Source organism: Melanaphis sacchari, unplaced genomic scaffold (genome assembly GCF_002803265.2).
Source record: "Melanaphis sacchari strain LSU unplaced genomic scaffold, SCAv2.0 Contig54_pilon_pilon, whole genome shotgun sequence".
Taxonomy (NCBI): domain Eukaryota; kingdom Metazoa; phylum Arthropoda; class Insecta; order Hemiptera; family Aphididae; genus Melanaphis; species Melanaphis sacchari.
Window position 1 is genome coordinate 1,605,032 of NW_020271380.1, and position 144,179 is coordinate 1,749,210.

General features: G+C 25.7%; 4 protein-coding genes across 4 annotated transcripts in view; 3 read left to right on the top strand and 1 right to left on the bottom strand.

The window, feature by feature from the left end:
• Window positions 1-1,135, top strand: part of LOC112599733 — a 1,460-nt gene extending 325 nt beyond the window's left edge. The window contains exon 3 of the mRNA XM_025346783.1: window positions 857-1,135. Within this exon, the coding sequence (XP_025202568.1) occupies window positions 857-1,066 (210 nt within the window). The 3' untranslated portion in view covers window positions 1,067-1,135. The remainder of the gene's footprint in view (window positions 1-856) is intronic.
• Window positions 1,136-5,320: 4,185 nt separating this feature from the next.
• On the top strand, window positions 5,321-8,585 carry LOC112599710 (transport and Golgi organization protein 11). The gene is made up of 5 exons (XM_025346735.1): window positions 5,321-5,454; window positions 5,524-5,735; window positions 6,915-7,015; window positions 7,084-7,232; window positions 7,840-8,585. Exons 2-5 carry the CDS (start codon window positions 5,549-5,551, stop codon window positions 8,051-8,053), a joined length of 651 nt encoding a protein of 216 aa, XP_025202520.1. The 5' UTR covers window positions 5,321-5,454; window positions 5,524-5,548; the 3' UTR covers window positions 8,054-8,585.
• A 35,556-nt stretch (window positions 8,586-44,141) lies between these two features.
• LOC112599716 (AF4/FMR2 family member 4-like) lies at window positions 44,142-105,882 on the top strand. Its single transcript, XM_025346746.1, has 3 exons — window positions 44,142-44,714; window positions 100,473-101,452; window positions 103,719-105,882. The coding sequence occupies exons 2-3, from the start codon at window positions 100,533-100,535 to the stop codon at window positions 104,662-104,664; spliced, it is 1,866 nt and encodes a 621-aa protein (XP_025202531.1). The 5' UTR covers window positions 44,142-44,714; window positions 100,473-100,532; the 3' UTR covers window positions 104,665-105,882.
• On the bottom strand, window positions 79,087-81,410 carry LOC112599788. The gene is made up of 4 exons (XM_025346850.1): window positions 81,181-81,410; window positions 80,598-80,865; window positions 79,649-80,003; window positions 79,087-79,427 (listed from the first exon to the last, which is right to left on the bottom strand). Exons 1-4 carry the CDS (start codon window positions 81,408-81,410, stop codon window positions 79,087-79,089), a joined length of 1,194 nt encoding a protein of 397 aa, XP_025202635.1.
• Window positions 105,883-144,179: the final 38,297 nt, after the last annotated feature.

A 144,179-nucleotide genomic window follows, 5' to 3' on the forward strand; every position in this document is an offset into this window, starting at 1 on the left:
AAGTTATCGTTTTTATATAATTTTATATAATTTAATAAAATAAATGATACTTGATTGTAATTTAAGGTTTTACAAAGAATATTTCAAGGTTAATTCTAAAGAATAGTTTTTAATCATCAGTATAATATCAATATATACTTATTTGGTTATAATTATTCATAATTTTTTTATTAATAAATAACACCATACTTTCATATGTATATAATAATATTAAAACTAAATATTTATTTAAGGTTGCTATAAAATTAAAAAAATTAAATTAATTTTGCTTAAATAAGTTGTATAATTTGAAATAAATTGTTTTTAGTTAATTATAATATTATAAAGTAAAATTTCTATTTGAAATACTTATATTTTTATGGTAAAATGAGAATATTTAGCATACTTTTACTAGGTAACTTAATGTCTTTAATAACAGTATAAATTATGAAATTTATGATAAAAAATAGGCGTTGAAACCAAAACTATTAAACATGCCTTTAAAGAAAAACATATTTCACAATGTATTACTATTAATCAATTTAAATTCTATTTAACTGTTATTTTTATTTTTAAAATTCTGATTTTAATTTATATTAAATATTAAATTTTTAGGATAAAATTAAAAATCTTCATTAAGTTAGTAAGTAGAATAAGGTATACATCAAGTATCAAATTAAATCTAACTACTATCAGATTTATTAGCAAAATAAATTTGCTAAGTGTACCTCACAACACCAAAATATGAGTTCTACAAATATGTTTATTTATGTAATTATTATGTATTATAGAGAATATTAAATGTTTTAGTTAATAATTTTAAGCAATTTCTAATATCTTATAATTCTAATTTTTATCTTTAAAAACTAATTTTTAGAATGCATCTACATCAACACAGTATAACCAGCAAACAGCTACTGATTACAGTCATTCAAATGTAAATAATCAACAAAGCATTAGAGTTGAAGACACACAAAATTTACATTATGATCCAGATCTGACTTCTGATCAAAATCCTTACTACTATGAAAGCAACAGATTATTATTTGACCTTCATGTTGAAAGGGTTCATCGTCATGGTCAATAATAATTTAAATTTAAATAATACATGATAAATATTTGTTTTTCCTTAAAAATAAAATATTTACCGACTATAGTCCCTCATGGTATAACATCATATTATAATAATATGTCAACTTTATTTGGCTGTATTATAACTTTAACTTAGTGTTCATCTGTTTATGTTAATTTTAATAGGTAATGAATAAATTGTATTTTTAAGAATTTGTTGATATCATGTTTCCTATTTTAGCCATTTGTAGGCATAATAATAAACATTTTAGTTTTAAGTAACCAGATGGATTATTTTGTTAAGAATAGAAATTACATTTTTAATATTAAAATAATTCTTTATATATTTAAGTAAATCTAATTACAGTAATTTACTTAGTAAAGTAAGCTAAGTTAACTACAATTTATTTGTTTTTTTTTTTTTTTTTTTTTTTTAATTTATTCCCAGGGGCCAATTCAAAATATATGTCGTTGTTGTGTGATTCATTAGTATTAAGTTAGTATTTGCTTATTTTTGTTGCTCATTTTTATTTGTATTTATTGTAATATGTATATTTATTTTTATTTTTTTTTTTTGTGTTTCTCATACCCATAAATTGTTTTAAAAAGTATATAAAATATAAATTCATAAAAATCAACGCTATTTAACAATTACCAATTTATTGCTGTATTATTGTGTATTATTTATTTTTAATTTGTTCGTTAAAACTATTTGGATAACGTAAAATTTGTAATACATTAATTTCCAAGTATGTAATATAAATAACATTAATAAAAACTTTAATTTTTTATTATATACATTTACAATCTGTATATAGACAAAAAATCCAAAAAACAAATAGGTAAAATAAGAGACATATAACTTCAATAAAGTGAGCGCAGGGAAGCTATTCAGTGATATGACTCATCTTACACGATTCGGCTAAAGTTTTAGTTATAAAACATTTTTAATCTAAAAGATCTTGACACTAACGTTTCTTAAGACGGCAAAAGAGGTCGTCAAAAATATTGGCTGTGTACTATTTTGCTATTAATGGATTTGGATGGTAAAGTAATCTGGTGATAGTTAAAATGAGGTTTTCATTCATTTTTGTTTGATTTTTTTGATTTTACCTTTACTTTCTTTAGATAAACAAGTACCTACATTAAATTTTGATGGCATCTGTTAACTTGAGAATTCCCAAAGTGACCTTCCTAAAATATTAATTAATGATCCCTAGTTATATTATTCAAAAAATTTTGAGTAAAATGTTTACTGAACCAATCTTAATATTACAAAGTTATGAAAATTACCTATACTATTTTAAATAACATATTACTTATGATAATAGTAAAAAATTATGTAAATTTTATTTAATTGCTTACTACTTAGTTGTTCTATTGATCACAAAGTTACTATTGGAATATGTTACAAGTTCATTTGGGTAATGTGAAATGTGAATTAAACATTTAAAATTTCATAATATTTTGTTACCTATCTCTTGGTTTTAGCAACTGTTGAAATATGTATGACATTTATTTATTGTTTGTTACTTGGTAGTATTATTATTATAATTTTTAATGTTTCATAATATGAAGCACATTTTATACTTAAATGTTATTTAATAAAATAAAATAGAAAAAGTTATATCACATACAATTTAAAAAATAAAACATGAATGTGGACAAAAATAAAATAATCATGGATCATAATTATCAACATAAATGATTGGTTGGTATAGAATTTAAATTTATTAAGTTATAAAAATACTTTATTTCTGACATAACTTTCTAATTATTAGATAGGTTTGGCAATACCTAATAGCGACCCAATGACAAATTAATATGAACAGTTAAACAAATATCAAAAAGTGAATAGGTACAGCAATAAAGAAATCTAATGTATTTTCAAAGCCATAGTCATAGATAAGGAATATTAACCAAGCAGATTAATTCAAAATTAGGTAATCGTTTTCACATAATATTATTTATATATATATATAAAAAAATGTTATGCTTAATTGATGTATTTTATGTTGGTAATTAAAAAAAATATAGGTTAGGTATCTATTCATTATAGAAATTGAGTACAAATAAAACACAATTCATCATTGAATAATTATTAACTTTTTTTGTAACAATACAAACAATAGGCAAGTACCTACCTAATATGTATAGTTTTTAATCTAATTGGTAGGTAGGTACCTATTAAAATAATAATAAAATAATAAGTAGGTAGTGATTTAAAAAATTAGGTATATTGAAAATATTAGTTAATATTTTTTTTTACCATTGAATATTAAAATTATGAAAATTTTCAATACTAATATGTAAGAAAATGTAATTCATACTACACAAATACCTACATTACAATAACATACATTTTTAGTTTTAAAAATATTTTTATCAACTTTCAATAATAAGTAGGTAAGTAAATATTATCTAAATTTTATCTTATTTGGCATTATTGAGAAAACTATTTTAATATTATAGAAAACTTTTTTTCTAGATTTTTTTTCAGCAAAGCTGTCTACTATATCATCATAAATATAATTTAGTCTTTAGTCTATGGTTAATGTCTAAAGTTAGCTGTATTAGCGAGCAGCGACTACGGTAGTCGCAGTCGGTAAAATAATTAATAGACTACTGTCTACGCCCTTACCTCTCATGTGTAAATTTCATATCATATCATAAATTAATTAATTTATTTTTTGTTAATAGTTGGTAGTCATCGCCGTTTGGTGTGCCTAACTGATCCTTACGAAGAAATGTTGATATTTGGAATTTTATATTAGGTGTTCTTATTTCTTCGCACTCACCACTCTGGCACTACGACAACTGCAATAGTCTATAATATTTAATTATAATTATTATCATTTAGAATAACTGAGAATTTCACTTGTTAACCTATAAATAATTACAACAGACTAATATATAGAAACGGAATGCATTTTTTATTGATATTTATTATATTATATAGACATATTTTATAATGGAAATGGTTTTAGAAATAATAGGTTCCAAAGAATTATATGGTTAACGCAAAGTAATTCTAAATTCTGACACATGTCAGGATCATCAAGACTTTAAGGGGGCCCCCAAAAAATATTCAAACTTGGGGCCTGGGGCAAAATGGTCCGTTGCCCTTCTTCTAAATGGCCCTTGTAAGGTCATATAAAAAGACAAAAAAAAAAAACATTAAATTTATAACTTTCAACAAATTGTATGTACCTACCTAATGAGTAATGAATTCATGTTAAAATATAATTTTTAGACCTTAATATTTTTCAAGATAATGAGTATTTATACAGTTACTATACAATTATTATAAAGTTTACTCGAATAATAAAAATCTCATACGTGTTTGTTCCTCCAATAAAACAATAAAAATATACCTAACAGTTGTAAACAGTGTGAAGTGTGAACACAACTCATAAGTACCTACAGAGTTGGTATGTACATTATTAGTAGGTAGTTAGGTAATATTATATTTTAAGCAACATAGCAAGACTTTATATTTTTAATGGTCAGATTCTTCAATTGGCGATGCTAAAAGTCAAAATGATTTTAATGATAATGTGAGTAAGTTCGTGTTGTTTCTGCACAGACTTCATTCAAACAGGATCTTTTACTATCGTACCATGTTATTTATATTAGCTTAGTAGTTAGTAAGAACTAAGTTACATGACAAAATAAATTTTACATGTAAGTATTTAGGAATTTATATTTTTAAAATGTGCGTTTAAACATTTGTAGAAAATTTTAAGTCAATTTTAATCGATTTTGTTAAATACTGATTTTGTGAGAATTCCCGTTTTTTTTTTTTTGTTATTGTTTACGTTTTTTTTTTTTGATAATTTTGAAAGGTATTTGGGATTTCTACAAACTATATGGTCTAAATACTCTAAATCCAATTTACTTCCACAAATCTCTATCGAATTTGAATATTATAATATGGAGCATTTTTCGACCTATAAAATATACCCTTGGACAAAAAAATCATTAAATGGTGTTTAATAGTGTTTTCTAACACTTTTAGGTTTAGTGCTTGACAATACGCATTTAAATGAGTGAATAAACTAAACTTACTATTTAAATTTTCTATTTTATTATTAGTTAATAATTATGCATTTTATTGTTTGACGTTTATTATACGTTCTATATTATAAAATTGACTTATCTTTAATATAGTACTCTTGGTCGAGAAACAATCTACAAAAATATTTTTTTTATCATTTCATTTTAACGGATGTTTTTCTTATCATGAGATCATTGTTATTGTTCACGGTGATCTACAATTTATAATTAACAAGACCTAAGGCCTAAGATTTTCGTAGTTTCATGTTTTAATCTTTAATTTAAAATAATTTGTTATACCTAATTAAAGAACGTTATTGAAAAAGTTATAAGCTACTAATTATCCAGGTTAACTACTTTAGTTTGTTGTTTTTAATGCTAACTATGGTTTTAATGTTGAAATATCTTTATGTTTAGATATTCTTTAATAGTTTAATTTAAGATGGACGACCACCACATTTATGATGTTAACTTCACCGAAGAGATTAACAATAAGATGCAAGTGCCAAAGAGTATTCGAGTAAATGGAGATATTTCTAATTATCGGTCATCAAACTACTACACGGACGATAACAGCCGATTTGGTGACAATTTTGACATGAGAGTTCCAGAAAAAATTGTTCTTTTAGGTAAATTTCACTGCGATTTCCTAAACATTTTTTTTCTTTTGAAAAGTCGAGTAACTTGTATTATACTTTTGGTATTATTATTTGAAATAGATACTTAGGTATAAATTTTTATTTATTTGTAAGTATGAAATTTTATTTTATAGGTTTAAACGTTTCTGTATAAAAAAGTTAAATTAACAGCAACCATGTTTATTAACTTTAAAAAATTATGAAAAATTACTTACATTTTCTTAATTTTTTAATTTTTTATGATGTTTACTGATTAAAATATAATTTCATATAATTTCTGATTTATATTAGTTATGTTTTAACTTTGACTAACATAAGATAATATTGATTCTTAAATTCAAAACCTGTATTTACTTATTTCTGCATAAACACGAATATTTTAGTCTAGAGACTTTGTATTTTTTGTTATAGTATTTAAATGCATACAGTGATCGCCTTTGAGCAGGCCCTGTGTATTTTAATGAAACCAGTAATGTTATACACTTTATAAAGTATAAATGTATTATATGCATCATTTATAAGTATTCAAAATATAGAATCTAAGTATAGAATAATATCCAGATATAAACCTAATATACTTGGTATTAAATTTTAAATAACTTCCACTGAATAATAATTTTATTTTTTTAATATGGTAGCATTATACTAGAATTATTTCTCAATTCTGATCAATTTAGATTTTGAAGCCAGTAATTTATCAATTTATTTATCTGTATTCAATTATACAATATGAAGTATTAATATTCTCTAGTTTAAAGGACGAGAAGATTCTTTTAAAATAATAATAATTAACAGATATTTTGGTTGTATTTGAAATTTATTCAGTGTCAAATTGAGACTGATCATAATAAAATTAGATTCAGTGCTTATAAAAGCTTTCTTTTATGTATGTATAGTTTTGATATAAACTGTAAAGCTCTAAGTTTACTGATCATTTTTGTATTTTGTTAAATTTTAAATATATACCAGTGTACTATACTTTACTTATTAAAAGTCATATTCTATTCTGAAATTTTCAGTGTTTAATCCTAGGTTTAATTAATGTTTTTATTGATTGGAATTGACAATTAACATAATATAGTTCCATTTACTTTGAATTTAAATTATTATAAATTATTAATTTTAGCATTCTTTATGAAATCAAAAATGTTATGACATGTTATCATGTAGGTAATAATCAGCATCAGGGATCTTCATCAAAACCAAAAGAATTTGCAATTGATGATTTGATCATTCCACAGCCACCTACTGAAGAATTTATCCGTGTTCAGGTAAAATATAATTGCAATATTAATATACCATAATAATACTATTAATTGGTTAAAAATATAAATTTTAGACTCCACCACAAAAAATTACCTTGTCAAGACATTATTTCCCTTCTGTGTTGGATGATTTTGAAATAAAATCTATGAATACTGAGGAAAGTGAAGAATCAACTCCGAATAATTCTGAACCAGTGACTAATGCTGTGCAAATAAATCCAAAGTATTATAAAAGTTTTACTATTAAAGTTTGTTTTACATAAAACATATCACACATCTCTATAAAATGACACTATATTGAATTTTAGATTTGTATTTAATTATTTTTACTCCTGCTCCATAATTCCATTATTGTAGGTGATGGCCATGTACAAATAACTAGAATATAAATATTTATTATCTAATTAAAAACAGAGAATTTTATATATGATATTAGATTAGATATATTTATATATTTTATTTTAATTTAATATGTATTTATTAAATAATTATATTAAAAAATTACATATATTTATTTGTATCTTATTTTTAATTAAAATATTTATAGCTTTATGAAGCATTTTATCATTGAAAAAGTTCTCTGTATTGTTTAGTAAATTTAATTTAAAAGGGAGTTATTGGGAACATTATTTGTTAGAAAAATTATGATAGTAAATATCAGTATAGTGTAATCTTATATTATATTCTAATTAACGTACAATGGTGTTTGTGTTATGTTGATATGTAAATTATAATAGAACACTTTGAAACCAAATTTTTTTAATTCATAAGTAATAAATATGTTTCTAATTAATGTATTTATTTATGTGATATTTTTTTATTTTTTTAAGTATGAGCTTTTTCAATACAAGTGTTAGTGAACCAATGACAATATCTGAAGAATTAGCCCACTTGCGTCAACAGATGGGCCGTGTGTCACGCCGAGTTATTGAATTAGAACATACAGCTTCACTACCTTTTTATGTCAGAGAGAAAAAATTAATTGTCACATTAATATGCAGTTATGTTGTTTTTAAGTTTGCATCATGGTTAACCAGACGTTAGAAGCATTTAATTTATTGTATGTATTCCAATTTTTTGTGAATGCCATATTGATACCATACATTATTTTCATCGTTATGTATATTAATTTATATATTACTATAACATATACCAAAATATATGTATATAAAAAAAAAAAAAATAGTGAATCTTAAATTCACAGTTCAGTTACTTTGTAAAATATTTTTGAACTTTTGTGGGTTGGCTACTTTAAAAATGTTATTGTTTTTAAACAACTCAATATAATGCAGTAACACATGTATAGCGTGTGCAGAAATGGAAAAAAATAGTAAAATAGAACTTTTAAAATTTAAACAGTGATTACTTTTTTTAATTTGTTGCAACATTTTTTTTTTTAAATTAATTACACACTTTATATTATTGTATAACATGTATGATATGTGTGTTCACATATGAAAAATCATCACAACAATTTAAAATTAATGTGTACTATAGTAATAATAATTTTGTTATAAGTAAGTCTAGAAATGCTGATTTATATATTTTAAAGACAAGACTGCATCGTTATTGAGTAGTTTTTAGAGATTGTGATGTATGACTATCTTGTTTTTATAAAAATTTTAACATGATGTCAAAACTAACTTAATTATCTCATATTATAATGTATTGAAAATAAAATATATTAAAATATCAACATCAAGTTATTGTTGTTTTTATTCAACTATGCTATAAACAATTTGTTAAAATATTGTTTCTGATCATTAAGATGAGTATAAACTAATTGTTATAAATGAATAAGAAGGGAGTAGAAATTAAGCATATTAATTAGAAACTAAGTGATTTTTATAAATATTTTTAAGTAGAATATTATTTTAACTTACTTTAAGGGAGCTTGAGTAGAGCAATACTTACCTCTAATTTGGATTTAGGTGATTAATTGACTAGTTTGATAACTGATAATGGAAAGATTTTAGCAATACAATTATTTCAATACCTAATTACCAAATACCTTTTTAGTTAATTATGAAAAAAAAACACTTAATTTTTCGCACTAGAACGATAATTACAAATTATTTCAAAAGTATCTAATCAATAATTATTAACTTTGAGAATATCAATAAAATATTCTATTTTCCATAATTTTAATGTTACAGGTATACAAAGTGTAAGAATGTTGTGTTATCCAATGTTTACAAAGCTTTATTACACACCTACGTTCGTTGAAGATTTTAATAAAATATTAATTGAAACTATACATTAAAGCAGTGACAAAAAGGAAGAGAAAATACAGTAAAACAATAAGTAAATAAAAAATACGATTTACTCATTAAATTAAGAATTAATTTAATTTTCATGTTACCTACTATAAAAAAGATAGATACTTATCACGTTAAAAATAAGTTTACGCAGTATTATTATTTACTAAAAAAATTCTATTTTCATATTGATTTAAGTTTGATTTAAATAATTATAGCAAGTTATAACTTTGGAAGCCCATAATTAAGGTGTATCTCAATAAAATATCTTAGGTTTTTTTTTTAATTTACTGATTTTGCATGTAAATACAGCAAATATCTATTGATACCTATTTAAAATTCATTTTTATTAGTTTCCTGGATTCTGTAAGGATATGATGTAGAAGTAGATTGTAGATGATTGATGAAAATACATGGATATTATTTAGGAAGTCACTAAATTAGGATCTGTAGGTAAGGTATATTTTGTCAATTTTTTTCAAATTTTGAGTCGATACTTGTATGCTGAAATCACAACATTACAATAAATTATAAAATATATTTTTTCTTAATTTTTTATTCTATAATAATACCTTATTGGCAAGATTTTCAATGTTAAATGTTTAAAAATTCGTATGCGCTTAGTACTTCTATGTTTATATATTTACTGAAAAGTTTAAAATACCTACATTGAATTTAAGTTTATAGATACCTACCTACGGTAATTTATGATTATTAAAAACTATTTTTAATAATATCGTAAACGTACATAAGTAAGCTTATCTAAGTAAATCGTTTTATATGTACATACGCATACGTCACCCACATTCAACCATATTAGGTACCTACAATGAAACATATAATATGTTATCGATAAAATGATAATATTTTATTATTATATTATACTGATATAAAGTATTATTTTCATTCCTCTTCGGTTCTCGGTCATTGATATTCATTAAAAATTTAAAAATATTTAGCATTTAAATTTTAAATCCTAACTTATTTTAATTTAATGCATTTTCGTATAGATAGTTAAGAATCATTGATATCGGTGTACATATATAGCGCCCCAAGTTTGAAGTCAGGTAAATGTATTTTAAAAATAAGTACATATTTTTATAGTAGCTTATATAGTGGTACATATTATGCGTCGTTCTTTTAAACTCTGCATGTACATCCGTGGCGACAGTGGCGTGGTTGTGTGTGTGTGTGTGTGTGTATATATGTGAGAGATGAGGGCAAATATTACCTTTGCCCTTCTAGATATGTCAACATTAGAAATCTTAAAAAATTTTTTTACAAAATAAAGAATGCTATACATTTAACATACATAAATAAAAAAAAAATGTTTTTCTTAAAGTATTGTAAATTTTTTTATAAACTCTTATTTGTATATAATTATGTGCTTTAATGACAAGGCTAACTATAATTTGTTTCAAACTTACATAAAATGAGTTTCAAGAAAAAAAAACGATAAGTCTCATAAATAAATTATATTCCTCCTAGTTTTTTTACTCAGTTACGTCACATATAGGGTGTCCCCGATCTCTTATTTTTTATTTTTTTGACCTTTATTTTTTCGCGTATTTGTGTCCCACTCGAAACTTAAATAAATATTACACCAATATCATATCCTTAGTTGAATAATTGTTATAGCTACACTATAAAATGATTTATAGTTAGTTAAATCAATTTTAATTGTCGATAAAATGTTTGTATTTTATGCATTTATATTAAATAGATAATTTAATCCTACCCATTATGATACAAGTAAAACAAAATATCATATATAAATTTTTACAGCAAAAATATTGATTTTTTTATAGATTTTTCGTACGACAATATTATAGTAACATGTACACCAGACTATTGGGACATACTTTGTTTACACTACAATAAGTATCAATACCTACCTACTTAAAGTATTATATAAATAGTTTTCCGTTCCACCTTAAATTGCAATAAGATCCTCCTACAATAGTCATTTATCATTTTATTATATTAAAGTAATCAGTACTAATAGTACTAGATATAGGTAAGATACATATTGCGGCGCCCTTGAATATAGTACAGAATTAGGCGTATACGATGCTATATTGTATAGACGAAAACGAGAGACAACGTAATATTTTTTTAAATATATCTGCCTATAACGTTTACCATAATAATTTTGCATGTGGAAATATGGCGAAAAAAAAACAATTCCAATCGATTGAAAAAGTTGCGTACATATATTTTTTTGGAAAAAAAAAATTAAACAATCATATTGTGTATTGATACTAGCTTACTACTCGCGATCAATCTATAATATTACTCACGGTCTAGCACAATGTATGCAACTCGCTGAAAATGTAAAAAAAAAATAATTGTATTATATACCTCTTTATTAATTTTTATATGAGAAGCGTGCAATATATATATATACGATAGCATATCTTATTTTTATACCATTGGACGAGTAATAGCCGTTAAAGTCGATTCTCAAGGCTAGTGTTCCTAGACCTCGTATTGCGCTACCCTTAAGTTTTATCAAAAAGTCGCAGAGTTCCATCTGAAAAACAAATGACAACTTTAAATCCTTTTGGACATTTTCTCGTGAACAAATAGTTTTGTTTGTAATGTCGACGATAATCTTTCAAATTCATTCTTTTACAAAGGGGTTTTTTTTATTTTTAAATTCCCGGGAAGATTAGATACTTCACAAAAGCGTCTTATAAAGAGAGAGCGATAAAAGTATTGGATCGATAAGTAAAATTAATTATAATAGGTGTGGCAATGTTCCAGTTTTAACTACATGTTAATTAATATAATGTAAGTTATTTAAATAATATGTAAATTCTTTTATAGTTGTTTAATCAAACTGAAAAGTCTGCTAAATTCACTTCATAAATAATAAAATGTATTTAATATTTTTATTTATAAATATTTTATTTTATTTTAGAAAATTATGATATATTGTACAAAAATTTTAAAATAGGGGAAAACTAGCATACATTTCATGATAAAATTGTATTTGTATATAGGTGTATTAATATTAGGCATTTACGTTTTGTATCATAACTTATACATAGGTCATAGGCCATAGGGGCATATACTTTTTTTAACTATTAAATAAATGGATCGAAAAGTGAAAACATGAAATAAATTAATTTGATTTCAATATTATTATACTATTGTTAGATACATATTTTCTTAGACACTAAATATTCTTATGAAAACGTGAAAATTAAAAAAATGATAAAACTATGAAGTTTTTATTGTTTTGAACTTATATCAGATTTTATCAGATAGTGATAAGACGTTATATGCGCGAAGAAATTATTTTTATGACTTCTATAATTATTTTAAATAAAAAAATAGTTCCATATGGTTATATATTGTTATATTTCATAGATGCATTGGTAACGATTGAATAGAAATAGCATTAAATATTATAAATGATTATGAAATAGGTATTGAACTAAAAAAAACTGACATATTTAATGCGTAGCCACCGGATGAAACCTGCGTCATCATATTATCTTGATAGGTGTTTAGGTTATCAATACTTTAATTGTGTTTGAGTAATTCAATATAGAATAATAAATAGTAAATTAGGGTAAATATTTTATACATTTAAAAATGCAATTCCCAGGCATCCCGATATCAGTTAGGTTTCCCGCTATACCTCAAATATTTTATTTACATTCACAGCTGGTGCGTGATAGTGCTCATGATAAATTATAAGTATCGTACATTATCCCAATTGAATTATGCCTTTACTTTTGTTTATAAATATTTTATATAATTAAACGAATGTTTTATTTTATCACCTCAAATTGTTTTTTTATATTTTTGAAATTGCCCATAAATGCGTTTATTATTTCTTCGTGACGTGCGTCGTGCATTTTGGTCTTAAAGTCTTCGGATAACAATTCCGTCGTATCAACAAAACAATAAAATACATTAGAAAAAATATTGACATGTGTTTTCAACGATTTGACATACGCGTGTAAAGACTGAAACAATATTATACACTCACCAACATTTTAATATTTCAACAAAGTTCATGGCTGTTGTTCATACACAATAGTCTGAACGACACTTCCAAGGACTAAGTAAAGTCGTTATAGTCAATAATTCAGTATAGATCAATATTTTGTTTCAAGTCCAAAGTAAATAGGTTTTTTATACGGATTTTAACTTAACAAATATTTCCGATGAAAATAAAAATTGAACATTATCTTTAAAGTTTAAAGTATCGAGCATCTTTAAAAATTACAACTCACTGCTATATTAAGTGTTTATAATATAGTGATATATTCACATACACACATACTTACATTAATTCATTATATTTTTATTTTTATTTTTTTATTTGAAGTTTGTTGAAATAACGATTAATCAAAGTTCAAAAGTTGTCAAAGTGTTTACATTGCAAATTTATTATGTAATTCAATTTATTATAACAAAAGTATTAATCAAATTGTATCTAAGTTTTAATGGATAAATTTACATATCAAAAATTTGATAAAAAATTTTTTTTAACTTTTTGCTTTTAATAGAATACCTCAAACATTATACAAACATTACAAATTTATTAAAAAACAAAACTTAAGTAGTATTTTATATTTCTAATACTTTATAGAATATTTATTTATCAGGAGTAAGTAGGCTTAGATTTTTGATATTAATACATATTCAAATACAAATAGATAGATATAACATAAAATCGAAAAATATTAAAATATACATAAAAACATACTAACATATGATACGGGGCAATTTAATTTAATAAAACGAATGAAGGATTAACGTTGACAATGGTAATATGTGCTTATAAATTTATTTGACTTAAAATTTATGGTAAAAGAGTAGGCAAATTTATTTTATTAGTTAAAAAATTATTGAAAAACTTGAAATTTAACATATGTCGAGTAAGTTATGTATAGCTATTGGATTAAATTCATACTTAACATGAAAACTACCTAATAAAAACCCAGAAAATTAAAAAAGCGTCATTTAGAACGTTAGACTTAGAGGGAGTTCCTAACTGGGATCATTATACCCATATTCTAAAGAACCAATAATGAGAAGTAGAGTAGGTATTTTTAAGATTAATATGTTATAGACGTTGCCTGCAGGTTCTTATGAAAGAATCACTTATTAAATGTAATGGTTCAACAAACAAGCCAGTATTATATTGTTGTTTTTTTTATGACAGGTTAGTGTTTAAGCTAAAAAAAAAAATTAGAACAAAAATAGAGGCAATTACAAATATAATGCTATGTATTAATAATATATAAGTTATAGATATATTTATTAATATAATAATAATAGTTATATACTATAACTAATGTATCCGAGTGTCTTACGTACACATTTATAATTTATACAAATTTATAGATTTGCATATCAAGTATTAAATCGGTGGTTGAGTATGAATTCAACATTTTTAAATAGCCTGAGTAGGTAATAATAAAACTATAACATATAACAAAAATATGTATCTATCGAGTAATTATATTAGGAAAAATGTGTTCTTGTTAAAATTAAAGGTATTTAAAAGAATTTTTCAGACTATTGTGATATTACTTACCACGGATCCGTCATCCACACATTTCGTAACTAATTCTAAGAACGACATATGAGAATCCATAATTGTTTTGATACAAGTAGCTCTATGGATTTCACTTTTAAACTGTTCCCATTCGTTGTTGATCATTTCAAATATGAAATTTTGAATTTCATTTACGCAGGTCAACATGTTTGACAAAAATGCATTTATGTTTCTCAAGACTAATTTCAGTTCTATTTGTAAAAATACATGGAGGTATTTAAAGTAAAATTAAATGAGTATAAAAGTTTTTCGCGTACAAAGTGTAAGTTCCAGAAAAATAAAATAAATACATTTAAAAAATCATAATGTATACATAATTATGGATATATTTGGATATATAATTTTTTTGTTTATAATTAAGAACATATTTATGCAGTAATCTAAAATTGTTTAAGTTTTTTTACAAAAGTTATAAGAATTTAGAGAATTATTAAATAAGGTATGTGTATTATCTATTCTGAAAAAATTAATTTTAACTCACCAACTATGTTGTATGTTTTTTTTTTACGAAATTAACAAGTCTATGCCATATTTTGTGTGTTATCCAATCTACATTTTTCAGTCGCCATAGGAATTGAAAAACGTTCGCATAGTGGTTAAGGCAAGGACCGAATATCTGAAATGTTAACATACTTTTTAAACAGTGTCCTTTGCATAATTACCATTGCTATGATGAAATTAGTTACTTGATTTAAAGGTTCATCAGTTTTGTATTCAAATTTGATACTATTCCATTTCACCTTTTTTGTTTTATCAATTTTATATTTCAGGTTATTAAATAACTTCTTACTATCATTTCCAGCAGATGTCAAAACATATGCATTTTTAATAATATCTTTCAGTTGATAATTGTATATTTCATTATTTCCAAAATATGGTCTTAAATTAAAAATATATTTAATACATTGGTATATTTAATAACGAAGGTTTCAAGAAATTTAGAATAAAATCTTACTCCAACTCATATATTACATAAGTGTAAAAATCTCCTCGGCCAAGTAACATGTAATTTCGAAATCCTTCGAAGTTTTGATACAAGTCATAATCACCAATTAATACTTCCATCAATAAAGCAGACGACTGTTCACACGAGTCAGATATTATTTTTGATGTTTTACTATATTTTTCAGATAACATAATATTGAGTCCATCTAAAAAACACACACACATACATATTATATAATATATATTATATTTCATTTACAATTTTAGCTATTAAATCGCAAATTACCTTCAATGGAAGCTAGGATTTTGATATTTTCTCTAAGTTTTATAATTTTCGTACTTATCTTTGAACTAAACATTTTCAATAGTAATTTCATGTTTTTTCCAGTTTGATAAATTTCGTTTAACTGATATTCGTTGAGAAAATCTAACGAATTAGTTGAACTGTATAAAAATTAATATAGGTTATAAAAATAGATTTTTGAATAATTTTCATGATATTATTCAGTATTCACTAACCTTAATGCATGGCTGTCATTCCAATATATTTCAGACGAGTTTTCCACAATAAAAAATTCATCATGTTTATCTTTTATTTTGCCGTCTATCATCCAACAAATAATCATTTCTTGTATGGGTTTGGTGATCTAAAAAAAACAAAAATACATTATTTAATGAATAAAATTCCTAAGAAACATTACCTCATTAAACATTTTATTTTCAATTTCATAAATTCTGGAATGGATCACTGATGATATTAAATTGCAACCTTTTTTGCCTTTAGCATATTTTACAACTTTCGCTAGACACTTAAACCTTATTAGAACATTATGGTCTAAAGGAATGCACGCACGTAAGTAATCATTAGAATATTTCAATACCTCAAAATTTGCACGTAACTACAAAACAATAAACATTTATGAAACTGAATTTCAATGAACATTTATAGCAAAAATATTACTTACCCAATTATTTACATATGTGTAATATGAATTAATTTTCTCTTGTAAACTAAATTTTAAAGCTTTAGCTACACTACCGTTGTGTTCGCTGTCGTTGTTTACGTAGTCTTTAATAATTTTATGCAGATGTCCAAGTTCATTGACATGTTTTACCACAAATTCTAAATTTGGAATTGTTATGCACGCGGTTTCTTTGTCCAATTCAACCCATTTAATGCCTTGGTCATTTTGAGTCAGATTTAAAAGCAGTTCTCGTTGAAATTTTATTCGTGTATCTAAATAATTATCTCCTAAAGAATTAAAATATGTAACGCTAATAAGGTACCACTAAATATTTCAGCTAGTTTACATTGGATTTAAATGGAGTTCCTAAATACAAATTTTTAATTCTTCAGTACCAACAAACATGTAATAAATAACTTAACTACATAATTTTTTTTTAAAGGATAGGCCAATTGTTTTACAAAATATTCCGATAAACTTAACTATTATTTTTAAATTTTTCCTAATTTAAGTTGAAATTTTCTAAATTGGTTTTTTATTTTTTAACCACATTTTAACAATGTTTATTTTATAGTTGATAATTTATATTTCCTTGACTTCGTGAAATTATTATTTGTAGGTACACCGAGAAACTTCAAATAAACATTGGTATTTATTTATAACAAAATATATATAAACAAAATTGTAATTTATTGATTTTTAAAATTTTCATTGCTATAAATTATTTTGTATCTTATTTTGCAACTCACAATAAGTATAAATAAATAAAATTACAAAAACAAAAAGAAGTTTTAAAATATTATTGGATTATTTGTGAATCTTAACTTACTTTAACTTTTTTGATTTCGTAATTATTAGGAAACATGCATGAAAAATGATTGAAAATAAATTCTAAAAAGGGTACTATCAAAAGTGTTAACAGTTTGAAATGTTCTCAAAATGTATTTAGATTTGTAATTTCTTTATGCCCGTTTTCTTATAATTTTAAAATAGATGTAATCATCGTCAAATAATAATATCTATGTACATTTTTAAAATATTTAAGAATGTATAAAAAATAGAATAATCCAATTTTGAGTGAAAAAAAAATGCATGTATTTTTTACTCAAAATCGATTTAAATTTTTAATTGATAAATCCATCAATAATGCATTATTTTTATTTAACCAATTTATCCATAATAACTTAGATCGTGGGGTTAGGTTCAAAAGTTTTTTTAGATATAAAAAAAAAATGTCGAATGCGTAAACCATAAATTATTGTTAAGAAGTTCATCATATTTGTTTAAGAAACAAAATGTTTAAATTATTAGAATCTTATTTAATTAATAGGACGTAGATAGTAAAAAAAAATTCTTAAACTTTTCACTAGGTATTACACATGGTGTTCTTTAATTTATTGGTATTGGATTTCTTCTGCTTATTACAGCTTCTGCTTATAATGTTATATATATATACACATATATAAATGATTTGTTAAAGCTACTTATTAATACTGAAATATATTTTTTTTATGCTGATGATACTGCAATTTTTATTCATGATAAAACTGTAAATGCTTAGTATACAATTGAAAATAATGATATTAAAGAAATCAATGATTTTTTTGATAATAAATTATTAGAATTAAGTCTAAATCAAAATATATCTAATTTAATATTAATTATGAGTTAATCAATTTTGATTTGAAAATACGCACGCATTCATTTGATTTTCAAAAATCAAAATAATTGTAATAATTGTGTCATCTTAGAAAATTAAAATTATATTAATATTTGGGCCTCACCTTAAACACTAAATTAACATGGAATTACCAAATTGATAATTTAACAAATATTGTATGAAATATTTTTTACATTTTTTGTGAAGTTCGTTGTATATTTAATATTAATATGTAACGAATGATATATTTATTCTTAGTTATTAATTATGGCATTGGTACAAGCATACAATAATTGTCATGCTATTTCTTTAAACATTACTTTAATAAGTGTAATTAAATTTATTTTTAAAATAATAATTAGGATTACAAATAATAAATTTGTTTATTCAAATTATAACAAATAATTTTATAAAAATGTACTATCATCCTTTTAAAAAAATTATAAATAATTTCAATTATATTATTCATAACTATAGCACACGCTTCAAGGAAAATAAAAGTATTAGTATTCCTATATTTTTTAAACAATTTGGCAAAAAAAAACTCTATGTGTGTATCTATAACAATCAATAGCTACGTAGAATGATTGAAATAAATATAAATAAATTACATAATATAATGCACTTAAATTACATCTAAAAAATGTCGATTATATACATATGTTTATAATTAAATGTTAATCTAATTAAGTGTATCACAACTTAATTAAAACTCTTCAACACAAGCTATATGAGAGTTGCAAATCTTTTTATCATAATATATATTATGTAGTATATTCGTGTTCTGTTTGCTGATTCACTAAAACTAAATATTATTATTATTTAAATATAAAACCCTTTTACCTCTTGAAAATTTCATTTTAATCCAAGTTTATCAGTTAAAATATTTAATAGTACATACTGTATAAAATACTTAATATTTTTACGTGCACCTATACATATAATATGTATAATATATACAATTTTAATGGTTTACCTGTCGAAAAATTCATCTCATTTGTTGGTAAAGTAAAACGGTTATCATTTTTTTCCCCAAACAAATTGTTTGTCAATTTAGTTTCATTTCGATCGCGTTCGTCAACGTTAAATTGTGTTTTTCCAAAATATTGATGACTAAGTTTATTTTGATCATTTATCTGTAAAATACCTTTAGTTAATAAATAATTAATTGTGAGTATGTAACGAATCAATTGACTTGATCAGTGCACAAAAATGACTCATTCGATTTGTTTTGTTCTAATAATTTGTGACAAAGTTGAAGTACATAATTTGTGTCTAAAGGATTCTAAAAAACGATAACAAAAGCAATAGTTGCTATTATATTATAATTCAATAAAAAAATCATGTAAAATTCAAATACATTTTTAGTTTTTAATTCAATAAATAGTAATATAAACTGTTCTTTTTGGGGTGATTCTAATCGTTTCATAATGTTATCTATTCGATTGGTTTGTCCCTGATGGCTTTTTAATATTTTTGTGTAAATAATCTCATATAATTCATTTGTAAAAGTATTTCCAAAATATTCTGGAAAAATTATACGGAATACATTGAGATATAATTTTCAATACTTACAAATATTAACTAGGTACCTACCTGAATCGATCATTTTAATTATTACAAATTTTTCGATGTTGTTTTATAATTATTTACAATAATAAAATAGTCTAATTAATTAACATAAGTTTAATCAAGTGATTTTTTTTATTATAGTTTATTAAATAACATGGATATCATTTTATATTAAATACATTTCTACTTACAATATCTGTGTAATATTATGATAAAATGAACTAATCTATGTATGAATAAGGTATTAAGAATAATTTATGTCATTACGTTTAATTATGATTACTCAAATTAGTGCTTTAATAACATATTTAGAAATACAGATATTACGTCATTGTGCATATTATAAAGGAATGGTATTGATAAATTTTATAAATCAAATTTTTAAAAACCTATATAGCTAGATACATTTTTTAAGTTTCAGAAATTTTCTTTGTATCTATTATCACAGTTATGGTACTATGTGAGTTGGAAATAAAACATATGATTACACCTACTTGAAAAATTATTTTTTATTGCTTTAATAGTTTTATAATAATTTATTATGATTATTTTGTTGTAAATTTGAAAAATTCTTAGACATTTCAAAATTCATAAATCTATTAATACTGAACGTGAATTCCCCTTGATAAGAGTAAAGCAAAAAATGTGAAGATTGTAAAACGAGTACCAAGTTCTTTGTTTTTAAAACCTGAATATATTTCATTTAATTGTAATGTGTATAAATAAAAAAATTTGTAATTTCATTTATTTTTACATTTACGCTGTATGTCTTTATTATCGTGATTATAATTTAATGTACTTTGTATTTTTTTTTGTTTATTGTCATCTACGTTAATTTAAATTTTAAGATTTATTATTATAATTTTTTATTTATAACATTATGCCATACTAAAATATTTCATATTTATTATTTTAATGCCTTTTCATTTGGATTGCTACAATAACTAATCAAGCAATAAGATAATGGTATTTAATTATAAAAAAATCCTTAAAAGTTTAAAGTATGTAATGTATATATATTTATAATTCTCTCTATATTTAAAACGACATACATAGAGACTCGCAAGTATTGAGTAGGTACCTTAACTTGCCTAACTATACACTCATCTTAACATAGAATAGTTATTAATTATATTATAATTAATAAGTAAGCAATGATAAAAAAATCACAATCGAAAATAAATACTTAATGTATATACTTAATGTATTGAATGTAAAATTCAAATTTTAGTTTATGAAAAAATTATTTTATTTTAAGTATAATTTAAAAATAAACGCATATCGCTCATTTATTGATGGTATATGCTCCATATCATACATTACATTAAGAATTAAGACATCATGATAAGTTTGGAAATAATTTTTATAGATTTACGAGTAATTTTTCATCGTTTTATAATCTTACAAAGTTTTTTTTTCACTTTGTATTTACAAATATTTTTAATATAATATACAACTTACATATATATGTGTCTATATTAACCGTGTTATCTTATTAACTGTATTATTATATTATTCATTAACACAGACTTCTATACTAACTAGATAAGGTATTTATATATTATTTATACTCGTATTATTATCAATGAAGTTCGCGTAGCAGTTTCTGCCGTTTTGTTAATTGATAAAACATTTTAATTATTATACAAAATGTATTAGGAATAATATCGATTTTAATGGTAAAATATAGTAATAATTGTAAAAATATTTAAAGAAAAAAAAAATATATATATATATTAAACAACAGGTTTAGAAATAATGAAATACAATACAACATAATTAATATTTACCATAAAATGCCATCCAAAAAAAAAAAACAGGCTTCAACTGATAGTGGGAGTTCGCTATCTATGTAGAAACCTGTGATTATTAACAATGTTATCTTGTTGTTGTATTAGCTTATAATTGATGTATTCTTGAAAATTGCTGTTTGGCATGTATAAATAATAATAATAATATGATTTAGTTATTTTTCAGTTTACATATTTTTTTTTTGGTATAACTTATAACTTATTACTATTTACGTATTTGTAATATTAATTAATATTTCTTTTGAAAATGTAGACCTCGTGCCATATTTTTTTTTTTTATAAAATTTGCTTATTGTATTACTACAATATAAGTGCCAATTAAAAATAATTTAATAAAAAATAACACACATTTTACAAATCTAACTTTTTATATCTACAAATATTATTATATAAGCATTTGAGTTGATATTTTTAAGTTAACTTTAAGTTTCATTGAACAATATACTTTTATAAAAGTTAAATCAATTTATTAAAATCGTAAGTTTGGTGAATAGTGAGAGGCATTTTTTATAGGTGTAGTAAGTTTTCCTGTGTAATTTTGGAAATTGTCCAATAACCTTAATCGCGGACGACCAAGATATAGTCTTGTGACGGATCTTCTAAACTAAGTATTTATGCACTTACTTTTCTACATACAAAAAAAAAATATATATATATAATTAAGAATGATAGTTATTAGAAAACTGGTAAGTCAATGAATATTTCATACAGTTCTATCTACTACAGTATATTATTTATAATATATATTACATAATTACTATTTTAAATAATTTACTTTGATAATTCGTAATAATCCCATAATTAATACGATATGTTTAAGTCTTCTTATAAATTAATGTAAATTTTAATAGTTACTTGTTAGCTTTAAGACAAATTACTACTATTTATTTCCCAAGATTTAAATTACATATATATTTATAGTAAATTAAAATTAAAAGTAACAACATTAAAGTAAAAAAAAATATTTAAATGACTTTTCATTTTTTATAACACTTATTACTTACCATAAAATCACATAGATCATATTTTTTTCACTATGTTACATATAATTTTAATTTTTAATTAAAATTAATATAAATTATTTAAGGAGAAGAATTTAGTTATTAATAAATAATATTATGAAAAAAATAATTTCTGTTAATTAAAGGTTATTGTATTATTATTTACTATACATATTGTTATTTTATTTTAATTTATTACATGAGTATTATTACTACCTTTCTAGAACATGGTAGGTATGTACAATAATAATAGATTTCCAGAGGTATCCTCCAAGGGCATAACGGAACGGAACATGAATGCTACTAAACGTGGTAATCATAATCCAAAATGTATACATATAGTATATACAATATACATACTTTTAAATTGTTTATGTCCGATTCGCCATGACCTAAGATGCACAATACACTTATTTAATTACTATCCGAACAAAGTAAATGAATCGCTATTCGTTTAAAAGAATATAAATTTGAAGATTTTAATGAAATATTTATTATTTTATTTTTAAGCAATACCTAAATCATTGAAAAATGTAATTTCATACAAAATATGTATAATTATCATTTAAAATTCTTTAGAGATATACTTAAATTTATAATTATTAATTATTTATTTTTAGTAATATTTTTTTTACTTAATTTTAACAATTAAGATACCTCATAATTTTTTATAATTAAGTTCCTCCAAACAGACCTAATATCATTTAAAAGTATAATTGGTATATAGAGGTGTACAACGTAAGCACTCGCATTTCTACGTTTACTATTTTCAAACATTCAGAGTAAGTTAAATTTGTCGTTACTATTTTAAATTTAAAAATAAAAATAAGCTATTCTACTCAAATCAATGAATCCAAATGAAACTCAAATTTTAGTAATGGTTTTAAGGCATTTAAAATGTTCATTGTACACCATCGACTAAAACTAACCTAAATATTGTGCCTACTTCTATAACATTACACAATTATTTGTTACATAACATAATATTTAAGGTATTAGTATTGGTGTATATATTATTGTGCATTGTTAATATATTTAAACCTGACGGTTGAATTTGCAAGAAATAAACTATAAGTACTAATATTGTCGTATAAATCAATAAAAATTTTACCTTAAAATAAATACTTAACAGCAGTAATAACAATATATATAAAAGATTCATGATTATAGTAGTATTACATGTAACATAAAATATTTTTGTCAGTTACTTTGTCAGTTTTGATAAAAAAAATAATTTGAAGGAGGGCCAGTTGGTTATTAATTTATAACTCAATTTATATTTTTGTTTTCATTTTTATTAAACCACACATAATGTATATAGCCACTAACTTATTTAATATATGTCTAACGAATACATTTTACCAAACATTTACAAAAATAGTTATAATTCTCAAGATATATTACGTAATTGTAGGTTTATAAATAATTAGGTTTTAGGACTTCCAACATATGTGTGTTCTTCGGGGTAGTTCAATAAATAGTAGTGTTATATAATCCAATTTAGACTGTAAAAAATCCAAATTCAAAATTTTATTTTGCATATTTTAAAGTCATGATTATTTGAGTGTGTTTACGAATTATTTAGTTTTTTTATTATATTTTCATAACTATTCTGTAGAAATTACTAAGTAATAAGATTTTTTATAAAAATGAAAATGTTTTTATTTTTAGATATGGCAATGACGTACTGAAAAAAATAGCTGATACATTATAATATTGTTAAATATACGGTACAACATAAGTAAATTATTTGTAAAAATCACGAGAATTGTTTAAGTTTACTATCTATAATATATAAACTATTTAAATCTTTTACTGTGCTTCTATTTTTAAGATGAAGAAGGAACATTAATGCTTCAAAGTATTATAGGTACTTAATAATATAAAAAATCTTACCATTTTGTATTTTTATTATCTATAATAGTAATTTAAAATATTCTTGAAAAAAAAAAAATGAATTATAGCTGATAATATAAAAGTTATGCCTTTTTTTTGGAAGTGATAAACTTTCTTGTAATTTTAGATTTTGAGTGAAGTGATGAATGCATTGGTTTTACAATGTTGTATATATATTTTTTAAATTTAATTCAAGGTTCTTCATACGTTTTTAAAACTGAAATTAAACAAAAAAAAGTCAATTGTTAATTCATACTAATTTTTTCTAAGCGTTTGAAGTTAGAATTTTTACAAATTTGTCAAAATTTTAAAACGAACAAAATATTTTATATTTGAAAATTTATTATCATAAAATTTTAAATTTTCATACAATTATTCAATATTTTTTTTTATTAATATATTCACAATCTGTACTATTTAACATGTGATAAAAAAACAAAAAAAACAAATAAATAAAAAATATTGAATATTTGGAATAAGAAGCTACCCATTTGTGACACTTTAATCATTAACGAGAGTTGTTTGATTATCTATTTATATTTATAAGTATTATATATAATATTATTTTTATTTTTTATTATTTATTTTTATAAGTTAGTTTCCTCAAAAATCACGACACCAATACCTTTTAAGACGACGCCTGCGGTTATCAGGTAATGTAAGACTTTTATGAGTGGATTATGGTGTATTTGGAGACGTGTAGTTTCTTCAGTCACAGTTTTCATTGATAGGTCATTATGTAGAGTATAATTAGATACATAGAGCTGGATAGCCGTTATCTTCCTAAGAATAATATTCTAGAATTGTTGGATTTTATTGGTGTTAGAAATTTAAGTTCATTGATTCAATATATTTCACATTATTTTTAATTTAATATTATAAAGCATTAAACAAATTAACAATGCAATGTTTATTGACTATTGATATTTTTACTTATATAAATAATTGACTGTAGATTGTCATATTCTAAATTTCTACATAAAAATTAATTTTGTTTTTTTTTTTTTTTTTGTGAAATTGCGAGCTTTTGGGGAATTTGATCTTTTTCTATTAGAGACCGGTTTATGCATCGGCGAAATATATAATCGTCTAATTGGGCATCGGGGGGTCGGACCTGAACCATTTTACTGACTTTGTGTATTCAAATTTTCAATATTTCAGCTAATATTCTTTTGTTTTAATTCATATTGTGTAATTTTTTATCTAGCATAAATGTTTATTTTTTTAGATATTTAAGCCCCTATAGCATACATAAAATACTATTTTAGTGATGATTTTCGTTTATGAATTTATAATTTATAAATACAATAATAAAATATTGATTAACCTTGTGTTGTGCTAAACCGTAGACACAATTGGATCGTTGCGAAGTATGTTTTCTTTTTTAGGAACAGGAATTTGTATGACGTATCCCTTATAATATACTATAAACAAATTTTCAAATGACTTACTAAAAATATGCGTAATAATATTAAGATAATCCATTTCGGAAAGTAATACAAAAATGGTTATTCATTATTGAAAATAAGAAAACAATTGATTATTTTTAAATATAAAAAAAAAAATATATTTACACTGTTCTTTTAATATTTTCTATAAAGTAACATTTTATTATTATAGATATTTATTAATACGAGTATATTACATTAGGTGCTGATTATTAAAAAAAAACTTTATACCTAAATTATTAATCCAATAATTCCTAAATATGAGCGTGAATAAATAATTATGATACATATATAATTTTTAAAGTACTCAAATTGTATACGTAAAAAAATGCAAAAGGGATTAAACGATATGTATTTTACAGATTTTTTTCAAATACTCTGTTTATTATCTATATTGCAGTGATTGCATATATACCAGTGAGAACAGAGAGAAATGAAAAAGGATAAAATAAAACCTTTGAAAAATCATTGGGGAGTAATAACGATGTCACGTAAATCGTATTATATACGTACCAAAACTCCACTAGTTATATCCACCCACAAGTGCACACAATGTATTCATATGTGACAGTCACGAATTGCGATGTTCGCCTTGGTTAAATGTGCTATATATATATATATAGTATATACAGAAATACAGTAATATGTATAATATATTATACTTAGAGCACTGTTGTACACATGAGTATATTGCAAAATCTGCCTGCGTATCCCGAAAACGATATAATAAGTATAATCGTGAAATAAACGGATAATTATGAATTTTTTGGAATTCCACAGTGATTTTACCGTTTCTTGCAGGTCATGTCTTGGTGACCTCTCGACTCTACAATCGTCTACCGTACTAAATGTGTAAATGACCTCCGGGATAGAATGAGTTTATAAAATAAAAGAAATCGTCTAAATTATAATCAGTCAGTACCTAGTATAATAAATTATACGTATTACATTAACAATCAACACCGTATTAAAGTATATTATAAACAAATTTATGTATGAAAACATGTTTATGTGATCGATTCTATTGACTTTAATAATAATAATTAATATTATTATTTTAATATACAGAATGATTTATCGAGCATACTCATTTCCATTTGTGCCTTTAATAATCTAACGAATTTATTCAAATTCTGATTTTTTAAGTTTCAAGTAATATATATTTAAATTTAAGGATATTTTCAATTCAAACAGGAATGTCCTATGTACGGATTTTATTTACTTAGATATATATATATATATAAATTTTGATAATCAAAATTCGAATAATTTCATTACCTACAAAAACACGAAGGTGATCATGCTTGCAGTGAATTATCCTGTAAAGTGTTCATATTATATATCATACGTAGTATGTTGATATTTGCAACACATATATTTTTGTTTAACATTTGGTTTACAATAATTATTATTTTTATTACTGCTTAGGTAAAAAACCGTAAATATATTGTGCATATACCTTATTAATAAAAAGTTTTCTTCGTATTTCAAAAATAATTTTATTTTACACAAATTTTTCGTTTCATATTATGACGTAATACGTATGGGCGAAATGCCATATGAATATAATACAATTGGTCTAATAACGTTGTATACGTTATATATCAACTTTAAGTTCAAACCCTTCAATTATAGCACGATACCAATTTTTTTTCAATTTGACTGACCTATTAATATTTGCAAATTTAAATTATACTGTTGTTGCCGCTGTCGTTATTTTTTATTTTGTCATTTAAAAATAAAAACGTGACCACATCACAATAATTTATAGCTGCAACTATTGTAACGAGTATAGTTCGCAATTATTAATTATTATTAATCATTGTATTATTACATAAATGTTGAATGTCAATAGGAAAAATATACGGATACAGTTTTTTGATGATATCCTAATAAAAATAATAGTAACTGTTTATTTAAATGATGAAATTTGACGAATCTGTTTGGAAATTCGGATATAATATCTTATGAATTATATCTATTCAAATCGTGAGTATTTTGAAAGTTCGTAAGCTTTTTTATGTCAAAATTTATGTCATTACACATAATTAATCTATCCTTGACGATTACTTGAGATAAAAGAATATTTAATGTTCATAAACTGCCGACTCTTCGAATTTATGAACACGTAGCATATAACGATATTGGTACTACACTGACATCCATAGTAATAATATAATATAAAGTGTAATTTATGTGTAGATGACCTATGTACAAATAGTTCAATTTTTTTTTTTTTTAATGGTCAGTAATTATTTATTTATGATATATGAATAATACTAAACGGAACGTGATTGATAGTTTTTCCAACGTACTTGTGCACTGCGCCAAGACCGTTTAAAAGATTTTTGTTTACAATTTATATAATCTAATAAATAAATAAATAAATATTGCCTGTATTTTCCATCTTACTATACATACTATTTATTTACACATGTATATATGTTTAATATACAACTTAGAATTATAATATAAACTTCATGTTTATGTACCCTTTTGAACGCTTAAAAACATTTTTACAACGACATGAATAATATCATGGAATTAAATAAAATAATAAATGTCTAATCATGCAAGTTGTTATGATATACCTAATATGATTTAATTGATCTATACACGGTGATTCTTTAATCGAATACTTATTATTTCAAAATCAATTAGTGTTTTTGAAAATATTTTTTCTTTGTATAATTTCTAGTTAAAATAAAACATTTTTTTTTATCGTTATAATTTTGTATAGTTTTTACTTTTTTGAATGGTAACATATAATTTTTCCTTTTGTATAATATACCCACTTATTTGTGGTTCAAAGATAAACTTAGCTTTGTGTTTAAATTATCAAGATCTATATTATGACATCTTCAATATCGAGCATATCGCATTACTATAATATTAAACCTAAATGAAAAATTAATTGTTTGTACCACTATGGCCTATAATATATATGAAAACATTTAACTATGACGGTACGAGATGTCAACTGTTGTCCATTTATCGTAGGTATGCACTATACACGTTTGGACTGTTTGGAGCCATAGATGACTGATTAACACTACGGTAGACGTTCTGAACTGTAATCTTCGTTGAGGTTCGAATTTCAATGACACGTTTACACAATAATGCATTTCTCACAATGTAATGCTATACACGGCTATCCATCGATTTGGGTTATACGCATACCTCGGGGCAATACATTATTAATTGTATTATTGTGTTACCATGTTATTCGATCGAACATCAAAATTAGTTTAATTTCTTTTAATGTATTCTGCAAATACCAATATTGGTCGATTACACATTTAATTGTATACAATAAAAACATCTATCTATTTTTGCTTTGTGATGACACTGATTGAAATTAAATATATTAAACTCGTATAATAAATAAGCAGTTCGTATTAGACATCGGATTAAAATTATGAACCCGATGGCACAAGTACTTACGCGTATAATATTATATTATGAATTTACGAGTAAAGGTGTTTCGACTAGAGGTAGAATCAGTAGGATCCCCACATCATACGGCCAACCGGAAGTGTTATGCCTGCGTATAGTAGATACTTACCGGCCTCGTCATGACCGGACGTTATATTATATAATTATTGCTTCCGTTCAAGGATGCGTCCTGTGTGGAGCTCGTGATCGACTATTAATCGAGCCTCGTCCGGTGGTCACTGTAACTCGAGATATTTGTATTGCGATCCTAAAAAAAACTTTAATGTAAGATTGCAATTGAATATGTACTTAATAGGATAATCAATAATCATATTCATTTATATAAAACAAGACAAACGATTTTAGATAAAATCTAAAGAAAACTTCCAATAACTGTAGTAGTTTTTATATTTTTAATGATATTTTGGATATAACGTCTATCTATAATATGTAGTAAAGATACCCTTGTTGTGGGGTTCATAATATTATACTGTGCAATACGCCGTATAAAGTACTTGATGTACCTATATGTTTCATTCTTTCCTCAACAGTTATTATTCCAGGCTCATTAAAAAAAAAAAAAAAACTATTGTTTATAAGTTATAACTATTAATTTTGGTTTTTATAACTAATAACTCAACACAACCCGGTAATAATATTGTTTTATTTCGTATACAAATTTTTCTTTTCATGTATACGTATCTATAAGTACAATATAATAATATGGAGATAACAGGATTAAAATGAGACTACTAAAAACGGGACAAAGAGACATCGGGCATAATGTTCAAAAAAAGAAAAATATTGTACCTTTCATGTCCATTTTGATGTACAATGTACGATGCCAGAAATAAGTTTATTTATATTATATTACTCATGATAATAATTAATAAGTAAGATCTGTAGTGGAAAGAACCTAAATACGAACGTAGTATGAATTGAAGCGCGATCGCTTCATATAATAACATTTTGGTCAATATATTAAGCGGTTGGTGGTCAACAAATATTGTTTTGACTTCATAATATTATTGAGTTTTGTACCACTAGATAAGATAGACAAATCGATGGAGGTTGATTATTGTATACACACTATATACTAAAAAATATACAATGTAAATCTTAACTATATTTCACACTGGCCGATATATTGACTGTATCATATAACGTCAAAGTTTGAATTAGGGAAAGCGTCGCAGGAGGATAACACTTGTATACAGTGTAAAAAGTTATAACATTTTTTATAATATAAATCTTAATCACCAATAAAACAAAACTATTTTGAAATGCGGCATCGTGTACACTGTACGTTATTACTTATTATAATATTATGATATATGTTTACTGTGTACACTGTACATCATCATATTATGTATGTGTGTGTATGTGTCTTAGCAAAATATTATTGTTGCTAACTCTATTTTCAAACATTTTATAAGTAACTAAAGCCGATTTACAGTTAGGTACCTATCTATGATAGTTTTCATCTCATAGACCGTGTCATTAATTTATTGTATAATTTTTTTTTATTGTCTAAAATGTATGTGATGTTATGACATTGAGTTATAAATTATAATATGTGTTTATTAATTAACTAAGCAAATATTTGTATTATATAATGAGTAAATTAATATATTAATTATTGCACAGTGGTGCAGAAAATTGTACATGCTATATAATATAAACCCGTCATTTAAGTGTTGATATTATTAATTACCGTGTTAAATTAATTGAACATAAATTATTGTTAAACATCATTCGTATTTTATTGACCACTTATGAGTTTATAGACGTACAAATGTACGATCTATGTTTAATCGGGAGCTGACGGTTGTATCAATTATTTTTTATGATTACCACTGTTAAATATTAATGAGGCACAATATTGATGGTATAATATTGCATGACGTATTAAAACTTATAACTAATATTAAGTAATAAGTAAAAACAGTATAGGATATTTCTAGATAATATCTAAGTTCAATTTTTTTTTTTTTTTTTAATAAATTAAAAGTTATATTATTTTTAGGAATCTATAAGTACTATTAATATGCTTATTGTTTAGACGTGAAGTAATATTATTTTATGTGTTATATTTTTTGGATATTTATTATAATATATAGATTTAATGTTAAAAAATAAAATACTAATCCAATTATTATTTCAATTTTAATAATTTATTTCAAATCAACAGTTTGCTTCAATGAACTGTAAACTTACTTTGTATATATTATAATTAACCATTAGGTTGCTATACATTTTTTTAAATTTATAATATTATAGATATTGTATACCTATTATTATCTTGATGTATAGTTTATGATGTACCTACATTGTGCGAAAGAATCAAACATCGCAAATAAATAATTGTAATAGTTATATTTAATTTTTGTCTAATGATCTTTTTACAAATTTGCTAATATGCACGTTGTAGTAAGTAAATAAAAGTTAAGACAAGTTGAATGTGACTGATGAAAATTGTTTTGCCAATTCGACTATTATAATTCGACATTTTTATTCGAGGAAAAATATACTACTTTGAAACGAAAAACTGGAACAAAATGATTCAGAACAGATTAACCTACCTAGATATATTTTTTATTATCATATTATTTAGAATTTTTTTTATGTTATTGATAAAGCTTTCTTAATATTACATTTATAAATTTATTGAAACCTTAGGGATTCGATGATATGATTATCAGAAATTGTTATAAATTCTAGACTCAATAACAAATACGTCTTATTAGATATATTTTAACTTAGTTTATAATCGGATAGTAGTAAATGCCACATGGTACGATAAAAAAAATGCGATTAGGAATTAAGAATTTTAGATTTGCGATGTAATGCCATAATCAACAACAAAGAATTTGCACTCATTCACGAATACAATATAGCATTTCTTTAGTCATGTGTAGTGTTTTCTTTACGACGGAATACTCAAACAAACATAACATGTAACTTTCATCCATAATAAAATAATCCTAAATGTATTATAAGCTGTACGATATCATAAACATCGAAATTACTTTACAGTTGATTGGTTTCTTAACGGTTTTTTGTAACTAGAAGTATTATATTAGGAGACTGATAATTTATTTTAAAAATAAATAAAAGTTATAGATATATATACATATTTTTTGCATGTTTTTGTGTGGTTTTATATTGTATTTTTTTTTGTATAGCAATATGGTAAATTTGGATTTACTAGAACTAGAATATTATTAGAATGAATAGAAATTATGTTGTCAAAATTTAAGTTTTAAATCTTATCTGTGTTCCGAAATTATTTTTTCGGGGAAAAAATATTCTAGTAAATTTAAATTCTTAGATAATAATTTAAAAATGATTTGATGAATAATTATTTTTCGGAGAAAAAAAATTTAGTAAGTCTATTTTATTTACAAAGGTTACCCATTTCTGCTTCAACTAAATTACAGTTGAATAATTATTATTTATTTGACTCAAAAGTTGATGTAGTTATTTTTTTTTTTTATTTATAACAACTTTTTCTTTACATATTTTTCTTTATGACGTTTTACAAATTTTATATTGTTTTAATAATAATTTTGATAAAAATAATAATTTTCGAAATTATTAAAGCCGTATAAAATGTAAATATAAAAAGCTTAACTATTCAAAGTAATATATAATTATTTACCATCTAATATCTATACGTACAGTTTTTTTTTTCACAGCAAATAATAATTGCATAAATATGAATGTGTTTTATTTTGGTTTTTCATTAATTATACAAACATGCATGTATGTGGTGTGTATAAAAACAAATAAAGAAACTCTGTGATATTTTATTATTAAAATATTTAAGTTAAATAAAGCTACTGTTTTAATTAAATAATAATAATAAATTGGAATTAGGATTATCCAATTTGTATTATAAAATATTAATATGTTTTTGTATTCATTTTCTGTTCCTAAACTAAAAATAAAATGTATAATATTATAGTATACACTGTATGTATTTATATTTACATTTAAAACCGACGAATTATGATGTATGTGATTAATGAAGATAATTCATTTTAGAATAATACTGTAATGTCATTTTAAATAAATAGATAATAGTTAATCTTATATAATTAAATAAGTTTACAATGCATTTTAATTTTTAAATTTAGAAAGAACGACCACGCTTGAAAATTGAAATATCTATATAAATTTAATTGAACCAAACTATAAATTAAACATTATATGTTATCATATTATACAAAAATGTTCTCTTAGTAAAGTAAAAAAAAGTATACAAATTATGTATGGTTTTATGATACAACATTTAGACATTATTGTTTTTCGTTCAATAGGTATCACACGTTTCATAAATGGGTTATTGTACGTGAAAGTTGTAAAATGAAGCTAATTAAAGAATTCGATTGAATGCAATATGATTAGGTTAGGAAATGTTTGTACATCGTATGACAAAAAACCTGGTAATTGATATTTTTTTATCAATAAAAGCGATAAAACTTTTGTTTTATTGTTGTATCAGAATTGTTAAAAAGATAGCATTTTATTCAAGGATATTTACGAACATTTACATTTATCTATTGAATAATAAAATGTAATTTAATGCACTACAATTGCTGAGATGTAGAATTGTGGAGATTACCTACATTTTATTATATATATATATATATTAATGAAATTAAGTGATAACAAATTGAGAATATATCAATGAAATGAAATTTAACATAACAGTATTTTAATTCTATCTCCGTTATTTGTTATTACTTTATAAGTAATCACTAATCACCATTCGGTATAATTATTTTACATTTTAAGAAATATGTTTTAACTATTTAAAATGGTTGTATTGTGAAAGTATGTAATTATTAAATAATTGATTCTTGCAATAAAGTTATTTAAATTAAATTATTAAAACTTATTAAAAAAAAAAATGTATAAAGTTTAATATCAGCAATTTGATGAAGATCAACTATAATTTAAAATATAACTTATAACTCCGATATTCATCAAATATGAAAAGTGGATACATAAAAAAAAAAATATATATATATTTATTATTTATATTATCTATATACAATACATAATTAAAATCTGAATAATCTTACTTAACGTAAATTTTTACTCTAAAATAATAAAATAAAATATTTAATAGACGTAATATAGGTAGTTAATGATAATAATATTAAAATACTATTAAGGTACTTACTTTTACGCTATACATAGAGGGCGATTCTTTTATAGAATAACACTTAATATTTCAAAATCTATTTGGTAATTTAATGCATTTTTTTTTTCTAAAACGTTTTTGAAATAATAGTGTTGTCAATAAATAAATCACCTAGTATTTATATACATATTTATTATATAAGTTATACATCCTATTATCTTTCTATATAGGTATATAAGTAAAATATAATCATATTTGTATTAATATTTATTAATCAAGCTATATATATGCATATAGTAACTTGTTTAAGTGTATTGAAGTCCAAATATCACTATAATATTTATTAATAAAATAATGTATATAGTCTATTGTCATAATAATATCAACAGATATATTAGCCTACTAAGTAAGTAATAATATTATATTTTAAGTCAGATAGGAATAGATAATGACAATTAATAATCGGCCGACAGGAACTTTATTTCCATAGAAAAGTTAACATTACATTTTTTTATAAATTGGAGTACAATTTTTATATCCTCTAGAGCCATTACTTTCAATCCAAGAATCGATTTCTATGTAATTCGTTCATTATTTTAGGAAACTGACAATTGACAAATAATTGTGCCATTGTGCGCTTTTCATTCACTGTGGTCTTTGGCGTTAAAATTCCGCGTGAAACAACCACAAGTCATAATTATGGTCCAAGTTTCTCTGCGAGACGTTTGATTAACACATACATGATATGTATAGTATTTATGAACAACAAACACATTAAGTATTCTCATAACTAATTTTCGTCTATATAAAATTAATTTAGATTTTTAAAATTTTCGATTATGAATTTGAGTTCATTTTTACATGGTCTAAAGTTAATATTAATTATTATAAATTACTATAAAGTATATATTATTTTACTTGTACACATAAGACGCACAATAATAAACCACCTAATAATAATGTTCTTTTATATTACTATGATGTTATACTTGGAAATATATTGATCACGATCTCAGTAGATTTTGTCACATTACTGATTCCGATGTTTTGATAAAACAACTATAGTCAATTGAGTGTTTCAAATACTTACACTAACTTTTTAATGCGACATAATTATTATTGTCCTTGAAATGGTATTAAGCTGCAGTTCTTTTACTGCCATAATACACTTCATCATACTAATGTGGTTCTACTGTACCAGTGCTAATTAAAATACCGTGTAGTGTGACCTTAAAGTGCGATGTCAACGAATGAAAGCAGTACTTTTCATTAGGAAAATAAATATAAGTTATAATATGCGTACTCGAATTATAATATTGAATGAAGCATCTCTAGACTTTTCGATGTTGTTCGCGGACTCCTTATATGTATTTAGGTCAACGAGCATGTCACGCACATTTATCATTTTACATTGACAAAACCAAGCGCTTGTCATTTTCTTGCACGCGCAACAACATAAGCAACATAGTAGCAAATAAACAATTTGAAATCTTCGACGTTTAAGGTGTATTCATTGAGGTTTATTTGTATTTTTTTAAATCAATAATGCGTTGGAAAACAAATCTAATGATTATGACCAATAAGACATTTATTTTTTAAGGAAACACAGGAAATATTTCTAGAGGAATTGCTTTTGGTAGTTGTACAAACATCTAATTAAATTGAAAATTTTTATGGAAATCTCCAGCCTTGTTTACTAGTGAATTTATCCTACTGTCCCTGTAGTTCTCGAGACACTGGTTTTAATATCCAATTCCTGATCTTCTAAAATCAAGATCAGTTTATACTTGAAAAATGAATATATAGTAATATATAGTTATTTAGTAATTATTTAGGATTAATGTAAAATACGTTGTATATAATATATTCATAAGTATAAATAAATACATTAAGTATCTTATTGATATGATAAAAATTATAATTTTAATTACTATTTATAGATAGATTTATAATGGTAATTAATATATAATATTTTTATAATTAACAGATAAAAAAAAAAAATAGTATGTATTTTGAAGAAATACAAATAAATAAAGTTTATTCTTGCAAAAAAAAAAGTTAAGTTCAAGAATTATCTAAAGGTTATGTTTTTATTAATTAACAGTTTCCTAAATTTATTATTTGTTCATTATTTTTTTTTCAGTTATAGAAATTAAAAATATTAATATTTACATAAATATTTATTGACCACCATGACTGTTCATTTAAATATTGAAATAAAAATATAAAAAATTGTATAAAAAATAATTTTGACATGACTCCCTCAAATAATCTATTATTTTAAAACAAATTTTTTAGATGATTTTGAAAAATAATAAGATAAACACTACAATAGACATCTTGTTCATTAATTACTTATCATATAAATACTATAAATTACTAAATGTATCTTAATTTGAATAAATTATTTTATAGAATCAATATATTTCATTATAAATTATAACAAAATATTAAATAAATGATAATTGGCAAACTATTTCAAAGTTGAAAAATCATAAGATATTCAATTTAAATAACTAGGTAATACATGAATATTTAATACTTAGTTCTTCATTCAAAAATAATATCTAATAATAATAACAACGAATAACTTAAATAATTACCTAAGATATAACTGTATAAGATAATAATCATAAAAAGATTGTCATATAAATAATTATTCAATTTTTTTCAATATTTCTGAGGTTATTATCTTTAATATGCCTATAGAAATTAGTATCTAGGTACAAAAAAAAAAAAAATAGATAAATATAATATACATTAATTAATAGTAGTCTATTAATTGATAGAGCTCTATCAATTGATAGAATTGGGAATTCTATAGTTTTTATATTTTTTAAATGCATTCGTTTGAGTTATAAGCCTATAAGTATAGATACACTGTTCGAGTTATAAAATAAACATAACACTCAAAATATGACCCTTTGGCCAATGTACTAGATTACATTTTCTATAAATTATTACAGGTAAAATAATTATTTTTGTTATCAATGTTTTTATTGTGTCAATGTGGGCAAGAAATATGTATATTAAGTAAAGGTTAATGTTCTCATAAAAGTTATTTAATATTATAACATTCTTTAATAACTTTGTTTATTTATCTTTGTAAAAAGACACCTAAGATAGCTACCATACTTGTATGTACAATTTTACAATTACACAGTATTTTCATGGCCGTCATGTCATAAAGAGATAATTAAATCTCATTTCATACTTTAATGTACAATATCATGTATCTATAACAAAGCCTACATTTTCACCAGTTCATTTCATAATAATCGGTTTCTATTTGGTTTGTTATCAATGAAATTTATTTTTGTGTACTGCACAGTAACAACTGACAGTAAATTGTTTAATTATTTACTAAATTCCGCATTAGTGAAAATTGTTACATCTAGAATAATATCATCTATTAATTTGAATCATAAAAATAATAAATAAATTGTTAAACTGAAATAATGAAGTAAAAATCAGCGATTAGTTGCAATAGAACAGGAACTAACTACTAAGATAGAATGATACATATAGTTAAAATTACATCATTTACTAAAATTATAAATGAGAAAAACCTATAAGTTACTGTACATTTTGTAAAAGTAATTTTTTTATTTATTGTAATTCTCAAAATACGAAAACCTAATATTAGGCGATGATTTTAGTTCCCGTGCTCTGTAGGACTAATATCATATTATATCATCACGATAACTATCTATCCTGAAAATAGACATTATTTGTATTATTACCCATTATAAATATATAAGATATTTAGATCTTAGAACGATGTTAAAAAGTAATTCTTATTTACTGATCCTACTACATTAATCATATTGTGTCGTATAATACTATAAATAATTATTTATGTTTCACAATTTAATTTAATATTAACGTTCTGATTAGAAAAAGACTACAATGAACACAGCGCATAAATAATATAATATACAAATAACAGTTTAAAACGGAAATGTATGTAAAATATTAAAATATTAGATACGAAAAACAATGCTTAGAAAAAAGTTTTGTCAGATAATATTACTATTAGTATAATTTATAATATATTTATACTACTTTAAATATAAAATTTAAACTTTATATGTTTATAAAAAAAAAAATACCTAGTATTAAATTTAAAATTTTTTTTGACATAAGTGATAGATTTTGAACAATATTTATAGAAAAGAAATTAAATTAAATTAAAAATGTTAAATGTCATAAATAGTTTAAAAATTTGAAAATTGTATTGTATAATATATTATTGTATTAAACGTAGTTAATATAAAAATGAAGTAAATATTTTAAGCATCTAACATTATTTGTTATTGAATAATTATTACAACAAAACAAGAAAATTATTTTTTATTGAAAACTACAGATTTTATGTAATAAATCATGATTTTTTCCATTAACTAAGAAAAGTACTGGTAATATTTACTTTTGATTTTTGAAAATCATAATTAGATTAATTTTTCTAAAAGTTGAAAATTTAAGCATTTTTTTATAAATATAATGACGGACACACAAAAAAAAACAAATGTTACACATCATTGTAAAATCAATAAATTCATTATTCAATTTAGAATTTTAAATTATTGAAATATTGTGAACTTCATTAATAAATAATACTTATAACTAATTATTCACTACATAATATTAAAAAAATAAAACATATTTTATATGAATATATTTTTTACATATTTTTTTTAAATTATAAAATTGTATAAATAAATACCCCAGGCCAGAAAGTTAAAATTAATTTACTGACTACAAAAAAATTATAGTTGTTGTAGACCTATTTATAACATCTAACGGAGATCATCTACAATATCTATATTATTTATTAGCAATTATAAATAAATGTAGACAAATCGAATTAATGAAATAATGTATTTTAGTTCAGATTTTAAAAGTTAGATTAATTATTTCAATATTTCAATATTATCGTATTGTTTAAATTTTAAACATTATAATTTTTTGTTCTATGGCAACTCTACCTAATTTATCATATAAAATATATAAACAATATAATAAATATATTATATTAATTTAAAAAAAAATAATGACTGAAATAATAAGAATAAATTTGCAAGACTATTTCCAGAATTTACATGATTCATATATATTACAAGATTTTTGAAGAAAAACATAGAGTGCTTAACAAACTAAATTAACCTAAGACATCAAGTGAAATATTTAAATGCCTAATTTGTTTATCTAATTAAAAATTATAAAGTAATTATTACTAATTTGAACGACCGTCGATAAGGCCTTTTCAAGTGTTTTATCAATTTATTTGGAAATACTGAGAAAAGTAATAGTATATATTGTAATTTTTTTATTATTCTTTTCATTCTATTTTTTTGTATTTATTTAAATGTAACGAAACAATTGGCACCATTTATTTCGTTAGTATTTTGTTTGAAATACGTTTTTTTAACGACTACAGGTATTTGTATCGTTTCAATGATAAAAATAAAATTATTAAATTGCAAGACATGGTTTTTTGAAAAAAAAAATCTCGATCTTATTTTGTTTCCTTAAACACGTTCGATTTCGTTCGAAGTACAAAATAAAAAAAAACAATGGGCATTGTGAGTCAATCAGTTGACGATGATTCATCATTTCACAATTGATAAAAACCAAATTCGATCTCTATTAAAATATTTGTCATTATCTTTAGTCGTTATACTAATATACCTACCTTTTATAATGCATATGTTACAGGGGCATATACTATAATATATAAAATAATACAATACGATCGATGTTTATTGTCGTTAGTTCAGAGTTTGTAGTACGATAACATTATATTTATAATTTTATATGTTCATTTTGACGTTATTGCCAGAAAAAAGTATATTTGTCTTAACTTCGAGACTATTAAATGTTTATTGCGATATTTTTTCATCGTAATCGTTGCGGTATCACTGTTGGCGGGAAATTACTTTACCAGCTGCACCATACCTACCATACCACTGGTCCGTGTCACTCAAATATATAGCCGATAGTGCAATTAACAATTTGATGCAGGATATATGGATTTTTTTACGCACAAAGCCTATACTCATTAAAGTTTATTATCCCCTTCAAGGTGTAATATTCTCCAGTGAATAATGTTCTAATGCTGGTAACTAATGTGCGTCTTACTTTGATGCGTAGCCCTAAATATAATCTTGGCAGTACCCGACGGTCGACGATCTGTATTATGTATATTATTATATAACTAATAGCTACTATAGTCTGTAGTACTCGCGAATGGGTTACCCTTACCTCTAACTAAGAAATAATATGATATTTATTGTCATAGTGTCTCCGGTAACTATACAATATACATATTATTAAAAAATATATATATTATAGTATTATATTCTAAAGAAAATTAATATGAAAATTATGATTCATAATAATAATAAAGTACTATTAAATAATTATAAATACTGATACAATGATAGTTACCGCTGTAATATGTAATATAACTTTCGTAAATTTAACATAACCGTGACCGTTGATCTCAAAATACGGTGAAGTTTTAAACTCATCCGAAACTACTGCTGTATAAACTAGGGGGGGAGTAGCCGAATTGCTGCTCATTTGGTTGAATTGATTTTTGTTTGAAAAAAAAGTATTTTATTAAGGTAAACGGAATTGGTTACCATTTAAATTGATGATGACCTCATTACTAGTCGAATTGTTTCTCGATTTTTAATCAAGCTATTTCCCTTTCAGTTTTACAGGCTTAGGAATGCCAACTTCAAAGTAGGCATGATTAAAAATGTACATTAGCGAACGTTGAAGTAGAAGTAAACCACAGTTATACCTAAGTCATCACTTAGATATATAAAAAAAAATAATAAAGTATAATAATTGAAAATTTAAAATTGTTGAGCTAATAGGTTAATTTTAGTTGAACCTTACAAATTTAAAGCAAACTTTTTTTTAAATATTTTAATTGTGTATAAGATTCTCATTAATGTAGTCAGTCATTTAGTTTTCAAAGTATTGATTGCTTCTTTATTGTTTATTGGTAATTTTGTTTGTATTACTATTGTAAAATTGATTATAATTTGATGTTTAAATACTGTTTAAAGTTTTCATAAAATAAAATATATTAGGGTGGGCGCAGATAAATTCTTAGTTTTGAATGGAATGGTTCACAAAATTTTTTAGCTCAATTAATATTTTTTATTGTTATTAGAATTAAAATTTGAAGTACTTTATCTGAACAAAAACGGAAACCAATTCAGCTCATCTTAATAAAATACCTTTTTTAAACGGGAACCGATTCGCCATGGGGTAAGGTCTAGATAACCAATTTGGTACCAGCCTAAACTAAACCTATATGCAAACACCATCACATCATGACAATTGACAGGTACTATTTAGAGGGTATTCGCCATCTTACAACCAAACAAACCATTTTTGCGTCTTTGTTGGCGAGTGCGTCTAAAATAAAGGAGTAGGTTGTAGGTACCTATATATACCATGCACAATATATTGTATCAGGGTAATGCGACGACATTGCAGCTGCGAATTTTAATCTTGTAACTAACTGTTTTTGCCATCTATGAAAATTTTTTTTATCGTGACTTTTGTGGTTACTCGTGCAAACCGTTGTTTGCCTTACCAAATATAACAACTCCGGTGACTGTTATTCTCTACGTACGCGATATTCTCCTCCAAGTCAATAGTCAATCTTACTTTTTAGGAAAACTAAGATCATCGCAATTGACCATTTTCTTATGTCTGTCACGCCCTTTGGTTTCAGAAACATTTCTAGATTGCATTGTTTTCTAAAGCCATCTGTGAGTATTATATAGTCGGGTGCAATATAACGATTGAGTCAAATATTTGTGAGCCTTCATTACTATTGTTTCTTGAACATTAACGGTAGACGTCGTGTCAAAGTAAGAATATTAGGATGCACATCAGTCACCTATATATATTAGATATCACAGGATAGTATTATTTTTCTTAATATTTAATTATTATTTTATATTTTATAGTTTGATATAAAGTATATTAGTACCTATTACATAATTTCATTATTATCCTATCAAAGGTATTATGAATAAACTATTACTATAATAAATTAAACATAGTACATTAATACACTAAATTAATAAACATTAAATTTAGATTTATTGTATGAATCTTATCGTTTATTAGTTATCAGTTATTTTATTATAAGCAAACTTACAATATTGATTGCATAATATTAAGTATCAGGATACTATTAATTTTTATATATATGTTTACAATAATTTATTACGCATCAGAATATTGCTTATATTGTTAATGATACCTACTAATTTTCTAAGTAGATTTATCATGACGATAAACACCTAGTAAATTTAACTAGTAATGAAATTATTATTTCAAATATTTATGATAAATTTTATTTGTAACTAATTTGTATTTCTTCCCATTAAAAAATGAATTATACTTTCGAGTTTCGATACATGGACAATTTAATGATTCACACATCGACGAAAATAAAGTATAGCAAACTACTATAAGTTTCCACAAGCGTGTTACTTGATATTTTCTTCGTTGCGCGGAAAAATATTGAATTGTTAATATGTATATTACCAAGTCCCGCAAAAGTATATTATCTATGACTCGATGTTTTTCCGTGTAGCAGTAAAAATATCAAGTAGCACGCTATGTTTCCGTTGATTTTTGATAGATGGGCTAAATAATTTTAAAACGTATATTAGATCTGCAACGGTTAGAGCTGTAGGTATTATGAAGTGTAATGATAAATAAAAAATATGATCGGGTTGGCCGGTAAGGTGTGAATTTGGCGGGATAATAAATAAAAACGGCAAGTTACCACTTAATCAACGAATTTGTATTTTGCTCATAACCACGGTTTCCATTCAAAGATTGTGTATAAATACTCACGTATAGCCATTTAGGGGAGGTTCTGTATATACCACGGTTACTTTAACTAATACTATATTGTGTGCGTATTGTTATCCATGCGAGCCGCACAATGACTTCGCTAAAATGGAATACCGCGAATTTTAAATTCATTATTGAACTATTCGTATCTTGAATTTGTTTGACGGTTTTAACGTCAAACGAACAACGTGCTCACTTGGCACCGGGTACATCGTTGATGGACCGGAAAAAAATAACCAAACGCGTACAAAACCGCCGGAGAGGAAGGTGAAGCTCTAATACCCAATAACATAATAACAAGACAAATAATAGGTTCAACAATAATAACATTTCACTAAATGATAGGTACAATAATAATAAAATATATATAATATAATAATGTACGTGCACTGCGCGATACGCGATCGACGTCGCGTGACTCCCACCACTGCGGCGGCAGGTACTTTCTTTCTAATCAGCTGACCTTCCGGCCAAAACGTTCGCTCGCCGGCCAACGCACACACGCACTCAGACGACAGTCAGTGCGCACACCGATACGTATCGCGACCGGCTGGTTCGAACACGCGCGCGCACGCACGCACTGCCCATATATTGTTTATTGTGTGATATAATATTATAATAAATAATAATTAGAATATTTTGTCCTTCTCACAGGGCTTGTTGACCGAGAGAATTTTTCGCGTTCAGTGTATCGTTTATTTAGTCTTTTTGGTCGCGTGCCCTCGCGGGTTATAGATTCGAATTTTAAACGTGCCCGTCGTTGTGTACAGTTTTCCAAACGTTGCTCGCGTATAGACAACTCAATTCGATAATAATTTTATAGAACTTCAATATTTTGAATTTACCCGTTGCCAAAAAGTTTAACCGGTTTTTATCAATTTTCTATCCCTCCGATGATTCGGCGGTCGGTCGGCAGTGCGAAATAATATTATTGACTGTCCGTAGCGATCATTATTTACCTACGTCCATTCGTGTTGCTGTTGTTTCCATTACCCGTTCGGTGCACTTATCCGTCGACGTTTTGGATAAATACCACAACTGCACTCGGTGCGCGGGACGAGCTATAAACCCCGTCGAAGAAACGTGAGTTTTATTCGTATTACATAATATCGCTTCTGCCATTATACTAATACAGGGTGTATTAAAATATTATTAAATAAAAGCTAAAGTATAATATAATATATAATATGATAGGTACGTCGTATCATGTTGTTACATAACAGTATTATTATTGTATGTAGGCTAATCTCTATTGCTGTTATTAATATTTTAATAAATAATCGGAATATATTATATTTTTGAAAACCACAAGTTAAACTTTTTCTAATTCAACAGCCGGTGACTTTTTCCTCAATATGTAGGAGATAAAGTCTTGTTAAGAAAATTGTATTTCATATAAATAGTATGTACGATAATATTATTAATGTGATTATTAATGTCCATTGTCCCCAAAATAAATTTTTACCTTACAGTCTATTACGTACGATTTTCATTCATACGATATATTTTGTCACTGGATATAAATCTCGTGTTGCGTTTTGGCGGGTTTTGTTATCAATTCATCGTTAAAAAACAGGAAATATAATTTTGTTGGTTTTAATATTGTATTAGGTATAGGAAACAAGACTTTAACGTGTTTTCAGGTCGCTTGACAGAGTAAGTTAAAAACTTCTGTTGGCGACGTGATTTTTTGAAACTGGTTTTATGTTCGATTGCAGTTCTTATTACCTATATGTTTCGAAAAACGTTCTGCGAAAGACGCAATAATTATTTTGTAAGGTTGATTTAATTGGGAAACGCGATTTGTATGAAAAACTGTACCGGTGCAAGTGTACGCCGTACAGCGTTGTATATCATAGACCAACCTACCAGCTATACACTTCTCTTTTTGTTTCAACACATGTAAACGACCATAATAATATAACACTATGCGAGACACCGCTGCACGCATCACAGGACACGTTTAAAATATTGTCTACAACGACAATATAATATACTAAGTGAAAAATAACTAGTCATTGTTCCGATTTATGTTTGGTTTTTAATGAATTATTAATAACGTCAAATCGATCGTGCAACATGGTTTGTAGGGCGATTTTATAACCTTCGAAGACCTTTATAATTATTATCATCCAAATATCCAAGTATAATATTATGAATAATTATAATGTTTAATAGCAATATTATAACAGAGTTATTTTTATTTTACCAAATTATCGTTAAACTTGTAGCTACAATATTTTTAGGACTCAATGTGTATAATAGTTTCAACTACACCTACATAATATATATGTAGTCCAGTTTGTATGATTTAATTCTATTACTATCTTCATACGTCATTTAGATATGAAACTCGTTAAAAATTTTAAAATTATAAGATATTCTATGCACGCGTATTATAGATTGTAGAAGTATAAATTAGCAAAAATAAATTATGTATCGATAAGGCAGTAGAAAAATTGTTTTATGTTGATTATCTTGATATTTTTAGAACAAAAAATGTTCCGTTGTGCGTTAATACCTAATCTATAATTTATAAAGAATAAATTTATTTACTTAGGTACCTATTTTTTTTTTTTTTTACTCAGTATTTTCGATTACTATTAACTTGCTTGATCATGTTGTTTTAATTTATTTATACGAAGAAAATATACTTCGGTAAGTATATATTACCATTAAATATTAATAAAAAAGAAATAAAGAAATAAAATTGTCCCTATGTGTCATGTATTTCTAAACTAAAAATATAAATTTTAGTGTATTTGAAGTCAAGGTTCTACCTGTCTATGAAATGAACTGACCGTGGAGACCTTCATTTAAATTTGGGATTGCACCCGAACTGTTGTTTATTTCGATTATTTTATATGTTCATCATACAGTTCTTACTAAAAAAACAAACCTTTGATAAATATTTCAAACAAATTAAAATTATTATAGTTCAAACGAAAAAATATATATTTTATTATATTATTTAAATATATGGACATGTTCCAATATTTTTTTTAAATCCAAGGCCTAATTTGTTGAATGTGTAAAACGATTTAATAATTGGTTTTTGTTTCAATCTTAAGTATAAATGAATAATACCTAGATAAGAGTTAGTGTGCAGTTTGTAAATCAATAATCTTTTTGATGGTTTAAATTATAATATTTAAAACTAGATTCTAGTAAAACATTATTTCTTTTTGTAAATTTCATAAAATTTCACTTATAAGTCTCATATCAAAGTTCTATTTAAATGGAACAATAATATATATTTACTTTATTAGTATATTGTTTTTAATTAAGTGTTTTTAATTTGGGTATTCAAATAAACTTTAATTGTATTGTTCTAAGTAATTTTAATTACTATAGTAGCAACTATAAATAAAAATCATTCGTTCTAGATATACCTTCATATTTTAAATTTTAAATGTTTTTATTTATGTAAGTATAAAACATATAATTTTTATTTATTGCTTATTCATTTATTTTGTTTTAATTACGTTATGAAGTGATAATTTTCTTTAAATAATAAACTAACGTAATACATGGTATGTATTAATGCAGAAAATTAATGTAGGTACACTTGTGTTTTTAATTTTATTATTTAATTATAAATTATCATGAATTTTAACTACAAGCTTTTTTCTCTAAATAAATTAAGAGTGTTCAAACTTGTGATTTTTAGTTGTTAGGTTTACGAAATTCAATATTGAAATAAGCTTTAGGTAATTGGTATATTATAATAAGCCCGAGGTAGGATATTTGAATGGATTTAACATCCATCGAAAATCGTAAATACCTATAATACTTTTATTAGTGGAATGTATTTGTAAATAAGTTTAGGCTGTACCTAGATTTTTAAATAGTTATTCGTAAAAATATTATTGTGATATTATATTAAACACATTTTTATTTACACATAATTTGTTAAAATATTTAAAGTTTTAATATTTATAAATAAACTGCAAGCAAGTAGAACATTTTTAAAACGACGAATCTGTATTATTAGCTGTAGGAACATATTCTTGATATTATTATCAATAATAACGTAGATATTATTGTATCTATATTATAAAAGAATTCTGCATATAATTTAGTTATTTAGAATTGGGTTGAAAATTGCACATATACTTGATTTGATAATATTTTTTGTGAATTATATTTATGTATGTATGAACTTGTCAAGAATTATATTTATATCAGTTTTTCATTATTCATTTTTCGTTAGCTATTAATGTTGTGATCATTGATTGTAACTAGCTTATATTAGGACACTGCAATTAAATTTTAATATCCATCGAAATAGTGACTACTTTATTTGGTACCAAACAGTATTGTCCTTACATAATATGGTTTGTTATCGGTCGTGTGCTACCGATAACACGGGGTAAATGCATTTTTTTATAATTGTGAATTCAGGTGGTTGAAAAAATTATTACTGTTCCCTACCATATTTCATTGGATTTCACTTGGATTTCACCCTTGATAGCCTAGCGGTGTTTTTTGTTGGTATATAATCCTAGGGCAATTACCATATTATATGCGTTTGTTGCGAAGAGCAAAAGCGTTATTAAATTGCCCGTAGGCAATTGCGCAACTGTAGTTGTTTTTTTTATCTTTCCTGTAGACATGGCGCCAATATAATATTATGTATACAATGTATCATATACGTATATACACTAGTGTTTATGCATGCTCTCCCTTCTCACTCTTTTCACTCGCTGTGCAATCAATGTACCTATATGTATCTAACCTACTATATAGGCCCAAAATGATCAACGTGAATGTATTATGTTTACTATATGTAATAATAATGTTAATGTTAATAATAATAAAGACGATGGTATCATTTGGAGAGTGGTGTTGAGGTGACAGTAGATATTATATTTGTTAACTATTACGGACAATCGACTTAGCTACTTTAGCTACGTAGCTACTTTAAGTTTATGCGAATAAAACGAGACTGTTATCCATTGAATGAAGATACATTAACCCAATGTCTTAAATTGTTGTCGGTTGCCGATGTTTGTTTATATTTTAAATAAAAAAGAAAAAAAATCATTTTTCGCAATTTCGTGTTTGCTAGTCATAATACATATGTCTCGTATGATAGTTTACGCATGTTTCTTATTTCTCATACGCTTGAAGCTTTTATTTTAATGTCATTAGTACACTGCAATATAATAAATTATTAATATCTATGTAATATGTATGGTTGAAAAATAGCTCAATTTGGTTTTTCATATTGTAGTCAGTAGCCTAAGGTGAATAACCGCTATAACTCAGTCTGTGTTCAAAGTTCGAATGTCGTATAAAGTATAAATTTCTGTCTTTATTAATATGACTAGATAAATATATTTGCCAGATTTTTATATTCAAAATAATTTGTTCAGTATAAATATAATTCAGTTATAAAATACTTTAATATAAAATTTGATGTAGAATAAACTATCTAAATAATTTGTGGTGTGTTTTTTAAACCTACTATTTTAATTGCTAAAGAAATTTACTCGGAAATTTACTTAGTTGAAAAAAATATAATTCAGCTTTCGTATAGTTACATAATAAATGTAATACATTTTTAGTTAAATTTATAAATTATAACTAGCATCATTATAATAATTTATTACATTATTTCTTAACCAAAAAATTATAAAATTAAGATTTTTTTTTTCTAAATTTGAAAAAACATTTCAAATTTGACCATACTATAATATTTTATAGACTAGGTTTAAAATTAGTTAATATAATCATAATAAGAAAAGTATTTTTGAAAACAAAAATAAAATCTTTTAATGTGTATATTTAGATATATAGATTTTAAAAGATTTACTAGTAGTTTACGTTTGTATTTCATACAAAAAACAATAAAGTTGTATTTGTATTTTAAAAAGAATATAATCAACCATCAAGTGCTTAAAAAAAATAATTATTTATTATACATTGAGTACTTAAATTTTAATTGTATTCCTATTGGCACATATATAAAATTAGTATAATTTGTAAATTCTATGATTTAAGAAAGTTGTACAAATAATTAAATACATTAGTACATAATTATTATAAGTAAGACTTAGTGATGCTAGTCAAAAAATTTAATAGGCGATTTGATATTAACATAAAACAATTATAACTACCTATAACAAGCTATCTATTTTTGATAGGGTTTTTTCATTTACAATGAATAGTTTTATGTATTTAATTATTTACTGTTTTACACTAAAGTGGTAATTTAATAGATTTAACAAATTTTAAAGTAATTTTTAGATTTGTGAGAAATCTATTGGTTTTACAATTATGTATATGTTATGTTTTGTGAGTATATAATCAAGTTCAGAGCTGACAATTTGATCCAATATTCAGTTGAGGATGGATTCTAGTAGAAAATATGATATATTTACTGATATAAAAGGTATTAAAAGAAATTAAATAGTATACTTTTTTAAATAACTATTAAAAACAAATTCAAAACAATGAAAAAATAAGAATTTTTACACAATACCGATTCTTAAGAAAATCGATTTAATATTTTTGTTGTAATTTAGAAAATTATTGTAAAAACTTTAATTTTCACCAAATATTTAAATTAACGATAAATTGATGCGATATAATTATTTTTAAAACTTTCCCATTGAATATAGTTCGTTTCTAGTTATTTATTTGGATATTTAAAAATGTTGGCTATAATTTAATAATGAATAATTGTATTAAAAAAAATTATTTTATTGGAAGACGGTCTGTCAGCCTAAATTATTAAATAATTTAAAAAAAAAAGTGTAAATAGGTTTGTGGTACGAATGTACCAATAGCATACAATCTATCTAAATATTTGAAAATGTCATTGGTTATTGTTTCGGTTATTGTGTATATAAAATATAATAACATACCTACGTACAAGATTCAAGTCCTCGCGAATAATATTTTTGAGTTACTATAACTAAATAAGAGAATCGTTTGATAAGAAATTATTATTTGATGTGTGAACATCCAATTACGTCAAAATGTTAACTAGCGAAGTTACGCTCAACTTGTTTTGTTCCAGTAATAAAGACTTGTGTAGTTGTGTGAAACGTAAGGTTACTTATACTTTAAAAGTGTTGGTATGAATTTTAAAAATGCATTTTTAACTATAAAATAATTCGTGAATTTTGAAAAAAATTCGAACTTCAACCGTTTATAAAAAGTTAGAATATAGTTCTTTCCCCTGTTTTTTCTATAATAATATAATATAATAATTTATTATTCAATAACAATATATTATTATTTTTTTATAATGTTATAATTATTATTTTTTATCATAAATTGTAATAAATATCATAGTTGAGGAATTAAATACATTTTAAAATGTTGTATATTTTGCAATTTTAAGTTTTTCTTGGAAATTTGAATAAGAAAAAATGTTACGCTCTGTCAATTTCTTATTTAAATACATATAAAAAAAAAAATGTGTTGAATTCTGTAAGCGGTCAAGTTCAGGGACATGTTTTATGATTTTAATTCCCATGAAGAAATTAAACTTTTATTTTATTTCTATTCCTACGTTAATCCGTAAAAAACCATTGAAACAAATCCTTCATTTCTTACACCTGAGCATTTGTGGGTAATTCGACCTTCTAATTCAACTATTTAAACTATAAATACATTTATATAGGTTGTTTTTAAATTTGGTTAAAATAGATTTAAAATTGAAACTGAAGTTTGGAACTATTTTAATTTTCTATAGGTATGTGACTAGGATCTTAAAGATATAATCTTTTAAAAGAAACATCAAGGATATTGTGAAAATTAATTTTATCGGCCTATTGACGTATTTCCAAGATAACTATCTAAACTATCGTGCTAGCGTGAAATATATTTCATCCAAACTCCAATATAATTGAAACCCTGACTTTGAAATTGACCGTTTCATAGGGTCATGGCATTATTTTTATGACATTTACCTATACGATACATGTTTATATAATTAGTTTGCGCTTATCGAATTATCAGATTATTTTCACGCGCGTATGCTCATTTTTTGTTATTATCAGCCAACGTACATGAATACTGATCCGGGTTCGGACACACGTTGTTATTATTTTTCTTTTTATTATTATTTACTAACCCACGTGTTCTTTAATGATCTGGACCGGTGAATTCTTTACGACTTATCCGGAACGATAAACACGAGAAAAACCGATAGAATTTGAAGACATTCAAAGAACATTCAAAATAATGATGAGTAGTGACCATTATAATCATGTATATGTATATAATACACTCTAAAATTACACTAAAAAATGCGTTTACACAGCTTACCAGCTAAATCATCATCACTTTCTCTTTCGTCGGTTAGCTGTTGTAAGTATACTGTTAAATTACTGCAGCGAGACACGTAAAAAAAACAATAATCTGTCGCCTTCTTGTCGGACGTGTTTTAGGGAATGTCCAGTAATTTATATGGCTTATTATTTCTAGTTTTTACCCAACGATATTAATAATTGTAATAATAATTATTGTAAACGTTATAATATTATTATATTATTAACTGACAAAAGCTGAATTATGAGAATACATTCGTTAAATTTAGTTTAATAGACGTACAGTTATCTTCATGTAAATCGGTATTAAATTATTATAATATTTTAAAATAGTTATAGAATTTTATCAGTAAAAATTATGAATAGGACTTTTAAGCAAAAAACTATGTTCTTCGTTGCTTAATTATATCAAACATTAAATGAAACATAAAATATATGTTTAACTTTTTTATATTTTTTACGGAATAATGAGAAATTACATTAGAATTGATGGGCTCGAGATGTCATTGATAACATATTTATTTAATAGATGTTTAAGCCTTAAAAATTCCCTTTCTAATAATAGGTAGTCAGGTAGATATTATATAATAAATTATCTATGTGAATCTGATTTAATTATATTTTAAATTTGACAGTTTATTTTGGATCTCTTTATTTAGTATCCATTTTAAGATAATCTTTAAATAAGGTAATTACTTTTATTAAGTACTGTTATATTAACAAAAATATTGTTTGTTTTTATTAACGTACGTAACTCGTAAATTCTTTAAATCAATAGAGATTTTATTTTTGTATTCAAGGCTGTTTCAACACTTAGGTATTTAACATACGGTAACTTTCGAATGCTTTGTTTTTTAATATAAGTGTTTTTGAGTTAGTAAAAAGCTTGTTTAACATTAATTTTTAAATTTAAGTGAATAGCTGTTTCATATATGGTATTTTTTTTTAAAGTTTACGTAGTTTTAAAATCTAGTTTGTATCAGAAAAATGTATAAAATAATAAAAAAGTGCGTTTCTGAAGTTAATATTTTTTAAATATAATTTCGAATAATGGACTGCATATAGGTATTTTTAATTTATATCACATTTAACTAAATAATTTAAATGTTTGCAGTATTTGTATAGATTCTTAAAGTTATTATAATTATTGTAGGGCCTGGAAGTTCATGCATTTAAAAGTATCAAAATATGGACTAAATAATATGCATTAAATTTTTTTTCGTTAGGTTTTTAACCTTTATATGAGAAATAATAATTAAAAGAAGGAAAAAAGGTTCACAATTTAATTAACATTAAATATGTTGTATTTATATCTTAAGAATTACAAATTACAAGGATTTTGACAAGTTTTTAAACAAAAACGAACGATGGTTATCGGTCACCATGTTTTTGTAAAGATCCATTCTAATTCAACTGAAGAAATTGGCAGATATTTAAAATATATGTAATCATTAATTAGAAGGCCGTCTTTATTCTTGTTTTTTCTCTGATATGATTTTTGAAATTCGGATTACAATATTATGCTTTAAATTGCGATTTTATTTAAAAAGATGCCTTTTTAAAAACTTTTTTTTTTTTTTTTAAAAAAACCTTCAAATATACAAAATTATGCTAACTAAAATTTCATTTTCGAACTTCTTAAATTGTTTCTAAAATTTGTAACTAATTCGATAACTTTTTGATGTACTCAATGAAAACATATAAATGCATGAACTTCTGGGCCTTAATAATTACGTATAAATTAAATTATTTCTGTATTTTATTGAACGTTAGCTATCTCTGTTATGTATATTTATATAGGCACTCCTAATTTCTTCTATACTTTATTTTGATTAATCCTATGGAACTGTACATTATCAATATTGAGTTAAATTAATATTATTATTAAGAGTGAGAGGGTAGTGGTACTTGGGGAATAAATCCTTTGATGGTCTTTATTTTATAATTCCAAGTAACTGGCGCTTTTAATATTGGAGTGTTTTTTTAATTTTATTGTTCTTGTATTTTCTGTAGGTGGTTTATAATATGTATTTCGTAATTTCTAATTGATAAATATATGTTTATTCATTGTCTCTTTCCATAGATATTTTTTACTGAGTATTAACCATTTGAAAAACTTGTTGAATTTTATATTGATTCAGATATTCATACCAGTATTATTGAATTAAAAATATGGCAGGCAAGTTTAAATCAATTGTAATCTCTTGGAACGATCATTATAGGTTTATGTTTATATAGGTTAATCATTCAATATTTATCATTTATTAAAAATATTGTGCACTCTATTATTATTTACTTCAAATGGTCAAAGGTTTTCATCGTGTATCATTCATGCATATTACGGTCAGTTTCGTGCCAATTAATAGAACTATTAGATATTTCAATACATTTATAACAATAGTAATTTACATTTTATAGTATTCAGTATTTACAGAAAAAAAAAAATTCATTTTAGATATTTAGATCCGTTATAAACATTAGTAGAAATATTTATTTAGTTTTTGTACTACCTACCACATGGTATTTCGCGTACAGTAGTTTGATAATTACTTTCTATCTAGAATTATAAAATATTTGTGTATTATTTGTTAATTATTTAATTTATTACATGTCCAAAGAGTTGTGAATACACAAAGTGAGGTGTACAAATCTTACGTCAATATCTGATCCTTTCGTAAAAATCCTATCTGTGAAATATTCTAAGAAATATTGAAATTGATTGAGTTGTGTAAAAGAATATAATACAAAATATCATCGTGTAATTCTTTTCTAGCGATTTCTGATTAAATGTTTTCCATCATGTGATGAACATCCATTTGACATTCTGTATACACACACTCTCCGCGTGCGTGCGCACAAACATAGGGCTTAATAAGTTATCTTGAATTTGATTCTTGAAGGTATTTTTAGTTAAAAAGAAAAATGATGCTGTTTATTTGTGGAAAATATAACATCTATAGCGAGTATCTCCCTACTTATACTGTTCACGATGATGTAGCAATCGTATATTATAGAAACGCAAGTTGCTGCCTTGCCAGTTACATAGACGTGAGAATAAAAATAATTGCTTGTAAAACCGGGTTGGCCAATTTTATGCATTTTCAAATGAGAGTTCGGGAAATTTATCGTGAGGGCACGGATGGAGTGTATGTGGTATAAGAATCGAATGTCTTAGATACATTGTTTTTAGTTTCTGAGAGGACATTTGCATATCCTGCCATCGTATCTGTCTGTCGGCTACGCATTATTATATTGCTTTGAACTTGATACTACAATTGGCCGGATGACCTAGGCCTACAAACAGGCTGCGCACGAGTTCCAGTTTTTACAATGCTCGCAGACTAGGTACTTGCTGTTGCAGGTCGGTTTGTCTGCACAAACATATACATGTATAATGTATAATGTAAATTTTTATATTTATAAATAAATAGATACTTATTTGTAGTATAATATATAGGGTGTTTCATTATGTTGTTAGTTCCAGTCTATCTATAACTTTGTTATTAGAGAATTACATCTCACAGTAGTTTTTGGTACCTATACTTACATTCAGTGTAATAAAATTAAAATTAAAAATATTTGTTTTTGTGTTTTCTAAAACTCTAAGGTAGTTAAATTATGTATGTATTTTGAAAAATGAATAACTTATTTCTACAAATTAATTTTTTAAATGGTTTAGGTGGAGTTGATTATATAGTTTACCGGTGGGTGTAATATTAAGCACGTTGAGACTTTCTGTATAAAGTTGTAAAAAGATGTGTTTGTAGACTGTAAACTTTAAACAAAAACTGACAATTTTCGTATAATTTACAACAAAACCGACAACCACTGTTGCCACCATCGCAGACCGTCTGTTTTATGCAATAACATAGTATGTGGTACGTACGTATTAGGTACAAAACGCGGGCAATGCGCAAAATAAAATTGTGTAACACGTTTAGCGAATGTCGCCGCGGCCAGTGATGAATCGAAAAAAAAAAGAAAGTATCTACACATTTACAATATTTATTGGCAATTTATATATATATGTATAGTTATCACTATTTGTTTCAAAACTGCAGTGTTTACATTGTCAACGATAAAGAAATTAATATATGTTGTACTCGTGTGCTGCGTACATATAAATCATATAATACGTATTTACGTATTATTGCTATTTGCAATGCTATATGCGACTGAATAATAACTCGATAACTTTCATACAAATTCATTAAAATGTACGTATAATGTATACATATATGTATTATTTATAGCATGTATTTCTACTTTTAGGGTTATTTTACAATTACGAAAACACTTTATTCTTTTTTTCTTCAAAAATGTCTAACTATTCGCTAATATATAATCGTGAATATTATACTTTTTTAAAATATTTATGCAAATTTCTTAGCATCTGTTTTGAAAGTTGGCATCTTTATTAGCGTTTAGTATTACATTTATATTTAAAACTTCCACATACGCAATAATATAATACATAATATGCAATATTGTTTTTCTTTATTCCACTTGTACCTACAATTCTTCAATAATTTAATACTCGTAATTTAGGCGAATACTAGATTTTTTTATAAACGATAAAATATTTTTGTGTCTTCTAAATTTAGGTAGTATTCAAATAAGTTTATGTTTTAAAATATATTGCAAAATTCTCATAAATATTGTTTTAATTTTTTCAGTTATTGTTTATTTAAAAAAAATCTACAAGTATTGTTATACTCAATCTGTTGTACTGTTCCTTTTTTTTAGTTAATTCAGATTCGTATTTCTTTGTTGATTCGCCATTTGAGACTTTAGATTTTGTATATTTTCTTTTTTATCTGTCTCTTAATATCATATGTGTAGTTATGAACTATATCTTAAGTTTTAAATCTAGTACTGCTTCTTAACCAAATAAAACTGCACTTATTTAATATTATTGTATGTCATAATGTTTCATGTTATTTATATGATTTATTTTGTGTATTATTTATATTTATACACAATAAAAATTATGATTTCACAGTTATTAATAATTTATTTAAAAGTAGGCACCCGTATAAATTTGTCATTTTAATGTGTATCATCACGGTAATGACACAGAGTAATTGATGATAAAATAAACAGTTACTTCTAATTGCAATATGCTTACAACGGTATTGTGTATAGCGTTATGCAATTGTGATTTTCAATGTTACTAGGTTATGATAATTATTGTTGTCTCTTAATATATGTGTTGTATACTTGTATGTATGAATATGTAAATATTCGTTCAAAACATAGTGTCTGAGAGAGAGAGAGAGAGAGAGAGAGAGAGAGAGAGAGAGAGAGAGAGAGTGAGAGAGAGGACTCATACAAGTATATTAAATTCTATTCAAATAATCGTTTTTTTATTTGTTACATTATGCAGTTTTCATGTGGTAAAAAGCTATACCTAAAAAAATTTAACTCGTTTTAAACCGTGTAATTTATAATATAAGCCTATAACTATGTTTTTTTTTACAAATTGTCAGTTTTCTATAGAAGTTAACTTCCCTATTAGTGTAGTAATTCATATTTCAAGGTCAATAAAAAACAGTTTTTGCAAATAATAACTATTGTTTTTAAAGAAATCAACAGTAAATAATATCCATTTCACACAGTCTGTTAAATTGAATTGAATTCTATAGGCATTAAATATTGTAGTATAAAAAGTAGCAAATGTGCGTTGTATTTATCTTCGATACGATATTGTGCTCACCTTTTAAGTAATATTTTAAAACTATTCTAGTATATATTGATTAAAAATTCCATTGACCTTTGCTTGTATTATTTAATTAAATTTGTTGTATATTAATATCGTGTAATTTATTAAATCAATCTTTTACTGTCATATTAATTTTTGTATAAATTTTATGACGCTTTAGATATTCAACGATAAAAATTATAGATAAATAAATATGTAATTAATTTGTGATGTACTTACCTCGTATGATGAAAATATATAATATGTTTTAAATAAATATACATTGTATAATGATATTACAAATCTAAAAATTACGATTATCACATTTTTAGCTCATAAAATTTAACAGAGTTGCAGTATTTTTAAATGTATATATTGCAATATTGGTATAGGAGAAAAAAAGTAGAAGTACGAAAATGAAACTAAAGAAATAGATATAAGTTCACAGTTAGTTATTTTATGGCTATAAAAGTGAATTAATTATTATTACTTTTAAATATTTTAATTAGGAAAATGTAAATAGATGAGCGTAAATAATATATTAGGTACCTATAACATGTAGTCAAAATATCTTTAACCATTATATAATTATTCACAGTAAACATTCGTTATTTAAATACATATATTGCTTATAAATTACAAAAATGTAATATGTACAATAACTTGAAATACTTTTGAGTCGAATTGTACAATTTATATAGGTATATATACGTATAATAAATATCTTCCACTTTTTATAAATTAAATAACGTTTTTTATTTTGAAAATGCATATAAACAATTAGTTACAGATGAATGAAGTATACTAATTAGTTCAACATAAGACTTAACATAAACGATTAATGAATTACACGGTTAAATTAATTAAATATCAGTTGCTTATAAAAAAAAAATGCCTATATTGGTTAAAACTATTTTGTATAAATTACGTTTTTATTTTCTAATTTTAACAATAAGTAATAGTTACAACACTTAAGGTAGGTACATATAAATTTTGGAGATAGGTAATTAAAAAAAAAAAAAAAAAAAAAAAAAAAAAAAAAAAATGGGTTGCACGGAGAATTTTCCACATTTAAGGTTGTAAAAATAAGCAGGTTAAATATAGTAAAAAAACTTTGATCGCATACTTCACTCTGTGCTGTTTTTTTTTTTTGCAGTTGAGAGAAAGCAATAAATTAGACTACTTTTATTTTAAAAAATGATTTTACGTCACGGCCAAAAGCATACTCACGTACGATTAAAATATTTTAGGTCGTCATCTGTGACAATACTGTCCCACGTACCTATATATTTTCGAGCATTTTGAAGTGACCGAAATATTGTGTATCCTCTTAGATTTGGGTCGTCCATCGGCCACTGTCGAGTGCAATTCTTGATTGAGGTCAAATGACCATATAGTCGGTCACATATCGCACATGTTGTTCTACCCTAAGAACTTCTGGTGATTTCAACGTACAAACATGAATCATGAGTATTGGAAAAAATGCAAGGAAATTAAACGGTTCTGAAAGAGGCCAGTTGTACGAATCGTGTATAAACCTGCACAGCAGAATAATACGCATATTATTATTATTGTGTGACCTTCGCCTTATTCATATTCAAGATTACGATGTCATGTCTTTTAAATTACATTATTATTATGCTGTTGAACCTTTACAGTTACTGTGCATATTGCGCACACAATAATTACTTATTTTTACAACGAGCTATTTTTAATGCATATCAAATAAGAGTTTTTTTCGTATAGTAGTAAGTTGCGTAAAATATTGATCATGATGAATTTTTCATGGTTTGATGGCGATTTTTATGATTGGGCGAAAAACACTCAAAATTGTACGTCTCTTATTTATATGGCTTGGTAATGACGGTGGAATGTATGAACATTTTTTTTTCAACATGTTCTTGTTTTAACTATATACTTACTATTATTATTATCTTGTACTGTATAATATATTAACCTGATATGACTGATAACAGAAATTTTTATATTTGTAAAAATATATTATTATTACTCATGGTTTTTTCTTTAACGTGCTTTAATGTGAAGCAAAAAAAAAAAAAAAAAATTAACTGTGAACTTTTTATACCATTTTATGTCGGGTTTGTTTTCTTGAGGCTAGACTTCCTTTTTAAAGCGTAATTTTTTGATCAGATTTTTTATTTACGATTCAACAGGCGCTTCCATTTGGACTGGTAATGGCAAAGTCAGGTGCCTGTAGGTCCGGTGGTACACACATGGACACGTGCACACACTTGTGGACATACATACTTACGATCTACTTAGTAGCATCGTTAAACCTTAAACCTATATCTTATTATATATAAGGATTTATAAAGGTCACTTGTAACTAACCGGTAATTAATGCGGTACCAAAAATTAATAGAACATAAGATGTAGTTGTGTTACGCGGGTGAAAACACTGGAAACAGCAATACTTTAAATAAAAATGATGTTTGAATAAAATCTTCTTAAATAATTATTGAGTACCTAAACCGTTTTAATGGTGTTCTTACGTGTTCTAACTTATTGGTTATTAGTTACTATAACTGCTATAATACTAGTAAACTTACTTTTTTTACGGCTCAACTAGATGAATTAATATTTCTAAACATTTATTAGGGTAGATGTAATTTATGTGCCTCGTATCTATCGAAAAAAATTAAAGTTTTATATTATTAAGGGTTGTTTTAGTTGTTAGTTCTGAAATCAAAATAGGTTTATTCCTTAAAATAACAAATAATAAAAGAATGCCATTGACTTAAAATATATATACAGTGAATTATACTCTGGGTAAATGAAAAAATAAAACAAGATATACTAGGTATATATAGGATAAAGACTATATTATTGATTATGTATTTTTAAACTTTAACTTCACTCTATAATCGTCAAGAAACAAGTTTTCATTTTGCGCAATTGTATAGTTTAATGTTATTAAACTGTATGTTTATACTCGTCAGGACTTGGATACAACGAAAAAGTCGACTAGCGAAACACCCTTTCCAATGAGTTATGTTACTATGTATATACGCGCACAGTTTAAACATACATACGCTCACCACTTAATGTGCTTGTACTTTTTTTTTTTAAATAATAACACCTTCATATTATAATAATTGCACAATTTAATTATTCCTACTAGAGTTCATAAACATACAACACACGTGTTATTATTATACATACATATTTACACACAAACGCCGCGCTTCTATTTAACGTATATAAAAAAATTAATAACCTACATCAACGTATATATAAGCATCGCACACGGCTATTGTCTAACCTACTAAATAATATGTTCTTTTTTGTCGATGCATCGTGCGCGCATTTGAAAGTCAAAACTCGTCGTTTAAAGAGTAGGAGGCTGCGTGGCTAACATCCATAATGTTTGAAACATAATATATCCGCAACCGACATACGTATACTGTATAACACGGTTATAAGTTATAACTATATAGATAACTATGATATATACAAGTACGAATGTCGTTAGAACTGTATTATCGGTTATTGATATACGCTGTATCTGACAGTGATTATACGAAGTATTTCATTTGCAATCATCGGCAAAACCTTAAAACAATATTCTTTTTTTTTTTCGATTTGATTTTTATTTAACTATTTTTAGTTAACTCTTAGCCTTGCTTGTTAAATTTATTCGGTTTTAAAGGATAAAATTTAAAATTAAATCCACCATATTATATACTATTTTATTTTGTTTTATTACCCAATCTAACAGTTTAATAAGTATTAACAAAATCAATGAGTTTTAAAATAATTATTTCATTCATATACTTATACATATCATATTGTTTCTTGAATTTTTGAAGTTAACGGATGCTTCAATACTTGTTTATGTATTTACAATAAGGTAACTTATAATAATAAATTCTTAACCTTGTATTAAATATTCGTTAATGATAATTTAAGATATAACTGTAGATTTATAAAAATAACTGGAAGATTTATTAAAAGATACTAATTATATCATAGACACATCATTGTTTAACTGCGGTATACGTAAAAAATATACTTAAATTTAAAACCAGTTGTGGAGTCCTTCTACTAATTTATTTATTAAAAGAGTTTCCATAAGTCTTCTTTAATACTTTAATGGTTTATATCATTGATGCAGATTATTATCTGAATCAATAAAAAATTAAATATTGCCATTAAATAATATAAATCGTTTTATTCAAATCATTCAATTATAGTTAAATTATTATAATGTTAATTATATTATATTTGATGAGAATTAACAACCTATATTTAATTTTTGTCGATAATTTTGATTGAAATAATTTTTAAAAAGTTAGCATTAAATTAAAATTAATGTAAGTCGAATACATTGCAAGTAGAAAGGTGAAGGACGGTGCTAAAAAATTGTTACAGTTTATACAAGTGTGCCAGTCACGCTGAACGTAAATCACTGATTATTCATTAATTATTAACATAATTTAATACATTTTTTTTTTTAATAGTAATTTTTGTATGCTATAATAGAAATTGACGTTTAATAAACAAAATATATTTGATTTTCCGCAACCGGTGTTTGTTTTACGCGCGTGTCTTCGCAAATAAATCACTTACGATTTCCATTGGTATAATATAGGTATTATAAATAGGTGGTACTTGACTGTATACTCGTACAATAATGTATCTATTACGTATTCATTAATCTCTGACTGCTGTAAGTTATTTAAATATCTACTTGATTTAAATAAAATTGTTCTTTCAACTTTTTTGCATCTATTAGCTCCATTAAAAAAAATACAAAAGTATATCACATTTATATATATTGTTAACTCATCGATGTTTATAATTTCGAATTTTTGTAAAAACTGACTGCTTTATTTTTGCGAATCAATGTAAGATCAAATCCACTGAACTTTCAAAGTTAATCGCTCCGCATCTTTCATGATAGGTATTATATTAACAATTAACATACTTGTTAATGAAATGATCGATAATAATATCGTGGAAATAATCTTCTAGGCGTGTTTTTACTACACCATAAAAATATCGTAATCATAATATTATCTTCACTATAAAATAATCAATATTGCAAAGAATATAGACAAAGATAAAGATAATAGTACCTATTCTATAATATCTGCTAGTATTGAATAATTAAATACTAATTTACTTAAAATAAATAAATAAATTAAAGCATGAAAATTAACTGAATTACCTGAAATGTCTAAAAACAATGCAAAATAAATGTTATTACAAAATGTTTTAAAAAATGAAATAGTTTATTGTTTATAAAAATAAAACACATTTCATAGTTTCGTAAGTTATAATAAAATGTTGTTGGGTAATAATGTGTTTTACCTAAAATCAAAAATCTTTGAAAGTTGGTAAAAGTAAATAGTTATTATTAAACATTTAGAACCACTGATGAAAAGTGACGGGTATATTAGGAGGTGATTTGATTTGATTTTTTTTTTTTTTTTTAATCAGAAATACATTTTGACAGAATGACCTAACTTTTATCACTCGGCTAGATGTCTGGATATATTTATGCGTAGGAGATGCACTCCTATTATATATAATACCTTATCAATTATATGAACCCAATCCACCTTAATAACGACGGTAGCTGCAGATATCCAATCGTAATTATATCAACAACTGAAATGGCGGTCATTTTACGCACACAGACACAAACCGGACCGCTGCCGCGAAAGTGGATCAAGGGCAACATTGCCGGTATAATGTAATTTGTCGATCGCTCGTCTCATCGCGTACGTCCGTTCCGTTTCAATTTTGAAATTTTTTTGCCGACCCACGTTGACATCGGGTCTCCCACATTGACATCGGGTCTTATTATTCAATGTTAAGGATCCAGAAAAATCAGCTACGAAAAACTATTAATTATACTTAAAAACTGTGTATTTATTTAATGAATGCTACAGCATTGTATTTATATATACATTTATACATATATATTCATCAAACACAAACCTATGTGCGGAGAGAAAACAAAATGCACTCGCCTGGGAGATACTTTGACAATTCTGTATAGTGTAGCCGCATTTCTTACATTTTTTTAGTCAATTATAAATCCAAATTAAATGTATAGTCGCCGAGGTAATATAATCTATACATGATATTTAAATTTCACGTCCTGCGTCCTCTTGACCTTACGCTATGAATAAAGTTCATATTCATTAATTTATGATTTATTATAATAATTATATTATATTATTGATACTACGCTCAATTACCTATATTTGTTTTGTTGACGTATTTTTTTTTTTTTTAGGGGGTTAGGTTGAGCTAAATTTGTTTGAAATATTTAGAAAAATAATTGATAATGAATAATGATTCATGTCTTTAGATTGTTCGAGTTGATTTTACCCCACACCGCAGACAACTTTCTTCGCCTATCCATTTCGTGCCGCAAAAACTCGTCGTCGTGTCCATACACATCCGTATTGTAATAGGTTCTGAAACATTTTAATGATCACCGGCGGTATTTATACAATATTATTATACATCTTCCGGTCGTATTTTTCGGACGGACCTCTCTCGGCCGGCCAGCCGCCCCGACGCCACGCCAACTGTGCCCGTCCGGATGAGTTTCGTAACATCACGGGTGACGGTGGCACACTTTCTATACACAGACACACATACGCGCACACATACGCACGCACGCAATATGATATCCATATTCCTTACACGATGTTTTCAATACGTATTCCTTAGCGGTATCATATTGTTATCTACTTATATATTTTATACATTTTCTTTGTTAGCTTCATCAAAGATGTAATAACTTAATAAATGTATAACGATGGATATCTTTTTATATATTTTCAATACGTTTTCAACATATTCTGAATATCCGAGAGTTTGATATTTTATCAGTTCTTTCCTTTGGTATAATATCTTGTAAATATTGAAATATTTTTAATACTTAATAATGTTTATACAATGCACATATAGAAAACGAAATAAATGGACTTAATAGGTTAACCCTGCGGGATCAACATTTTATATTTTTCTACACGCAAATGACATCATTACCGCTATTCGCTGTATATTGTTTGACATCGTTATATTTTTGACGATAGTAATATAGGCATATCGTATATGTATATCCCATATCCCAAATCTAAAGTTTTTATCTATTTTAATCCTACCATGATGAAAATATGATAAAATAAATTTGCGAATGTTTGTGACCGTAAATACTTTTTGATCGATACCTACACCGTTTTACCGTAATTGTATACAGTTAGATGCAATCGCGACTCGCGAGGGATATTGTATGTATTTTATAATTTATTAACATATAACATAAATATATACAGTATGATTTCATCAGAATATGTTCATCGTGTATCACTGTGCACTGCAACTCTAAGTACCATTATAATGTTTCGACACAAATGTTGATATTTAATGGTTTTAATTGTAAAATTACAGTCAATATATCACGTTCATACACATGAGCGTGGTAGAACCTAACTAATGCAAATAAGCAAGTAAATTTTCTTAGTAAAAAAAAATAAAAAAACATAGCCTTATAATTAGTTATGGGTCTACCGCAAGGAAAACATTTTTGAGTAACATTAAAAAATATTAGTTGACTGTTTGTAATAGCTACTGTGTAAAATACAATAGTAAAACGATTACCTAATGTTATTTATTATTGTTCCAATACACGATATTTCATTATATTTTTTAGCACCAATAATATTATGTATTATTGTTGGAATACTGAGGATAAGAGGTCTTAAAGCAGATTCGTCGGTTTTTGACAAAATCATTATTAGGCTCTCGTGGAAAAATATGCTTAAGCAACTAACTAACGTTCGTGTTCTTTTTATTTTTTTCCGGATATTTATAATATATTATAATATAAAGTATAGGTCCTTATATTATACTTATAACGATGGTGCTGTAGAATAGTATTTGGAACTCAGCCACGTACAGTGACAATATTCTGGAAACTGTCCATACTCCGATTTCCGTTATACGAATTTTCTTCACTAATAACGTATATTTTTTTTGTTAAAACGAATAAAAAAAGTTATAATCGTCCCCCCATCTACTTCAGTCGTGCATTAGAATTCCATAACAAAATCCACGTTTATTGCGTGTAATAATGTGCATAGACTTAGAGGTATATTTAGCATCCATTTTCAACGATCAAGTTGCGGCTTAATGTAATAAATAATACACGCTTGCAATTATATTTGCCTCAGATAGAGCTGCATTTTGTAAATATTGAATATACCCACATACGCATAAATATATGAGGAATGAAAAAAAAAACTGATCAATAAAATCTATTAGTGGGTATATATTTCATAATTAAAAAAAAACCCGTTTGATTGATTTACGTCTTGAATGGTTTCAATATTGTGTTGAAAATACGCTCGATAGTGATTTCCTACTTATTTCGCGCAATAGATTATGTGCAATTTATGTGACAAGTTATTCGAAAATTATATTATTTGTGCTAACATTACGAAAGTTCACTGCTGTGTGAAATATTGAATAAAATAATATATATAAGAAAGTAGTAAAATCTAAACTATACAATTTATTTTTATCTCGTTTATGTATTTATGTTTTATATTTTACAATTTACAGGTAGGTACTTGCTTATGACTAGATTAAGAATTGAATTATGTACATTTTTATGCGGTAGCTAAATGAGTAGGTCGATGTACTCTAACTTTGACTTTTTCATGTTTTGAGTGCTGCAAAAATAATTTTATGGTTACCGAAAAAAAACCACCTGACATCTGGTTAATTTCCCAGCGCAACGACCTGTGTTGTAAAAGTAAAAAAAAAAAAACGAAATGAAAAAACGAAGCCACTGTATGGCCAATTACAAACATATTTACAACGGTGGAAAGTAAAATATAAAAAAATAAATAATTTAAAATGGATATAATGATATAACTTTGTCTGAACAAAATTTGCTTTCATTTCATTATTCGCATATTTGTGAAATTGTCCGCGTTGACACGTATATGCAACGATCGCTAGGTTTTTTCTCAAAATATCTATGAATGTGTTTGGTGTCTCGAATATTTCGTCGGGTTTCCGCACGATATTTCGTAACTGACGTCCGTGCGTTTACCCATACATATTGTCATGTTATACGCGTTGATACGTGGTTGTTATGTATATTATATAAATATATATATACATGATGTAGGCAAACAGTTTAAACCATGCAACGATCGACGAGAACAATCGTTCAGTATCGTCGACGGACGGGTTGTTGTACACGCCAGTGCGTGTGAACACGATCATATATAATATTATAGACGTTACGTTGTCGCGTCTCTAACACCGTGGCTATGGTGAATATTTCGCGGATAAACCGTATATAGTATATAGTAGGTATGGTATATACACCATATATAGGTAATACGCTTAAAGATATACCTTTAAACTTCATCGTGTCGTATTTTAGTCGGAATATATTCGACTTGTTTAAGTAACGTGTTAAAACTGCACGACGACACGACGAAGCGCGAAGACCTCCTAAGTAGCTATAGTATCTTTAGGTATTATTGTGTATATAGATATGGGATCTTATTGTAGTAACGATATCGTCGACGACCGCAACGGTTATTTAATGTGTGCCTTATAATGATTATTGTCGCGAGCAAAGAACGACATTCTTCCGCCGACGTTGCCGATGTATACCTTTTGTACGGTTCCCATCTCTTTAGGTTAGTGCGTATACGTATATTTTATTTATTTGTGTGTGTGTATGTATACTTAATGCATCATTGGTCGTGGTCGAAGTGTCATATCGAAACTTATTCGTGTTTATAACGTTGTTGCTGCCAGCGCCGGCGTCGGCATGGTTGGTGTTGCAGTGGTTTGAGCGAAGAGCAACGAACTCTGGGCGTTTAGGACGTGAAAAACAAAACGCAAAAAGTGCTCACTTCGCGTATTTTATGAAGTGTATAATGCATATGTTATAATATAGTTATGGTATAATCATATTAATAATATTCGTTCAGTGGGCGCGAAATGGAGAAAAGAGCGACGTAATAATAACATGGAACGGACGCGAAAAATATGACAACGACAGGAAAAAATCTCGACCATGTAACTCAACATTTACAGGCGACACTTGTGTAGTTCTTATTATTTTTCGTAACGTTCAAATAATATTTGTATGAATTTTAACGATAGTAATAATAATAATTATTGTGTGATTGCGGGGCGATGCGGCCGACTACGACTGTGTCAAAAATTAACGGACCGGACTAATTTAATTGTCGCGCCGATGACAATGCAGTCACGACGTCGAAGAATGATAGTAACAATAATAATTATTATTATTGTTATATTACACGAATAATACAATAATATTATAATAATGTATGCGCGTGCGTTCGTTCATACGATGGTGGGTCCTTTAACACGATCACGAATTCTCGCGCGGCATGACAGAGAATCGCAGACGCGAATATGTACAGTATAGGTACACGACTGAAATATAAATCGCCCGAATCTGCGCTGCTGCCCTGCCACCGCTGCATCGGTCTACAGTTGTATTTTGTACCTATATATACATACTCTTCTAGAATGTATATTATTATTATTTATTATTATCATTATCATTATTTTGATGGTCGTGTGTTACTTCATCAGGTCGCGCGAGTATATTTATTATACCTCCCATATAATAGTGGTCGTCGTAGTAAATAACAATCGTATTGTAACATAATACTGATGAAACACGTTCGTTTTTATTAAAAAGAGCGCGTTGCGAACAAGATCAAACAGCCGTATAAAAGCAATAATACCTGAATAGTATTCGGAAGTTTGAATAATATTTAGAATACTTTTCAAAAGTAGTTATTATCTCAAGAAAACAAAATACACTTATAAAGATTTAATTTTTTTTTTAATCAATACTTGTCTGACTGCGTATTATCACCGTTACCACGCGAAAAATTATACTTGGCTTTATATAGGCATTACGTTTATTGTTTATTATTTTTTTTGAAACAATAATAATATTATTTAGACATTCTAATATTTTAAATTTTATAATTATGCAATTAAATACCAACTAGTAATTATGTACTCTATATATTCTATAGAGTGTCATTATGGAAATTATATTATCATGTCCCAAAACATTCGAATAAATCTATTTTAAATAATATTAAAAATATTTTACTGAAGTATGATAAAAACTTTAAGAAGATCCGCTTTTATATACTGATTGTCATTCACCAATAGTCAACAAATCCATTATGAACGCCATTTTTTCGAATGAGTTTTTTCTACATTGCATTTAGTTCTCCTATAATATATTCTACGTATTTCGATTTTGTTTTTAAATTTAAAATTAGTTTTGTGGTGTTTTTTGTTTATCTTGAGTACACACTATCAAATTCCGCTATTGGTATGCATTATTTTAAATTTATACTGTGTAAAATACTGTAAGTTAGTAAATAACAATAAAAATAAGAAATTCGAAAATGAATATTTTTATTATCTGCAGCCAAAATACCATTAAAAATGCGTAATTTATGCTCCGGCTGCAAATTGTTATTTATGATGGCATTTGGTATATTTCAATGTAAAAATGCGCATCTGGGGCGCGTCTGGTCAAGTTATTTTCATTTTTGTTTTTTGCAATGTCATAATTGTTATTTTAAATCATTGCAATTTTTCAATCATTAATAAATTCCTCAAAGCTTTTAACAAGAAACTATTCGATCTTATAATATTACTACATCATTATAATGAAGACGCCAGTACGCCACGGCTGATGTTGTTATGTTGTTATATACATCTTCATGAAAAATGTATCGTATAATGTATACACACACATACACACATACGCACACATACATATATATATCGACACAACGAATTGCGTTAAGTATAAAGCTTTTTTATACACAATATGCGCATCATCGTCTGTTTATAATCGAACCGCGTTCAATCCTTTTTATACTTATATAATATGTTGAATTTTATGTATAAGACTTAATTATACATAATTTCGTATTATGTTCTCGAATGTAACAATAACGATGAATATTTATATACATATACACATATATTTATACACACACATACACACATATATATATTATGTTAAGTATATACATGTGAAAATGAGATGGTTGTGCCACAGAAACATATATGCACTAAATCCAGATACTTCTGCTCAACTCAGATTGATTTAAAATGAACGATTAAATTTTAATGTTAATGTTGAGTTAATATATTTATTTATATTCTCTATATTATACTGTATAAATATATGATGATATTTACAACCCAAAAACTATCGCTTTATTTTTATTTTTTGGAGCTCGACATATCCCTTTTCTGATATAAGTCTTAGTCACAATATACAAAAAGTATATGATATACTCACTTATACCTGTTTAAGGCGATTCATCAAGTATGTTCACCCCTATTTTTCCTATAGTAATTTATTTATTCAGGTTCACCTAAAAGTTATAGACCAATAAATCTACTTCAAACTGTGTAAAAATTCGTAGAAAGAATTATGTTCTACATCTACAGAATAAACAGAATAAAATCATTCTTAAAAATAATATCACATCATCAATTTAGATTCTCAAACCTTTTATCAATAAATCGTCAACTATAATGGATTTCTGAAATCATAGTAAGCGAATTGGAAAACAAAAAACAGCAATCCTCGATATATCACTGGTATTTGATAAAAATTATGGCACTTAAAACTTATCTCAAAAATAATAACTTTCGTCTTATTATGAAAAATATGAAATATGTTGAAACAAAGAAAATTGAATCGAAAAAAAAAACAATTTATTCAAATTTGGACTGCGGTAGTTTTATGTATTTATTATATTTTTAAACACTTATAGTGTCCCTATGATGATACTAACTTTTGATTTTTGAATGAGAACTCTCTCTCTCTCTCTCTCTCTCTCTCTCTCTCTCTCTATCTTTTTACTATAAATAACTTTGTGAATAATATTTTTAGATAATTTTGATGTACCTAAATTAAAATTCTTATGATAATAATCATTAAAATTATTTTACAAAAATTTGAATGTAATATTATATCTAGTATTTATTATACTTAAACCATTTTTAAAAACGGTTAATGTTGATTGATTAATACTTTTACTAAACCAAATTAAACTAAAATTTTCAAAACACTATGTCCACCTTATCTTCTAAATCCATTACAATGGAGCCATTATCCTTAGTATATAAAATTAAATAACTCAAAAACTACTCGTTCGGATTTTGATTTTTATAAGACAAATTTTTAGAAAAGATATGCGTTAAATAACTTACAAGAGACAAGAATGCTTTTATTGTTAATATAGAAGTTGCGGAACTTGCGTTTTATGTTGTCTACATGAAAAATGTATTTAACATAATTGTTTGTTGACATTTTATTTTATCAAAAATTTAAAAAAAAAATAATTCATCTATAATAAAATAATTTAATTTGAAAATAATTCAAGTTTACACCATTTTTACGAACTTAATCAAAAGTTTTATGATAATATGTTTAAAATGTTGGTTGTAGAGTGCATTGTTGATGTTTATAATTAAACGGTTATACCTGCTATGTCAGGCTCTGTTGTACAACATATATATTATCATCCAAAGTGTAGATAACATTACGATCAAAGTTCATATAGATAGCATATGACGCGAGTTTCGAAGTTTTTATCTCTACAGGACACTCCTTAAGTAGTATTAAACATTCCATGAATTTGAAAATAGTGTTTTTTAAGTATACACTTAAGAATTTCAAAAATCAAATTTTAAATATTTGCAATTTTGAAAAAAATTGGGGTTGAGTATACCTGAGATAACATTCTGTTTATTTATTTGTGATGATATGCTGTATACTTATATTTTTCCATTTACAGCAATCTTGTCTCAATCCTGGTGGTTCACGACCGTTCGTTTTTATACTTGTTCAATAATGGCATATATAGATATATTTATATTATATAAGTTATTATCTACGTTTGAAAGTTTGCACTGTATATTATAAATTAATATTTTATATCCCGTCTCGAGTAAAGGATGTTTTATATGTTACCAAAATGGTACGTATAACTTTTTTAGGCTTCTAGTGATTATTTATAGAATACGGTCTCTAGTTTAAAATTTGTTTTTTAATTTATTATATATCATATAGATAACAATATTATAACTAAAAATACGTCAAATCAATAACGACAATAATAGTCGAGGTTCAAAAAAATAAAATAATTTGCATTGCGTTGAATGCGTCTTAGAAAAAATTAATAGGTGCGGATAGATTATGGACGAAGGTAATCAATCAAAAATATTAACAAACCATACTTGATTATTTACGTATATAAAACGATTTTATTGTATAATGTTATTGTTAATATACGCATTATAACTATTCTATTGAAAATATTGACATCGCGATGCAAAAAATTAGTATTGGTCGTTGATAAATGTACATCACACTGTGTTGCAAAAATGGTTTTCTGCAGATAAGTAAACCTCTTATCGCAATTATATTATCCTATCAATATATTATGATATTATGGTATATTATTTCACACATTTGACGGGAGCCGATTGCGATGTATAAAAGTACACAGCACGCAGTCACATTACATATCGAATAAACAAACGTACTATGAAGGTGTACAGGTGTTCAAAACGTGGCTGAAAGTGCGTGCGTTACAGTTTGATTTCTCGTAATGTGCATACAATAAAATTGTTGCGTCTGACGCTTGAAAAAAAAGGGAGTAACTAAAAGTGATAAGATTAATGTACCAATATTATTATATTGTCGATAAAAACTTTTAGATTTCATTCTTGTTTTTGCAATCATTATTGTCTATTGTTTTTCATTTCTTTATGATATTTACGCGGTAAAAACTTGTTCACTGTTTTTACACTCCACCTAAAACCGTATGCATGGGTCGTAACCGCAGTCGCATTGTAGTTTATTACTATTATTATAAATATTATTCACATTATTATTGTTGTATAGTTGTCGTTCCGTATGGGAAACGTTACCGTTGTGAATAGCGTCGGGTCCGCGGAATTCCAGTAGAATATAGGTGCATTAACTTTGGGAAGTATAATGTTATACTTTTTTTTATACTTTTATCGTCTGGTTGTGGTTTAAGCAAATAAAAAAAATCACAAATCTATGATCATATAATCATAATATACGCTATAAAAATAATATAATATTGCCGTTGTGTTATATAATATTAATGATAATATTATCCTAGTGAGGAAGCGATCAGGGAATAATTATATGAATTATTGTTCGTGTTTGCGTGTTTATACCGTTCCAGAACATTTCATTTATCTGATTCTAAAAGGAATTTTTTTGAACTATAAATGTTTGCGTTTTATGTTTTAATCTCTTTGATTAAATTTAAAAATTGTGAAGGTTTATAACTCATAAACTCTATGATTATCAATTTCGCGTAGCCAGCCTTTTAACAATTCAAAAATTAAGTCTATTATTAACTATAATAATACTTGCTACTTAAAAGATGTTATTTAACTGTTCATTTATTAAGTACGTTGACACAATTAATAAAATATATAATAAAACAAATGTTTATTATTTATCTCAGTAGCTTAAGATTACCGTAAAAAATTGTCAAACGACTATTTAAAAAAGGTATTTAGAAATGTAAGCAATTGTGGATTTAACTAAGGTCTACTCATAATCGTTTGCCAAATACGATTATCGTTATTGTTTCTGTTTTCAAACTTATTTACTTATGCCACAACAATAAATTAACAGGGCACTATTTCGTGGAATTTGATTTTGATAAAAAATGCAATCTATTTATTACTTGAAATTATTATTGCGGAGTCGAGTATCAACATGTTTTTTTTTAAATATTACGTATCGCATTATGTATGCGCTTGTATAGTTGTATATTATTATTATGTATTCGCCCCCCGTGAGTGTAGAGCAAGGTCGGTACAATATGGTCCGGCATTTCGTGGTTTTGTCAAAGGCCACCCGTCGCGATCGCCACGATCTCAATTAACGTCAGTTCCATTGTGTACTGTGCGTTTGCATTTATTCCATTTTTTCCATTTTCAATACATACAAACAAACGCATTAATATCATTTTAATATCTTCATTTGCCCGCTTTGTGCGCGTCAATTATTCCATTATTTTATTTATTTTTTTTTTTAATCTGTTATTTCATTTTGCCACCCGGCTTTAAGAAGATTTTACCGGCGGCGCAATATATAATACATCCATAAGAATCGCATCACTCTGGAATGCGGTGGTCGTACGATTGCTTTATTGTTTTCAAACTGTAGCTATATCTTCACATTGTGTGTTCGGTCAAAACAAGCGTAATTTTCCCTCCGAGAAGACTGGCGGACAAATTTGTAAATCGTTTTCGAACCGATAATTCCGGTTTCAGTGACCCTTAAATTAAATTATCATATACGTGTACAGAAAACACGTAATTTATTCAAATAATGCCATATTATTAATAAATAGTGAATTTTAAAAATAATTAGGCAAAAAATTTAAATCTCAAAAATAAAATAATCAAAACAAATTATTACAAACTGGACGGAGATGAGTTAATAGATTTTGTGATAACAAATATATTAAGTAAATATTTGGTAGGCAGTAGGCATCTACATAATATTTTGATAGTCATGGCAAGTATTTACACTTACGAGTACCTATATGAAAGTATAATAATACAATAATATAGTGTTGATTTAAATTATTCTGTTAATCGTTTCTCCTCATTTTCATAACCTGCGCATATAGAACCTATCTATTAAAATTATTTAACTAAAATTGAAACTTATGAACTGAAAATTTGAAATATTATTTTTAAAAATAAAAATTACTCTGGTGCATTTTTAATACTTAATTTATATTTATATATATATATATACGCACGTTGGTCGTAAATTAAAATAAAGACAATTTAAATAAAAATTGGATATTCATGTGTTATAGCCAAAATATTTTCATCTTTTAATCTAACTTAGCTATACACACAATTATTGCAGATCTTATAAAAACTGCTAAATGTATATTTGGTTGAGTGATCTATACCTTTAACTGTTATAACCTGAAAATCCAATAAAAACAAAAGCTATATTGTCACTACTGAGTGGCTTCTTCAGTCAAGCAATTTACCCTTCAGTCAAGCAATTTACCGTAATTTATATTCATCAATCATTAATTATAATTATTGTAGAGTACAGATTGAATATATTTTTGAAAATAAAATAAATAAATAAATATGATTTCAAATATATTTGGTTTAAGTTCTCACTTAATTAATTTATTGTACCCTTTTCACACAAATTTCAAATTTTGCCCAATCGCCTCTATGCGTTATAAACTATAGTGTATAATATAATATATATAGACAATGTTAACTGTTCTAGATTGGTGGATTACTATAATATTATTAAATTGTAATAATATTGTACGTTTGAACGTATCAGGTACGTAATTATATGCGTATTAATAAAACTTAACTGTCTTAACTCTTAAGAAATAATTTTTTAAATTGTTTTCAAATTGTATATTATGAGAAAATATACAAGAATTTAAGCTTATTTTTTATTTTAGTTTTAATATTACTTGTAATAAAAGCATAAATGAAAATTACATTGAAATTGAAGTAACTATAATAAATGTGATAATAATTTTTTTTTTAATCATCTTTAAGGTAATTAATATTTGCGAATTCATTGTCAATTAAGTAACAATTATTGTTACGCATACGTAGTTATATAGTTTTGGTTTTAATGGCTATAACCGCATATATTAACTGTATTAACTTAATGTTGTTCTGAATTTTAATCTAGGTATTTTAAAGTAAATTAGATAATAAATTGCAATTATTTGGTATTACACCAAGATAATATTGTGTTCAACATAATTATTTATTACAATCTTAATAATTTAAAAGTATCCTTTATTAATGGCTATTTATATACCTACCATCTATTTTGATTTAGCTAGATAATTAGTTTAAAATTAGGTACAAAACAGATATATCTGTAGAATAAAACCAAAAAATTAGTACAGATAGTATAAAAATCTATGCATAATCATTTAAATTGAAAAAAAGAGCATATTTTAATAAAAAAAACATAGTTTTTCAACGAAAGCTACCTTATGTATCCATCAATTTAGAAATCGTGTATATAATTACCATGAAAATAGATTTAGAACTGTAATATTATAATTTAAATTAGTTCCATTATATACTTAGTTTTAAAATTTTAAAAAATGAACTCGTTCATTATATGAATGTATATTAATAGATTATCTATATTAATTTATTGGTCTGAATTCTAAGCGAAAAATATTTAGATAATAAATTGTAATTCACTTATAATATACAGGTTTATTATGTATTATATGTTTATGTGATAAATATAATAAATGTTGATTTCATTCTATGTTTGTATTCAAGTGATATTTTTTATATTATTCCAAAGTCATGGTACGAATTAAAATAAAATGCTGTTCGATCATTTGATAGAAAAAAGGCATTGAGTTGTGTCTATTTGCATTAAAGTACAACGGCACTATAGTGCAAGTAAATAATAAATATACAATATTATAACAAATACACACAGCAACTGTTAATATAAAATATATACGGGTTTCACTTAATAATACTATTTTAATGCACAGTGCACATTCTTATCTTAATCGTCTAATTAGGCAGTTGACCTCTATATTATAATGTACCACATTTCTTTTGCTAATTGATTTTTTATTGTACCGAAAAAAGTTTACTATTTTACGGTGGTCCCTTTCAAATATTAATTAACTGATAATAAATCTATCACTCGAAAAAAAATTAGTACTTTTATATCATATAAGTACTATTATATTCATATATCTTTTAGAATCGCCACCCGTTTATTTTAGAATAGGTGTACAGTTTAGCCAGTATCTACATTCGCGTAATTTTGTTTTAAAACATTACTTTATATACCTAATTTGGTTAATGAATGTGTAATTGAATCAATTTAAAACTCATGTAAGTGTAAGGTTTATACGAAGTAACTAAATGTCTATCTAGGCATAAATTGTGAATTAAGTAAATTAGGTCATATTTTTACCATATAATATATATTTTAAGAAATTGCAAATCCATACTTTCTAATTTTAATCTATTATCTAAAAATAAATAAATAAAATGTTCTAATGAGTTATGTTCTTACTATTAATTTTTTTGTTCTTATGTTTTTCACGATTTTATATACGTACCTATACGTATTAATTTAGGAATATTTTAGTTATTTTAAATAATTGTTCCAAATTATATATTAGTTATGTATTTTAGATACTTTTTTTTATTCTTATTTTATTTAATCAACTAGTATAACTTGTGTTACCTGTTTACCTTATAATACCAAGTTGTGTAGGTTAATATAAATAATTGAAACATTATGTTTATATCAAGTGAGTCCATTTTGTTTAATAGTGCAAAACCAAAAGCTAAATCACGTTAACTTTATTTTTTACCATAATCTGTTTAATAGTATGAATTTGATCAGTTTGATTTTTAATATCTTGCTCGGAATTTAATCTAATACAAATATTTTTGCATTTGTGCTGTGACTAATAACCTTGATAAAATATTGAATATATTATAAAGCGAAATATTATGGTATTTCATTTTATTAACATTTATTGTAAACATGGTTTTTATTTTTATGAAAATGAATTATTTTGAACTTGAGCCCAAGGATTTTTTGAAATAACTTATAACAAATAAATAATTTTATACTTATAATAAATAATAATATATTAACAGCTTTGGTATTGTAAAATTAAACATTTATTTTATGAATTGTTTATTTTAATGTCACGTATCTGTTGTACATTATAACTGACTTACAAATTATTATGAATTTCTGCTCTAAAAGAGAAAATATAATTTCAGTGTTTAGCAAATCGATCCGGAAACGATGTGACAATTATTATTGTTATTATTATTGTATACTTGCATGTATAGTAAAACATATACGGATTATTATGAATATAGGTGGAAGAGGGTTAATGGGTACAAATTGTTAGAACTAAATTATGAAAAACTGCACGAAATTGCGTTACGTTAGATGTTTTTTTGTCTGTCGAATGACTGCATTGTTGTCGCCACACGCCAGGTTCCTTTACATATATGTAATAGTGTCCATAAAATAATAATAGCGCCGAAACAATCGATATATGTGTATAGTGATAGTGAAAGTGAATCTTAAGAAAGACTTTTATAAACAATTTTTAGTAGTTTTCATATTTTCCGCTATGTTATATAATTTGCAATAACATTATATAAAATATGTGTGTGTGTGTGTGTCGTACATATTAATATGTTATTTTGTTTTTGATATTATAATAACGATTTATACAATATTTTATTTTTAACAACAGTGTATAATAGTAGTCGCATTTACGAAGGATTACAAAATTATGCACACATAGGTCACGGTTTTCCATTACTGATTTTTTTCTCTTTCAATACAGTTTGCTTTTAAAAATTATTTTTTTTTTTTTTCGGTCAAATAGGTTTCGTAATTATTATAATAATGATATAAAAATCGTCATATTTCCGGTATCAAATGTACACACTCGATTGATTAGACCTTTATATCGAGTTCACCTACTTTGGGCTCATCACACTGCAACAAAGTTGACGATGATAGTTTAATAAAGCATAATGTCATACGATAATACGACGCTTCCCCCTATCTGGGACGAACATGAGTTTTTATATATACTCTTATAACTATGTTCTTTTTTTTTAATGACTCGTCGCTTTCGGAAGTGGCAATCAACAAATTTTCTTTGTTCGCACTCTATATGATTAGCATCTGCAACTAAATACTTATTGTTAAGTTGCTGTAGGAGGTACCCGGATAGACGGCGACAACGGCAGCGGCCTTGTCGAACGATTGGACTAGTCGAAAAAAAATAGTATTTTTATCGGCTCCAAACATAACGACATCGTGATAAGTGAAATCAATTTAGCCTGAATAAAGCACATGGGAGAAAGTCAACATGTATACCAATATAATATATATCGTAGGTACGGAAGTTGTAAGTATCATGTTATTATTAATATCGTGTCAACGACGTTATAGATATAATATTATTATATGGATAAAAATATATTAATAAATGTTGCCCTTGTCCGCTTATTTTTTTAAAAATAAGTATCATCGAGTTGAATCCTTATTTTTTTAATGTATATAGGTAGTATCTATACATTTACTATGATGAATAATTTATGAAAGAACAATCGTGTTCATAAATATCTTATAATAAATTATTAGTATGTACTTGATTTAACAATTTTTATCTAATATTGCAACATATATAAGTATAAAAAAATTGAAATTCTTGACTAAATCAAAATCAAACGGAAATATACATAAGATGGTCAGAAAATTATGTTAGAGAGAATGTGTTTACTCAGAGGGCGGCAAATTTTCTGCGTTATCTAAGTCGTTAATAACTGGGATAGGGTTCTCGAACACAGGCGTCAACATCATGCTGGGTCCATAACAACCTACATGGTCGATGATAAAGTCCTGTATGTTGCTCTCCAAAACCCATAGGATGCCTTCGCTATCCACATCCACGTGTGTTATCAGTCGACAGTCTCTACTCTTTCGCGCAACCATGAAGTTCTCTTCGAGAAAACTATGTTTCGTGTCCCAGCTGTACAAGTGATTCTGGCCCTTAATTCGGAAATACAGAACTGACCCATAACCAACGCCTAGTAACACCATTTTGCACGGTTTCTTACCTGAAATACATCTCATTTGATCATGTTATCGTGGATAGTTATATTTATTTTTTATTAATAGTTATATTAATATATTATAATTTATAATATCGTAAATGATCAGTGGATGGAAGTATCATGATATGAAATCGATATTAACCGTAAAGACATTTTCGAACACGTTATAGTATATTATAATATATTATTCATATTTAAATCTATCGAAAGTCGTCCTACCTTACCCATGTTAACTATACACTTGGAGTTCATGCGTTTTTGTAGATCTTTGGTCCGGGTCCGAAAAATATCCTGACTCGATAGGTACGTGAAGTAAATGTAATTTCCAGTCTCCTGTTCTATTAACATCATATAGAATACGTCTTCCATTGGGTTTTCTGAGCATCCATCCACAATTGTGTGTGATAACTTTATCTTGTACCCTTCGTTTTTCTGAACATACCACACGATTATTGATCGCGTACCGCCATCACCCACGTAAAGCACCGTCATCGTATCTGTGACTTGTTCCACTGCTAGGTACTGTAATCTACTTTTGGCCCGGCAAATCAAAGTGTTCAATGTGATCATGTGCTTGACCTGCAATGGATTATTGAATGTTTTCATTGTCATCAAATATACTGTTTACATTTTTTTCTTTTTCCTCTCTTCCTCTCCCGTTACACTGATATGAAGTATCACAAAATATCTTAACCATCTAAAATCTTACAAGACTCGTAACTATATATTCATTCAATAAATATATTTGAAAATACTCGTACCAAATATTTTCATAAAGAGTTAAACATTATAATATGAAATGAAATTTATTAGTTTTACACTTTTATCTAAAAACTTGTATCACTATTTTTATTTTTAAACAACAGTATATTTACAATTTCTTATATTATTATAAACAATAAGTAAATTTGGTAATTTAAACTAAGATAACAAAATAAAATAATGTATTGAGAGATCCTACCGATGTAGAAACTCTCTGACTTAAGAGAAGAGTAATTTAGTTTGGTTCATTAATATTGGGACATCTATGTCTTTTTAGTCAACATGGGAGGAGTGTATATTACTATGTAAAATTCATTCTCAAAGTAATTTACTTTTGATGGGACGAAAATATTTGTTTCATTCTATAAAACTCTATAGCTATATAACACTATTTATATTTGGATAGTTTACTTTTTTTGAAAATATATCGAACCCGACGATTTTAGGATCGCATATTCTCGTTGGATGGTCACTGAGAGTGTCTGAAATTCCTGCATCTAACACCCAAAGAGTACTGTCACATCCCATCTTTAAATCTATGGCATTGATTAATGTTCCACTATCACTTGTCCCAATCACCATATCTTCATTTTCCATGCATGGAAACGGACTCACATAATTGTAACACTTTTCTTTGTGCGTGAATTCCGTGTAGCTTAATGTGAATGGTACTCCACGTCTTAAATCATGTATAAAATATAAAAACTAGTAATAAATTAAAAATATATGTATAAAAAATGGTATAATACATTAAATTGCGAATGGAAAATTATTATAATATAATACATTTTGGCTTTTTAAATTTACTAAGCAAAAAACACATGGTAACGGCAGTGTGTTCATTATTTTTCAATATGCATATGTATAATATGTTATATAACGTATGACGACAAAGTTACGTCGTATTTAGATTTTACTCTAGTTACTACATTCATACATAATTCATATTACATATATTATCATGTTAATGGTATACAAATCTAAAATGTCTTACTTGTAACGAGGAGCAGCCAGAAAGACTCGATCAGAACTCATCTGAAATCTTGTATAAATTATATTTTTGGGTATATATCGTTTTTCGTTAACAAATTTTTCTCGTATCTTGCTTGACGGCCACAATATATAGTGGCCATTCAATATGAGTGGCATATTTTGGATGCTACTATTATCTGTTTTAGCCAATCGAATGAGGCAAACTAACAAATGCAAGCAGTTAAGTTTCATAATGCCCAGTGATATTCTGTAGAATTTATGGATTCGCGAAACATGTTGTTGATACTGAATTCAAACAATATGTATTTTGTTACTTTAACAACGGTTATTTTAATTTCTTTAAGGCTTTGATTTTTAATAAAATTAATTTATAGCACATTTGTATTTAATAATCAAACGTTTGTTTTAAAACATAATATAATGATACTAAAAAATTGTATCTAAATTATTTTAAACATTGTAAGATTTTAAATAATGTTGATAATGGAAATAGTAGAAAAAAACTTTTGAGTATTTTTACCGCTTTAAAACCAAATACAGGATCTCAAAGATTATTTCTCGATTTAAATTATTTTTTTCATTTTTGTTTGGTATGTAGTACTTAAGTACTTATATGTGTAATAGTAAAACGTAACATAGAATATTTTTATTCTATAAACGTTTAATAATATAGATGTTATAAAAGAATATGAAATGCATAATAATATATTGTGTATATGTGCGTGTAATGTACGTAAGTCAGTGACGAACCCAGGGAAGTAGAGCCCAAATCCGGACTCTCCCCCCCCCCCACTTGGCTTATGTCATAATATTAGTTTTTATTTTTTTAAGTTAAATAAAATTATATAAATTTAAGTTTAATAAAATTTTGTTTATTAAGCAATAAAATGTATTTATTATTTAAGGAAAAGCACAGAAAAACAGTAGATAAATACATTTTTTTTTTTTGGACCCTTCTTCCTCTTGAATAAATTCTGGTTGCACCACTAACGTACGTGTATTTCGTTGATAAGAATACAAAATTTTTTTTTATAAACCAATAGTTTTGATAGTTGATGAGTATAATAATAATTGTTGAATCGAATTCGTAAAAAAAAAAAAAAAATTGTAATAACAATTAATTTATAATTGTGTGACAATGTGAGTCACATATACTTCAAAACAAAAAAATTAAATTAAATAAAAATCACTCCTAAAATCATAACGACTATTATGGGTATTTTAATATGAATAAGATATGGACAATATGGATGTTTTCAGAATTTCGGCATAAATTAAATGAATCAAGCATATTTTAAAACAAAAAAAAATTAATACTGCTTAGACTCTTATGACTAATCTTATAATATAATATTTTATTAAACTAACATAACATTACGTTGACACAATTTTATTTTTTATTACTTATACTATTATATAGTCTTGCAGGGCTGTAACCTCCAATAATCGAATATGACTTTTAATAAAGAGATGTGCAATGTACATATATGAATGGAAAAAAATATTATTCATGTAAAATATAATTACATTGTAGTTCATTGAAATGTATACACCTTTCCTCTCCCTAAAAAAAGTACAAACAAGTCGGTACTTAATATCGTCTATACTATACACGTATGTGGTTTTTCTTTCGTCATAAATATCGTATTTCGACGCGATCGATTGACTGTCATATTAATAGTAATAATACTATCCAAACTATATAATAATATGTACATTAACATAACAGCCACCGACGAAATATTTTACGCGATTTTTCACGGTGAATACTAGTAATTTAATCAATGACAAGCAATCTTGATGAATTTGAAATAATAACTCGAAAACGCTCGTTGACGACGTCTACTCTGTTTGTCACGCCATTCGAGGTACTCGTAAATAATAAAATGTATTATATTATATTGTAGATTTATATGCGTGTTTGATTAGGTGAGAATTTCGCTCAGTTGTTTTATTTCCGCAGTCCCAATTTTTACTTTACCTCATTTTGTTGTAATGATCATAATCCATTTTAAAAAGAGTCATTTCCGCATGTATGCGTCTTTCAAACGTATTACATATTAAGTTTTACGTTTGCAGTAATCCATTATGTTATTTTTAAAATTAGAGTGAATTCACTTATTATAAATTTTAAATGTATGATTATTTTTTCGCATATCTCAAGGGCTCATTTTGATATTTTAATTATGAAGCAAGTTATGAGAATTTTAAAACCTTATATTTTTTAAATATTTTAAAATGCCCATAACTTGCCTCAAAATTAAAATATCAATATAATCATATGGATTACTCTGGATAATGAATGATTTTAATATTTTATACTAGGTCAATTCGCTTTAATTTTAAAAATAACTAAATAAAATAGATTATTGTGAACTTAAAATTTGGTATGTTGTATGTTTGTAAGACAAAGACAACATATTTGGGTGTGGCGTTTTTTAAACTTTAATGTGGATGAACTCTGGTCCTGATAGAGCAAGTATCACTCCTAGGAATATAATGTATATGATCAAATAATGAGTTCGTATGTAAAGGTCGTCGTTGTTAAAGCGGCTGCATCTGCGCCACCTGTGATGTGTAATTTTGAATTGGCGGCTAACTAATGCGTCTCATTACGCCGTCAATCATTATTAGGATAGTCTGCTGTACTTAAGGTTTTTCAGGTTATGCAATTATACGTATGACATGATGCACGCTATCATATAGGATATATAGTTATTATTATCTTTTCACCTTCCCAGTCTTTAACTATCTCTCTCTCTCTCTTAAGTCTTGAGGGTTCATTGGGTTCCGAACTGCGCACATTAGGTTATTACTGGATTATTTTCTAGAATAATATATGTTCGCGCGCGTTCACAATGTCGTTAATTTAATTATCCATCGTCCATGGGCTTTTATGTTGTTGTCGTTGTCGTTGTTATGTTGTTGTATTTGTGTATGTATGTGTACAGTGTACGCGACGAGGTCTTTTGGCTTCTATTCTGGGTACAATTTTTTACTTTTCGAAGGACTCATCTTATTTGTTTTGTACACGCAAAATAGAAATAAAAATCAGGTCAAGTAGTTGTAGGCTGCGACCAAAAAATAACACATTTAGAAGATTCAAACTCTAGGTCATTGTTCTTTGAGTAGATCAACGGGTTAGCCTATAATACTCACTCGTCTTAATACATATTATGTGTTTATTGAAATATAGTATGTGTAGTTTTTAATAATTTTTTTTATATAATTTTATCACTTTTGTTAATATTTGATTTTTTGATGTAGAATCGTAAAATATTGAAGTATTTTAATAATTGTGAGTCTCAAATCCTAACACTTGTAATTTATTGAATTCAATTGTTAAAAATAAATATAAGAAATCAACGAGGTTAACGAAAATATGTTCAATAAAAATAGCCAACAGCATTAAGCCGTAATAATCGTTTAAAATGTTCTTAAATTCAACTTTTAATTGATAAAAATGTAAGTATTATAGGTATTTAAAATTATTATTTTCAGAATTATGCAACAAAAATAATTTGGGTACAACATGTTGGTTATAATAAGCTTATAAATCACTGTATGGTATTTTTTTTTCAAAAATAACGACAGACTTAATCATTTTTCAACAAAACGTTTTTTTTTATATCACACATTTGACTTATAAATAATGTACAAGGGTGTATCATAATGATTTAACACATTCAATTGTGTATTTTTAATATAAATTTTTCATATTTCCAAGATACACCATTAATCAATGTGTACCTATTATACCTACCTGTATTCGATATTGAGGTTAAAATAGTATGCAATTATTTAAAGATCTACTATTTTATTACACAATAACACTTAAAATATATCTACAAATTTTAGTTTTGTTGTAGAGTTTTAAGTTTTATATTGATTATTTTCGCCAGTCGGAGAATACTTATAAATCCTGCAATCGTTACTCAATTGTGCGATCGTGGTATCATTAGTTAATATGTTACTATATGGACTGAGTTTCGTTTATTTCCCATAAAAACAATAGTGTCGTCCGAATGATTCATTTGTGTATAGTTATTAGTAGTGGTAGGATCGTATCTTTAAATCGGTTCACCGCGCTCGAGTTGTCGTCTTGTAGTGCCACATTGTTGCGGCTGACGAGATGAATCATCACGCGTGGTGGATCTCGATACATTGCATTAGGGGGTTGATCAAACAGGTGTGATTCATAAGAGGTTTTTGAGCAGGATAAAGGGGGTGGGAAGGGTAGAGGGGCGTGTCGTTGACTTAAAACTTGTTTATTATTATTTTTTATTATCATTGTCCACCGGCGATAAATGCACGGCCGCCGCAAAGATGAATCATCGTCACTAATCACTATATAGATACCTATACATTTTATAATATTATATATTGTAAATCATGTAATCCATTTACCTAAATATCTACCCGATAATTGATTTGTTAAAAAAATAAATTGGGGTCCTGGAATGACGTTTGGGATTATTCTTCTGAGATTCCCGACAAACGAACAACCACGACAGTTACATATCGACCACGAAGACGTCGTTGTCTTTCGCCGTTTAACTTCTCAGTCTCCGTTCGTGCATATTTACCTATACGTTACATTATTATATGGTACGCCAACGACCTATGTACCTACTTTAAATCTAAATAGTAAGTTTATAGTTTTTACATTTATTTTTTGATGTTGCTATGTTATAATTTATATTTGTATTTTATAAAATGTTCGTAATATGTTCTTTGAATTACCGAGATACAATTTAATTTTTAGTTTTTGTATACAATTTATATAAATATAGCCATATTATAGGTGCATGACTATTGAAACAAATATTTAAATTATGAATTATTTTAAGTAATGACATGAGCGTTAAAAATGTAGAATACTTAAATACTTTTTGAATTTTTAAATTAAATTTCACTAGATATTCACATAAAAATGTAATATATGCGTATTAATTATATTTTTCCACTCATACTTTTAAGATAATTATTCATTTATACATATATGTATATAACACGTGCATGATGTTTAGTGTGCAACTATTAAACTTAATTAATTTCCACGAAGTCATTGTAACAGTTGCTTTATTACACGAAAAACATAAATACTTTTACTACCTAACATTTTTTTTTTTTTTTATTATTATTATTAAACGAATAATATTTATTAAATATTTTATTACAACCTGAATAATTATTATTTATAAAAAAATTATAGAACTATGATTTTCAAAAAAATAAATAAAAATAATTTGCAATATTTGAGCTTTAGAAAATTTCGATTTAATTTTCTTGATATTAATTTTAAAATAGTGATTTATGAGAAATAATTTTATTTGATGCATATTCTGCTAATTTTTGTCGCAATAAAAATAATACTAATTAAATACATACTTTATTTTAATAAATATTCGACGATCATATCAATGTTTTTTTAATAAACAAACGCAATTCTGTATTATATTTTCAAAAGTAATTAATATATAAATACAAATTAATTATTATTATGTTATTAAAGAGGCATAGAGCAAATTTTAAGTAACGTTTGATAGAAACTAAAGAGTAAGGGTTCAAAGTAAAAATGTCAGAATAAATGTACAAACCGAAATTTTAATTTATCTGTCCTTTATATTGTGGCTATTTTGCATGAAAATAAATATCTAGGTAAGATTTAGTATTTTAAAATGTTTAAGTTTTTATAGTAAATTCTTGATTTAAATTTCAAGTATCGTATAGCATACAAATACATAATGTATTAATTTGTATAAAAATAAATTTTATAGTTTGCTTAGTGTTAATAATGAAATTTTATACCACTAACAATTGTGCGTATTTCCAAATTTCTAACGTAATTTATGGTTGATGTTATTGGAAATAAATAAATTATTACTCTTTTATTTTTGAAAAAATATTTGATTTAACTAGATTAATGATTATCTATAATTTAATATTCTACGTAGCTTTTATATATTGAAATTGTTTTTTTCTGGATTATTCAAAATAACGAATAAATATTAATTTAGTGCATATTTTGGAAAATATGTTATTTCATTTTTTATTGAAAACCACGAATTATTAATATGCATATGTCATTGAATATAAAATAATATATGTACTTATAGGTCTTAATGTGTAATACGTATACATTTTCACTCAATATTATCTAGTCTATGCTATAATTGGTATTATAAATATAATAATAATGTAGTAAAATTCCGATAATTAAAGAATGTGTATTGTGCTATGGGCGTTAAGGTTTATGATATCGTAACAATATGACTACAATATAATTTATATTTTTTGTAAGTAGTTTTTAATTATTATGAAAGAAATAAATCGAAAAAATAAAAACGAAATGATAATAATATATTGAATATTCTCGATTATTTAGAATTTGTCTAATACGCCGAAGAACGGACAGTATAGGGCAGGCGCATATATGCGACGTTGCTATTATTATTGTATTATTGTTTATATGGTCGTAAACTAAATCGATAATTTTATTGGGAAATAAAGGAAAGAAAAAAATGGCATCCGACACACAAACACCAGGTTCAAATCATCTTATCGTTTCTTCGGAAGTGACACAGCTGCACAGTTCAATAACGTTATAATAATATTATATCGTAAAATATTAATGATAATAATAATATTCGTGCCTCATGTCATCGGTTGGCGATAGGTCGTAGAGACGAAATGCGAACTTGCCCTTGACGATAATCCACAGCAACAAAACTGACAAATGTAAAGAGGAAGGATTGTGTGTCTGAGATTATTTTGTTTTATGTATATAGCTAGGTCGGTCGTCGTCGTCACCGTTTTTAAACTCAATGAAGTGTTTTACAACGACGGTCGGCCGTCATGCTCTGGTTCGTCGACGAGCACGCGGCATCCTTTTCCACCTTTTCTAGACCGGTCCTCATATTTGAAACGTCTGTATACTGTTGTTGACCGCGAACTTGTTGTCATCACTTGCACATTAATGTATAATATGGCAATAGAGTACATAAATATTACTTCACTGGGGGTTAGACGCCAATTGTATTTCATATTAGTTACATAATAATATGTATTATAGTCATTGAGTATACATGAAAAGCACATAAGCAGATAAAATGAAATAATACGTCACTCCGAAGAAAAATTTTGGTTAGGTATCATAAATTTAAAATTATATACATTATGACTTATGCTTTTTATTTGTTGTCACTGATTATCTTGTACCAAAGGCAGGATTCCTTATTTTAATAATCAGTAACGAAATATTTTTCGCTATTCCGTTCCAAATAGATAAGAGCAATTTGAACGGAATTTTACCATAAATTATTTACATGTAGTCAAATTGGGTCTGAATTGTTTCTGTTTTAGTATTTATATAATACACCGTAAGGGTGAATGGTAATAAGTCATATAGTCATTATTTATTACAATTATTTGTGGGCATCTGCTCTATATTATATAATATTTATATAAAAAGACCAGTATTTATAATTTAATATATTTTAAAGAAATTTTTGGCTAATAACATATTTTGATAACTATTCTTATTCTTATTATTAAAATATATTATATTATTGATTAATTTTATGTCAATAAATTTTTATTTTTTAGTAATTTCTATAACTTTATTGTGATGTTATATTCATTAAAAATTTTTATTACAACGGTGTACTTTTTATTGATATATATTGTTTTTGTTTTATCTGCACTTAGTATTCAGAGGCACTTAAGCTGTCTCTAGGATATAATATTATGATAATACTTGTTATGGACGCTAGTCATCTATATAAATAAAATAAATATGAAAAGTAATTTGTTCGTTAATAATAAGTAATTAATAACTGAGATTTGTATTGTATCCGTCATAATATTGGAATTTCTTATCATTATTTTTTTGAGAGAAAGCAAGTAGGTCGCAAAAAAGAGCGACTATATGAAAATATTGAGTGTTTTTATGAATAAACACAAGCATACCATAAATCGATATTAAATATTTAAGATATACTAGCCAATTACGGATCTAGGAACATGGTGAAAACACGATGCTCTCTCTGTTTTAAACCGGCGGTGATAGGTTACAGACTCGGGTATATAAGGTTTTGTAGGCAACGCGTTAATAATAAAATAATATTATACATAGTACTATATTAAAATTATTTCGCACGCATCACGATTACATGTTATAATATTATACGAGTAATACTCTTACATAAATATTTACTGCGCAAATGTGGATAATATACCACCTATACGTTTAATGCAATAATATGTAATGCCTCGCAGTGCGGATCTCGACCCCGGCGGGGTTATAGGATCCCGAAACGCATCTTAACCGACGTAGTTCACATATTATCATTATTTATTATCCTTTTTACGCTCAAACACAATGCGAACACCGCGGTGTCATCCTGATATTATTATATCATATTTATTGCGTAATTCGCGACGTGTAGTCGTCGCTGTAGGTTTCGGGTATAAATTCATGTATATTACTTTTTTTTTTCACCTGTTCAACTGGTAATCTAGAAGACGACCGTGGGCCCTATAACCGCTGGTGTACGGTGTTTCCCTTGCATTTTATCGGCCACCGGCGTCGCGCATTCGACCGTTGTCCTGCCCGACCATCCTGCATAATTTTTTCCACTGCCGTTCGCTAATATTACTGAGTCTGCAGTGGTAATTTCAAGTGGTTTTCGAATCCAACCGTGTAACGCTCACGGATGCATGAAAATTGAGACTAGTGAATGGGACACCAGATGATATTTACAGAAATCTATAGTAATTCATTGTGAAAATTGTGTGTTAGATCTCAATACTGCTATTATGTAATATTATATTATATTATTAAGAACCTAAAGTTGCAACTATTATACTGCAAATAATATTATGATTTTATGAATTTAAGGCTTGCAAGAGGGCTATAAACGGTGTTTTTCACCGGATATTCCGTGGCATTTTTCGTCGAATTTAAAATTCATAGTTTTATACTGGAATAGCTAAACACAACGGATATGATGCATAATGATTTTATTTGCGTCAAAAAATAATGACAAGCTTGTATTTTGGCGGACGAACGCCAAAATAATAAAAATGCTAACTCCTAATTTTATATTGTTTTAAATAAGGATGGACTATATTGATGACCAAAAATGCTGTATATAGTCCCGCTTGATACACTTATCATTTCTTAGGAAATAATATACGTCGTAGTAAATACTTGCGGTGATAATATTATTAAGTGTTACAATATTTTTTCATCAAAATATTAATTAAGAATTTGAAAACTAATGTGAATTTTAATTAGTTATAAGTCATTCCGTTATGATTTTTTTCTATTTAGTTAGTCCTATAACTATCGTATTAAACTGCATTCATTTCATTAATACAATGTTATAAATGAGAATTGTTTATAATTTTAATTTTTAACTTATTGTTATTTGATATTTGTTGTTTACGTATAAGTAGGTTTATTATGTTTTATATGCGTGTGTGTATTGTATGTTTGGTTGAAAAAATTAGAACTGTTTTTCACATATTCTTCTCGAATTGTAATGTCTAAAAATAAATTTACTATTTTTCATTAGGTACTTTATATAATAAAATGAAATCCTATAGTTCAAAATATTATAACAATAGCTTAAATTTACAAATTTTTGTAGTAAAATATCATTAAGAAATAACTAAGTTGTACGCACACAATCTTTTATTTATAATTTATATTGATGACTGATTTTTCACTTAATTTCAATATAATATAATTTAGTTTACTAATCTATATTAAAACTAACAAACTAATATTCTAACATGAACATATTTAAATTAATCACCATAAATGTAGTTGTAATCAGAATATATTTATTATCTACGTGTAAGTAGATACTAAAATTGTAAAAGAATAAAAAATAAAAATAAATATAGTTTAATAACAAAAGTTTGTGATAACGAATCGTATGTGTTTAAAAAATATCTTTAAATGAGATAATATATGAACCGTTATCAACTGTTCAAGGCACTTAAAGGCGAATAAACCCGAATAAGAATTCTTGTACAAAAACGTAATAATGGAAACATTGATCACGAGTCATGACAAATAAATATGTTTCTGTACAAGAATCCCAGATTCCCATGTTCGAAATAAAAACTTGCACATATTTGCTGTCAGGAAAATTATAAATAATGGTACATATATTTATACATACCTATCTATTTACATATATGCTAATAACGCGTGAGTGTGTGCCGCGGTTTTTAGACTTTGGTTTTGAAATGGATTTTGTTTAAAAAGAAAAAAAAATATATTTAAATCACGTAGAACATATATATTTTTCAAAATGAGTAGATTAAAGGTACATTTGGTACATTTATATAATACATGCAAGTTTAATTATATTACTTGAACTCTTTATGGGGAACGTGTTTTATAGTTCGAAAGTGTGCAACGATACAGGTATACTTGGCATACTATATCTGTAGTTGCTCTAAAATAATTAATTAATTTTGTGAACATAACAAATATAATATATATAATACATTTTCTACATATATACGTATGTATAGTTAATAAGTAAGTACATGTAGTTATAATGAGACTGTTCGATAAAATTTAGCACGTCGAACTTGTTTCACGGCCACATGTTATGTTATATTAATATATCGGTAATGATCTGTGCAATTTATGTAGTCTATATATATACGATATATAGACGTATATCATAATTGTAGTACGGGTGCTCGTATTGGTAGTGGTGCGGGGTGAACTTTGTTATAACGTCGTCTTTTGTAATTTCGTATGCAAATGTCGACGATCCATGTTACACGTGCTTTGAATACGGTTAAACGAGCAAGACGTGCGAACACGGTTTGCAACTACGTAGTGTGTTGTATAAGATATTATGTGCGACGATCGGATAGTGCACTTAATTGTGTATGAAATGTTATAAATTATCCTCGACTAGCCGTTCCAAGGCTTATAGATTATTAGGTCGGCCATGTAGGCTGTAAGTTTTGCTGCGTCTGATTGCCACATACGAATAGTAGTTTCCTGTACTAGCTGAAATGTCCCGAAAAATTAGCAAACTAGAACTTGTTTTATCCCTCCCTCCCCATGGCTATGTGTACGCATCTTTTGCGAAAAATATTACAACAAATCATGGCACATCTGCACTGCAGTCTATTATTACGGATTTACGTTATTATATATAGATACTTGGATTTATGCAGTCTGCGCGGGGGTATATTCAATATTGTCGTTTCCGTTATACATTGTTCGTAGTTACCCGTCAGTTTTCTGTTTTCGATCGAATACTCATAAATGACCGGGGTTATAATGCGTATATTTGAAGGTCGTCAACTCAGAATAATACGAGCATTACAAACAAATGAACAGTAACATGCGAAATATCATGATTGCATATTCTCTACGCTCACACATACACGCTCACACATACAATATATTTATGTATTATACACGAATATATAAATAGTGTTCGGCAATAATTTAACCGTAATCGGATCGCTCAAATTAGCATCTGTTTTTTTTCATTCGTCCCAGCTGCCCATCAAATTCCAGCTGCCGCATCCTGCGTTTGCCTTGAAATAAAGAAAATATACAAATGTATCTTTAATAATATAATATAAAATATGTTGCCTGTTCTTTTCAACTGTAATTTTTATTATTATCATTATTATTAATTATTGCCGTTATTCGGGGTGATGGATATTCTTAGTATGAATGGCTGTTGTTGAAAAAATATAATACATATTATTTATGTAGTTATCGGGATTCTGCAACTATTTGTTTGGTTTAATCGTGATCATCTTTATAGCAATTAATTCATATCACGTCATTATTTTTTTTTATTTTACGACTGTCATCGCAACTAAACATGCTCAAATTGGTAACGAATTGGTTTCCTCTTCGACCGTCATGTCCCGTGTGACGTTCCTCCGACTGACAGATATACCCATTATTTGCAGATTGTTTAAATATAGATCTGAACGTGTGTATACTTATTATATTAGTGTATAATATTATTATATTTGCTTATAATATTATTATATTTGTATATAATATATTACGTTGTTACAGGATAAATAAGAATTTAATGAAAATGTATCTAAGAACCTATACTATATTTTACTTTGACTGTGCTAACAATTTTATTTTGCTCGTAACATATACGATATATTTTCACAATAAAATATCAGGTAGTATGTAAATCTAAACAACCATAATTTTGTATAATATAATAATAATTAGATGTTTATAATATGCCTTTACATTGGTTGGTCTAAAAAATTGCTGGGATGTAAAGTATAATAATATATTGTATACAAAAACATATTTCGTGATAAAAAAATAAAGAATATACGATTTAATTAGGCATTTTATAGGATTTTAGATATTTATATAGCTTACACAGGGCTAAACATTTCAAAAATAGAAAAAAATTTTGTTTGATTTTTAAATTGAGGAAAATAAAAATATCCCGCTATCTATTGATATTGTTTTAATTAGTTGTTATTTATTAACATCAAATATATTTTATAATTATTTTTGTTTAAATGATCAATTTTAATTAATACTTAGGTATTTAGTTTGTATTAAGGTTATATAATTCTCTATTGCAATAGTTATAGTTATATAATATCGGTGTTCGGACATTGTTTACATGTATAATAATATATTGTCTGCTATGGCATTGTATATACAACGTATATGTATTTCTATGGCTCGAAAGTGAGATCACGGATCGTCATGATATGATAAAATTTCATTTACACGTATGTCGTATAAACGGTATAATTTTTAAGGGTACGACGACGAGGGTTGTTCGTCTTGAAGTTTTATCCGAAAATTGGTATTATTATGTCAAAAGCAAATAAATAAAGAATAGGAAATAAAATATACATTATGCCATCATAACACATGAAACGAAAATGTACCTAATACATTGTGTCAACATAATCGTTGCGCTCACGTATGCGTCATCGAGTGCATTTTATATAGGGTAGATAGATATGCGGTGTTTTTGAAATACGTTTATGCTTTATAAACGGCAACGCAACAACAACAAAACATTATTATAAACGTATATGGAAAAAACCGAATTCCTGCGAAAGGTGTACGACCACCAACGAGTAGGTAGGTATTATAGGTATTGTATGATGTATTTGACATATAAAATATTGTTATTGTGTGTACACGTAATATCTGTATATGAGATGGTGAGCCAGCAGGTATGCCGTTAACTCCAAAGAGAATTGTTAATCGGGGGAAAAAAGTATAGCACATTGCACATAATAATAGCAACTTTTGGCGTAAATTTACGGTTTATTTTTAAGAACGATTATCATTATTGTTAATTTTTTAGTTGAATTTAAAATCCTGTGTATACCAATTCGTATTAGCAAACGTTTGCAGTTCTTGTGATACACAATTTTAGGATAGAAAATTTTAAATATTAATTGATTTATTGAATTTGAATTTAATCGTTACATTTTAAAACTGCAAAAATCCGTTTTAAAGACGCGTTGAAATTTGAATGCTACCGACTGATGATTAACCATCTATGGTATCCGAACTGCATTCGTTTTCTGCTTGATTCAGTTAAGTTAACATCTCTCCAATTATTTAAGTAATAACAGTTTTATCTATTCATTCTATCCAAAATTTAATTATCTGTATTTTCGTGTGACGAGATTTAATTGATAAACTATAAAGTTTAGGTTTATTAGAAAATTTTTCCTTTATCGTTTTTATCATACTAGTATATAGCTGAATCGGGACGGATATCATCGGCACAATTTGTCTTATGAAATGTCCACATCTTAAGTTTTTTGGTTTTTAGTTAAAAAAAAGAACTATTACAAATTGAGTTGAAAAGCGGAAAAAAGGAACAACGCGTATTATATTTATCATTGCAGACAGTATTTTTTCACACCAATTATTTATTAAACGAATGAAAAATTCCAAGCTAAGTATATATTATTATATACGTATTGAAACATTTTTATAATAATAATTACGAATTATAACTGTGAAAAACGTTCACTTTTATGTGCTACAACTTCATCGATAATAACGTTTCTATTTCTTTTTGTGTACCAGTATACCCACTCGTATAGTTTGTGATATATAGTGGGTACTTTAAACGTTAAGTATATTATCTATAAATTTTTACTCGATTTGCCATCCGTTAGAATTTTTTTTCCCGTGATAATCCAATAATCTACACGGAAACAATCACAAAATGTTTTATCGTGAACCCCCACGAGTGCTTTTGTATAATATAATGTATAGTATATACGAACACAAAGATATAAAACAGACTTTCGAAATAGATAACTGAAATGATATAGTTTCAAGTTTTTGTGTAATAGACAAAACGGTGGAAGCAATAACCTTAAAAAAATATTCGGTTCCAAAAGACTTAACCTTGATAAAACAGTGAAAATTTGTGCCAAAAACTCGTCAGCGCGACACACAATGCCGCAGCTGCAGCATATGTGTATAAAATATTGTTATTGACTGGCGAAAGGTGGTGTCTCTGTACATATATAATACTAATAATATTAATAAATAAAAATATTATAATATCGTGCCCGCGGCGTAAGACCTTCGCACCTACTGTTTCGTGTCCATCGTTGCGTGTGCGTTTATATACATTGCATCTATATACACGCACATGCCAGTCTCTCTTAAAATCATTTTAATGATATTATTTGTGTGACGGGAAAAGAGGAGGGTTGTTGAACCAAATACGTCGAGTATAGTGCGAGATCGTTTAAATTAATAATCAATCGGTACCTATATGTATACCTGCACTTTATCTGTAAGTAATGTATTACTTTTCTTTAAATGTAATTCAGTGTAAGAGATAACACAAGTATTTGTATTTAATACTCGCGGTATTACACTAGGTGTGCGTGGGTGGTTTTTTCTTTTGTTTATTAAAATTTTGTTTTACAATTGTTTATGACAGTTCAAATATTAGATTAAAACTTCAAATATAAAAATATTAATTTGGAAAATATACACTATATAATACATAGAAATAAAAATTAAATGATAAAGACTGTATGATAAGGTATTATGCATATAATGCACACGTTTTTTTGTTAGTTAGAGAATTTATTTTGAATATTGAAAAAGTTGTTGGAAGATTTGAAAGGGATAATAGGAGGTCATGTTGCTACAATCTATACAAGTATATGTATCGGATAGTGGGTGGTTACATAGATTAAAAGGTGTTTTTTATTTTATTTTCAGACCACAGCGTACTTCTCAGTAGTTTATTTAATTAATTGTAGTTTTCTATTATACGACTTTTAGACTATAAAAACCATTTTTTTTTTTTAAATTTAATATTTGAAAAATAAAATATTTTTCTTAGAATTTTGATGAATAAACCTCATATAACCTTCGATCTATTAATAGTTGATATTTTATGAGCATTTAAAGTCGAAATGAGCCTAAAATTGAATGCCGCAGACAAGTGGGGACATTACGCACATTTTTGTCGCTCCACTCTTTTCGCCTTAATTAAGTAAATACTTTACTAAAGTAATTATTACATTTTATAAATAATCGGAAATCGAATTTACTTTTAAATCTAAAAAAGAAACTAATAGAAAAAAAACACCATGTACTCATATTATAAATCCGGATGTATCCGTACCGAATAATGATGGGTTCTTTCTCAGACGGCCGAGAAGACTGATCCGCGGGACGGATCTAGAGAGAGAAATTCAAAAGGATATTAGACTTGCGTAATATAATTATGGAAATGACGGTGGCGAACGCGGAATTCTCATGGCCATTCCGTTACATATTTTCAGTTTATTATCACTAACGTGCATTATTTCTATGGCCGTCATGATATAATATTGTGTGAACTTGGGCGGCAGTGTTGTTCACGGACCTCAGAGCATAAGTCGCGCGGTGCGCAGTCCGTTGACATAATACCCGGACACGAGTCATGTGTATGAGCAATGGGTATTTCTTTCTTTTCTATTCGTATTCGTCCACACGACAACGACCCGGGCGTGCACTATTATTATTTATTATTTATCATTTATTAATTATTATTACTTCAACGCTGGTCCGAGACGTGCATAACCGCCGATGGATCACGTGTTTCGATTATTATTGGGAAGATGCCTGCCTAACGTACTTATATTATGTTGTCGCTGTCAAACACGCGTGAATATCTATAAACTGTACAACGAAATCGCTGTTTTTAATTTTGTATACGAACCGATGAAATCATATAACCGTGACCTATTATAAAAATTACTTGGGAAGTGTTAATCTATTATACTCTATCGAGGCTTTTTTCGTTGGTTAAATTATTATAAAATCTATAACAATAACTGACTTATTGTTAAATTCAATTAATTTTAATCCACTGTATACCATTATTTCACGATATTTTAAAATCAGCATCTTTTCATAAAAAAAAAACTTAAAAAATCACATGGAACGAAGTTAGTCCTGTATATGAAGTTGTTCACAAAAAATATTTCAATCAAAGTTTTTATTATTGATTACATATACCCATGTAGTATATAAGTGTATTACATTTTTAATTGTGTCACCATTTTTTAAAAATTTTGTGTTACTATTTTTTATAATATTTCAGTTTTAAATGACTTAAAAAAAATGCTCATAATTTGTTCAAAAATTTATAATATCGTAAAAGACTGTCGTTTATACATATGATATTCTTAACTTCAAGTTTAATTATAGTAGGTATACTCATTTCTATAAACGTCTTCTTAAACTAGAAACATTGAGGTGCAAACATTTCAAAATGTAGACGATGGCAAGGAAGTTTGGACGATGTTCGTACAAATTAAAATTGCAGACTTTCTGTTGCCTACAAAAATGATATCATAATAATGTAATAATATATATTATTATTTATTTATTATATTGGTCATATTCTAGACTGTATAAGGAGTAAAAATTAAAATTGATTGTGCAACGGCCTGTAACGCGTTTTATTGATACAGTTTGTCTTATTATTTTTAAACGGATCTACTACATGTCTATATGCTTAATAATATACCTAAATTTTATTATTTTATATATATATATATATATATATATTGTTACATAAATAACGACGGAGTAGATTGTGATTGATTGACGTGTGAGTGATTCCGAGTATGGTTAAATGTTATCCGGTCGTCGTCGTTATCGCCGTTATCGGAGACGATTTTTTCCTAGTTCTATGCAATAAGTTTTCTGACTGATTGCTATTCCTTGAAAAAAAATCAGTATTATAGAGAGGTTCTCTTTCTAATTTTTTGCACGTTACCTCAATCGTGTCGACCGCAATAATAATAAATATACAATTTACGCGTTAGGTTAGATATACATTTTTGAAATTTTACTCATGAAAATATTTAAAATTGTATTTTTATGATATATTATTTGATGTTAACGCAAATGATAAGAATTGTTGTTTTTGGTAGAAAATATAGTAAGAATATACTTAATATGACAGGACCATGTAATATTTTACCATAGATTTAGGGGTTTATAATAAAATTAAGTGTATATTAAGTATTATAAAGTATTATAATATAAATAATAATTATAAATAATTTGTATTTGTAGGTCAATAACTACAGTTGGGTGGTATTTGTTTGATTAATTTTTTAATCAATTAAGGCCATTTTTGCTTAAAGTTTTAATGTATTTTCGTATGGGTATTCATTTGCATTTCATTTAATTTCCCTATATCAACATCGAACATTTAATTACATAAATTTAATTTTAATCACAGAATAAAAGTTTGTGTAATGTTGGCTTTTTTTGAGCATTTAGAGAGGTTTTTGCACGAAATGCCGATCGTATCTGGAAATTTCATATCAAATTCTGATCTTTCGAAATTACATATAGCGAGTCTTGCGTTAGCCACCATATTAAAGGTGTAGTGTTATTATATATATTATATGGGTTGATGATTTATACGAAAAATGTTTATGTATATATTATGTACATAACCAAATAACTTTTTTCGTTGTTAACGTGTTATAAAGTTCTTCTCTTTATAATCATGTTTTAAGGGTGTCTTGAACAATGTACGAGTCCATTTCTTACTTATACTTAATGTGTTTGTTTATTTATTTATATTATATATAAGAAGGTATACGTATGCGTCCCGAGATAAAACAATGTGTTCTTGAAAATGTCTGTGTTGTATGATATATTATATATATATATATATATATATACCTAATATATATTTGACTCCGTGGCTATGTTCTTTTAACCATATGGTCTCCGGTCCTTAATTACGTCTTGGAGACAATGTATGTACGATAGATCGTGTTAACAACACCGCTCGCCGGCGATTGTTCGATGATAATAAAACAATGATCGTTTTGACCGAAAATTGTGTTTCAAGAGCTCTTTGAGTACTTTGTGAACAGAACGTTATATACTATTACTCTGAGTCTCAATTTACTTCACGCCATGTCTTTTCATATATAATATTTATATTGTTACCATATAATGAACAGTGTATAAAATGAGGAATAAAAGTAATAAATGATTACTTTCTGACGCTTATTATTAAACTATAATAATTATTGTGCTATGCGTATATTGTGTACATACTCGTGCTTCAAAAATAATAATTATTATGGTAGAACGTTTATAAAACCAAACAAAACAAAAATATTACATAAATCTGTGTAAACCAATAGATTTTACGTGCTTTATCCACGATCCAAATAAATTAATTCGACAAACATATTAATTATGGTATCTCATAATTAAACTAATAACACACGGTACAGGGGTGTCACATTTTTTTTCTGGACATTCAGTGCGAAATTCAATCAATCAAATTTATTGAAGCTGTTTAAAATTGGATTTTAAATGAATTGTTTTTTGCAATTATTATCCACTATATAGGAAGTTTATAATGTAATCTGATTTTTTTATAATAATCATATATCTAAGTGATTGTTTTTTTATATTTTAAAAACATTTTATACTTATTTCTGTCTGCAGGTTTAATCTATCAAGTTCCTTTAGATTTTCGAATTGCGTTCTAAATTAAAATTTATTTATTTTTTATTCTTTAAATGTTGATTTACCGAAACAATTTACACACACCGCACGCGTATTATGAAAGGAGGGGGGAGGGAGTCTAAACACCACTGTGGTATATTGACAGTACTAGCTAATGGTATTATAATATATGGTGTCCCTATACTTAACTACCTATATAGTTAATATATCAATAATGTAATATAAAAATATTTTTGTGCCCACAGGCATCTGTGATTATATGGAGGAATTGCAGAGACGACGTCCGGTCGGTTAGGTTAGGAGGCATGACCGGATCGTTGCGTCTGAGCGCTCTGCTGTTGCTGTTGCTGTCCCGCTGGGCGTCCGCGGACCTCGAGAAGGGCGAGGACGAATACGTCCGCAGCTGGGTCATCATCGAGGAACAGTTGGTGCCGCCGTCGAGAGACGAACTGTTGGCCACCGGCAACGTGGGCGCCGCCGGCGGTGGCGTCGGCGGTAGTGTGGCCGGTCGGCGGATCACGCCAAAGTCGGTGTTTGTCGCGCCGTCGTTCAACAAGTGTTCAGACGGTTACCGGCCCGACAGCATGGGACGATGCGTCAAGGTGGTAAAGATCAACCAGGCTGCCCAGTGGGACTTTTTGATCAAGCAGCTGAACTCCATGTACGGCGCCGGTACAGGTGGCGGTGGATTTCCCATGTTGCCGGGCGCCTCGGCGTACCAGCCGGCCACCACCACGACTACCGAGCCGCCGTCGATGAAGACCGATAGCCCTGGACCGTTTCAATTGAACATACCACTGGGCGGCGGCGGCGGGGTCGGCGACGCAGACAACCAGACGATGGACCCTGCGGATGAACTCATCGCCGGCACTACCACCGCGGCCAGCAGCACCACTACGACCAATCCAACTACCACTACCGCTGCTGCTGCCACTACCACCGCTGCTGCCACTGCCACTACTACTACCGTCACCTCCACGACTGTCGACGATGACGCCGATGATGTCGCCATCACCGACCATTCCGTTACGACTACGGTTGACGCCGACCCCGACGACCGCACTACTGCGACTGTTACCGCGACCGCTGTCACGGCGGATGCAGTGGATACCGCCAGACCACGACCATACCGTAACCGTTACCAGACGACGCATGCAGAGGACGCCATCACTGTCACTCCGCCTTCTGACGACTCGACTACCACCGTGACGTACGCTAAAACAAAGTAAGTCCAACAGTTCTCTTTTGTACCTAATACGTACACTTTTGTAGCTTTAATTTTTAAATCTATTTTTTCTGTGATCCTAGTAGTAGTATGACTTTTTATAGTTATTAGTATTAATTATATCTTAATATTAATAACTGGATATAGAATATGCAAAGAGAAATCTATTTACGGCTTCTAAGTCTTAAAATCTGATAATTTTATTATTAAAACATAGACGAAATTTTGATAACATAAAAAAAAAATTAATAACTTTTATTAATACCCATAGCTGTTGCATGAACCACCAGTCTTCGCTTATAGTTTGAAGCTTAGGCGATGATATCGTAGCTTATCATAGATTCATAGAAATAGTATTATATTATATCGATGTAGACGATGCAGTATAAGAAATCTTATGACAAATCAATAATAATGATAAATAAAAAATAAAAAAATAATTGACAATTAATGAAATTCACCTCTATAGTATGAATATTTGGACAACAAAAAATTACGACACAACTATATTATATAATTTATAATTTTTTATTTTTAATATTATCATTATACTATTCTATATTTTATCTACTATACCAATTTATATTTTATAACAATTATGAAAATGGTATATTAGTCAAAAATCACCAAAATGTTAGGTATGACACAAAGGTAGGTACAACGTGTTATATCGTGAACGTTACAAAAATTGAACATATGTATTATAGCCTTATTCATATTTTTTACATGGTAAAATTATATTAGGTATGATTTATTAATTAAAAAATGTAGGTAATTCAACTAATTAAATTGGTATGTTCGGATCGCGCGTCCGATTAATTTTTTTTTTTATGACGAATTTTGTTCTGCACGTAAATACTTAAAATTGTAAGCAAATCTCTTAACTATTTTTTTGTGAAAGTAAATATGCCTAATATAATATTCAGTTACTCATCTCAATCACGGCCTAGTGGCTATATAAATATCTAATGTAAAAAATGTAAATGATTCTCGTTCCTGCGTTTATAAAACGTTTTTTAATCTCACGTCGATTGAAATAGAAAACAAAACTTTATAGTTAAAACATAATAAATTCTTATTTAGTATTCGATTAAACGTAACGTCGAAAATAATAATTTAATGTACAATTTTTGTACATCATGAAGAAATATTTTAATTTAAATTTCTCTCGTTTCGTTATCAATGCAGTGAAGCTGTCACGTTAACGAGCAGCTTAACATATATAAACGACTGTTCCGCATTTAGCATAATATTTACATATCTATATGGTAAAAAAACTTGAAGATTTGTGTCATATATTGTACACCTATTAGTGATTTTGAAATCTTCAGTGTGGTCTGCAAAACTAGTTTTCGTACATACATTACACAGGATGAACCAACGTGTTTTCCAGCTTTTACTGGAAAATTATAAATTATGATACCCTACTCTATAATATGCAAATAAAAGTAAAACATGTATATCGGGGGTTATAGTAAAACAGGTAGTTTTAGTTTCAATTAGTCTTGACGTAAAATTAGATTATTAAACAATCTATAAGGAGTTATAAACTTATGTTTATGTATAATGTATTTGTCATGTATTGTTTTCGTTAGCCTTAGTATTATCAAATTAAAGCATAATACTCTGAATTTTACTTCTATGAGGGTATAATAATTATTAATTATACAGTTGATTGGTATAATCGTATATATATATGTTGTGTAACTTTGATTTCAATCATCATAGTTGTGATTCAGTTAAAAATATTTCCGCATTGACTTAAATATATAGTATATGTCATTATTCATTTCTTTCATTTTCAATAGTTATTTTTAAATTTATAGTAAATAATATTGTTTGTGGCCCTTTAATAACTGCGCGGTTAAAAATGAAAAGGAAAAAAGATAGACCACATATTTATTTTGTTTATTTGAAGAAAAAAATTGTAATCTGTATTTCTTTAACACAATAAGTACATTTTATAGTGTATTACTATAGTTTATTAACAATAAACATAAAAAATAACACATGTACACATGATGAGAGAAGTCATGTAGTGATGAAATTATTCAAACACATATATATATTTTATTTTAAGAATATTAATATCTATACTAAAAGTTACATACTTAACTATCAAAATCTATGCCGTCTTTGCGTGCTCTAAAGTATAGGCAATCCCAAAATTGTTCATATTTCAGTCTTTCAATTGTCCACACTAACATTATTTAACATATTATATTCACACGTAATTAATTCAATCATCTTTTTCTGTTAACTACAGGTACGCAGACAGCAGTAAAACTACCATCGCCGGGACGGAAGACTCGACTCATCAGACCTTCAAGACGACTGCTAGTGCGTCACTCTCATCTTCGTTTTCGTCCCCCGTAGTTACCACTACCGCGGTTGACGTGACAGAGACTGAAAATCCGGTGACGGCCGCCACTCCGCTAGAAACCGAAGAAGAGGACGTAGTGACGGTGTTGGCTGTGGCTGCCGCCGCAGTTGACGGTGACAACGGTAGTGGTAGACCGGTTAGTACCACACAGTTGCCGCACACAACGGGTGGAAGGACTCAATCATCGGTCACGGACACGGTCACACCCGAGTACTACGATGATCAACCGGAAGAGCCAACGTCGTCACCGGAACCGGATTGTTCGGCTCCGAACGCATATCGGTATTACGCGGCATGCGCGGGTTTCCGGCAGCAGCAATTTGAACAATTTCAACAGCAGCAGCAGTTGCTCCAACAACACCAGCAGCAGCAACAGCTGTATCAGCAACAGCAGCAACAATTCTATTACCAACAACAACAACAGCACAACCACATGGCCACCGAGTTAGTTAAGCGTCCGGCCGCCGGCGGGGGCGTGCAAGTGCGGTTCCCGGGAGACGAAGACCCAGTTTCGGCGACAGCGGCGGACAGTGCAAACCTGATCAGGTTTCCCGGACCAGCCCCGTATAGGACCACCAATAAGATGTACGAAAGCAGCAGACATCCCACGTGGTGGCCAACGGGATGGTCGGATCATCAGCAACAACAGCAGCAGCAGCAGCAGTACCCCGACGACTCGGTGCAGCAGCAACACCGGCTACAGCATCACCTGCCGCAGCAGAAACAGGATGTCCGGCTCTGGGAATTCGGGTCCAGACTTCCAAAAACCACGTCGACCACGACGGTTGTCCCAGCACCCCCGGCACAGTGGTACCACAGGTTTTTCTGAACAAGTATACCTACGCGACCGTACCTTTCCGATCATCATAATACTTATTTTATTATTATTATTATTATTTTCATTTTACGCTAAATATCATATAATTATTCACCCCCCCCCCCCCCACGCCGTTCAATTCATATATTTTTATCTTTTTTTTTAAAAATAAGGTTTTACTCAGTATTTCGCCACTAGTTTATTCATTAGTTAATACTTATTATTATTATTATTATTAGTATTGTATTTTTGTTGCCATATTAACGTCCGTAGAATAATATTAGATATTCGTGTTTTATATTTTATTTTAGTCACATGGGTTGTTTATAGTTTCAGCTTCAACTACGAAAATAATTATAACCGTAGTAGTAGCAAGTATAGCGTATAAAAATCCTATAAACATATTCGTGTGTATATATATATATTTGTATTTTACACAGCATATATACATATATACGCACACATATATATATTAATATAAATATATATATATATATATAATCAATATTACGATTTAAGGGTAACAGAATAAAATTGCCACGCTTTAATATAATAATTATAATATATCCGATTGCTATATATTTTAACGTTTTGTCATAAGACCAATAACATATTAACCTTACTATGATTATTGTTTACTTATTGTTTGTTTGTTTTTATATATATATATTTATATTATATAATATAAATTATAATATAATAATTTAATGTAAATAATCTTTAAGCGTGTTCCTATTATAAGATCACGGCCTCTAGTTGTGCGAATAGCTGCTGCCGCTCGATGTATTAGTATGTAAATAATCAGTATCACAAAAATGTACAGTACGCAAATGCAATACAGTGTAATATAATACTTACATACAGTTCATATTACTATTACCATATATAATAATTTAATAATGTTATTTCAATATCGACGAATGAATCACGCGCTATGGCATAGTACAATTATTAACGTCAGTCATGATAATTCCGCCTACGCATTATGTTTTTATAATACTCTACATAAAGATCGAACGAACTATATTATTATAATAATTATTATTGCTGTATTGAATTTATTATACGAAACACAAACTTTATTTTATAGCGTTTTAAAAATCAAGTAACCTGCACCTTCGCAGATGTGCTCGCAACTCCGCCGCAAGCTCAGTGCTATTATTATTATACATAATTATAATATTTTTATATTATACACCAACTTGAAATATTTTTTAATTGATTTTTTTGTTTTTACTCACGTTTGTATGAATTATTTTTTTTTTAATATTTTACAATAAAAACTAATGTTTCAATAGTTTTGAAAAAATTATGAGCATATATTGGATTTATATTTTATTACAGTTTAATAATAATGGTTATATGATATCAAGAAAAATAATATTATTATGTAATGTCTCGTTATTGTGTGTATTTTTACGTTTGGATTTATAAAGGAATAATAATAAAATGTTTGTGTTTATATTACGAATAGTTTTATTTCGTTTCAACTACCACTTCCTGTTCCGTTGGTCAAAATATAATGTGTTTGACTTGAAAAATTCCTTCCTATGTCCTTCTGCACTGTCTTTGTGGACATTATTAGATGTATTATTATATTGTTTTATTATGCAGTCGGATGAACGTAAACGGCTTGCAAGGGGTAACGCATAGGCAATGACAAATACTTTATGACGAGCTTATAATTTACTATTGTCCTGAGCAATGCAAATATTTGGATAAGTGAAAAAAAACCCATTACTGAAATAATATCAACACCACGATTTTCTACTGTGCTCGATGGGGTCAACCTGACCGCGTTTCGGACGACACGTCAAAAAATATAATAATAGGTGTCTATTATCAAATATTTATTCGTGGATAACGGCAGTTGTACAGACCAACGCATCTATGCCAGTGCACATGGAACTGACTTGGACCGAACACTATTGCATAGGCGTTTGTTACACGAATCCAGCGAATTAGATTTCGAGGCTAAACCAGGTAATTACTTTCGTGATAATATTTCGATCGACTTACACACTTAGAAAAATACAATTTTTTTACAGCCGTCAATATCATTAAATTTACTCATTAAGAAAAATGTACTCATTAAGAATTAATTTTTTATACTTTGATATTCTGGTACGATTTGATAAACATTCTCCCTCTCTTCAAAATTTGACTAAGTTTTTTCGTCAGTGCTTGTATGGGACACAAACAATCAAATTTTTGAGATTGAAAAAAGTGATTCCTGAGTTCAAGTACAAGGTGATTCAGATAAGACTATAGCAAATAACTCACCCGTAGTAGTTGTATACTAGTAGTTATCTATACTAAAGGTTGTGCCAGTTAATAAAAGCTCATTAAGTTAATTAAAAAAACTTAAAGTTTAATTTAAAATTAAAGTAAATTTAAAAAAAAAAAACTAACTGAATTTATGCCAAAATCACAACAAAATTTTATAAAAATAAATTCTTACACAAAAATAAAATAATACAAGTATATATTATATACAAGAATATTTACAAAAAAATAAATAGAAAGGAAGGCCATCTACCGATAGAACCCCATTATATATACTAACAGAAGTTATTATTAATTAGGTTAATTTTATTTTTTAAGAGGTCACGGCACAAACATCTCACTGGATTTATTTTGCAATGTTATTGTTGAGAAATTTCAAATTAATGTGTTAGAACTTGAGCAAAATTATAATTTTTCATGGAAGTTTTTATAATATTGAGTTATATTTACATACGTTATTTAGATCGCTATTAAAGTACAGAAACAGTGCATTTAATATTTTAATAGTTTAAAATTTAGAGTTTACAATAACCTAATCATATAAAACTATAAATAATATTTCAAATTATTATATTACTTTATTTCTTTATACAAAACAAAATATATTTTAAGTCTTTAAAGCCTCTATTAGCAAAACAATTACCTCATTAAGTACGAAATTAAGTTATTCTTAAAAAAAAGAAACTCGTTTTGTAACTTTTTTTAAAAGTTTTAATTTTTGAATACCAAACTTTGGATTACAGGTACTGCAGACTGATACGTTTTATTTCATTCCTGTGATTCTTGGATAGAAGGAACTAATATTAACTATATATTTTGCAAGGTGGGTTTTAAGCGAATCTCGTTTGCTCAGTGTATATCGACTGAGAATGAAACGCATACTACGACTTTGGACTGTGGTCAAACAATTTCGATAAATAATAAACAACCAGTGTTAAAGTATATTTTTACGATCGTAAACAGCAGTCAAATTCCATCATTCGGTAGCGGTAAACAAACTCTTAACGACTAGTTGTCCGTTATGATATTTAAGTGTGTGACGATTAACAAACTCGCAAATTGCAGGATAGATGCAAAAAGGACTGGCAAGTATGAGATCTTAAAAGCTTTTTTTTTTTTCATGTAAATACGTGTGAAATGTATGGTGTCTCTTGTTCTTGTTCCTAAATTAAATTTTATTAACGTACTTGCGGTGTATTTTTTTTTAACACGACGTTCTATTGCGTCAGTTATATTCATTAAATCGCTCTTCAATATATCATCACTTGAATTGCGTTTCAAATTATTCTTTCAAAATATTCTTTAATTTTTAATTGATTGCAATTTAAAACGATCGTGTAAATTATCATTTTTACAGCACACAATTCAACAATTTAATATACAAAACTAATTTGATAAATTTTTTACTTACTATATTATGTGTACTTATTTTGTCATATTCATCTAAAGAACTATAAATGTAAAGTTTTAATTTTTTATGAAAAAATTAAGTTAGACTAGAAGTAAAATGTATTGCATATAATACATGAATGTATTGCATTCATTAAAACTATAATTAAATATATTTAAACATTGCAAATTATAAAGTCAACTTGAAAACTACCTTTCAAGAATTTGAAAAACATAAAACTTAAAATAGAGCTAAAATGAATAATACTTATCTATTTTTTTTCATCATATAAATCAACTAAATTAAATTTTTTCTGTACTTTCATATTTTTCTTGTTCGTTAATTTTATAAATCATTTTACATCGTTTAATTTGGTGTAAATATAAATAATTAACCTGTTTTATTTGTGAAGGTATTTGAATGTTGAGTTATGTATAAAGTCATATACCTAAAAAAAATATATTATTATATATTCTCAGTTTATTTTTAGATTATAATCAGAGTAATGAATGAATTGATTTTACAATGATATTTTCTCTTGAGTCATGCCATGAATTTTATTTATACGCAATGATATTTTCAAAGAAGATATTAGATTGATTCATTTTATACTAGGTATCACATAATATTTATACCATGAATCTATTTACTCTGTTTTACGGTAAGACATTGTTGATTCAAAACTTAAAAGTTAATAATAGTAATATAATATTGTAGAAATATGTATTATTATAATAACTATTTATTGATATAATAAATAAAATATTTACGGAAAAAATTAAATCAACTTACCATAATATTAATAGTAAAATAAATATTTAAGTAAGAATATCAAAAAACACATGAAAACAATAAACCTATTTACCTAGTAATATAGGTTAACTAATGTCTCCGCTCATATTCGTTTTTCGTATACAATGATAAAGTAATAAAAAACACTTTGATTACTTATTTCAAATATATTTAAATTGTAAGTATTTGATTGTATAAAAAAAAATTTCAATAATTTTACTTAAGTAGGTACTTTACAATTGATAATACTTATACAAATGAATAATGATATATTTTATTGCAGGTTTAATAAAGTATAACGTCTTCATTTTTTAAATTTTTAAAAAAAAATATTAAATAGTTTCATCTAACAAAATATAATTATTAATGATGAGAACTATTTTGTTTTACACATCTCTCTTGATAATGGATCATTTTTAATCAAGACCAAAATTTGTGTCACCAAATTATACAAAGTTCAATTTAATAATTTTTTTTTTTTTAATTTAGAAATTAGAATTATTTCATTCCAGGTCGGATAAATTATAAGCATATGGTTACAATGATATGTTCTTAGTTATTGTTTTATGTAATCCATAAAATCAAATTTTATTACATTATTATATAGGTTACTAAAATCTGTTATATACAATAATATAATATATGCAATGAAGTGAATTAAAAACGTATACCTACTGATTATTATTTCACTTAGTAATTTATTTTCTAACACCCATGAAATAGTTAATTAAGTACTTTCAATAATTATTCATTTCATTTTTAGAATCATTAAAATATTAAAAGTATTAAAATGAAATCTAAATGGCTCATGAAATTAAAATACTTTGCACAGTCTGCTTTATAATGAAGTATTTTTACCTGAGAGAAAATAATGTATAATGTGTCCAAATTTAGTAAGATTCCAATTTCTCACTTAAATGGAGTGTATGTGTGTGTGTGTGTGTGTAAACGATGTGTTGTAAACGCACCTAAACTCGATACCACAGATATATTATATGTTACAGTATATCTGTTCTCGATACTTATACTATAGAAACGTTTGAATATTAGATGTCCGTCTGCTATATCCAGTGAGGTTCTAAGTTCATTGTTGTACGCATACTACCATGGTTATAAGTCGGTAACCGCTGTCTATTTTTCGACCGCGGCATTTTCTGTTATCGGTTAGTGTCTTTGAAAAGACATATTTTCCATGTCCGCAGAACTGTCTGATTTATAACCGTGTGTTTTTGCGTAGTCATGAGTGGCGTGTTTTAATGTTATTTTAGTTGTAGTACAGTGCGTATATTATTGATTGCGAAAAGCCATCAACCCGTTCAGATGAAAAATGTTCCGAGAATTGTCAATGCGTTTGGAAAAAGTAAGATACCTAGACCTAACAAAACATTGTTCACGATTTTCTTGTTGTAGGCACAGCTGGTATTTTATACTAAGTCTTTACAATCAATTATAATTATAATGTTTTATAATTTATAACTTATTATAGTTACTACTTATTAGTCATAATTATAAAACTAGCTTAGGTATAGATAATAATACTATGTAGATTCGTAAAATATGAATACAATTTGGTAAAATAATAATTTATAGTCGTATAAGGTTTGTTTCTGCCAAAATAGGTACCAAACTACCAATATAGTTGTGTACATTGTTTCGATACAGCGACGCAACGATGAGTATTCTTTGAAAACCACTATCGGTCTATGTGTGGTTTTTCGTATTCGATATGTTATTTCATATTTACTACGAATTATAATAATTATTGTAAACGATATATATTTTAAGACTGGTATTTCAACCATTATCCAATAACTTATAATAATTGATCCTAAAAGACCCTACACTACTATAGCATTTTATAGCATTTATAATAAACATACATTAACAAATATTAATGTTATATTCACTTCCCCTTACCTTCAAAGATGTTCATGAGTTTATTTTCGCATTACTTTTATAATATTAACTTTAGTGTTAAAATAATAAAATGTGTCTTACGCGTTGTTTTCAATTATTATTTAAACACGTAATATGTATAAGTGGACCATATTTAAAATTGTTCGTAACATATACTTAATATTAAGTTAATTTGAGATGTCAACAAAATACACAGGAATTGTTTTCTATGATGTTATATTTTAAAAACGTATAAATAAATATTTTATTTTATCGTTTATTGGTCTTCATAATATGTTCTGGTTTTCCGTTGTGTCACTGTTTTGTTAGCATATGTATTGAATGTTTATTTTTGAAATCTAAACTAAAATGTTTGTTTTTTATGAACTATTTTCACAGATCATAAGTAGGTATATTTTAAATTAATTTTAACACGTCATGAAATATTTTATCCGCAGTGGTTTATAACAATTATTAATATTAGTTACATGTATCAAGTTAAAAAAAAATAAAAACTTTGTTTAAGCCGCGTTATGATAGAACTAAAATTTAGTTTATTGTTACCAAGACTTGCGAACAATTAAGCTATAAAGTAAATTGTATATAATTATCAAGTATATATAACAATTAATAACTAGACCATCGTATTTTTGTTAAAAAATAATTGTTTATTTGACCTTTTATATATTTATTATAGCAGGTGTAGACCTGTTATTCAAGTGAGATTAAAAAAGAAAACGTTTATTCAAAAATCCTATTCTTACATAATATTTATTTATGTTTAATATTATTATGTACATTACGGCTTTTCAACGCGATGCTTTTATTTACAAAATAAAAGCATTATTTGTTGTTCTCATAATCACGTTTACAGTGGGAAGTATCCGTGTTTTCAATTATATTTCTTATAATACTTAAATTGTAAGAATAAACAATAATTAACTATTAAGGTTAGCCATGTTTTTATTAACACAAAAGTCAATTTCCCTAATTTTCTTTAAAAATATTCTAAAATACACAAATATAAACAGTTAATACTCAGCATTGGTAGATAAATAATGAACAAACATGCACGTATCCATGTTATAACAATTATTATTTAAAAAATTTTCAAACATGTAATATAATATAACATACTGAAAAATTTTAAAAATAATAAATTGAATGAATAAATATTATAAATTGTATGCAATGACTTGTGAGTACAGAATATTATCAACGTTTTCGTCCAACATATTTTAATCAAATCTGAAAGTATCGACATTGGACAACATAATTTTTTAGTGAATATCACTAAATCTAATAATAGAGTAAATATTGGATACGTTATAACTTTATAAGCTTCGTGTATAAAATATATAGCTAATTAGAGTTCTTAGTAGTAATACTCCTAGTTAAACTTTACTATTTTGGTTATATAGAAGCATTTTCAACCTTAAAGTCTTGTGTTTGGAAAACTGAAGGAATTTAAAGTAAATATTTTTTTAGACTTCAATGGTTGCTAATAATTAGAGCTCGGAAGTTGTAGAAGCTAAAATAGGCAAAATATGCACGAAAATTTACAAAATAAGCATTAAAATGATGTTAAATATGCAAAAAAATTATTCTGAATTCCAAAAAAAAAAAAAAAAAATAATAAAAATACATCATAATATGTTGTTATTAAATTAATAAAATAATAATATACATAAAAATTGTTAATAACTGAAAACAGTTTAAAACTGGTTGGCATTTTTACATCTTATTTAACTAAAAATATAATTTAAAATATTTTTCAGTATTTTTGAAATTACGATAAATATCTTTAATGAAAATGTTGAGTTTAATATTCAATATTAATTGAAATATACAGGTTAAGAAAGTAAAAAAATTATTTTTTTTTTTAGAAAAATATGAAACATACATAATATGCGTATAAAATCAATAAAGTATGCACTTTTGTAGCTAAAATTGACAAAATATGCAGTTTCAATTTTTTAACTCTCCATTGTACAGATCATATTTGTAACTTGATCTGCTATAAACTGATAGCATACAGAACAAAATGTAATTCCTAAAACTTCCGAGTCCTACTTATCATATTTAGTAGTACAAAATGGTTGTTGGGTACATTATTTCACACAAATTTTTTTTTTTATGTTTTCGATCATACTATATAAATATTTTGTGTTAAACCCATTTATAATTATTTATTATTGGTTACTTTTTAAATATTTTTACGTATTTTTTTTTTTTATGTCTTATAAACAAGATTAATATAATATAGGTATAAAATTATTTATTAAATATTGACTACAAAGTTATTTTATAATTATATAATTAATCAAAAATAAATTGTTTAAAGTTTGCTCCATTATTTTCGACTCATAATTGAAAACGTTGAAGAGATCCTTAATTGGTTGCTGACATTTAATTTTCAGTTAGGTTATTATACGCAACCATGATTTAATTTTTATACTTCCTGGTTTAAACTGGTAGATCTTTATAGACTTTTGTTTTCAAATAATCAAATGTATCCATAAAAAAAAAAAAAAAGTACGTAAAAATATTCAAAAAGTAACCAATGATAAATAATTATAAATGGTTTTATACACTTTAATGAATCGCAAAAATGTATTATTTATTAAAATTTAAATGGCTTTAATTCAGTTAATTTTTAATTTAAAACCATAGTTGGTACATTAAAATGATCTTAAAAATGTTTTTCTTTCTGAATATGGTCTTCAAAATAGGTTTGATGTTTAAAAAACCGTGTTTTATTGCGCATACGTATACCGTAATGATAAAAATTTTAAAATGTATCGGTAAATTTATATTTATACACCACTCCACTAGTTTGTAAAAAAATATTTGATCTATTCTAATATGATCCAGCCAAGAAACTCGGTGTTCCCTAAATTGGCGAACACACGGCTTATGACTTTTATGTATCATTTTATAAGAACAGAAAAAATACAATAACGATAGTTGTGCGATGCCATATGCTCCTTGGAATCACTCGTCCTCACAATCTCTCTGTATTATATTATTATAGGTAATATAATAGTATGTATGTCATAAGTGATTATAATTAAATTCGGTTTGTATGATAGTTTATAGTATATACATACTATTATTCTAATCTGTTTGCCCGTATCCGATGGTTTCAAATACCCCTATAATATTATAATATATGAATATAGGTACTCGTAGTATTTATATCGTGTATACTTACTTACGTGTGAAAGAACAGGTGTTAAAGACGGTGCTACAGATATGGACAAAACTGTATATAAAATAATAATAGTATTATATCATGTTAGCAAACCCTATATTATACATGTGGGAATATGTAAGTGAGGAAGTGTACTGTGTGAGCCGTTGGTATATACCAAAAAGTACTGTAACAACTATTAACCGATCGGTGAAAAGGTGATTTTGATAAAGCGTTCGTTTTTTAATAACGCCTTAACTCTCAATTTCGTGTGCAACGGATTAAGCGTATGTTTGTATTTACTGTAGTAAAGTCGAACAACATCGTAATATTATTACTTAAGTCTGAATTTCTACACTTAATTCTCTAAAATTCACCTAGAATAATCTTAATCAAAAATATCTACGTTTCCTTATGTGTAATCCATGAGTACGGTTTTTTGTGCATATTTAAATAAAAATGACTATAAATTGCATAAATGATGCATTTTTTTTTATAAAAAGTAAATGAAAATTTAATTTTATTTCACTCTGATGAGAAGTTTTTCTTAGTATAAAACAATGCTAAACGACAGTCATATTAGTTTCCAATTTTAAAATTTCAAATCATATTTTGTAATTTTGTGTTGATACCTACTCGTTCCACAGTTTATGCTATGCTTTCTGTTGTTAATTTTATATTTACATAACTAAGGTTAATAATTTTATAAAAATATGGTACTTGTTTTTAACAGAAATAAACTGATTCTTAATTTAATTTAATTTAATTTTTACATCATACATTTTGTAATTAGTTTTTAAGATTGTTAGTAGTTTTTAGCAAATAGTAAAGATTTTTTTGTTCATATTCATCAATATTTTTTGCATAAAAATTCAGATCTTGATTATATTATAATATATAATTATACCTATCGACTATTGTTATCATAACTCTTATTGTACCTATGCGGCGATATTCGAGATGACCTTTGCGTTTGTGTCCGGTATATCGATTTCCACGCAACTGGTAACACTGCTCTTCGACGTCCCGATGACGTCACCTATATAAGCCACTGTAGTTAGGACGTTCGCGGGTGTACAACGAGTATTGGTATGGCGGTGTGCCTACGCGGGTGCGCGCGCATCTACCCTTGTGACAGGGATGACGGAAGCGGACACGGGATTTTCCACCCACGGCGGACCCCGCTTTTCCACTTATTATTCATTCAGAAACCGACTGTGGTTGGTTTGGCTTTGGCGCGTATTGTGTCACTGTCGCGCGTATCGTGCACACTCACGTCGTCATCGTCGTCGCTCGCCTTTACAAGTCACGGATATCGTTGTAAACCGCGTAAGTGTTGTACCAATTTATTGAATGCTTTTAGTTTGTTATAAATATTATTAAACAATTTTAGTTAATTATCATTAATCATCTTTTGCATATAAGTAGACACGGAGTAAAACGTTATAGAGCCTTAAATCCCAACAAAAAGCTTAAAACTAAAATAATCAAAAACTCCAAGTACACCTGCTGTACTTATAACGTATAGCAATTTATGTTTTAATTTAAAAAAATGTTTTATCACTGAATACATTCTATCAGAAGTATTAACAAATAATACCTATATTTATATAAACCTAAGTAATAGCTTTTTATTGTTATTAAAAGTTATTCGTTTAATCATAGGCTTTTTAATGAAAAATTAATTTTGGATTAAAACAAATTACATGTGTATAATTAATATTTAATTAGAAATTAAAATATTCGAAGTTTATATCTATATAATATTTTATTTAACTGATAGGATTTATTTCTGCTATGAATTCGAATAGTTTGACAATATTGTTTGATTCCGGTTATATATTTTTTGAAAGGTGTCTGAATATTCTCAATTTGTTCCTTACTAGTATTTATTTATTCTTTATACTTAGAAATGATGAGAAATGTACAAAAAAATTTTTTCCCAAGTATTTTTAAGAGTGTTTAAAAACATGTATAATTATTAAGTTCATACAATTTTAATTTTTCTTAAGGATGCATCAAAATCGCCTATACAAAACGCCTTAAAATTTGTGATTATTATTCCTGCTTATAAGGACACCAAACTAGTGTAATATATTTTTAATTATCTCTTCTTAATTATAATTTAATAATAGTTGTGCAGAACTTTTAAAATAACGATTATGTAGTAATTTATGAAAATTAACGAAAATATCATTGTTTAAGGTTTAAGCTTTTTATATTTTACTAGCTGATCGTGCACGGTGTTACCTATCTTAAACTCCGTTAAATGTAAACTACATTCATTTTTAACAGTCGTTTGGTTAATTTTAAAAGAATGTAAGATGTAGTATAAAATTATACTAATAATAATTGTTATTTTAGTTTTAGTAACCAATGACGATCTTATACAAACAAAAAAAAAAAAAATTAAATTAATATTCGTTTTTCCTGTGCTAATGCTTAATAGGCACAATCCTTGTGTAAGCCCCTCTTTATAATTACAATTTCTCAAAATGCTTTATAACTTATTATTAGTATACTCTTATAAGTGATACAAAAGCAGCATGATAATTTTAAGTCTATAGCCATCATAGTTTTAGTTGTACATTGATTACAAATCAGTCAGTCAGTAGGTACTTATTCTTTTATACATTATATAGATTCAAAATAATTTAAAACGAATAATATAGCATTTATAAAATCGCTCCTAAATTCTAATGTCATTTAATTTTTGATTTTTTTTGCTGGGTATCTAGTATTTAACATATTATGGTGTTGAAAAATCCCAGTATTATATGTTTACAAGCTAATGTATGTAATACAGTAATTTTAATGTCAGTCTATAGTTTTCCCATCTACGTTTCCTGGTTGGTTTATAACAGTTATTATTTTGTTTTTGTATTGTCTGTCTCTGCGCAACCCGTTTAACGGGTGTTTGCTGGTGTTAATATTTTTTTGATTTTAAAAGGGTAGAATCACGACTAACCATGTATACTGCATTATGCGATATTATTATTATTACAAAGAAACGATTTTCATAATCTATCGGTCTTCGACAACTATAACACATTATGCTATAAACTTTACAATATGAAGTATTGTTGTATTCAATTTTTTTTATAGTTAAAAATAATTATTCGATCCATTTACAGTATGTTGTTGTATTGTGTAGATATCCGTTAGTAAAATTCTATCGGTTAATAAAATAATGAGTGACAAAACGATATAGGTTTGTCATTTGTATGCATGTAGTGACCTATTATTTTTTTTATTGTTTTTGTAGGTTCATAATTCTCTTTATTCTAATGGTGTTTACGTTTTTTAATAACGTCAAGTTTTAAATTTTTTCCGCATTATTTTAAATGACATTAATTTTAGTGTTATTTTAATTTTTTTTAGTGTAAAACTTATTCAATATTGATATGTTGTTTTGAAAGTATATTCGTATATATCAACGATGAATGGACTTATAATGATTTTCAATCTTAATAGATTTACTTCTTTAGAGTCCGATATTATTATTATGCAAGTAAATTTTTTTGCTAACTCTTAAAGTCTTAAAAGATTAAAATTTGTCATTTGTGGCTTCACTTTTAAACTACAAAGACTGATATTGGATATATTTAATTAATCATACTTAAAAAAAAGGGGGAATTAACTATTATATAATAGATTTACTATTAATATAAATTATAAGTTATTATTAATTAATACATAAAAATAGGTGTAAATTTAACGAAATTTGTATGTAATATTGAAATAATTTTTCAAAATATGAGTTTGACAAATAATTCATAGTGTAATTAACAATGTAAATTTGTTCTTTACATTATAATTTAGACTTGATTAAATCCTTTTTAATAATAGAAGCTTTTTAAATAATTCAATAGTTTGTCTGCTATGTATTATTATTTATATTATTTAAGATTAATGTAAAATATTAATTTTCATTTATTAATACTATCTGTTTTTATTTTTTTATACATACATTAAATATTTATTATTTATTACAAAAAAAAAAAAAACTGTAGATAATTATATATTTTTTCCTAATTTAATATTTTAAATTATACTTATTTTCTAAAAATAAATAACATTTGAAATAAATGTCTAATACATGAAAAAATCCTTCTCCTGATTGAAATAAGTTTACCGTATATATTTAAAAAAATTTATAATGGAATATTATAACATTTTATTGTATGCAAATTATTAGTAATTTTGAATGGAAATTTAAAAATTAAGAACGAGATAAAAATTTATATTAATTGGTTTTACTTAATTATAAGGTAAATTAGATTTTAATTTCATAATATTTCAGAAAATATTCTTAAGACAAGCTGATTAATTTTCGGGTTTAATTTTTTATTTGATATCATCTTAAAAAAATCTAACTATATAAATGTGACTTAAAAATTAACAGTGAATATATATAATTACAAAAGAAAATGAAATTTAATTAATGGTTATCATTTAAATATTTTTTGTTGTTACTTATTATTAATTTATTAAGTTATACAACTGTATAAAAATATGTATCGTTATTTAAAATGACTATATCTTGATTCAAAATTAAAACAACAATAATAAACTCAAAGATTTTCTAAATGATTTTACCTTTAAATTATTTTAAAAACAATGATGTAAAATTTGCTTCTGTAAACATAAAAATCCCTACATTGTACGTTTGTAAAATGGAAACAAAATAAGTGGGTTTAGCATCTTTAAAAGTAAACGTTATACATTCTCATGTCTGATTGTTCAAATTGAATCTTATTTAGTTGTGTTAGAACTTAAAATAGTAGCCAATTAATATTAAAAAAGTTTTATTATATACGTATTAACTATCGGTAATCTGACTCTCAAAACCTACTCCTGGGTTCACACTAGCTGAATAATAATCTTATTTGAATATTTTAAGCCATTTTTAAAATTTACTATTCAATGTTGTTCTCTCCTCATGTGTTTTTGTTGTAGTAGAAAAATTTGATTTATTACTGATTCGATGGGATTACAATAAGATTTATATATCTCTATTAATATTAGATGTAAGTAGAAAAAAAGTTTGTATGTTTTCAATATTTTTATACAGTATAAACTGAATATTATATTCCTTTAACTAAATCGTATTCAAATGCAAAACTTAATAAAATATAATAAAATATCTATACAGAAGGATTAGATTTTAACACTACATCAGTTACTCCTATAAAATGTTAGTTATGATAGTTATAATTTTTAATAGTATAAATAATAATACATAGTAAATCTTGTGTAACGATTATACATAAGTACATAAAATGATATTATTTTTCATAATGTTGATAATAGCGCTCGTCTTACGACACAATGTATAGTGTATTTATTTGATGAAATTTTCGTATTTGCATTGTAAAGATCATTATATATATATTTTATTTGTAGAGTTCATCAAAAACGTATTTGAAGAAGTTATAAAATAATAGCTTTTGATGGTTAGAAACATGGTTTTTCTGACCTCCTATAAAAAAAATACCTTAAGAATTTATAAAACCACACCATAACTTGAGTTTTCTTTTAAATATGAAATAATTATTCATAATTTCACTTGCTGTAATTAACAATCTTAAAACTATATCAATTACTGAATTCTGTTTTTATTTTTATTATTTTAAATTTTATGTGCAGATACAGAATACAGCTCACACCAAGCTTAAAATATCAATTACTTAATATCCTACGTAGATTTTCTTGTGTTCTAATTAAATCGACACACGCATCTATTCATGTTTATGCACCGAATTGTATTTATCGGTACAAATTTCATCTACATATAATAATCAATAAATAATTTAGGCTATCTAGACGTACCTACGTATTTACATGATCGGCATTTATATTATTTACTATTTATCGTTGTGTAGTGTCTCACGCGCCCTGTGCGCGCACGTGTTTGTATAGTAGATGTGACGTATTCCTTAAACAAATACAATATACATAATATTTTTCTATCTCTTTTTCTCTAAAATAAATTAGCCGAAAAAAAAATTATGTGACCATAATTTTCGTTAAACACTCGTCTGCAGCCAGAGTAAATATGTTTTTGTATACAAACAAGTTAGATTGCATTTTACCTACTATAAATATTAGAAGGTATATTGTACTCGCATATTGACTTTTCAAATATTAACCCTCATAATAGTCATAATTATTATATTTTGTATGCGTTTTATGGTTTATATTTAAGTTTAAGAAAAAATAAACAATTTATTAACTCATCGAAAAATCTGTACAACGCTGTGACTCGTTGACAGACGCATTCGATAGTCACCATCGATCAAAGCAAAATAATATACGACTGTTATTATTATAACAACACGCGAAATACGCAAACACACATTACACACACAATAATAGTTAAATACTGTAGTGAGTTATAAGATGGATTTTTTTCAAACCGGTAAATTACTGAAGTGCCACTGCCGCGTCTTCTAGATAACGGATAAATATGAAAGATTTTACAATTCAAAACAAAATTACTATTTATAATAGTTTCTCTTCGTTGTAATATATTATGTACCTATTCGTTCAGTTCCTAAGCCACATGAAAAAAAATAATTATTTTTCACAGAATATAACGCCAAATTTAAAAGGGAGTATGTCGAGAATGGGTTATAACTTATAAAGGACTGCTAAATAAATATATTACATAACTATTTTAGCTTAATTAAACTAAATACTGATGATGAATATTTTTAAAAATATTGTTGAACGTCGTTTCAACGACGAAAATTAATTTAATATTTTAATGGTTTAAAATAAATATATGGAGAAATGTAATAGCGTAAATGAAAACATTTTAAATTATTTATGTTTGTATATTAATTGTAACGATATTATTTATTTCAGTAATTCGGTTTCATTTTAATTTCTATATTTTATTTGGATATCGATTAAATTATTATGGTTCATACTGTATACGTTTTATTTCACACTAATCAAATAATATATTATAATATTGTTTCATAAATAATTCCTGAATGTTTTCAAATTATTTAAATAATTTTAAAATTAGTTTCATAAAGGTTATACATTTATTATATAAGTTAAAATCTAAAAATGAGGCTTCAAAAATGACATTAAAAACAGTATATTATAGTGATAGAATTTTTGTAAATTAAACTTAACAATTTTTCCAAATGAGATAAAGCGTTTATATTAAATCATAATTTTCATAAATTATTTGAAACTTCAAAAAAAATGTATAATATGATTAAGCAACAAATTATTATAGCAGTTATTTTAAACTTATTTACAGGTAAATTTACAAACATACCTTTATTGACTTCTCAGTATTTATTTGCTATTAACAAAGTTTAAATAGGTTATAAGTTATAACAATTAAATTTTGTTTGAAATTGTAGTTGTATCAAATAATTTGTATATTACTAAAAATTGTTATACCACTTTGTTAAATTTTTCAATGTACAATATGCTTTAAATATTGCTAACACAGGATTATGTTAGATAACATAAGTATGCACTATACAGTATACATGTATATTTACTGTTAAGATGTTTCGTTCATTCAGCATAATATAATATTATCATTTAATTAATGCAGAATATGTTTTATTTCAATTTTTGGCGTAAAATTTTACAAGATCTATTTTACTGTAAAAATTAATAGAGCATCTAAAGATTCGCAAGTAAGTAGAACTCTAGAAGAGGCTATTTTTTTCTGCATATATATCCCCAGACATTTTTTTAGTTTCGTTTAAATTTCGTCTGATAAAGGGCCAGTAATATTTCATGGGTGGACAATATTTTGATCACGTTGCAAACACACATCTTAAAACGAAACAAAGCACGTACCGTAATGTTTGGCGGATAGGACTTACGGGACGGCTATGTCAAGCACATTTAAATATAACACGTGAGTGTACCGAGTAGAAACACTAGGTTTTAAAAATTACTGCTAACATGTTCTTGGAAAGTAGGTATGCTTGGAGTGGATGTCAGTATGCAACAGTATCACTTTGAAAAACGATAATACGTTCTTACCTCTTGGTTCCGAAATGTGTGTAGGTCAATCACTATATTAGGTATATATGATCGTTTTTTCAATACATTTACGTATATGTCACATTTGATAATGCATAAATATGGTATCAGACAAAATATATAATGTGATCGGAAGTTAACATGAATAACAATATAAGAGAGAATACGTTATGACTTGTATATAATATCGCTTTGATCGATAAAAATATGTGTTAAAATTATCTTTGAAAAAAACTGTAAATTCACATAAATTTTAACCTATTTTTCGAAATTATAAAGGCTATTTTTAATTTATTTACGATACGCCCACCGATATCATCACCAGTTACCAATTATCGTAACTAACTAATTTAAACGTTTTGAGTTTACGAATTTACGAATCGTCATTACCATGTAAATTTATTTTCATTATTCATTTGATTATTTGATAATTTAAGATACATATATCATTCTATCAGTAAATATAAATAACTTTATCACAACATTACAGTATAATATTATTAATATATATTATAATATATTATAGGTATATACTTAATATACACATTTGTTTCACTTAGTACATATGTGTATACGGAAGAGGTGTATAAAGTAATGTTTGAAAAAACAGAATACGGCCATTATTTGGCTACTCAATAACCTTTGATTAATATTTTTATAAGTTGTATTAATACAGATGATATTAAGTTTATTTATTTGTTAACGTTGTAATATTTGCACCCAAGGAAAATATATTTTATTGGTTTGTGTGTTCTAAAATAGGTCATTATTGAATTTCGTGTACTACTGTATTACTTTTAATAATAGGTAGGTATATAAAATTTTTCATTGAATAATTTAATTTTTCGTAAAATTATTTTATTTAATAAGTCAATTTTGATAAAAGTACCTATTTTAACTTAATCTCAAGCTATTAGAGTTAGAAATTCTTATATTTATAAAATTTTTATCTGGTGATACAATTTCAAATCCTTCACTAAATTGTCAAAATTACAAAAGTTGTGTAAAAAAATTGTAGCACATCTACCTATTTTTTTTTTTTTTTTTTTTTTTTTTTTTTTAATAATTTTATGATTTACTGTTCTGTGGTGTTACTCAACTATGCAACTAAAATAGGTTAAAATACAAACAAATAAAAATAAAAATTGAGTAAGAGAATAATTATTCCTCGAACAAAAACTATGTCCATTACATTATAATATGTTAAACAATAGAAACAAATTTTAAAGTTTCCCATTTTACCAACCTTTTCCCTATATTTATAAAAATAATATGAATATTTCAGTTAAGTGTTTCACCAAAATATTTATATATCCAATTAATTTAATTAATTCAAAAGACAAAATATACCGTAAACAATATATTATTATTCGGGATATATCGTCCATCCAATCCCTATTAGTCATGATGATCATAATGTATAGTTTATGTATAGCATGTGTTTATATGTATTATTAAATTTTTAATCGAATTTCATAATGGTTTTTGATATTTAACCATACTTGTGTATACATTATTTAGTCATTTAGTCTCAAGTGTGTATCAAACATTGTAAATATAATCTACAAATGAATTCCAGCTCATGCAACCGTAGTATAGTACATTTTAAAATGCATCAATTTCAAAAGATATTAATATTTTTTCCTAAACGTTTCTATAACAATAGACATATATTATGGTGTTGGTAGACACTTCATAATACTCGGGTCATTGGGAAATCTACATAAAAATAACCTCGTTCGATCATTATTTTGTATTGAAACTTTTAATCCTAGTTTCGTGAACTTAAGTTTACTACAGCTTATCCCACGCGTGTCTAATGATGTGACTATAGAAGACAACTACAGTGACCGATTATTATGTAATGTGGTTTATTTCTAAGTATAAACGACGAATCGAATTATCATTTATGATTTACTTTCACGACACTTGTTATGTTGTTATAAATACCAATCGCGTTTTGTCTGAAATCATCGTTATAGATACCTATTTTAATAGTATGAGGAAGCACATTTTTTATTTGTTCTCTAGTTTTGGAATAAAAATAATATATATTTATATGGTACCCCTAGGTTTCAATTTCTAAAAATTCTAATTTGAGCTCTCTTTTGTGTATCGCATAAATTAAATGTCGTATTTTTGTCATTCGTTCTACATTCAGTGGATTACACTGATGACGTAAATCAAATGGTTCGCTATAGGAAAACAAATAAATAAATCGTAGTTTCTTTTGTGTAACTACCTACACAGTTAAACATTTATTTAAACGTGTAATTATAGCGAAAGTAAAGCGCCACCTGATCCGCTGGTATATATTAATTATAGGCGTATTGTTTATAGTTTACAGTTGCGTGGACGTTTATATTATTCGTGTATAAATATAAAATCAAAACCATAACTATTAAGTATCAGTTATAAAGACTAGAACGAGATAAATAAAAAAGATATTATTCGTTATCAAAAACAAAATACATAAAATATGACAATCGACTAGGTACTATGTTCATGATTATGATAATTCCTCTGTCTCAAAGCTGATTAGTATGTTTGGTGCAGCGATTACGCATTTATAGGTTCTAAATTACGTAAATAATAATGATATACCTATTGTGTTTAAATAAAACACATGTTATTATCTATCTCTAGAATGTGGTTTATTTTTAACATGGTAGGTAACATCTATTATAATGATGTAGACGTTTTTTCACGCATTAAATACAATATACGGCATACCAGCTAGAAAAGTAAAGTATAAATTTGACGTATATAATTTGAGTGTATAATATTATAATTTAAACACTTTATTATGTTTGGCAAAAAAAAAAAATTATACTAGCCTACATGTACGTATACCTATATAATATCTACTAATTACAACCACATTGCCTATACGTAAATTACAACGTAATATTTTATTTTAACGAATGAACAATTTGTTGAAAAGTGATTGATTTTAGCATCCGTGATACAAACAATTTTGTGCTGCAGTAGATATTTTATGTATAATAAAGATTATCGAGTATGGCATAAATTTTAATTTGTAACTTTTGTGATTATTAACTTTCTAATTAAGTTATAAACTTGATTTGATTATATAATTATCTCACTACATTCAAAAAAATTGGGCATAATATTTAAGAAAAAAAATTTAATTTCTACTAAATATTGTAAAATCCAACATTTAAAGTATATTAAATATTTATATTTTAGTTAATTATATTAGTCAAATGTGATCGTATTCGTGGTGAGTTGGTAAATAATTGTTAAATCATTTACGTACTTCCCTTGAAATATTCTAATTAATCGACGTAATTAGAATTATATATATATATGTTTAAAGTTACATATTTAATTAATAATATAGCAATACAGAAATACCTTAGTAAAATAATTGTATTTTCATAATGATAATATTATTTAATATAATTATGAATAAAATAATTTTGAACGAAATACAGTTTATCATATTTATTTATTATAGACTTATGTCCATTTACAAGATAAAATGCAATATTAGATTTACAAAACTTATAACTAAGTGAATACAACTCGAAAAATATAAAAAAAATTAGAACACAACATAAACTAATAAAAATATTATTTGTAACAAGAAAAATAGCAATAAGATAATAAAAAAAAAAATCAAAATCTCAGCAAAGAATAAGTCGTATAAAATAAACAGGAGTCTCTAGTACTATGAGCATTAACTTTCAAGTTTATCAGGCTTAATAAAAAAGAGTTTAAATATCATGTTACATTTTAAAAGAGTTAAATTTTTAATGTGTTGATTAAAATCATGTGTATTTTAATACTATGTTTTATAAAATAAATAAAATACCTATACAAAAAATAATTATTGTTACATCTACCATTGTTATTGCTATTATTATTTCTTTTTTACAGAAATGATAACTAGGATCATTAATGTTAGGTTTTGCTTTCAAATTTTAATTTTTAAATTATTGATACTTAATATTATGTTAATATTTTATTATATTTGACAAAAAATTAATCAAAAAATAAAAGTAAATATATTTGAACATTAATAAACAGTTTTATGAATAAAATATTATTTAACAGTATTTTTTTTTTATTAAGTCGTGACAGTTTTATATTCAATGTTTAGTTAATTTAAAACATAGTGATGTATAATTCAATTATTATGTATTTTTGTAGAAATATTATCTGTAATTATTTAATTTATTTAATAGTTACATTTAATTATATTATAAATGACCTCGGTCCGTTAAATTGTTTATAAATTAATAAAAATATATATATATATTTACCTATTAATTGTAACAAATTTTTCACATTGAACCTTTAGGAAAAATTCGTTTAATATACATATATATTAAATATCTTCATTTGTTACGTTATTTAAATAACATTCTATTTTTTCAGAATTTGATTAATAAAAATATATTTGTTTGATAATAATGTATTCGTGTCAATTGTAGTAAATATATTTTTTTTAATAATAATATTTCCAATAAGACTTCTGTAAGAATAATTTTCCAAAGGTTTTTTTATTGAAATGAATAAAAAAAATTTAAAATATTTAATAAAATGCACTGAGTATAAAATGATGATTGTTATGATTAATCATATAGGAATTTTATAAAGAATTTTATATGAATAAAAATTTTAAAAACTATAACTCTGATTATTATCAAATAATTTCTATTACTTTTAAGACTTTCAATAAATAATATCATCACACATAAGTTGTTATTTATTATTTTGAAATGATATATTATTACTTATTAAAGGGAGATTAGTATTATGGTCACTTATAGCTTATACTCGTATTAATTTGTTATAAATTTCCTTTTGTATATTATACATAATAATATACACAGTAATATATATTTATTAGAAGAATACAATTTTAATAAAATTGAAATAATTTTTTTTTTCAATAATATTACTTATTTGTTACTGTGGTTTAATATTTAATTGGATAATATACATATCTATTATAGTCCTATTAGTCCTTATTTAAAACATTTTAAAATATACGATGAAATTTAGATATTATTATTACTAGGTATACATTTGATATGTTTTAAATTAAATACTTATACAGTCAACATTAAACTTATTTTTAATCGTATAGTTAAATGTCCAATAAATGATATGATTCTTCTTTCACATCGTTTTTTCCCACTTGTCAAGTGGTTTGACAGCTGGACATTTCATTGAGTTATTGGATTACGGTTAAGTGCCAACTTAAATACCGACTAAAAATACAGTGTATACAATCGAACATAGTAGTTAATAAACCAATAAATAATTGTTCAAATTTATTTAACTTTATAATAAATTATAATTAAATATAAATTTTATCTAACGATTATCTAAGACTTGAAATATAGTTATAGCAAATAATATAAGTTGCAAAAAAACTTAATATTTATTACTAGTTTTGCGTAGTTAAAAACATACTATTATGATTAATGAAAATAGTAGCTAATTACAGCTTATAAACACATGCTTAACAGAATGAAAAATATAATGTCAACTAAATCAAAATTATAATATCATTGTAAGAACACTTTGTAATAGTGGTATGAAAATAACTTTTATTTCTAAAATTATAAATACGCAGTATTTATTCAAATTCACTAAGTACTTCCAATTTTAATTTTTTCATTATAGTCCTACTATTGTAATAATAAAACTTAAAAGGTTCATACATAGATTTTGGCGTACAAAACAAAGTTTTTTTTTATAATCATTCTAATTACTCATTACTTAAATTTTGAACAACTAAAATTATATTGTATTCACATTGTATACAACTTCAAATTAGGTTCTTTCATAATTTTCAAACATGATATATAATATACCTATAACTAATGTATAGATATTTTTATGTAACATTGTTCATAATTTAATTCATATAGTATATTGTAGTCTTATAAAAGTATTACATTTTTTTATTGATCCAACATTTTGACAGCAACCTGCTCTAAACCACGTTGCTCATAATATAATAAGTGATCGTGGCAAAAGTTTTTTGTCAACTCATTATTATACATAGTTTTTAATCAGATATTCATCAATCATTATAATCCTTTTCAGATATTTCAGTCTTTTTAGAATACCTACGTAAAATCTCAAAAAATCGATTGTATTTGATTTGAAAGCCAGAGAAATAATATATTATAACTTATAACTCACTACTTAGTTATTTAGGTTCATACTTAATATTTTTAATGGTCACATAGAATCGTAGCTAATGATATCAAATACTATTAAGTATAATATTTAATTGTGATACATTTTCCTTTTAAATGTATCTATCTAAATATTTTAAAACGTAAAAATAAAATTGTTAGTGTTTTTAATTTTAATCAATCATATAATTAAATTTACATTAAATCTATATTTAAGACCTTTTAACTGGTTTTATTTTATGTATGCATAATGTTATTCAAAACCTTTACTGTTTTGCTTTTATTATAGCTATTAATTACTAAATATAGTTTAAATTTGTTAATAATAAAAGTAACTTTTATTATTTTAATTGTGTAACTGCTGTTAAAAAAGAATATAAAATTTAATATCGAAATGGTGTTATCATTAAACATTAAATATTACTACTTGCATTACACATTAAAAATGCCAATTGATCTAATAAATTAATATTAGTTCATATAAACGTAATAACAGTTTTCTTAGAAATTGTTCGTCCATGATGAAACTTTTATTTTCAATGCAATTCAATATGTAAAAAGTCTATAATGTTAATTTATAATGTTATTTTTCATTAAAATTGTTCAAACTCTAATCTAACCTAACCTTAAAAGTTTGACATGTAGTTGTTTAGTATTCAGAATATAAAATCTTTTGATGTCCGCAAGTTAAAATATAGTTGAATTATTCATTTTTGTATACGTTTCCAATTATCGTTTTCAGTCATTTAATTTTAATAATTAGCTTAATAATGTTGTTATGTTGTTTAATTCATTAAACACTTGTTGGTTTGATCGAAGTATAAATTTTTAGTTACAAAATATATGTTGTGCTTTGATAATAATAATAACAATTAAGTTGAGATTTATTAAAAACATCAGTTAGGTATTTTTTTTTTTATATAGGTTTATACGTATAATTTTACATAAAACCAACGAAGAGATTTGAACTCTATTCAATCGTAAACTGGATTTTTATGCAAATGTGGAGAAAATTCCAATTTTACATTATTTCAAATCATATTTATTTTGTATGTGGTGTGTATATATTGACATTATTTAATCAAGTAAGATAATTTCTGACTGAAAAATTATACCTATTTTAGTTTGTCAGAATATTTTAATTTTTTTTACGGAACAATAAACATATATTTATATATTATTATATTACACCTTTCGTTGTTTCTTTCATATTTTTACTTATCAATCAAAATTGTATTAATATGATATAATATTATAATATGTGTGTATAAGAGGTGCTCTTTAACAACGCTACAATAATAAAAAAGCAAAAAAAAAAAAAGTATTTATTAAAATTTTAGTTAAAATATTGTCATATAACAATAAACTTAATAATTATATTATTTATTATATCTGTTGTGTTTGATAGTTTGTATTGACTTTGTTTGATATGGATTTGTTATTGTTTATGTAAACTGATTTTATTTTCAAATTCGTTTTGTGCTTTTATGTATAATGTTAACTCCACGGATTATAATAATTATAACATAAGTTGCTAAAACGCAGTTAGACATAGTATATTTGTTTTAGCTATATATAATATGAAATGACCGTGAAATATTCAATTGAAAACAAATGAATATTTACATTTTTGCAAATCTAAAAAAATATAGCTGCTACTGATAGCATGTTAGAAAAAAAGTACAAACACTGCTACAATCTAGGAAAATAATTAATTAAATTATTTCATGTAAAAATAATAATTCTCGTGAAAAAATTCCATAACTGGTCACGTGTTTACTTACTGCGTTCGATTCATTTCGTTTTAAACAAATTTTTTAAACTATGTTTTTTAAAAGAGCAAAGAAGACATCATTTATTCGACACGCCAAATTTACCTTTATGATATTTTATGTGGTTGAATATATTCTTGAATGAAATATCGTTTATGATATTTTATCGGAAAGACCAAATAGTTCAATTATTTTTATTTGTTGTTATTTTGTTATTATAAGACGACAGTCTTAACTCTAAACCATTGATTCATAAGATATGCAAATGCCAATTATATCCTATAGCAGGCTTGTGGTGTTTGTATTTAAATAAACCCACTAATTCTTAGTTAAGCATGAACTTATTATAATTCATAGTAATATATTTTACAACATATTTATAAAGTAGGTACATTCGGTTGTTTTAAGTCATGTCACCTATTCGTGACATCAAGTTTTTTCAACGATTATCATTTAAAAAATAAATTCAGTTATATCATTGCATATTAATTTCTTTTTTTTTTAATGAATAAGTTTTTAAACAAAAAAAATTATACGAAACACAGTTACAATAAATAAATGCCAACAACAATTATCAATATATTACCACTTGTCAACAAATCATCAGTCAATAGTGTTAATATAATATCAAGTAAAGTCATAGTAAAATAATAAAAAAATAAAAAACAATTCTAAAACTACTTGTCAAAATAATATAAAAATAAATTTTAATAATCACGGATTATTATCAATAATACATTTTAAACCGAGGATCAGAGCATAACCAATTGTATTCTACTTTATTTTCTTTCCATTATCACAAAAAAAATAAGTAAACATATTTTCTTAGTTTTTTCTGATGGCAATTTCTATATATTTTTCTTATACTTACTTCCATAATATTATAAATTATAAAAAACAAAATTAAAAAATGTAAATCAGTTATATAAATCAATTTCTTGGATAACATATAATAGTAAACCAAAACAAAATGATGTTTGTTAAAATAAATCGGATTAAATAATCCTCACTTAAACATAATACCTATTGACCGTTTAAGAGTCATTTTATGAGATGGTTTATTTAAAACTTACCTAATTACTCCTTGGACGTGTTAATGAGAGGTTTTACCTATATATGTATAAGTATTAGTCCAGTTTCATAAAAATATTTTTACAATTTTATATTTCATTGTTGTATATATCATTATTATTTGCCTTTTGAATTACTTAAAATTCTCTATGAATCACGAGTTAATCGTCACATCTGTCACTAATGGTTAAGGTAAATCTATGTTAAGTAATAAGATATTATAATTGAAAAACGAAAGCCGTGCATAATATTACTAATTAGTCGTAGATATAATGTGTATAATATATATAATAATAAGTTATGTTATCATTAGAATCACATCATAGCATATTTCACACACAAAGATTATAACATTAAGTCGAGTTATATACATCTTGTTTTCAAATATTATGTAAATTATTTTTTTAAACTGTTAAAAAATCGCTTTTCTTCAAAAACATAACCGTAAAATTTTATAACCGTAATATTATTACACAATCATGCTATACAGTAGTATACAATCATATATTATAATATACTAAACAATATACACTATATAGTATGATTCAGTCAGTAAACTTGTTTACCCCTTTATCCTCTAAGAGTTGGTCAGAATTTTTAAAAATAAAACAAGGATCTTATTTTAAAATACTTTTAAAAAGTATCTTTCTATGACGAAATTAATTTCTTTGGTTTTAAAATGAAGATCGATTTTTTTTTTTTTTTATTGCATATGACACATTTTTTGAAAACATCGATGAATTTATTTAAATCTAAATTCAAACAAATGAGTGTAATTTGTATAGTGGATTATAAAAAAAATTAACAGTATTACTTTTTTGCCATTGCTGTAAATAATTTTTTTTTTTTTATATACAGAGTTGCAGTGATACCTGAGAAAACATGATGTGCCGTTATACTTTATTGCTATTTGCCGGAGTTTTAGTGATTCTGTTGGCAAACCGCGGTGAAAAATATTTTGTTGAGGGCTTACCGATATCCGAAACTTATGGTGAGTCATTTTTCTTTTTTCTTTTCTTTATATTTTTCTTGAAATGAGATGATTTTATTATCATTTTTTTTGAAAACTGTTGTTGGAATAATTTAATAAAAAACTTATCTATTAAATTATCTTCCATCAACCGTCGTAAGTTTATAATGTGTTTAACAAATTACATTACATATATATAGTTATAATAATGAAATAATATTTTTACAAGCCACAACAGAAAATGATCGCTGCCTATTTATACGTATGACTAGGTATTTAAATAATGATGACTTAATTAAAATGTTCACATCCACTGGCTTTACAAAATTATTAACTAACGGGGATTGAAACTAAAATTATAAATGATTAATTAAAAAGAAATACTTGTAAAAAAGTTATGTATAAAAAACTATTTTTAATATGAATCCTTTACTGTTTTGATATTAGGTTTATAGAATGATTATAACAGTTAAATCCTTACGAACTTATCATGTATTTTATGGTGTAATGTTAAGATATGCTATATTTATATTTATACAAACGCAACTTTATTACTTACTAATTTTCATGTGAGGTTTTAAATATGTTATAATTTAAGTGCTTTAATTAGGTTTCTTACAAGACCAATTATAATTTGTTTCAAATTGAAAATCAACTACTTAGTACCAGATACCACTTAATTCTAACTTTTTTTTTTTAATTTTATTATTGCTATCAATTTTAGGTCACATGAGTAAGTTAAATTTGAATTCAATGATAAATGACTAATTCATCATTTAAAAAAAAAAAAAATAAATAAAAATAAAATCAAAAATTTCTCATAACTATAAATAACATAAGAAAAGTCAAAATATTTTAACATTTTTGGTAAATATAAAATTATATCATAAACATGTATCTACGGTTATTCGTTTTTGAGTTACATAAAAAAAATCAATTTTATTGAAGCTCGGACTTGTGCAGAAAAATAAATTCATTTTTTTTACCCAAAACTACCTTCAAAATTTAAGAATTTTATGAACTATTTATCGTGTATACACATAGGCAAAAAAAAAATATACATTGTAGAATCAATATATTCATCGCTCTGCTAAGAATTTAAAAATTAAAATGTTTGATTCAAATAATGTGTGCTTTAGGTTTTAACATTATAACAGAAATTTACTTTGATTATGATAATGTTCACTATTTTTATGTCTAATTATATAAATACTAGTAATAATTAATCTGGGATAAAATGTGAGTGCTATCTTTTAAATATAATTCTTGTTTAGTTTTTAATTTTTATAATAGTTTGAATAATAAATGGAAACTCTAGTAATAAATTCATGAACGTTTTGTAAAATTTTGGGGTTTGAGTTCATTATACAATTTATACTTATAAATATTTGAGACTTTTGCAATTAAAAGAGCTTTATTCTTCACAATAGTATGTATTTAAAATTTTAATAGTATGTATTGTGTTTTGATTTTAACATAAAATATCTATTATTTAAAAAAAAATAACATCTTATTATATGTATGCAATTACGCAATGTCAAAACTAAATTCTTTCATAGAACCTTGATACTTAAATTGTTTGATTGAATATAGAACAGATGTTTTCTAAATTAACTGTCCATATTTTTTATCATTTTTTAACAATATGTATGACGCACCTCATGTATAAAGTAAAAATGATATCATAGGATCCTTCAGATTTTAGGTTTTATCATGGTGTATTGATAAATATTTTCATTTTTAAACAATCAAATCGGAGTTGACAAAAATATAAGCCTCAAAAAGAAACTATAATAATTTGTTTAAATTATGTTGCATTAGTGTAACCATAATATTAGCATTGAAGCAATCTCATGTTTGGAAAAACCTAAAGGAGTAGCTAAAAAAACTAAAATTTCTTTTTATAAGGTAAATAATAGAAAAAATTAAGAACGGATTAAAATTTATATTTTATTTCATATTATATTATAATTTATAAAATTTGAAATACTATTTTTTTTTTCATTGATTTCGAATCAAATTATTATAATCGACACATTGCAATACATCGTTTAAATAAAACTTTAAAACCTTGATATTAAATATTATAAAACAATACTTTACAGTTTAATTATTCTTATTTCATATTGTTATTTGAGTAGTAAAATATTTGAAATGTGTAATTAGGACTTTTGATATATAAATTATTCTTTCATAAAATATGTACCTGTAGCGGTGATACAATTTATTTGAACGTTATCTACCAATTATTGATAATGTATTACTTATTTAAATAGTTACACTATCAAAAAATTCTTCTATTGTGTTTATTTATTAATAAATTAATTATATGATACATTCATAGAATACATGATTGACGTTTAGTTATGTTCTCTCATAATAACTTGTTAAATTTGATATTAATTATAATAATTATAAACTTTTAATTTCCCCGACTGATGTTAGTTATGTATTATTTCATTATCAATTAGGTTCAGATATGTCTAAAAACGATTAATGATTATGTTTAGTTTGGTATAGTGTGATTTTAAAAATGTTTAAAATTGTACGTTACTCATAAAAATAGATTATCGTTAAGCATTTATTGAATAATGGTGATAATGAATATTAAGATTATTAAGCAACCTCGTATTTATTTATCTAAAGCTACTAGTTAATATTTAAAATTTGACTTGAGCATACAATTTTTGAATCACTCCTGTATAAAAATAAAAATGAATGACCACATTTTTTTTAAACACTATGTTATTTAAAAATAAAAATGTAAATCAATGTCAACTTTATGGTAAAACGTAAACAAAACTAAAATTTAATATACATAATGAGCTTTTGAAATTCATTTTTTTGTTATAATGGGCTTAAGTTTGGAACTGTACGTATAATACTCATAAAACAAAACGATGTGAAATATAATTTCCCTTCTCGTTATTACGTTTCTGTTGATATTTGGCATTTTGCAAGAGTCCTAGAAATAACAATTACATATAAATAATATATATAGATATTATATACGATATAGTTACTCGATAAATGAAATAATACTTTACTGTATTAGTTTTAAATGGACAATTAAATTATATTTTATCATTGTACAACATTATTCCATGATACTATGCAGTATAAAAATATTAAATAGAATACATGAAGTATACAATAGGCCAATAGGGTCTTAAAATGCATGCTACGCATTTTGCACACATATTATGTTATCGAAAGAATAATATTACTATGATTACCTAAAATCATTAAGAAAAGGAATATTTTTTCAGTATATTTATATTATTACTTTATAATGTTCGTTTAAAAGTTTACCCAAAACTTAAAACACAACATTGATGTTTTTTACCCTTAAATTTCTCAAAACAATATTAAAAAATTTAAAAAAAAGTTTTTATTTTTCATTTTCTCAATTATTTGGAATTTAACCACATATGTCATTGAGCGTAATAAAATAATATATATACTAATGTACTTAGTACATAGGATTCATTTATAATTTTATAAATTAAATATATTACATTGATGGGTTTAATTTTCAAGCTATTTTAATTAATTATGGTAAGTATTGTTTATTGCTATATAATACTAAAATTGCATTAGATTGTGTGCCAATAATCAGAATCAATAAAAAATATTTATTTAAACATTTTTTTCAATTTGGTAATCTTTAAAAATTAAAATTGTATCTGAATGATCAATACAGTATAAAACATATTTCTTATATTTTTGTTATTATATAAAGTTATAAAATAATAATAAAAAAAGTTCAAGCTTCCAGTTACGAATAGAAAATCAATATGTTATACAGATAGAATATTGAATGTAATAACACAAAGCTTGAAGCTTATTTAATTTAATATTTTGTTTAATTTTTTGAATATATGCGTATAGATTGCCGTTGAGTAAAACGCACAAAGTTATCATAACATACATTTTTTAAGTTATAAAACATGAAATATATATACCAGTCAAAAAAAAAATAAAATAACCTTCATTGTTTTTTTATTAAATTTTAAAAATATTTTCCTCTTACGTAAAAGCGTATTAATATATTATTATCAAGCACAATAAGTTCGTTTTAACTACAGTCCTTGTTCTTTATTTTTTAAATCAGCGATATTTGCTGCATTCCATAATTCGCCCTTATTGAAGACCGATGTATACCTATATTATGTCAATAATATTATTGAGGTCAAGTAATTTGGCCTGCAAAATTATAAGCCTCTCTTCCATTCCATTAAATATTATATTGATTAGTTAAGTTTATTACGGAATATAATAATATTGAATTTATTTGTTGTTTGTACATCAAACATTTATTTTGTTATTTTGAAAATTTCTAATAACTACTTAAAATGTATATGTTATTATGTTGAGTATGTAAAGTTAAAATTAAAACATAGGCAGCTTTTTAAAATTACTTACAGGGGTATGCTTGTATAGTACAGAGATAATAAATTAGATACCTAGTTCAAAATTTAAAGCTTAGTTATTTTTATTTTTTTGTGAATCAAATTAGATTTTATTTTAACAAGAAGTAACTAAATAAAATAAACAGAAATAAAATAATTACACTTTATGTGGAGCCAAATATTACAATTAAATAAGTAATTTTCTCTTTATTTATCATATACATATAGGATATTTTATTTTGACCTTATAGTGTTAAATTTCTTAATCTACCTATAGGTTTGGTTAAATATTATACTTTTAATAACATACTTTTTGTATTTCAAATAAATACCGCATTGCTTAAACTCAAAAATACTCAAAATATGTACGTATTTTGCTTTAATATCTTTGTACGTTCATAATATTAAATCGATAAATTTTTATTTTTGAAACGCATTATAGATAATCCTATTCGTAAATGACATATCAATTTTTTTCTGAAATTTTTTTACGGGTTAATGCTGTAGACCGTAGTAATAGTATAATACAAGTATTATAATATTAGCAAGCGTCAAGTATAAGACATTGGTCATCATATAGGTGCTCGCGTAAAAAAATATTTTAATTTAATGGCTTTTAGAACTTCTTAAGTGCATAATTATTGAAAACAGTCTTTATTCACTTTAATATTGTAAGATGTATTAAAATTATCGTACAATTATTATTCATAGTTAATTTTACTGGATATATTTTATTTACTTAAATAATATTTATGTATACAAAGTATATACTCGTGACATACTAGAATATTAACTATGCTTCCTGGTTATTTACTGCTATAATATACGTTTCCTATACTTGTATATAACCTATACCCTATACTGGTCACTGTTCTTTTATCTTTACATATACATAAAATATTAGAACTAACCTGTTTTTTTTTTTATATTTAAATTAATCATTTTGTATCTTGAATTTATTTATTGCATACATACGAGATTAATTAACTAATTTTTATTTGTCCATATGGCAACATGACTATATAATACGATAAAAGTTAATAATAAATTCTCATATTTTGCAAATATTAATGACATATATTGATGATATCGTGATAAATTTTATCCTGCCTAATTCATCATAATGTTTTTACCTCAGACACACGGTAACTAGCTTTCACTATATATCAATATTGATTTATTATTTTATATTATTTTTACCTAATATAATATATAATTACTGTAATTACATATAAGACCCTTATATTTAAATTTCATTGAAAAGGCTAAAATCGTTTATATTTATATTTAATACGCAAAGTTTATATTGAAAACATATTTATTGAATCTATTGTATGAAATACTATATTCATAAGTTTAATTTTTATTGTATAATACGTGTAAAAAAAATAATTTAACATCGTGTTTTCATAAAACAATTTACCATAATATTTATAAAATATATACATAGTAAATTATACCTATTATTATCTTAGCTTATTCTGATGAAAAAAAATACTTGAAATTTTAATTACCAATAATTATCTTAAAGTTAATCGAATATAATTTTAATAAGTAATGATGAAATAATAAAAAAAGATTGATTATTTACTTTTATTGGGTATCTATTGTGTTTCGGCTCTCATTAAGAATATAGAATGTAATTCATTTTAAATTTATATGAAAATGTTTGAATTAATATTAATTACACGAACACGTATATTTGTCTAAGGCTCTTTAATTAATTTATTGTTCATATTTAGATTCCTGTTGATCACTTTCGTTATTCCCTTTTAAATAGTTTTTCTAGAGTATTCAAAAATGTCTTTTACTGTACACAAATTTTAATAGACTAAAAAAGAACATATTTTATTTGTGGATATAACCGTTCTTTATTTACCATGTTCCAGTGGTGTTTTTAAATGATAAAATCTACAAATCAATACTATTTCCATAGGAATAACATCAGTCAATATTGACAATATTCAATTAATTTGTTAATTTCACGCAGCAGTTATTATGTATATATTTTATATTCATACGTTTTCGAACTATTTATATAATTTTTAATGAGATTATAGTATGTTTAAAACAATCAATAGATCTTTAGATAAATACACATATTTTTGCAAAATTTCTTTGATTCGTTGATTTATATATTATGATGTAGGCATTTATTCAAATCAGGAATTTTACTAAATGCATGGCAAAAATCAAAGAATTTAATTTTTATGCAATTTTATAATCCACCTAGACATTAAGTTATATATTCTATTTTATGTCAAGCAAATAATAAAAATGAAATATTTTCTATTGTTTTAATAAATTAACTATATTTTCTTGTTAATAATTGAAACGCTGAATTTTACTTAAATATATAAATAAATTTAGATAATTACTAATTATGTGTGATAGTACGAGTATAAAAAACAAATAAAAAGGTTATATTTTAATTACAAAATGTAGTTAAATTTTTAGATATTACTTGTTGTTACAATTCAATCGCATACTCGTACGTATTTTGTATCTTTTTTCGTAACGTCATATTTTTTTCGTTATAAGCGATAACATTATAATTTGTCTTTGGTACTCAATATAGATAAGGTTTTCGTACAACAACGTGCCTACGTTAATTTTCTAAAGTAAAAATCAATGGTACTTATTTTTATTAATTGGAATATAAAGTAGGTACTCGTATTATGGTATATAATATACTTGTATTATTACGTATAATTAGTCATTACCTATAATTATTTAATATTTAAGTTTCAAAACAATAGTATCAAAGGACACGAAATTAAAAAAATTTCTTATACCTATGTATTTTACATATTAATAAATAAAACTTAGTTTTTTTTTTTTTTTAATAGAATAGCAATAAATAATTAATGAAAAAAAATATAGTTAAATTTTAAAATAATACAATATTATTTGTCTGACTTTAAAAAAGACATTCAACTAAATGTCTAGCTAGGTGGATAGTAAAATTGAAAAAAAAATTAAATTCTTTAATTGTTTGCATAAGCATTTAGTAATATCCCGATTTGTCTATATGCTTACTGGCTACTACACATCGATGATACTTATTAATTATTATTGACAGAAAAAATAAACAATATGTAATTTAAAAATATATAAAATAATTAATGCATTCTAATATATTATAAATACATATGCGTAATTATAACATACACCTATACCAGTATATCATGCTCCAGTGTTATTTCATTATTGGATGCATAACCAAAAAAAAATAATAATAATAATAATAATGTCACGGTTTATAATAAATTTTGATAGGTTATTTGTAAGTATGATAAATACATTTTATTTTTGAATCTAAATTATGTATAAATAAAAAAGGTTATAAGCGTGTATTATATATTTTGAAAAATGTAAATCTATGTTTATTGGCTTAATGAATAGTATGAAATTTTACTTTGAATAAATAAGATATTTGAGTCTCAACTCTTGAGATCCCAATATAAGTTATACGGTATCCATATAATATTAGACTTATGAAAAACAGGATTATTCAAGATCCAAATTAAAATAAAACAAATTCATAAAATCAACGTCGACTTAACGATTGATAACCTTACATGTAACATATACCTACGTAGGTATTAAATGAACTTTCATAAATCATAATATTATGATATATGTATGAAAGTTTACTTATTCTATGTTTACAGATAATTACAGCCGCGAAAGTATTGATAAAAATTAATAATACTATTATACACATAATAATATTATAATAATGTATACGTCAATCAACAATGTATGACTTGTACAGACTACAATGTAGTGCACTTATCTTTGTTTATTTTGTAATTTACTCAATCAATATCATTTCGGATGTTTCGTAATTAAAAATTTGTTGGATAGTGAAAAGAGCTTAATGTATTGAAAAATTTTTTGCGTATAATATTGTCATTATTTAGTAGAGTAGTTTGTCGTCTGGTCGCGTGGGTTTTGGTAAACCGACGGTGCTATGGCATTCATATGATGCGTAGGATTCAGCTTTTGGCGAATGGTGATTAAAATTCGAGTCGTTCAAGGGTAAAACGAGGTATTATGGTTGCTACGGTTAGCAATAATAATAAAAGGATAAAACTAGTCTCTGCAGGACAAAACACCCCCTTACTTGTACGTTAGTGAAGTTAGTGAAATTGCACGAATTTCCGTAATGAATTTGACTGGGAATTATTATTTATTTTAATTTTATGTAATTGTCATCATAATTAAATTATTTATTCTTGTAAAATATGTTACGGCATATGGTAGGTAAAAATTATAATTTATAATAATATTTAGGAATTTATAGCAAAAAGAAAATAATTATTGAAATATAATAACTCTTGGTTCAATTTATTATTAATATCTCGAAAAAATAATTTAAATTGTTCACGCCGTGCTTAAATCTAATTTCATTATGCGATTGCATATATTTAAAAAAAAAAAAAAAAGCTATAGTCTATATTAATTGATATACAGTGTTGTGTTTTAAATTCATTTGTTATTATTTCCGGTTTCAAATCCCGAATTTTGATTTTAAAACTTCTTTGAGTGCTATTAAAGTACTTTCAAAACTAAATCGTATTTGTGTGAAATGTATACCTGCATTATTATCCAAAAAGCACCAACTTAAACGACAATATACATACTAAAAATATGATATCTACCGGCTATTAATAATAGTCGTGTTTTAAAAGTTCTGATGATTAGCAGAATCTTATCTTTATTAAGTTTTTATCAAGTACTATTTCGGATTTAAGTAGTTATTCAAAGGTTATCAAATACATATAAATACAATACTCATGAACGTTATTATATAGAAATATATTATAACGTTGTACGTAAAACTAATGAAACATTCTTTAAATTTGAGATTAAAATTGAAAAAAACTTTTTTTTTTAAAGACAAGGAAAATTTTGAATATGATTTATTTCTAGTTATTAGTTAACGCAGAGTGTAATAAAATAAAAAGGCACTGTGTTTGCATGGACTATTTTTTAGCACTGTTACCTGTCAAAAAAGTAATTCTTATAAAAGTTATTTCAAAGTCTTCTTATTTCATAGTATATTAATATAATCTTTTAAAATAATAACATTGGAAAATTAGATTTTTGTTATTTTTATTTTTAATTCAACTTAACTACACCCAAGAAAATGTGATATCAATATCAAACTTTAAATTAATTATTTCAAATAACAATCAATTTTCATAAATTTAAATATATTTCATAGTATATAAGTTAAATTATATAGTAGCAAAAAATTATTCAAAAATACATAATATATTATTTATCGTGTATCCTACTATATTTGTGATAACCAGTTAAAGAACTACAGCAATAATTATTTTTTTTATTCAAAAATATTAATAATAGAAATTATAAATATATTAAAAATAATAATCATAATTAAGAGCGATAATAAAATTATACTACGTGTAGGACGATAAAGTCAATTCTTGATTTTTATTTTGTATTTGTTCACGAACGTTTTCTTGTAAAAAAATATGTATATATAATTATAATATTCTATGAATTAAGATTGATTTGTTTGAATTTTGTACATAATATTAGTTTAAGATAACGACAAAGTGTTCAATTAGTAAATTATTGTTGAGATTTTTAAGAGTATCACAATCATAGAATATATCATATCAATGAAACACTAAACGATTATATTCAAAAATATATTTCTGATTCTGAATCTCAATTAAAAATGCGTTGACGCATATTTTTTCATAGCTGTAGGTAATTTTTTCATACACTATGAAAAAAATTCAAGAGAACCTAAAAAGATACATTTTAAAAGTTGCATTAAATCTTTGATCTTCAATATTTTAAGCTGCGTCGTGAAACTTTTTAAAATAAAAAAAGCGTTCTCAGAAATAGATAATAAATAAAAAATAATCTTCATAAAACAAATACATTCCCTCAAAATTAATATTATTCCGTAAAATAAACATAATAAATTTTTAGTAAGTATAAAATATAAAAAGTTTTAATTATCTCAAAAGATTAAATGTACTTATTTTATTGAAATTTTTTTATACAACATATTAACTACTTATTATTTTATTTAGCATTTATCTGATGACATTTTTAAAAATGAAATTAATTTTATTCAATCCGATTTATTTTATCCTAGTTATTAATTACGAGATTTGTTTTAATATTATTTATAAAATCAATATGTAAAATATTATTACAATGTTAAATATTTATTCATAACAACTATTGTTATTTTTTAATATTATTATTACTATCATTATAATTATTATTATTATTATTATTATCATCTATTTAAACAATATTATTGTTGTGCTCAAAGTCATTAGTATGGTGACATAATAATAATGAATATTGATTAAAAATAAAGATAATGTTTAAAAAACTAAAAAGGCACTGTATATAGGCAATTTAAGTTCACTGTGGCTGTGTTTAATATTATTATACTATACTTGTTTTACACTTTAGTCGTGAGATATAAGAGCTTGACATAATATTATAATAAATAATAATATTGTGTGAATATTGAAAATAGTTTTAAAAAAAATCTTCTATTGCAGTAGATTCATCAATAAAAAAAAAAAACTTCATTCTGCATAAGAATATACTATGCATATATTAAATATAAATTACGATAATAAATTAACAACTATAATAATCTATTAGTTGTTTTTTTTTTTTATGATGTATGAAACGCTTTTGTTTTGACTTCAAATCGATTTCAATTTTCTGCATCTTTTATTCGATGAAGTATAGACGATATTTATAGATATGGGTTAATTAAAAGTATGATTTAAGATATTCATTTTGTGTTCGTCATTTCGCTTACAAATCGCAGCAGCTGTGTATTACAATTACTATCTTTATATTGTAACGATAATTACGTCATACTTATAAAACGCACGTCCTGTAGACCATAGTACATATAAATACATGTGTTAATTAATACTAAACTTGAGAGTGTGATGACTCGATGCGTTAAACGGAGTGTTTTAATTGAATATAGTGTTAAATTATTTGCCAAGTGATGTGTTAAAATTGAAGAAAACAATTAGTCATATACGTTTCAGCATTAGATTTTACAGGGCCTTGATTAAGGATGAGGTGTCCCTTGATTTTGATTGAATGGGTGCGCCAGATATGTAACCTTTGAAATTAATTTAATAAATGTACAATTGTTATTTGTTTAATAAAAAATTCTCTATAATAATAATAATATTCGTAGAAAATATATTAAAAATAATCAAAACAATTTATTCCATTTTATCTGAAGTTTATCTGTAAACGAAAAAATGGTTCAAAAGCAAAGATTGTCCTTCAACCAATCAAATATGGTTCTGTTAGATCGTAATATATTGTAATATTTACTGTTTGTTATTATTTTCATAACAATATATTTGTATACTTAACATTCATACTTGGTTTCTAAAGCAACAATTCTATTACTTCTATTATTATACGTAGAACCACATGTTTTTGGTTTTATCCTTTGAAGTAACCGCGTGAATAGCATAATTTATAAACATTTATCT

What these genes read in the sequence shown, in the direction of transcription:
- LOC112599710 (XM_025346735.1), top strand. Translation starts at nt 5,549, where the DNA reads ATGGACGACCACCACATTTATGATGTTAACTTCACCGAAGAGATTAAC. An exon ending in AGAAAAAATTGTTCTTTTAG is followed by an intron (nt 5,736 to 6,914) that starts GTAAATTTCACT and finishes GTTATCATGTAG; the next exon opens with GTAATAATCAGCATCAGGGA. An exon ending in AAGAATTTATCCGTGTTCAG is followed by an intron (nt 7,016 to 7,083) that starts GTAAAATATAAT and finishes TATAAATTTTAG; the next exon opens with ACTCCACCACAAAAAATTAC.
- LOC112599788 (XM_025346850.1), bottom strand. Translation starts at nt 81,410, where the DNA reads ATGAAACTTAACTGCTTGCATTTGTTAGTTTGCCTCATTCGATTGGCT. An exon ending in CTGGCTGCTCCTCGTTACAA is followed by an intron (nt 80,866 to 81,180) that starts GTAAGACATTTT and finishes ACATGATTTAAG; the next exon opens with ACGTGGAGTACCATTCACAT. An exon ending in CAAGTGTATAGTTAACATGG is followed by an intron (nt 79,428 to 79,648) that starts GTAAGGTAGGAC and finishes GATGTATTTCAG; the next exon opens with GTAAGAAACCGTGCAAAATG.
- LOC112599716 (XM_025346746.1), top strand. Translation starts at nt 100,533, where the DNA reads ATGACCGGATCGTTGCGTCTGAGCGCTCTGCTGTTGCTGTTGCTGTCC. An exon ending in GTGACGTACGCTAAAACAAA is followed by an intron (nt 101,453 to 103,718) that starts GTAAGTCCAACA and finishes TGTTAACTACAG; the next exon opens with GTACGCAGACAGCAGTAAAA.